Raw genomic sequence first — 144,179 nt, forward strand, 5'->3', positions numbered from 1 at the left:
ATTTAGGATCCAACCACCAGCCACCCTTGTGGGCCCACCTGGGCCTCTTCACTCCATTTGTGTACGAGAGCCAAATGTCCAGACCTGGTGTCCTATTTGTATCTCTCTTTTTCTCAGTGTATGTTTGCTATAATGGCAATGATACGGCATTTCCATATAAGTTTCAGGATATGGAATGTTCCCCACCCCAGAAAGTCCCTACCCCAGCAAGCCCTGATTCCACCCCCTTTGAGCTGACTGTGCATGTGCTCAGCTTGATGAAAACAAAAATGGCCTATGCAGCCTACACTGCTGAGTATGATCTTTGGACATAGCTTCCTGATCCTGCATCTCCTTCCCCCTTATTACTGAGGTCTATTCTGTCTCTCACTTTTCACCTGAACTGCTCCTGAAGCCAAGATGAGGAATGGGGAAGGATTACTGAGAGGGTCTTCTCCTGGGGTAAATCTTTGCTCTGAAAAGCCTGGGCTTGCCCCACTCTGTAATCCCCTCCTTTGAGCTCCATTTCTGCCAGAGGTTGGCAAGATGCAGCCTATCCCTGTTTGGTCTTGTGCCTCCTATAAGCCAAGAAATAGCTTTTTATTTTCAAATGGTAGAATTCGTCAAAAGAATAATAATACTTAAGGACATTTTGAAATTTTCCATATCCAGAAGAAAACTTTTGTGGAGGTGCAGTCATGCCTGTTCTTTTACAGGGTGTCTGCAGAAGGCTGCTGTCCTGCTACAGTGGCAGAGTTGAGTCTTTGGGACAGAGACCAGTGGGAAAACCTGAAAATACTGACCCCAGACCCTTTAGGGACTGTTTTTAGTTCTTGATTTGAGAGTTACATAGTGGGACTGGAGGCTTTGCACCAAATCTTTTATCACTCCCACTGCTGTAGTCTCTGCTGGTGTGTCTGTAAAGTTAGGGTGCCATGGTGCCTCCCTTGAGGGTATTGAGCTCCAGTGTGCTAGTTTTGGGGGTGCCTGCTTCATGGTTGCTTATCCCACCTACAGAGGTCCTGGGCCTAATCCGGGCCATCAGGATGAGTTGGTCATTGGAGGCTGGAGCCTGCAGTTGGCAGAGGCACTATGGAAGCTGGTGTTGCTGCAGTCTGTGGCTCCGGGGGTGGTGGTTCCTGCTCCCTGGACACCCAGGATGTATCTTTCTGAATTTGGAAACCTTCCTTAAAGTGCCAGCCTCAGAACCCAGCCTGATAATCCCCAACAATCACATGTAAGTGTGCATTCGATACATGTAGTGTATTTGCAGAGTTATGGAACTATAGGCACAGTATAATTGAAGTGCATTTCCATTCATCCCCAAAAGGTGATGCTGTTTGTGGCCAGTCCCTATTACCTTCTAGCACTAGACCACTATACATCTCCCCTCTGTCTCCAGAGATTTGCCTTTTCTAGGCATGGCTTGCCAGTGGAATCACAGAATGTGGTCATTTGCTGCTGGTTTCTTTCTGTCAGCTTAATGTGTTTGAGTTCCATTCCTTTTGTAATGTGTATTATTACTTTATTTTGATTGACAAAAAGTGTAATAAAGATATACCACCCATGTTTTTCCTTTCATTCCTTGAGATGTATTCAGGTAGTTTTCATCATGAATAGTGCTGCGGTGAATCTTGGTGTGCACGTAGGCTTTCATAGCTTATAGGCGCATAACTGGGAGTGGAATTGCTGGGTCAAAACGGTAGCTCCTTCTTAAACATTTTGAGAAATTTCCTCATTGTGTTTTAACTGGCTGCACTATTTTACACTCCCACCAGCAGTGTGAGGTTTTCCTATTTTTCTCATTCATGGCAACACTTTTTGTTGTTGTTGTTGGATTACAAGGTGTAAAGTGGTATCTCTCTGAGGTTTTGATTATAATTTCCCTAATGGACTAATATTGAATACATTCATACATACTTATTTACAATTTGTATATATTTTGGCACTGGTAAAAATTTCTATTAAAATCTCATTTTTAAAATTGTATTTTTGTCTCTTTTTGTAGTTTGTATTTTTCAGTTTAAAGTTAGTTTTAAAAAAATTACAGTTTAAAAAACGTCTTAAAAATATTTTAGTTTAAAGTTACAGTTTTAAAAAAAGTTACAGTTTAAAAAAATGTCCTTCCCTATGTGTTTTTTGGGGGGTTGTATTTTGAATAGTATTGTTTCTTTAATTATATTTTGAGAATGTTGGTAGTGCACAGAAATGCAATTGATATTTCTGTCTTGATCTCAATAGTCTGCAATATTGCTAAACTTACTACTTTGAGTGAGTTTTTAGGAAATTCCTCAGGATTATTGTTATTATTATTATTATTGAGACAGTATCTCAGTCTGTTGCCCAGGCTGGAGTACAGTAGCATGAACACGGTTGACTCCTCCCACCTCAGCCTCCAGAGTAGCAGGTTCTACAGGCATATTGCCACCCTGCCAAACTAATTTTTGTTTATTTTTTGTAGGAATGAGATCTCACTATGTTGCCCAGGCTGGTCTCAAACTCTTGGATTCAAGTGATTCCCCCACTTTAGCCTCCCAAAGTTCAGGGATTACAGGCATGAACCACTGTGCCTGGCTAGGACTTCTTATATATGAGATTGTGTTTTGGATATGAAAAGGCAATTTTACACTTTCCTTTGGAATCTGGAGTCCTTTTCTTCATTTGTTCTTGCATGGTTTTTTTTTTTTTCATGATACTTTAAGTTCCGGGATACATGTGCAGAACATGCAGGTTTGTTACATAGGTATACACGTGCCATGGTGGTTTGCTGCACCCATCAACCTGTCATCTACATTAGGTATTTCTCCTAAAGCTATCCCTCCCCTATCCCCCCAGCTCCCCCAACAGGCCCTGGTGTGTGATGTTCCCCTCCTTGTGATTTTTTTTTAACAATGTCATCAAGGACAATGTTGAATAGAAGTGGCAAAAGCGAATATTTGTGCATCTTGTTCCCAGTGTTATGTGGAAAACTCCTTTCCACTAAGTATGACGTTTTCTGTAGTTTTTCTATAGATTACCTTTATCAGGTTGTGGAAATTCTCTTCAATTATTGGTTTGGTTAAAATTTTCGTTATATGCTATGTATAGTGAATTTTTTTTTCTGTGTCAATCCGATAACCATATCTTGGTCTTCCATCACTTTTACAATATGGTATATTACATTAATTGTTTTAGCCGCTTTATTGAGATACAATTGATGTACAGAAAACTGAATGTTTATTATATTCAATATGGTAGGTGTGGACAAACACTTGTGATATAGAACCACAATCAAGATAATGAATATATCTATGTTAATTGTAATGACCACAGGGCCCACACATCCAGGGACTTGAGAAATCATTTAGAAGAATGGATATGAATGGAAACATCAAGTTTTTTTAGTTGCCACATAAACTGCATATCTGTGCCACAATTCCTCTTGGTGTAAGGGTCCTTAATTCTTTTTAAATGTTGTTGGGTTCGTTTTGCTAGTATTGAGAACTTATTTTGTTAAATTCAACAGGGGTAGTGTTCTGCAGTTTTTTTTCTTTTCTTCTGTGGTTTTTGTATTATAGTAATTCTGGCCTAGCATAATTAATTGGGAAGTTTTTCCTTCTCCTTTTTTTTTCATATTTGTAAAGGATTGGTTGTAATTGTTCATCAAAAATGGGCAAAATACACATCACTGATGCCATTGAGATTGGGCATATTCTTGGCATGAAGATTTTTATTATTTTTATTTTAGATTCAGGGAAAACATATGCTTGTTTGTTACAAGGGTATGTGGCATGATGCTGAGATTTGGGCTTCGACTGAATGCATCACATATGCAGTGAACATCATACCCAATAGGTACTTTTTCAACCCTTGTCTCGTTCCTCTCCCCACCTTTTGGAGTCTCCATTGTCTTTTGATTCCCATCATTAATTCCATGAGGACCCAATGTTTAGCTCCCATGTATTAAGTGAGCACATGTGGTATTTGTTTTTCTTTTTCTCTGTTAATTTGCTTGGGGGAAAAGGCCTCTGGCTGCATCCATGTTGTGGCAATTTGCATGCATCTAGCTCTGCTATACATAATTAATACCAGAGGCCTCAATATTTTTTCTTTTGCAAAGATAGGGGATTGGATTAAATGTATCCAATGGATGTTTTTAAGCAGTTTAAATACAGAGCCTGTTAGATCACTTGCTCATTTTGCTAAAATATATTTGAGGAGAGAGAAGGAGCATTTGAGGATTTTAGGCTATGGATGGCCCCACATTCTCATCTAAATTGTCATGGGACCATTGGCTAAAATTAAAGCATTTTACCCAAGAAAATTCTTACTCTCCTCCCAAGAGAATATTTGCATCTGCTACAGAATTTTCTTTTATCCTTGATTATCATTTCTGGTTTTCTGGGTCCTTTAGGGCTGTTTTAAGCTTTGTGTGGACTGATAGACAAGATGTAATTTAACTCTTAGAGAATCAACCTATAGCAAATTTCAGAGGACAATTCATGTGATCCCTTGATTCCATTCCTATCCAGTGACTCCCCTGTGTGGGAAAGATTTCCAAAGATTCATCAAGAAATAATATATAACTTTCTTTTGAATTATTTTGCCTGGGTTTTTTGAGCTTGAATCTTCAAAAAGAAATCATTTATATAATGTATATTATTTAGATACTTTGTAGCTGCAATTTGGCCTCCAAAACTATTTTTAAGAGGTATAATTTTCTAAGTATATTAAATAGAAAATATTCATTTCTAGCTACAGCATTTGTGCATATTAAAAGCTGTTTACTGAAGAAAATAAAATGCATAATTCTATTTATATGGGGTACCCAGAATGGGCAAATTCATAGAGGCAAAAACAGAATAGAATTTACTGGCGGTAGAAGCAAGAGTTGTTTAGTGAGTACAGAATTTCTGTTGGGGACGATGAAAAAGTTTGGGGTATAAGTAGTGGTAATAGGTACATAGCATTGTAATTGCATTTAATGCCACTGGATTGTACACTTACAAATGGTTAAGACGATAAATATGGCATGTATATATACAATGAAAACCTGTAACTTCTAAGAAGATATATATATATACACATATATATTATACATACATAAATGTATACATATACATGTGTACATGCATCCATAGGCTTCAGATTAAATTTGCTTCTTCTCCCTAATTTATTATAGAATGCCATGTTAGGTAGGGAAGGAAAAGTAGATTAATTTGGTCCTGGGAATTTTTTTGTTTTTGAATTTTATTTGGCTTACCACTGAGAGTAGAAACTCAATTTGAATGTGTGTGCCACTCTTCTTTATAATTCAGAAAATATTTCAATATTTTGTTTATTTGCTATAAGGGCAAGGACTCTATGATTTTTTCCGTTGTGGTACAAGGATATTTTTAGGACTGAATAGTTATCGGATGCAGAGGAAGGTAATCTTGAAGCTCAATTCCCAAATTAAAGTGTTTTGTATACAATTTCTTACATTTTTGCAGTGTTGACCTTAGGGAATTTTCCAAGCTCACCTATTTGATTTCACTGAACTATAATATAATGTGCAGTTTCTTTTCCTGCAGGCCAAGAAGTAGCCACGTGAACAGTTGGGATTTGCTTCCATAAAATTCCTCTCTAGTCAAATAAACAGGTTCTCACCTGTTTATTTGAATAAGCTAAATATAAATAAACTAAAAATAAATATGTGGAAGTCAGCATTCATTCATGACTAACAAAGAAGAGGAAAATTCCATGAGAAATAGCAAGCGCAGAGCTGCTTCCTTAATAAAAATCTACCAATCTATTTCAAATTTAAACCCAGTTGTTAATTAAAAGGGACACATAAAATACATTGGTATTAAAATAACCTCAGAAAAAGGAAACCTGTTATCACCCCTCTCTTTGAACATCATTCTTGAAGTGCTAGCCCATGCAGACAGGGGAGAACTGAACAAGTGTGTATATAGGAAAGAAAATGAAAAACTTGTCATTTTTGGATGATATAATTGTCCACCATGGAAGCCCAGAGGAGTCAACAGCAACTTAGAACTAGTAAGAGGTTGGTTACAATTGGAAATTCATTTATAAAAGTCAGGTAGATGGGCATGTCTTCTACCTGCAGGTCTGGGAATATATCAGTGAGGAGGTGGAACACAGGTTCTAGCTGGGTCTTGGGAAAGTGAGGAGGAAGTACGTGGGCAAGGCAGGGCTCCAGAGGCACCAGAGGGCTCATGGCTTCTCTTTGTTCTCGCCACCACTTTCACTGGGGCCCAGGAGCTGAGTTCCAAGACTTGGGGAATAGTGGACTTCTGGGGCAAAGTGGCTGATGCACCAAAACACCTTTTAAAGAACAGATAAAGAACAGAAGCGTACCTGGGAGAGCTGGCTGAAACCAGGACACGGTGGGACCATTGGAAAGGACTCTAAACCACAGCAGCAGAAGGAGAACTAGACTTGCAGGGTCCCAGGCTCCACACTAGGGACCTCGACCTTGTCCTGCAGGGAGTGGAGACCCACGAATGGATGTTAGATGGGTTTGGTTTGCACATAGCCTTGGTGTATGTTGATAGTGTTGTAACTGATGACTAACCCGGCCTCACATTTGCAGCCCACAGTCCCTTGCATACAGGAGATCGTCATTCTTCTGGTCCTATGCCATGTGATTGTCACTGAGGAGGATGGAGATGACATCATCTACCACGCCTCCTCCCCAGGTGAGGGCTGTGGTGAGATGCACCCCACCAGACCCTCCTCAGGAGACAAGGGTATTGGCATTTACTCGTGAATGATGCAATGATGCCACCTCTGCCACAGACTTGGCTGTCTGCCCCTGCCCTCATACCATGACCAGGCTGTGACTACAGGTGTTAAGAGCTGTAGAGAACTGGGGCTGTGCTCTCCCGACTCTCCTAATGCTGACAGCAGAGGGAGGACCCAGGCTGTCTTGCATTTCCGAGCAGAGGCTATTGGGCTAAGTAAGTCTCTGAAGAGAGAGCAGGGCCAGCTTCTGTCATCCCCTAGCCCCCAGGAGCTTTCCAACTGCTGTGGAAGCTGTGTATGAAGCACTCTCCCCACTTTGTGGGGCTCTGGAAGTCCCACAGCACATGACTAAACATGGCCTTGCTCAGAGGTGACATTTGGTCAGAAAGTTGTGGGAATACTACTTAGATTAATTAGAGAGAACTTGCCCGTGAAAGTAGCAGGAATGTAAATCACTCTTCTGGTGAATTAGCTCTAGGTCCATGTGCTCCCATTTAACAGAAGCGCTTATTTCAGGACCACGGTGGTAGGAAGAGTGAGTGCTGCTATACCCTGAGTCCTTACTACTGTGCAGATGATGCCAGGCCTCTTTAACTAGAGTGAGTTTTGCTAATTTGAAAAATGACACTAAACAGAATTTTACCATTATGAGTGATTGTCAATGTTTCACCAACTCTTTATTGACAGATGAAGCTGCTTTGGTGGAAGGTGCTAAAAAGCTGGGCTTTGTACAGTGAGAACACCGTACTCGGTCATCATAGAAGCATTAAGTGGCAAACTTGTGCACATTTTAGAACAGCTACTTTCTTGATGATTGTGTATTGGACATAGCATGTCTATTGCAAGAATGATAGCTAAATGTTTATTTTTCTATCTGTGAAAAAACAGAACTGTTGAAAATTTGTTAATGTAATTATATTATTAGTATTATTTGCATTACAATACTTGTTCGCTCTTTAAGATGCTTCCCCACACATCTTTTTACATTGTTGTGAAAATAGTAGCAAAGAACTTCAAAAGTCTAGTTTTCATTCTACAATAGTTAGAAAAGTAATTTTGTGTTGCACATAAGGGCATATTCTATGCCTCTTGTAGCTTTAGCACCTAAGATTTCTTACACAGTGAAGCTTCACAGTCCTCTGGGCTTCTGTCTGGCTGGCTGAGAGAGAAGGGGTCAAAGCTTAATATCCCTAATCTACATAGGCGGGTTCTTCTTCACTAAAGTTAAAGGGAGGTCATGTATTTTCTGATTTTTTTTTTTTTTAGTTTTGCTCCCTATGGTCCAGAGGAAGAAATTTAGTGATGGAAAAAAGATTATATCAAGAATAAGATCAAATAGGGACCATTGAGATGGGCAACAGGGTAAAATGATGATGAGGACAAGGAGGGCAGGGGAGTTTGTCATGATGACCAGTTAGAAGGGCTATAATGCATTTGAAGTTCACTTCCAAGGGGTATAATAGCGTGATACTGTTTCTGACTGTTCGGTACTGTAGTCAGTTTTTGCCTTTGCTTCTATGCAAAACCTGTGAAATATCAGACCTTGTACAAAGTGCTTATTTCTTAGCATCTGCGGTTTCCTTTCTTACAGAGTACAAAGATCAGATTATGTTTATTTTTATTTTAACCAACAGAGGGAATTTAGCTTAGGGAAGTGTGCAAAAATAGAACAAAGTACTGATTGAGTATAGTATTTCCTTTACAGAAGCTTTTTAAAAATGAGGCCTTTCCCTCTTGCGTTCGAGGAGACTTCTAACCTTAACTGGAGAACTTTCAATTGCATGGGTGCTGCAACATTTATCTGCATTGCAAAAATGGAGGTTGTGGGTAGTGGGCATGGACTAGTCAATCAGAAGTGGGAGAGACAGACAAGAACAGCTGCTTCTGCCTCACTGACATGCCAAAGAAAGACGAGCATCTAGAGAGCCTGTTGATACCGTCCTCTTGGTGTTAGATGCCAGATTGGTACCACTTTGTTATTTCATTGAAGTTTTTAGGTCATATTTCTGGGAGTAAAAAAGAATACCCTATTCATTAGGACTTGCAAATAATCATAATAAATACAATCCTATTAAACCATTAATACTGGGGTGTCGTGGAACCACAAATTGTCAAATTAGATACCATGTACTTACCAGGTATTATGATGACCTTGCTGGTCATCATAAGAGCTGAGTCCATGGGTGCACGTGGAGGTGGTTGATAAAACCATCATACCGAGAGATGTGGCTCCTGGGAGTGGAAGCCCTGCTGCTAGACAGTGGATATTATAGCATTCCTTAGCCTGAGGAGAAAGGGAACTGGTGGATCCAGAGAGAGGTGAATAAAGATGGGTGAAGGCTGGATGAAGTAGATTATTAGTTGTATTTTAGGATGCAGTGAGGAGTAAAGAGTTGTGGAGATGATTATTCAGTCATGTACTGAATACATTCAATCAATCATTCAAATACATTACTTCACTGATTATTTCTCTCACCCCAAGAGGTAAGTGCTATCACTGTTCATCAGTAAGTCAAACACTTAGTGGAAGAAACTGAATTTAAATTCACATCTACTGGGCTCCAAAGGCTACATTCTTTCTACTGTGATGTGTTATGGAAATACCAGATTAGATTAAAAAGTTTGAAAGCAGGCCAAGTATGGTGGCTCACACCTGTAATGCCAGAAATTGGGAGGCAGGAGGATCACTTGAACCCAGGAGTTCAAGACCAGCCTGGGCAATGCAGAGAGACCCCATCTCTCAAAAAACAATTTTGAAATAGCTGGGTGTAGTGGTGCACAAGTGTAGTGCCAGCTACCTGAGAGAATCACTTGAGCTCAGGTGGTTGAGGCTGCTATGAGATGTGATTGCACCACTGCACTTACATCTGGGCAACAGAGTGAGACCCTGTCTAAAAACAAAAACAAAAACCTTTGGAAACAGCATACACACCATCTGGGATTTTGTAGATGGAAAGAAATTGTGATTCTTGACTTTCTAACTTGAAAGAACCCAAAGAAGAATAGCATTTGATTAACTGCCCTAAAACCAGGTGCAGAGTTACCATCTCTTATCTGCACCAAGATCCAAAAGCCTTTGAATTCCAAAAGTTTTGTCCTAAGTTTGGGGAATAGTCATTTGGCAGCAAAATCTAATCAGAACTGACATGAGGCTATTATAATCTTTATGAATCTCACTGCATGTGATATTCATACATTTTTCTGCAGAAAGTGGATATATTATAGCAAACAGTGTTACCCCAGAGCCTGCAGGGAGCATTATGATAAATGGTCTAGAATGTGCACATACCTATATAAAATTGGAAAACTCTGAATTCAGAAGCATAACTAGCCCCAAGATTTCTGATGGACCCATGCAGCTTTGTGTTCTTTATCTTCATTTCTTGGAGGTAGTTACACCAGCCAATTGTTAGGATAGCCATATCACTGAAGAAAAATGAGAAGCTTTTACCAGAAGAGCAAGCTATGACCCTAGAAGACTTGTCAGATACATGTTGCAAGTATGACATAGTACATGTTGCAAGAGGCTAGAGGGTGGGAAGGGGAGAGAAAGCAGAAGAGACGGGGGCAGAGAGAGATAGAGAGAGAGTGGGTTTATGAGTGGGAGAAAATTGCTTTGAGATTTTAGTACTTACACTTTTAATAGGTAAGAGCCTATTTATTTTTTCCTTTAGATGGTACAGGAACAGACATTAGGAATCCTTATAGTCCTGGAATTTTCTAGGCCTATATCTCTTTTATACGCTTAAAATATGTTTTAAGTATATGAAGGAGTTTATGAAAGTTTAAGTGTATGAAAGTTTTGACATATATCTTTTTAAAAGCTTTATCTCAGTTCGTTTGTATGATTGTATGGCATGACTCAATATAGTACTTAAGCATTAAATACAGTAAACATCTCTCCAAATCTTCTTCTCCTTGGAATTTGAGACTTTTATTAAAGAAAATGAAGCAAGTTATTTTCTTTGTTTTAGTCAACAGAAGTAAAGTTCCATGTGCTCCTTTTCTTTACACTTCTAGAGTTTGATTTTCTTGCACCAGCAGCTGCAGACAAGTCTGAATAGTTTATACATGTGATGAGGGCATTATTTTCATTGGCATTTCCCACGTCCTATGAGGTCTTTCTCCTAGCTCCATCTGGGCGTGCCTCTGGAGATCTGAGAAAGTGACAAATGATGACAGATGAGATAAATTCATCTCATTAGAGGCTTGGTCCATGTAGGACAGTTCTACTGCGCATGTGTGTAAGCATTTTTCCCCAGAGCAGTTTTGAAAATTAAGACTCGTAAACATTTGTTAAATTATTTTATTCCCCTAGGATATTTATACTTTGTTATAAGAAAACTCATCTTAATTTTTTTTTGTTTTTGCCTCTTTAACATTGAGTGGTCAATGCTAAAACCAGGTTCTGTTGCTATCTGAATTGCATCTTTTCCTGTTATTAAAGTTAGGGGAGATTTTCTGTAACGTTTGTTAAATGATTCATGAATTGGTTGCTCTGTCTGCTTTATAAGCTATTGGATAAAGGTCAGCACTGCATTCGCTTGTAGGAAATACCTTCCATATCTAGTCTTTATGTTTGCAAGTGTGAACTTTGGCTAGACAACAACCCTTGGGGTTACATATTTAACGAGAGAGATTGGGGATGGTTGATGACTGTGATAGCTCATGGAGTGGGTGGTGATGGTGCTCTGGGTATGGAGGTGAGGGACGTGTTAGGCAGCTCTCCAGACTTTTTTATGCCCCATCTCTTATTGCAGACTGTCCATTACTTTCTAGTTGCATTAACTAGGACCAGCAGTTAATGGACAAGCAAGAAGGGAGTTAGATAAAAATGGGTGAATATGGATTAAGATGTGAAGATGAATTTTATTATTAGTAGTATTATTATTTTAGATGGAGTTTTGCTCTTGTTGCCCAAGCTAGAATGCAATGGCACGATCTCGGTTCACTGCAACCTCCACCTCCTAGGTTCAAGCAATTCTCTTGCCTCAGCCTCCCGAGTAGCTGGGATTACAGGCGCGTGCCAACACGCCCAGCTAATTTTTTGTATTTTTAGTAGAAACAGGGTTTCACCATGTTACCAGGCTGGTCTCGAATTCCTGACCTCAGGTGATCTGCCTGCCTCAACCTCCCAAAGTGCTGGGATTACAGGCATAAGCCAGCTCACCCAGCCAATTAATTTTAAATTATATGGGAGAATAAGAAAGAACAGGTCATTTGTGGTTATAGTTGTGGTCCTATCTCTTTTTAATTAATCTTTTACCTAATGTTACTTAATCTTTATTTTTTGAGATGGAGACTCACTCTGTCACCCAGGCTTGAGTGCAGTGGTGTCATCTCGGCTCACTACAACCTCCTCATCCCAAGTTCAAGTGATTCTCCTGCCTCTGCCTCATGAGTAGCTGGGATTACAGGCTCCTGCCACCATGCCCGCCTACTTTTTGTATTTTTAGTAGACACGGGGTTTCACCATGTTGGCGAGGCTGGTCTTGAACTTCTGACCTCAAGTGATCCACCTGCTTTGGCCTCCCAAAGTGCTGGGATTACAGGCATGAACCACCGCGCCCAGCCTCACTTAATCTTGATAACACTCTTTTCAAGCGGTTGCTTTACATATTGAGAAACTAAGACGTGGATTTTTTTTTTGTTGTTTTTTGTTTTTTGATATGGAGTTTTGCTCTTGTTGCCCAGACTAGAGTGCAATGGCATGATCTTGGCTCACTGCAACCTCTGCCTCTTGGGTTCAAGCAATTCTCTTGCCTCAGGCTCCCAAGTAGCTGGGATTACAGGTATGTGCCACTATGCCCGGCTAATTTTGTGTTTTTAGTAGAGATGGGGTTTCACCATGTTGGTCAGGTTGGTCTCAAACTCCTGGCCTCAGGTGATCCATCCACCTCAGCTTCCCAAAGTACTGGGATTATAGACATGAGCCACTACGCCTGGCCTCACTTAATTTTGATAACACTCTTTTCAAGCAGTTGCTTTACATATTGAGAAACTAAGACATGGATTTGATATCTTTGGTAAGCGCACACAACCACTAGGTAGTTGAGAGAGAATGCAGGAATTTATCCCGAGCTGAGGAGAGACTATCCTCACTCTTAGGCATTTAAAGTTGATTGCGAAGCAACAAACTGAAGAGAGCCACAGAGATGGGTGGTCCAGGGCTGCTGTAGTTGAGGTGTGTCTCAGAAGGATAACATGTTGACATAGGCATGGATTGGAATGTACAGAAAAGGAGAATGGTGAGGCTTGTGTGTGCTTGAAATCTGGAGGTTGTGCATGGAAGGATGAGTGGGAGATGAAAGGAGGCTGCACAAGTGGGTGGAGAGCAGTAAGAAGAATTTATGGGTGATTGGGACTCACGAAAGCCTTGGTGGGTGAGGGTGGACCATGATGAAAGATGTGTAAGGAACTATAGATGCTTTGGTGAGGAAAGGAGAGAGGAAGAGTTTATTGGTGCTGAATTGGGAATGTTCTAGAGGTTTGTATTTTTTTTCCACTCCAGTTTAAAGATGAAACAATGAGGAGCTTTTGAGTCAAGTGGATCTATACTGAATCTCCCAGTTTGCTACCTAAAGATCAAGTTACTTGATAATTCTGAGCTAAAAAAGTAAAGAATACTTTTAGAGAGTAGATCCAGAAGTCAGTCACATACACAGCCAGTGCTAGAATTCTCTTTTTCTTTTTTTCCTACTGCAAATAGCTTTGCTAGTATATTTTTGTGGCAGGGGAATAAATAGGTTTATGTCCATTAGATGTAAATGAAAAGACTAGGAGATACATAGTTATGTTCAACTTTGAGGAAAAAGGTAGGGAAAGATAAAGCTTGACCGTTTTTAGGAGTGTCAGGCCACCTTTTGTTTTTATTGGTGTTTAGCTGTAGGACACACATTCTATCAACAGAGCAATGGTGACCTTTCATTTTTTACTCTCCCAGTGACAGAAAAAGGATGTAATTGTTCAAAGTCTTTCAGTGCAACTTTAACTCTACTGTAAAGAGGCTGTAAGTATCGGTGCAGTGTCGTGCATAGCAGAGAGTTCTTGGCAACCACTTTGTCAATCAGCTGCTTTTCCTAACTGTGGTCCTCACCATTTCCTTATTGTTTGCCCAAAGTTGAAAGGTTCTTTCAGGTAGGTTGTCAAGTTGACTTAGGAGTAAAAGCCCATGGATGATAATGGTGGTTCAAGGCAGAGTGGCACAGATGGTCAGTTTTAGCCAATAGTTGTTTCAGAAACAGCAACTCAATGTGTCAGGCAAAATCCTTGGAGTATGAATTCTGATTCCAGTTTTACCAGCATTGTGTTGTGACTTTGGGAAGATAAAGAATTTTGGTTGGCCTGTGATGATCTTCTTTAAGTGCTCTGATATGTAGATATATGTTCTTTAGCAGCTATTCTTCTCAATTGTTGTGGTTTATTTTTTTTTCATCACCAAGAGCTGTGTTGTGGGTACAAGGGCAGTGTCCATCTGTGGCTGCATTATTGCTGCTCCTTTTGGTCAGGCTTTTTGTCCTGTCTGCTTCCTAGTACCCAAATCTAAATGTATTCTCTAAGGAACCTGTGAATCTTATTTTTTTTTTTATTTTATGTATTCCCTGAGGAATTTGTGAATCTTATTTGTTAAATCGTGATCTTATGTATTGAGGAAAATAATTATTAAGCTTATTTTATTTGACTGTCAAAAATATAAAGCTATTCTAGGATTACTGATTAGTTGAAAATCTTAGTAATATTTACCAATTGTGGGAAGAATGGTGGTTTCATATGAGTACAGTATGACTAGTGGTTTTTAAAAATGATGAGGAATACATAGGAATTCTCAGGGCATTATATTTTACCCATGAAATAATTATGTTTTTAGTAATAGCTACTTAAATTAATTTCATCTAGGTTTTGTTCTCACATGATCTGTTTCTTAAACTTTTTGTTGATTTGACATCGAATTCTAAGTACTACAGAAAGTACAAAAGGCATCAATGTGAGGCAGTGGAGAGAGGAAGGCTGTAAATATAGAACAGTGTCCATATGAAAACACCACAGAGGCATATTCTATTTGTATAGGGGCATTTGATTTTTACAGGATTTTATTTTTTCCAAAATTCAAGCTAGGTTCTTCTCCTTTTTTTTTTTTTATAAAAAAGCATCCTAAAACTATGTACTTTATAGCATATTAGATTATATGTGGAATCCAGTACCCTAGCCCTGTCTGTCATCATGGAAATACTCACAGGGCAGTGAGCTGTGTGCACCCACATGTTTCTGGGCAGAAATGGATTGGCTGCCTACTGGGTTGTGTCTTACCTGATTAGGAGCTTCTTCAGTATCAGGGAGCAAAGTTGTACTTGAGCAATTTAGGATGTGCATTTTACCCTTTCCATTTCTGCACAAAAATATAAATGTTGGGATATGAGTTTTACAGAGTTGGGTGCATGTAGGCACTGATGTTTCTCTGATGACTCTCCTGGCAACTTTGGCTCTCCCCAGTGTTGTTTTTGTTTGACTTTTATGTACAGAACAGATTTTAGTCTTGTTTGGGCACATCTATACCCAATTTGTTTTCCAAAGCTCATGCCTGAGCCCAACGGAAGGCTGTATTCCTATTTGACCACTCAGTATTCTCATGGACGCTGGAAAAACAATAATACAAAGCCATGCGAAGCATGCTGGCTACAAGGTTTATTGAAAGGTTTTCCAGCCATGGTGTTTCCATATTTTTATAGGATAGTGTATTTTGTGAGACACTTTTAAAAGTATTAAAATACATGGAGGAAACATTATGCCATCTGGATATTTTGCCACAGAAGGTAAGTGAAATGTGAAAATGCTATTTTTGACCATTGGAGTTGTACTTTCTGGCATGTTGGCTGGCTTCACAGGAGCATATTCTTCTACTGCCTGCCCCTTTTCCCTCCCACCTACTCCTCCTGTGCCTATGGCAGGGACTAGATGTGTGGCCAAATCCAAAGTCAATTACCTGTATAGCCCTCCGTAACTCATCACCAGTAGTGCAGAAAGAGGAGGCATCCCATGTAGAATCAACTTTAGTTACTGGTCCCTTTCTTAGAAAACTCAAACATTGTCATAACTGTCATAAGAAAACAGTGTTTTCTTATCCCTCTCTTATCCTTATGACATTGGTTGATCTATGACTTGAACAAATAATTCATGGAACCCATTGTGAGCAGGAAAGGAGTTATCTGAAAGGCTTTAAATGACCCTGATGTCAGGTTTTCCTGCCAGTGATGATAGCTGCAGATATGCTCAGATGCTGGCTGCTTTCGTGCCTTAGTGTGTTCCGCTGAATGCATGATGCATGCACTTGTGAATACATGGGTGTAGCTGCTGAAAGACTGGATCTTTCATGGGACAGCACATTAGGCTTTTTTTTTTTTTCCAAACAAGGTCTCATAATGTCATCCAGGCTGGAGTACAGTGATGTGATTATGGCTTACCGTAGCCTCAAACCTCTGGGCTCAAGCAGTTGTCCCACCTTAATCTCCCAAGCAGCTAGGATCACAGGTACATGCTACCAAGACAGGTTTTTTTTAATATATTTATTTTGTAGAGAAGAAGTCTCCCTATGTTGCCCAGGCTGGTCTCAAACTCCTGAGCTCAAGGCACATTGGGCATTATGTTGCTATGTTGAAACATACCTCCTGCTTCCTCGTATTGATACCTGCTTACCGCACATGTACACATGGATAATGCACAGGTCCTGTATGTCTCTGCTGCAGGGAATTAACTCATGCAACTTACTGTGCACTCTCCATCTTGCAGTAGAAGTGGTTTAGTTAGAAAATGGGAGAACTGTTTTTAAATACCCCTTTGGAACTGTGTAAATGTTGAATTCAAGTGTCCTTAAAAAGCAGTGGTTTCTTTAACTTTTGAGCATGTGTGATGTCCCCTCTGAGGTAAAACATTCTGCTTGCTTCCATTCACCAGTGGCTGATTTGCAGGCTTGTGCACTCTGTGGCTTACGCTGTTCTCTCTGAGGATGATTATGAGGAGTGGCGAAAGGCTATCAAGAAGCCAGCACCACATTGAAAAATGGAGCTCAGTGGTTGGAAGAGTGTGGTCAGATCATTGAGAAGTTAACCACACATGATAATCTTTACAGGTCCAAGAAGGACTTAAGCAGCTACCGAACAAAATCTTTGAACAGGCATCCTTCTACTATATAGTGATGTTTTCTTGTTCTGTTTCTTGTTCTTGTCCTATTCTCTTGTCTTGTTCTCTGAGACATTTCTTTGTTTGCTTTAAGAAGCACTTAATTTTCATGGCTATCTGAAATATCTAGCCACCCTCAACTGAGAATGACAGCTTAAGAACTCTCAGGCCATAAACAGCATCAGTGACTTTCTGGCTTTGCTTAGGATTAGGCTTAATGAGATTAGCTCACCATGTTGAGTTACATGAACAATCAGAACGCTGTGGGCTGATTAGACAATGCACACACTAAGTATTCTCACACTTACTTGTGGTAATAATATTTAAGTTTTGCCATTGCTACTCTGTATTGCCTACTTCATTTTGTTGTTGTTGTTATGGTGGCTGTCTTCACTCTATCCCAAGGCATTAGGTTGATTTCTTTTTATGGGAGTCCCTCAAGTCTGAGAGCTGGATTTCAACTTTTTCTGTTTTATGTCAGCAACCATTAGACCATCCATTTTCCAATTTCTATAACTTTGAAGCCATCACCTGTTTGCTTTTTTCATTTCTTTTTTTATTTTTTAATTCCTTTTAGTTTTTTATGCTCAGTTTTTATGTTTCTTATTCAATTGTTTATATTCAGTCATTTTAATGGAATTTGGGTAGGAATAGAACTGAATTCAAGTGTTCATTTGCCTTGATTTAGTGGAATTATCCAAAATTACTTTTAGAATCTGAAAACAGTGATTATACAGACTGGGCAATTTACAAAAAGAAAGAGGCTTATTGGACTTACAGTTCCATGCAGCTGGTGAGACCTCACAATCATGGCAGAAGGTGAAAGGCACATTTCACATGGCAGCAGACAAGAAAAGAGAGCTTGTGCAGGGAAATTCCCCTTTTTAAAAGCATCAGATAATGTGAGACTTATTCGCTATCACGAGAACAGCACAGGAAAGACCTGCCCCCGTGATTCAATTACCTCCCACCAACTCACTCCCATGACATGTGAGAATTCAAGATGAGATTTGGATGGGGACGCAATCAAACCATGTCAACATTTTACTTGCAAATTATATTTGAAATTATATTAAGTTACTATGTTGCTAGTCATTCACAAAACATTTAAACAAATTGCGATGCCAGAACTCATATATTGACATGCAGTGACCCCTGGAAATCAGTAGAGAAATGTATTAGAAAAACAGTTCTGGCAAAGACCAGGCTGATTGTTGGCCTTATCACACAACCTCAGGCACTGGTCACATTAGCTCACAGAGCTAAGAAAAACCAAGTACTAACCTTGTTACTCAAGACTTTAGGTACTATTGATTTAGATAGATAAAAGATTTATTACAAAGTTATCCTGAAGAATATGTCCCTCATGCAGAGGACCCAGGAGGTTATGATGACCCCTGGAAAGCCTGACCAGCAGTAACAGTAAAAGTTACATAGGGACATGAGTGCAGAAATATTATCTCTACTGAAAATAAGTTTTATACTAGGCAAGAGTTACAGGGTATATGTAGAACTTTAGCACATGGGGTCAAACCAGATGTATAAGTTCTATATGGTTTATGGGTTAACAATGGTAAATCCATTATGCTTATGAGAAGTGAATTAGCACAAATGATTAGAATAGCAAATAACTCCAGGGTTCATGATGAATTAATTGCTGGAGCACAAAATAACCAAGACCTCTCTGACTTATGATGGGGATGGGTAACAGCAAGTTTGGATGAGACAATACTCAAACATCATTCCCAGGTTAATCTAAACTAAAAAATGGAAGACTTTAGAAGGAGCCATTAAAATACTCAAGAATATGGAAGATTATTATTAATGTCTGATGGGACAGTACTTTATAGAACACTTGGTAAATTTCCCATAAAAATGACTTTTTAAAAAGTCAAGTTAATATATCCAAGATAAATCCAATTACTCACAATATACACGTAATATACCACAATGAGGTGGGAAATCGAAGAAAAATAAAATTGAAAAGAAAGAGAAATAAGCTTTCCTGTATTAGGCTGACTTGTCCCAGAGGCACAAACAGGCACATCCCAGACCCAGGAAAAGTCTTGATAATATTATCTAATGTACTCTGGAGACTCTCCCAGCACTCCCTCGACGTAGGGAGAAGAAAAATTTTCCTTTGTTTTGGGGTATGAGTTTATAGATTCTTGTTCTCTGTAACCAGTAACTTCAAGTATTCTGTTTTATCTAAAAAGCACAGCGAAGGTCATGAGAAGCCTGAGCAGGCCTGAACTACAGCTATCTAGACACCATAGTGAAGGTTATGGGATAAGCCCGTGCCTAGGCAAACCTAGATAATGGACATCTGGGTTGCATAGCAACAATTATGTGCAATCCTGAGTTATGAACCTGTTACAATTTGATTAACTGTCTTTGTCCTGCCTCTGTATCCCTGCTTTCATGCCACTGTAAGCTTGCTTCAAGCTAGCCTACCCCCTTTTGTAAAGTGTGTATAAAAGTCAAGTGCTGTCTTTGTTTCGGGCCCAGTCTTTGGATGTGAGTCTGCTGGGCCTGAGTGCACTCAATAAAAGATTCTCCTGTTTTAACCCGAGGTCTCTCTTGTCCTCCTAAATCCCGCAACAATATAAGACTGATCTTTTGACTGCCACAAAATCTTTCTTGCCTCTAAACCAACACTTCATTCTATAGTTTAATCTTCTTTCCACTTTTTCTGTTCTCTTAGCTTAAGGAAAGATTATGACAAACTTTGTATGTTTTTCATATGTACTTGCAAAAGATTATACAATTTTGTTGTGATTATTCTTGCTTTAGGCTGAAACTTCCCTAATCTTCCCTTAGAGATTGTGACATATCATGCTAGTTTCCTTTTCATATCCAATTGTTTCTTCTGCATTTATCACCCTAGCTATGTGATTATGTTTTCTGAGCTTCCCTGCAGCTTGTTATAGCTATTTGACTAAGCCAGTGATTTGTAAGCACTGTGCTATGTGTACCTTCTATAAATCCTTCCTCCTTCTTCTCTTCATCTACCAAGCAGTCTGGAATGAAAATACAATAGCTGGACATCAGTAGCCCTCTTACGTAATGCAGGCAGGAGTGATGGGCAACACAGTCTGTTAACTTCTTTACTAGAAAATAAGTTTCAGAACAATAAGAATCTTGTTTATACTGGTCAAAGCAATATCCCCAGTGCTCACGCAAAGTGTATGGCATGTGCTAAGGGCTCAGGTATCAAATGGGTGTTGAATGAATGAATAAATTAATTAGTTCACTCTGGAGTCATGAGTAAACAAGGTCTCAGCTTATTTCACGTAATCAAACTCCTGATTAATTCAAATCACATTACTCTATTTTTTTATCTTTACTGCCTCAGCCTTGCCAATGTTATAGAAAGATAAGATTTTTTAAAATGTACATCAATATTCCTTTCCATTAAAATGTTTTAAAAGCTATTTTTATAACAGTGCTTTCCAATATTTTCCTGCTTAGCAAGTTTAAAATTCTAAGACTTCAGACAATATTATTCTTAACACAGAATGCAGCCACTGAATCCTGAGGATTTCACTAGATGTTAGTTACTGAAACTGAACTTCCTTGAATTCTTTTCCTTCCACTGTGGTCTCCTGCATTTCAACATATCACCTATACTTATCCTCAAACTTTATTTAAATTTTTCAATAGAATTAAATTAAATATTAATCATCACTCCTTCCCTGTTTTTTGAAGTGATCCTTTTCTTCCTATGATAACAATTCCTCTGGGCCCTTTTCATGGCCACTTTTGTGGTTATAGGGTTTGTAAATACATTTTTTGCAAATGCATATAATTTTCTTAATTATTTTTTACTCTTCCTCCAAAGTTGTTGCTATTTAACTCTTCGTGAGAAAAATTAAACTCATGTTTTACTTTTGTTATATACTTATTTATACTTGAGCTCCTTGATTTTTGCTCAGATTGCTTTTCAAGTTACCTGCCTTTTAGAGAAGACATTATTTGGTTTTCATTAGGTGTATCAAGCTTTTCTTGATAGGTGTATCAACAAGTGTAGACTTCTCTATACAGAATTTTCTTTTTCCAGAGTAGTTTTCTGAAAAGTATATTAAAACAGAGAAAAATAGAGGTCTTCAAGAGAGCTCTTCCTAAACCTCCCCTCTACCAGAAATATTTCTATAGTCACATGGTCCTTTCTCCCTTCTTGCTTTTGTCTGAGTCCAAAACTAATCTTTCCTTGATCTGGACTGCATGCACTTGTGCCTTCTCAGGGCCCTTTTCTGTTTTTTCTTCTCTCTGACTTCAGAAGTGAGGTTTCTGTATTGGCTGTTACCCTTTAACATAGAAGTATACCCACCCTTTTTAAAAATCTCAGAATAAAAAGCCTTGCTTTACCATATATCTCCTTTACTACCTCATCTCTCTTCTCAGCGAAATATTTGGGAAGAGAAGCCCTCAGTTTGTGTCATTGTTTTCTCACCTCCAGTTCACTTTCCCCGCTGCCTGACATCCAGCTCACTCATGCACATCCCTTGTCACTAAGTTGCCATAGACAATGTTTAGCTTTCCTGCCCTCCTGGCAAAATTTGACTCTGTGCATTGGGATAATATGTATTCAGCACCTATTGACCAGGCACTGTGTTAGGTCCTGCAGTTACAGAAATGAGAAGCAGACATCCTCTCCATTCTGATGAGACTCAATGGAGCAGCTATTCCTGATTCATATGCAGGTCCCTTGACTTGGCCTAGCTTTTGCAAGCTTCACTTAATGCCATGTAAATCTCCCTATTCTCCAAGTCTTTCTTTCCGATTCCCCTTACTATACACAACTTCTCAAGGCAATTATCTCCATGCTCATGGCTTCAGTTGCCTTCTCTGTTCTTTGAGGACAATACAATTATAAATGTTTTCATTTAATAGCTTTATTTTATACAAGATGCCTCATTTGCTATAAACATAGATTCAAAGTTGCTCCATAAAAGTAATCGCTAAAATATGGTGACATTTTTAGCATGTAAATTTTAGGGAATTTCCCCAATTACTCTTAATGGTTTGATTTAGTGTGTGTATTATTTTTGAAAACATATGTTGGGATGTCACAAATGGACTTAGTCTACAGAGATTTATATCCAACTCTTGACTAGAGAGCTCCATTTTAATGTGATGCTGAGACTAAAAACCTATCTTTTCCTTCTTACCTATTTTTCTTCCTACATTCTCTGCTAGGAGAAAGGCACCACTGTTTCCCCAGTCCACCACACCAGAGCCTTAGAAGCTCTGTTTTCCCTGTATCTCCCCTCTTCTTAACATATAATTACCAAGCACTACCTATTCTATCTCCCAAATGATCACAAAACTTTTCCCTTTGCTTTAATCACTGCCACTGACTTTAACATTACTCTTCTCTAAGATGAAGCCTGTTAGTTGATCCTGTTGTTGCCTGCAATCCTTTGTTATTGTTCAGAGTGACCACACTGCACACACATATGACAGTGATGCCTCACCTTTGTATGGTTCAAAGATTCTCATGTTTTCAGAATAAAATGAAAACCACCCCAGCACAAATTTGGAATCAAATAGGCCTGGGTTTGTATCCCAGGTTCATGCACTGTCCAGAAGTGTGGTCTCAGAAAACTGAACTCTCTAAGCCTTTGTTTGCTTACCTGCCTAAACTCTCTGAGAGTGGGGACTGTTTCATATATACAGTGCCTGGCACGTAGAAGGGACTTAATTATTATTATGCCAAAGGATAATAAATAGAGACACAAACAGGAAGACGCACAAAGTGGAGGGTCCCATGCCAGCCTGGAAGAATGAGATGAGACAGCAAGAACTAGGCATTTAGGTAGGGAGGAAAGAAATTGACTGGACCCTGTGGGGAAAGACTAAGGGGTGGGAATGCAAGGCAGAGCCAGTCTTTGTTCCTGGTGCCCAGCCCTGGGAAAGCTGGCTACAGGCATGAAGGAGGCTGATGTGGAGGATACCTCCCAGGGGACCCTGGGGACAGTATCAGCCACTGAATGAAGAATGAAGGGGAGACATTTTTAAATCAACATGAAAAAATCATTGTTCTTTTAAAAATTATACTAACCTACAATATCACTTCCTCTAAAAGATCGACTTCCACCTTCACTTTCTGATAATCAGGCTGGGGGAATTGGGGAATATAGACTACCTGGGATCAAATCCTGGCCATCCGCGAGCAGTCCTGTGACTTTGGGGAGCTTACTTACTTCTTCATCTCAATTTATTCTGTAAAATTTGTAAAATGAGATTATTTCTGAGGGTTAAATGAGCATACCACAGTTGGAACACTGTCAAGCACATACTGTTTGCCAGTTGTTGACTATTCATCTTTACTGAATTAGGACTATGGTACTCTACTTTATGGTTCTCAAGTTTGTATGAGAAAATCATGCTTAGTGCATTGATAATCAAAGAAAGGAAATCAGAAAAACCCTGCCATGGAAGGAAGAAACAGAGGGGAAAAAAGGGAGTGGGCCAGTTTCAGTATTTCAGAGCTTGTGGGGACAAGTTAGGTACCTATTTTATAAACAAGGAAGTGGAGGCAGGATGTGTCCTGGGATCTTATGCAAGATACACAGTGATAACTCTATTGAGAGTAGAACTAGGGTCCCAGGAATTGCTATGGACAAAGTTCTGACAAAAATTATCCCTTGGAAGACAGGAGGGGATTGTTTAGATACAAAAACATTCAACAATTTAGGCATATCTAAATTCAGTGAGCAAATGAAAAATGTACTACCTGGCAAAACGAACTTGCTAATGGGACCCATTCTACTAACTGGGCCTTCCTGCAGACTTATAGAGGAGGATGGCTTCAACTAACAAATCGGCCTGTGCTTTCCTCAGGACCTAAAAGCTCAGGAAGCTTGTGATGAATGAAAGCATTAGTCCCAATAGCACTGCACAAGGGGCCAGGAAAGCAGCAGCATCATAAGTGACAGGGTGGGGTAGCCCAGGCTGGGACACTGTGAGCTGTGGGGCAGGGCAGCAGCTGGGCAGGGCATTGTGAAATGTGGGATGGGGCAGCCGGGTGGGGCATTGTGAGCCACATGCCTGGGATCCCCCTGGGTCAGTGGGCTTCAGTCTGGAGGTGATTGCAGGAGGAGCAGCTCCCTTTGTAGTCTCTTCAGGCAGTTGTTGTGTCTCTTCAGCGTTTGTTGGGTTCACAACCTATTTAAAAGCCAGCTGGTCTTCGCCCTCCCAGACAAGTCAGCTCAAGGGAGGCGGTGGGGTGTGGGCCTTGGCCTGAGCGCCACCCAGGGCTGAGCTGTGGGGCAGGCAGGAGAGCAGCAGACAAGACCATCTCTGCAAGTGCAGTGAAGCCCTGGCCTAGAGCAGCAGGTGTGAGAGGCCAAACCTGCAAGCTAAGGCACAGGTAGTAGCAGAGAGGAGTAGAGGCGCCCCATGGGGAACACACTGAACTGTTGTGTGTGCCCCAAGTGGGGCTGGCACCGGGGACGTGTGTGGCCCTGTGAGCCTGAGATCTGTGAGGCAGCAACTGGGAACACAACGCCAGTAGCACCAGTGCCTGTTGTTGTAGAGCCTACTGAATTTGCTTTTGAAGCTGTTGAGAGCCTCCATGTACACCACATCCATGACCGAGAGATTCCAGAAGGTAAGGAGGTGATGGATGCCATCTGCCCTTGGCACACCTTTGGCTGCCACTTTCCCCAGGGTCCCCTGGGAAGTATCCTCTACATCAGTCTCCTTCATGCCTGTAGCCAGCTTTCCCAGGGCTGGGCACCAGGAACAAAGACTGGCTCTGCCTTGCATTCCCACCCCTTAGTCTTCCCCACAGGGTCCAGTGAATTTTTTTCCTCCCTACCTAAATGCCTAGTTCTTGCTGTCTCATCTCATTCTTCCAGGCTGGCATGGGACCCTCCACTTTGTGCCTCTTCCTGCTTGTGTCTCTATTTATTATCCTTTGGCATAAGAAGCATTATTTGAGGGTTTTTTTTTGGCATATTCTCTCCTGTTTCTAAATAATATCTCAAATACCCCAGCATTCCAGTACCTATCCCATTCTCTTTCTTTACCTATCCAGATGGTGCCTAAGTAAAGGAACCAGGTAAGTGCCCAAGTGTTCCCTTCCTTCCATTTATTACAGTATGGAAGAAATTATACTACTACTAATACTCAGGACAATTCATACCCAAATATTTTGGAATTTCTTATTTAAATTCAAAATAGAGGTTGCCATGGTATTCTTAATAGGTTGTTGTAAGTCACCTTGATAGAAGCTGCTAATTCCTTCTAACTATAATTTGAACACAGAAGGAAAGAAAATGGAGCGTGCTTAAAATAATTGGGAAAGATGTGAAGTGTTACTGCCAGGGCTGCAGAAAAATTAACATGTTTTCCCCCAAAGGAATTTACCCATGAAGTTCTGTTTACTTTAAAATTCCCAGTTTATGCTGGGAGCGGTGGTTCAGGCCTGTAATCCCAGCACTTTGGGAGGCCTAGGCAGGTGGATCACCTGAGGTCCAGAGTTTGAGACCAGCCTGGCGAACATGACAAAACCACGTCTCTACTACAAATAAATAAATAAATAAATATTAGCCAGGCATGGTGGTGGGCACCTGTAATCCCAGCTACTTGGGAGGCTGAGGCAGGAGAATTGCTTGAACCCTGGAGGCAGAGGTGTCAGTAAGCTGAGATGTGCCATTGGACTCTAGCCTGGGCGACAGAGCGAGACTCTGTCTCAAAAAAAAAGAAAGAAAGAAAATTCCCAATTTAACACAAAATGGGTCTCCACATTTATTCTGGACTTCATTTACCTTTTATTTATTCTGGACTTCATTTACCTCCTTGTTCTAAAAGAGAGGTGGGGTGGTTCATGGTCAAAAGTTTCAAAGAGATGAAATATAAGTTTAGACTTCAATTTGTAATGTAAAGATTGAAAGTCAAAATGCCGAGACAATGGGGTTTTCTAGATATACAATCATGTCGTCTGCAAACAGGGACAATTTGATTTCCTCTTTTCCTAATTGAATACCCTTTATTTCCTTCTCCTGCCTAATTGCCCTGGCCAGAACTTCCAACACTATGTTGAATAGGAGTGGTGAGAGAGGGCATCCCTGTCTTGTGCCAGTTTTCAAAGGGATGGAATACTATGCAGCCATAAAAAATGATGAGTTCATGTTCTTTGTAGGGACATGGATGAAATTGGAAACCATCATTCTCAGTAAACTATCACAAGGACAAAACACCAGACACCGCATGTTCTCACTCATAGATGGGAATTGAACAATGAGAACACATGGACACAGGAAGGGGAACATCACACTCTGGGGACTGTTGTGGGGTGGGGGTAGGGGGGAGGGATAGCATTAGGAGATATACCTAATGCTAAATGGTGAGTTAATGGGTGCAGCACACCAGCATGGCACATGTATACATATGTAACTAACCTGCACATTGTGCACATGTACCCTAAAACTTAAAGTAAAATAATAATAATGATAATAATAATAATAATAATAAAGAAAGTCAAAATGCCAGACCTTAACTACACAAGAGTGTTTGTTGCCGTGGTTCCTCTTTCCCCCTCCTGCCAGAAGCATCTTGTTCAAAGATAAGAGAGTTGGAGTTCTTCAGACTTTAAACTGCTGGGAGAGGCAGGGGGATGGGAGGAGGTAGAAAAGAGGAAACATTTAAAATTTTGCCTCTAAAATTTTGGAAAGAGATAAATCTAGGTAAAAATAATTCTGGGTAACAATATGTCTTGAATAAAAAGTAAATCTTCCAAAATAGAAAACACTGTATCGTAAAGATATTTAAATCCAGTTGGTTCATTGGTTTCATTTAAATGTCAGAGATTTCATTAATTTAGAGGAAATGTCTTGTAGCTCTTCTATATAAACTTTGGTTGGGTTCTTAAGTTTTTGAAAAGGTAGAATAATTAAGACTCATGATTAATGTGACTTTGTAACTGGGATGTACTATACTCACTTTTCAGGATATTTCAGAATTGTCTTAGAATAAATAAATACGTTATGTGAATTAATTGATTATACCTTTATCCACAAAGGATGTAAGTACTTGTGTAAACTTCTGCTTTGCTTGGAAGTGTAAGGTAAGACTGAGTGATTTTATACATGAGTTAGTAGATGGGTAGTTTTGGTTGACAGCCCAAAATAGGCTCTTTATTGTCATTCTTCAGGATTTACAACACTTTTTTCACTTTTTTTTTTTTTTTTTTTTTTGAGACACAGTCTCATTCTGTTGCCAGGCTGGAGTGCAGTGGTGCGATCTCGGCTCACTGCAACCTCCACCTCCTAGGTTCAAGCGATTCTCCTGCCTCGGCCTTCTGAGTAGCTGGGACTACAGGCGCGCGCCAACACACCCAGCTAATTTTTGTATTTTTAGTAGAGATGGGGTTTCACCATGTTGGCCAGGATGGTCTCAATCTCTTGACCTCGTGATCCACCTACCTCAGCCTCCCAAAGGGCTGGGATTACAGGCGTGAGCCACCTCACTCAGCCTACAACACATTTTATGTATGTCTCATTTGGCCCCTCCAAATACAGATAAGGCCTCTGTATGTTCTCCCTATATTGCTAATGAAGAAACAAAAAGAGATCTTAAATGGCTAGTAAGACGGCTACTAAACAGAACTAAGGTTTTTAAGTCCTCAGAATGACATGGAAATGACAGATATGCTGAATTTAGTTCTTTAAAGTTTTTAAAACTCCAGAATACATCTTATATTTTACCTGTAAAGTAGATCTGTCTTTTAAAATGATTTTTTAAATGATTTTTTAAATTATGTATTCCATTTAAAGTTCATTTTACACAACTCAAAGGCAACATTTACCTCTTCATTTTTTTTCTAAATAAAGGAGAGTCTGACTACGTTACCCGTGCTGGCCTCAAATTGCTGGCCTGGGCTCAATAGATTTTTCCACCACAGCCCCCTGAGTTGCTGGGACTACAGGCATCTGCTATCTTGCCTGGCCCTATCTCATGTCTATACATTTATTTCAATGGGTAAGAATAAAAGTAGAGGTAGTGAAATAGCTCAGGTTTGTCATTCAAATAAACAAGTTGATAAATTCTAAAGAATTTCTCTTGGTTACTGTGAATTGAAGCTGAGAGTGCATAGGACAGGAAAAGGTGGCAAGAGGCAGGTAAGGAACCAGGCATTAAGCATGGGATGATAAGGAGTGTTACAGCAGAATAGCTTTAAAAAAAGTTTGCGAGCACAGAATTTCTCATTTTGTGTTGATTACCATGACCATTAAATTTTTATTTCAATTTGTCTTTTTAATTGTATTTGTGTGGAATTCGATAAAACAATAAGCAAAATCTCAATTTTATCATTTGCCTATTAACTTTTCATAGGAACACAGCAGAACACCAAATGATAAAAGTATAGACACATTGAAAGTTTGCTTTTAAAATCTTTATTTGAGACAATTTTATATTGGTATTCCTGGAAACTGAGAAATTTCTACTTAGATGTGAAACCTTTTGGTTTTTTACAATGAGGAATTGAATTATTTTGTTTGTTTAGAAAAAGTTAGACACAAGTTATGCTCTACTTTTGTCTTCTCTCCTGAAACATTTCAGAAGAACAAGATTTATTTAAGGCATTTCAAAAAGCTGTTTCTAAGAACCTGGAATAGATTTCAGATTACTCAAAAGTGTTTTTTACTACCTTACCTTCATTTAGCAGCATAGCTAATGTAACTCAAGGTAGTAACTGTAACACAAAATAAGGTACTGTGATCTTATTATCCAGTTTCACTATTACTCACCAATTTTTCATGCAGCCTTTTATGTTCTGACTTTAGAAGCTTTACTAATTTTGGGGGTAAAGGTGTTCTCCAGTGACCCATTTCTTTCCCCTACCCTAGGGGTGAGGGAAGGAAAGAATGGACAATATGAAGTGAAAAAGCCTCTGAGCAACAGACTTGTCCTCTTTTCAGTAGCTATTTTAAGCCCTCCTTTCCAATATGTTTAATGGAAAACATACAGAAAATACAGAAAAGTAATTTGTTATACTCAGAATACTGAAAGCTAACATTCATTATGATTCTGGTATTGATTCTTTCTTAATCTTTATGCATGTGAATATAACATTTCTTCAAAAACAAGATTACTGTATATGCGCTGCTTTCTAACTTTTACCTAACACAGTGAAATAATGACATAAGTTCCTGAAACAGTGCTTGACATCTAGAGAGCACTCCAGGATGTCTTTCCATGCCTGTGCACCTGCACCCTGTTCTATTTCATGCCTTCTAATAGAATCTTGGTATACCATGGACTGGTTGGAGCATTACTTATTTACCTGTCATTTATGATTGGATATCTTTTATAGTAACATCATACACAGTTACATTTTATTTGATCATGGGGACACAGATAAAAAATGTACTTTGATAACTGATGCATTGTACCTCCCTATAAAATTCAGATGTTATATTTTTGTCTCAGGGCATAAATCAATGGGATGAGTCATTTTGTAGTTAAGGTAGTTTAGTATTAAATGTTCCTTTGCCAAACTGAAGTTAACCATTTGACTTTTCACTGGACATTAGCATTTCTCATTAAAGTTTTTGTGATTCTTGGTAGCTCTTTTGTGGTTCTTGGCAGTTCTGTATAGCTGCCCCTTTAAGAGTTCTGATGCTGTCTTAGATGACCAATCAGGAGACAGCACTAGAAGAAATCTTAGAAGATGTGGGAAAACTGGGAGAACTTAACTAGTTTTAGGTATACTGAAACATATCTAATGAGCATATGTGTTCCAGATGCAGGGCAAATGGTACTACACAAGACAGACTCCCCATCCTAACTCTGAACCTTACATTCTAGAGGGAGCTAGGGATCAATAGCACTTGAATAATCAAGAATGTGAGGTGGTGAAATGTTTAGAAGAAAGCAAAACAGAGCAATGGATTGAGGAGGAGGGCGGTTTTACAGTAGAGAAGGAGGCAGAAGTTGGCTGCTTTCCTTAGGTGACATGTGAGCAGTTCTAAAAGTGAGGGGAACCTTGTGAGGATGTGGGGAGCTTCCACACAGAGGAATAGCTGCTTTTGAGTTCCTTAAATGGAAGCAAACTTGGTTTGACCAAAGGACAAAAAAACACAAGGGTGGCTGCAGCAGATTGAAAGACAGGCCAGGTGGTTAAGACCTTACAGAAAGACAAAAGGATGGCTGCAGCAGAGTGAAAGGCAGACCAGGTGGGTTAAGACCTTGTATGCAATATGAGCCTTGACAAAGATTATACACTTTGTGATGAAAAGCCATTGGAGGAATATAGCCCAGGGAATACTGATAGTTCTTTAAGAAAAAGATCAGATTAGCTGCTCTGTGAGAATATGGTGGGATGCAGGTGAGGGTGGAAGCAGGCAGACCAGCTATGAAGCTGATGGAGTGGTTCAGATGAGAGTCAACAGTGAACAGAAAAATTAGAAGGACCTGAAACAGGCTGACTTGAAGAAATTAAGTGAATCCAGAAGTAGGCAACAAAGTGATCAATAGACAAGTCACAAAAAAATGCAGATGATCTTTAAACACATCTTAACACATAAGAGAAAGGCAAATGAAAACTATTTCTCTTATTGGGAGAAATTACAAAAACTTTCCAATATATTCTTTGGTGTGGCTGTGAAGGTGTTGCTGGTGGAAATGCAAAGTGGCTCAGCTCCATAAAGAAAACTTTGACATAATCTTACAGCATTGTAAATGCATTTATTTATTTATTTTATTATATTTTAAGTTCTAGGGTACACGTGCACACGTGCAGGTTTGATACATAGGTATACATGTGCCATGTTGGTTTGCTGCACCTATCAACTCGTCATTTACATTAGGTATTTCTCCTAAAGCTATCCCTCCCCCAGCCCCCCCACCCCACCCTACGACAGGCCCCAGTGTGTGATGTTGCCCATCCTGTGTCCAAGTGTTCTCATTGTTCAATTCCCACATATGAGTGAGAACATGTGGTGTTTGGTTTTTTGTCCTTGCGATAATTTGCTGAGAATGATGGTTTCCAGCTTCATCCATGTCCCTACAAAGGACATGAACCCATCCTTTTTATGGCTGCATAGTATTCCATGGTATATATGTACTACATTTTCTTAATTCAATCTATCATTGATGGACATTTGGGTTGATTCCAAGTCTTTGCTATTGTGAATAGTGCTGCAATAAACATATGTGTGCATGTGTCTTTATAGTAGAATGCTTTATAATCCTTTGGGTATATATCCAGTAATGGGATTGCTGGGTCAAATGGTATTTCTAGTTCTAGATCCCTGAGGAATTGCCACACTGTCTTCCACAATGGTTGAACTGGTTTATAGTCCCACCAACAGTGTAAAAGTGTTCCTATTTCTCCACATCCTCTCCAGCATCTGTTGTTTCCTGAATTTTTAATGATCACCATTCTAACTGGTGTGAGATGGTATCTCGTTGTGGTTTTGAGTTGCATTTCTCTGATGGCCAGTGATGATGAGCATTTTTTCATGTGTCCGTTGGCTGCATAAATGTCTTCTTTTGATAAATGTCTGTTTATATCCTTTGCCCACTTTTTGATGGGGTTCTTTGTTTTTTTCTGGTAAATTTGTTTAAGTTATTTGTAGATTCTGGATATTAGCCCTTTGTCAGATGGGTACATTGCAAAAATTTTCTCCCATTCTGTAGGTTGCCTGTTCACTCTGATGGTAGTTTCTTTTGCTGCGCAGAAGCTCTTTAGTTTAATTAGATCCCATTTGTCAATTTTGGCTTCTATTGCCATTGCTTTTGGTGTTTTAGTCATGAAGTCCTTGCCCACGCCTATGTCCTGAATGGTATTGCCTAGGTTTTCTTCTAGGGTTTTTATGGTTTTAGGTCTAACATTTAAGTCTTTAATCCATCTTGAATTAACTTTTGTGTAAGGTGTAAGGAAGGGATCCAGTTTCAGTTTTCTGTGTATGGCTAGCCAGTTTTCCCAGCACCACTTATTAAGTAGGGAATCCTTTCCCCATTTCTTGTTTTTGTCAGGTTTGTCAAAAATCAGATGACTGTAGATGTGTGGTGTTATTTCTGAGGCCTCTGTTCTGTTTCATTAGTCTATATCTCTGTTTTGGTACCAGTACCATGCTGTTTTGGTTACTGTAGCCTTGTAGTATAGTTTAAAGTCAGGTAGCGTGATGCCTCCAGCTTTATTCTTTCTGCTTAGGATTGTCTTGGCAATGCGGGCTCTTTTTTGGTTCCATATGAACTTTAAAGTAGTTTTTTCCAATTCTGTAAAGAAAGTCATTGGTAGCTTAATGGGGATGGCATTGAATCTATAAATTACCTTGGGCAGTATGGCCATTTTCACTATATTGATTCTTCCTATACATGAGCATGGATTGTTCTTCTGTTGCAGGAAGTCAGGGACCCCAAATGGAGGGACAGGCTGGAGCCGCAGCAGAACAACATAAATTGTGAAGATTTCATCTTAATATGGAAGTTTATCAGTTCCAAAATAATACTTTTATAATTTCTTATGCTTGTCTTTACTTTAATCTCTTAATCCTGTTATCTTTGTAAGTTGAGGATGTACGTCACCTCAGGACCACTGTGATAATTGTGTTAACTGTAAAAACTGATTGCAAAACATGTGTGTTTGCTGTAGTCCCAGCTACTCAGGAGGCTGAGGCAGGAGAATGGCATGAACCCGGGAGGCGGAGCTTGCAGTGAGCCGAGATCGCACCACTGCACTCTAGCCTGGGCAACAGAGCAAGACTCCATCTCAAAAAAAAAGAAATCAGTGCACCTTGAAAAAGAACAGAATAACAGTGATTTTTATGGAACAAGGGAAGACAACCATAAGGTCTGACTGCCTGTGGGGTCGGGCAAAAAGAGCCATATTTTTCTTCTTGCAGAGAGCCTATAAACGGATGTGCAAGTAGGAAACATATTGCTAAATTCTTTTCCTAGCAAAGAATATTAATATTAATACCCTGGGAAAGGAATGCGTTCTGAGGGGGAGGTCTATAAATGGCCGCTCTGGGAATGTCTGTCTTGTGCAGTAGAGATAAGGACTGAGATATGCCCTGGTCTCCTGCAGAACACTCGGGCTTACTAGGGTTGGGAAAATTCCGCCCTGGTAAATTTGTGATCAGACCAGTTCTCTGCTCTTGAACCCGGTTTTGTGTTGTTTAAGATGTTTATCAAGACAATACGTGCACCACTGAACATAGACCCTTATCAGTGGTTCTGCTTTTGCCCTTTGTCCTGTTCCTTCTGAAGCATGTGATCTTTGTTGGACCCTTCTGAAGCATGTGATCTTTGTTGGACCCTTATCAGTGGTTCTGCTTTTTGCCCGTTGAAGCATGTGATCTTTGTACCTACTCCCTGTTCTTACACTCCCTGCCCTTTTGAAACCCTTAATAAAAACTTGCTGGTCTGAGACTCAGGTGGGCATCATGGTCCTACCGATATGTGATGTCACCCCTGGCGGCCCAGCTATAAAATTCCTCTCTTTGTACTGTCTCTCTTTATTTCTCAGCCAGCCGACACTTAACGGAGAATAGAAAGGACCTACTTTAAAATATTGGGAGTAGGTTCCCCAAGTATTCTTCCATTTGTTTGTGTCCTCTTTTGTTTCATTGAGCAGTGGTTTGTAGTTCTCCTTGAAGAGGTCCTTCACGTCCCTTGTAAGTTGGATTCCTAGGTATTTTATTCTCTTTGTAGCAATTGTGAATGGGAGTTCACTAATGATTTGCCTCTCTGTTTGTCTGTTATTGGTGTACAGGAATGCTTGTGATTTTTGCACATTGATTTTGTATCCTGAGACTTTGCTGAAGCTGCTTATCAGCTTAAGGAGATTTTGGGCTGAGATGATGAGATTTTCTAAATATATAATCATGTCATCTGCAAACGGACAATTTGACTTCCCCTTTTCCTAATTGAATACCCTTTATTTCTTTCTCTTGCCTGATTGTCCTGGCCAGAACTTCCAACACTGTGTTGAATAGGAATGGTGAGAGAGGGCATCCTTGCCTTGTGCCGATTTTCAAAGGGAATGCTTCCAGTTTTTGCCCATTCAGTATGATATTGGCTGTGGGTTTGTCATAAATACCTCTTATTATTTTGAGATATGTTCCATCAATACCTCGTTTATTGAGAGCTTTTAGCATGAAGGGTTATTGAATTTTGTCAAAGGCCTTTTCTGGATCTATTAGGATAATCATGCGGTTTTTGTCATTGGTTCTGTTTATGTGATGGATTGTGTTTATTGATTTGCATAAGTTGAACCAGCCTTGCATCCCAGGGATGAAGCCAACTTGATCGTGGTGGATAAGCTTTTTTATGTGCTGCTGGATTCAGTTTGCCAGTATTTTATTGAGGATTTTCACATCCATGTTCATCAGGAATATTGGTGTTAAATTCTCTTTTTCTGTTGTGTCTCTGCCAGGCTTTGGTATCAGGATGATGCTGGCCTCATGAGTTATGGAGGACTGCCTCCTTTTCTATTGATTGGAATAGTTTCAGAAGGAATGGTACCACCTCCTCTTTGTTCCTCTGGTAGAATTTGGCTGTGAATCTGTATGGTCCTGGACTTTTTTTGTTGGTAGACTATTAATTATTGCCTCAATTTCAGAGCCTGTTATTGGTCCATTCAGAGATTCAATTTCTTCCCGGTTTGGTCTTGGGAGGGGGTATGTGTCGAGGAATTTATCCATTTCTTCTAGATTTTTTAGTTTGTTTGCATAGAGGTGTTTATAGTATTCTGTGATGGCAGTTTGTGTTTCTATGGGATCAGTGATCATATCCCCTTTATCATTTTTTATTGCATCTATTTTATTCTTCTCTCTTTTCTTCTTTACTAGTCTTGCTAGTGGTCTATCAATTTTGTTGATCGTTTCAAAAAACCACCTCCTGGATTCATTGATTTTTTGAAGGGTTTTTCATGTCTCTATCTCTTTCAGTTCTCCTCTGATCTTAGTTATTTCTTGCCTTCTGCTAGCTTTTGAATTTGTTTGCTCTTGCTTCTCTAGTTCTTGATGTTAGGGTGTCAATTTTAGATCTTTCCTGCTTTCTCTTGTGGACATTTAGTGCTATAAATTTCCCTCTACACACTGCTTTAAACGTGTCCCTGATATTCTGGTACATTGTGTCTTTGTTCTCATTGGTTTCAAAGAACATCTTTGTTTCTGCCTTCATTTCATTATTTACTCATTCAGGAGCAGTTTAGTCATTCAGGAGCAGTTTCTTCAGTTTCCATGTAGTTGTGCAGTTTTGAGTGAGTTTCTCAATCCTGAGTTCTAATTTGATTGCACTGTGGCGTGAAAGACAGTTTGTTGTGATTTCTGTTCTTTTACATTTGCTGAGGAATGCTTTACTTCCAATTATCGGGTCAATTTTCAAATAAGTTCCATGTGGTGCTCAGGATGTACATTCTGTTGATTTGGGGTGGAAAGTTCTGTAGATGTCTGTTAGGTCTGCTTGGTGCAGAGCTGAGTTCAGTTCCTGGATATCCTTGTTAACCTTCTGTCTTGTTGATCTGTCTAATATTGACAGTGGGCTGTTAAAGTCTCCCATTATAATTGTGTGGGAGTCTAAGTCTCTTTGTAGGTCTCTAAGGACTTGCTTTATGAATCTGGGTGCTCCTGTATTGGGTGCATATATAGGATAGTTAGCTCTTCTTGTTGAATTGATCCCTTTACCATTATGTAATGGCCTTCTTTGTCTCTTTTGATCTTTGTTGGTTTAAAGTCTGTTTTATGAGAGACTAGGATCACAACTCCTGCTTTTTTTTGCTTTCCATTTGCTTGATAGATCTTCCTCCATCCCTTTATTTTGATCCTTTTGTGTGTCTCTGCACATGAGATGGGTCTCCTGGATACAGCACACTGATGGGTCTTGACTCTATCCAATTTGCCAGTCTGTGTCTTTTAATTGGGGCATTTAGCCTATTTACATTTAAGGTTAATATTGTTATGTGTGAATTTGTTCCTGTCATTATGATGTTAGCTGGTTTATTTTGCATCATTAGTTGATGCAGTTTCTTCATAGCATCGATGGTCTTTACAATTTGGCATGTTTTTGCAGTAGCTGGTGCCAGTTAATTCTTTCCATGTTTAGTGCTTTCTTCAGGAGCTCTTGTAAGGCAGGCTGGGTGGTGATAATCTCTGTCAGCATTTGCTTGTCTGTAAAGGATTTTATTTCTCCTTCACTTATGAAGCTTAGTTTGGCTGGATATGAAATTCTGAGTTGAAAATTCTTTTCTTTTTTTTTTTTTTGAAAGAATGCAGCTAACAGCTTTTTATTATGTTAATGAGAGCAAAGATTATTCATGTCAGTCTAACAGCAATTATATTAGTGGGAGAACAGTTAAAAATCCATGTTCTAATGGTGGCTGTAATGAGTATTGTAATAAGAACCTCAAGGCAAATTTTATCTAGTAGATCAATCAAGAAGAAATTTAAATTGAGCATTATGAGTAAGTCATTGTCTTGTATGCAAAACAATGAGCGCAAATGTTAGAGCAACAGGAGAGGGGAATTCACATGACTCAGCCTGACTGTGAATGACTTCCCAATGAGGTAAGCATTCAATCTCAAATAATGCTTCGAAGATGAATGACATCTCTAAAATTCCACAGAGAGTGAATAGTGGAGCCTGGGCCCAAATTAGGTTCTTTTTTTTGTTTTTATTATTATTATTATTATTATTATTATTATTATACTTTAGGCTCTGTGGTACATGTGCGCAACGTGCAGGTAAGTTACATACGTATACATGTGCCATGCTGGTGCGCTGCACCCACCAACTCGTCATCTAGCATTAGGTATATCTCCCAATGCTATCCCTCCCCCCTCCCCCCACCCCACAACAGTCCCTGAAGTGTGATGTTCCCCTTCCTGTGTCCATGTGTTCTCATTGTTCAGTTCCCACCTATGAGTGAGAATATGCGGTGTTTGGTTTTTTGTTCTTGCGATAGTTTACTGAGAATGATGATTTCCAATTTCATCCATGTCCCTACAAAGGACATGAAGTCATCATTTTTTATGGCTGCATAGTATTCCATGGTGTATATGTGCCACATTTTCTTAATCCAGTCTATCATTGTTGGACATTTGGGTTGGTTCCAAGTCTTTGCTATTGTGAATAATGCCGCAATAAACATACGTGTGCATGTGTCTTTATAGCAGCATGATTTATAGTCCTTTGGGTATATACCCAGTAATGGGATGGCTGGGTCAAATGGAATTTCTAGTTCTAGATCCCTGAGGAATCGCCACACTGACTTCCACAAGGGTTGAACTAGTTTACAGTCCCACCAACAGTGTAAAAGTGTTCCTATTTCTCCACATCCTCTCCAGCACCTGTTGTTTCCTGACTTTTTAATGATTGCCATTCTAACTGGTGTGAGATGGTATCTCATTGTGGTTTTGATTTGCATTTCTCTGATGGCCAGTGATGGTGAGCATTTTTTCGTGTGTTTTTTGGCTGCATAAATGTCTTCTTTTGAGAAGTGTCTGTTCATGTCCTTCGCCCACTTTTTGATGGGGTTGTTTGTTTTTTTCTTGTAAATTTGTTGGAGTTCATTGTAGATTCTGGATATTAGCCCTTTGTCAGATGAGTAGGTTGCGAAAATTTTCTCCCATTTTGTAGGTTGCCTGTTCACTCTGAACAGACAAACAGAGAGCCAAATCATGAGTGAACTCCCATTCACAATTGCTTCAAAAAGAATAAAATACCTAGGAATCCAACTTACAAGGGATGTGAAGGACCTCTTCAAGGAGAACTACAAACCACTGCTCAAGGAAATAAAAGAGGATACAAACAAATGGAAGAACATTCCATGCTCATGGGTAGGAAGAATCAATATCATGAAAATGGGATCCTTCCCAAGGTAATTTACAGATTCAATGCCATCCCCATCAAGTTACCAATGACTTTCTTCACAGAATTGGAAAAAACTACTTTAAAGTTCATATGGAACCAAAAAAGAGCCCGCATCGCCAAGTCAATCCTAAGCCAAAAGAACAAAGCTGGAGGCATCACACTACCTGACTTCAAACTATACTACAAGGCTACAGTAACCAAAACAGCATGGTACTGGTACCAAAACAGAGATATAGATCAAAGGAACAGAACAGAGCCGTCAGAAATAATGCCACATATCTACAACTATCTGATCTTTGACAAACCTGAGAAAAACAAGAAATGGGGAAAGGATTCCCTATTTAATAAATGGTGCTGGGAAAACTGGCTAGCCATATGGAGAAAGCTGAAACTGGATCCCTTCCTTACACCTTATACAAAAATCAATTCAAGATGGATAAAAGACTTAAATGTTAGACCTAAAACCATAAAAACCCTAGAAGAAAACCTAGGCATTACCATTCAGGACATAGGCATGGGCAAGGACTTCATGTCTAAAACACCAAAAGCATTGGCAACAAAAGCCAAAATTGACAAATGGGATCTAATTAAACTAAAGAGCTTCTGCACAGCGAAGGAAAATTCTTTTCTTTAAGAATGTTGAATATTGGCCCCCACTCTCTTCTGGCTTGTAGGGTTTTTGCCGAGAGATCCACTGTTTGTCTGATGGGCTTCCCTTTGTGGGTAACCTGACCTTTCTCTCTGGCTGCCATTAACATTTTTTCCTTCATTTCAACCTTGGTGAATCTGACAATTATGTGTCTTGGGGTTGCTCTTCTCGAGGAGTATCTTTGTGGTGTTCTCTGTATTTCCTGAATTTAAATGTTAGCCTGCCTTGCTAGGTTTGGGAAGTTCTCCTGGATGATATCTTGAAGAGTGTTTTCCAACTTGGTTTCATTCTCCCCATCACTTTCAGGTACACCTATCAAACGTAGATTTGGTCTTTTCGCATAGTCCCATATTTCTTGAAGGCTTTGTTCATTTCTTTTTACTCTTTTTTCTCTAACCTTGTCTTCTCTCTTTATTTCATTAATTCGATCTTCAGTCACTGATACCCTTCCATCCTCTTGATCGAATTGGCTATTGGAGCTTGTGAATGCATCACTAAGTTCTCGTGCCATAGTTTTTGGCCCCATCAGGTCATTTAAGGCCTTCTCTACACTGTTTATTCTAGTTAGCCATTTGTCTAACCTTTTTTCAAGGTTTTTAGCTTACTTGCAATGGGTTTGAACATGCTCCTTTAGCTCAGAGATGTTCGTTATTACTGACCTTCTGAAGCCTACTTCCGTCAACTCGTCAAAGTCATTCTCCGTCCAGCTTTGTCCCATTGCTGGCAAGGAGCAGCAATCCTTTGGAAGATAAGAGGCACTCTGGTTTTTAGAATTTTCAGCTTTTCTGTTCTGGTTTCTCCCCATCTTTGTGGTTTTATCTTCCTTTGGTGTTTGATGCTGGTGACCTACAGGTAGGGTTTTGGTGTAGATGTCCTTTTTGTTTATGTTGGTGGTATTCCTTTCTCTGTGTTAGTTTTCCTTCTAAGAGTCAGTTCCCTCAGCTGCAGGTCTGTTGGAGTTTGCTGGAGGTCCACTCCAGACCCTGTTTGCCTGGGTATCACCAGCAGAGGCTGCAGAACAACAAATATTGCAGAGCAGCAAATATTGCTGCCTAATCCTTCCTCTGGAAGCTTCATCTCAGAGGGGCACCTGGCTGTATGAGGTGTCGGTCAGCCCCTACTGGGAGGGGTCTCCAAGTTAGGCTACACAGGGGTCAGGGACCCACTTGAGGAGGCAGTCTGTCTGTTCTCAGAGCACAGACACCGTGCTGGGAAAACCACTGCTCTCTTCAGAGCTGTCAGACAGGGACGTTTAAGCCTGCAGAAGCTGTCTGCTGCCTTTTGTTTGGCTATGCCCTGCCCACAGAGGTGGAGTCTATAGAGGCAGTAGGCCTTACTGAGCTGCAGTGGGCTCCGCCCAGTTCAAGCTTCCAGCCACTTTATTTACCTACTGAAGACTTAGCAATGGCAGATGCCCCTCCCCCAGCCACGCTGCTACCTCACAGTTCGATCTCAGACTGCTGTGCTAGCAGTGAGCAAGGCTCCGTGGGTGTGGGACCCACCAAGCCAGGCATGGGAGAGAATCTCCTTGTCTGCCGGTTGCTAAGACCTTGGGAAAAGCACAGTATTTGGGCAGGAGTGTCCCATTTTTCCAGGTACAGTCTGTCATGGCTTCCCTTGGCTAGGAAAGGGAAATCCCCTGGCCCCTTGAGCTTCCTGGGTGAGGTGATGCCCTGCCCTGCTTTGGCTCGCCCTCCATGAGCTGCACCCACTGTCTAACCAGTGCCAATGAGATGAACCAGGTACCTCAGTTGGAAATGCAGAAATCACCCATCTTCTGCGTCGATCACGCTGGGAGCTGCAGCCCGGAGCTATTCCTATTTGACCATCTTGGAACAGATCCCCTGTAAATGCATTTAATCCAGAAATTCTACTGTGAATAATTTTTCCAGAAGGTGTATCCATGAATATAAAATAACATAAACACAAAATTTTTGTTCTATTATTTTCAATAGCAAAATATTGGAAATAACTCAAATGTCTAGAAAGGGACTGGTAAAATAAACTGATACAACAATGCAAAGGAGAACTATGGAGCTATAAAAAAGAATGAAATCTCTCTTTACTGCTGTGGAGTGATTTCCAGATTATATTATGTAAAAAAAAGCAATGAGGGGCTGGGTGCAGTGGCTCACGCCTGTAATCCTGCACTTTGGGAGGCCAAGGTGGGTGGATCACAAGGTTAGGAGATCAAGACCATCCTGGCTAACACAGTGAAACCCTGTCTCTACTAAAAATACAAAAAATTAGCCAGACCTGGTGGCAGGCACCTGTAGTCCCAGCTACTTGGGAGGCTGAGGCAGGAGAATGGTGTGAACCCGATAGGTGGAGCTTGCAGTGAGCTGCGATTGCGCACTGCACTCCAGCCTGGGCAACAGAGCAAGACTCCATCTCAAAAAAAAAAAAAAAAAGCAAGGAGGAGAATGTACAGTAATATACATAAAAGAAGGCAGGGGAAACATGTATTTGCTTACTGTAAAAAAAAAAAACCAACATTGGAAGGGATTCTTGATGATGATGTGTGACAGTTTTTCCCTTAACTTCAGTGGGTAGACAAAGTGCATATTTGCTCAAGGTGTTATTTTGGCATTGGTTTTCCAGTGAATGCTAACCATTCATTTTTTGCTTTTGAGTTAACTTGTGAAAGCTTTTCTTTGTAATTTATTGTTCATTTTTTAGTATATAGATTGCTCTTGCATTTCATTTGATCCTCATAATGTTTTGAATTTGTTGATATAAGAATTATACTTGTTTTACATGTGAGGACAAGGCCTCTGAGAAGTACAAATTAGGTTTTTCAAGGTTTGGATATATAAGACTTGGTAAACTGAGAGTGTAAATTCTACATAAGACTAGAATTTGTAGAATGACTCATGAATTTATTTGAATACCTTTTTATTTTACTTTCTTAAAGTTTATTAAAGTAATTAGGCTTTAGAGTTAAAACTGTAACAGTCAATGGTGAGAAATGAAAAGGAGGTACTTATAACCCAGAAGTGTTCTTTTTCTTTTAAAGACAGATTATTGCTCTCACTCAGGCTGGAGTGCAGTGGCATGACTGTAGCTCAATGCAGCCTTGAACTCCTGGGCTCAAGCAATTCTCCTACCTCAGAGCATCTGAAGTAGCTATGACTATAAGCGTGTACCACTATGCCTGGCTAATTTTCAAAATACGTTTTATAGAGATGAGGGTCTCACTGTGTTGTCCTGGCTGGTCTCAAACTCCTGGTGTCAAGCAATTATCCCACATTAACCTCACAAAGTGTTGGAATTAGAGGCATGAGTCACCACACCTGGCTCATAAATGTTCTTAAAAGCCTAAGAAGCAGAGTTAAGTGCTCTTAAGACATATATAGGCCAGGCGCGGTGGCTCACACCTGTAATCCCAGCACTTTAGGAGGCCGAGGTGGGTGGATCACAAGGTCAGGACATCGAGACCATCCTAGCTAACAAGGTGAAACCCCGTCTCTACTAAAAATATAAAAAATTAGCCAGGCGTGGTGGAGGGTGCCTGTAGTCCGAGCTACTCACAAGGCTGAGGCAGAAGAATGGCGTGAACCTGGGAGGTGGAGCTTGCAGTGAGCCGAGATCGTGCCACTGCACTCCAGCGTGAGTGACAGTGCGAGACTCTGTCAAAAAAAAAAAAAAAAAAAAAAAAGAAACATATAAAGGGGGAAAGTATACTACCTAATATGAAATGTCACAGCTCAGTCACAGTCACTAAAACAGATCGAGGAGTTAAAAAGTTATGGCAAGACTGGGAACTGACATAGAGGAACAGCAGTGGCTAGGAAGGCCAAGGTGGGGTTGTCCGACCTGGGAAAGCAGAACCAAGTCATGAGTGAGCCTGAGATGGGCACAAAGGAGCTCCACGTGTGCCCTCAGGTGATACAGGCAGGCCAGCTCAAGGCTATCAGGTAGGTAGCATCTGATGTGTGAAAAGTCTGGCCTTCAAACTGCATCGTAATTGAGAGACTTGGAATGTTTTTATGGGCCATAAAACTAATACCAGGTACAGTATAGGGATGATAGAGCAGGTCGGTAAATGCAGTAAGCCTTTACATAAACTGATGCCCAGCAGTTGGCTCAGAAAGTGTTGATGTATTTTATTTAATTGGGATATATGAAAGTAATATGTTGAAATTAATCTCTTTCTCTGAATATGCTCCTTCTGTCAGTTAATTCCTTCATTACTGCCCTCTCCCTTTTAATATTTTGACAGGAAAAATTATTTCTTGCCAGTTTACAGTTGCATAATTTTAACACTTTTGGCCTTTAATAATGCATCTTACTTATTCTAAATTGCATACATTGTTTTGTTACGTTTTTAACATCTTTACAATTGAGATAGATCTTACGACTAATAGAATCTTAGAGAAAAACCGGTATTCAGTGTCAGCGGGTCTACAGATTCCTTCCTCTGAGGGATGTTTACATTTAGCCCTGAGCATAACTGTTTTTTAAGTCATACGTTTCCCCATCATTCTATTATGCTGCCAGATTACGATGTAACTTAAATTGATAATACAAAAACACTGGGTCTTAAAATACAGTGATAGTTATAACCCCTAATCATGAGATCAAAATTATTTTCCTAGTTTCAAACATTTTAGGAGGTTACAAAAATAATTTTTGAAGGCATTCACATATAAGTTGTGTAGTTATTGTGTTTTTATCCTCTGGATGTCTCTAAATTTCTGCATGTGCCTGTTTATGGGGCCTAATATTTTATTTAATAGTTGGCAGTCTTTTGTGACAATGAAAAAAGAGTAGTGTGATTTCTCAGAGTCTCCTTAGGCTCTTGGGAAAAGAGTTAATGGAGAATGCAGAAATAACAGTGTTTGTGTTTAAGTTTCTGTCTAATGGCTTAAGTGTCCATTCTATAAAATAGCAATATGTGGTATTTGTCATCAGCAGAAATTACAAGTTATATAGAAAATTGTGGTAGGCTATAGACATAAAATGAATGTTTTCTGAAAACCCCATGCAAATAAACACTAGTAAATTCCTAGTGAATTCAGTACATACAGTATGTACAAGTGATATGAAACTCATCAAAGTGGAAATAACATTGTTAACTATGGAAAAATGGTCAAAGTGTATAATCTAATAAACAAATATAAGTTAGAGCCTCAATAGTGTTCCTCTTCACATCAGTAGGAATTTTTTTAAGTATCCAAAGCTGAACTAGAAGCTAAAACTGGTGTGATTTGAAGCACTGTGCCCTAATATGCCCATATCTTCTTTAGAAAGCAACTTAGCGCTATATATTGATTCATGAAAACAATCTCACCTTTGTTCTAGTCATTCCACTTTTGAAAATCTTTCCTAAGGATCTCTAAAAAAAAGTACAAGATACTATACGTGAAGGTTTTCCTCATAAGAACAAAACTTTGTAAATGCCTAAATCACCAACAATAGGGCATTGGCTAAGTAAAGTATAGGAATAACACTTGATGAGCCAATATTTTCCAAAGGGGTCAAAGTCATTTGTAAGAAAATAAAACATAAAAGGTGTACTGCTTAGAGCTATTTTTTTTTTTACCATGCATAAGGAAAACGAAAAGTAATGGTTGTGAGTTTTAAACAAGGCATTATTTTGGCTCTGGCAAATTTCTGTTCTTGATAAGACATTTCTTAAAGAAGTAAGCAAGAGACTTTTACCTATTCCTGCCTTTAGTGTAATCATCAGTACTATCAGTAGTGCTGACTAACCAAGTCTCTTACAGTTGCCAGTTGAATAAAATCTACCTCAAAATAGTTAAAAATGTTTATTGAAAAATTAACTTGCATAGCCAGGGAGTTAACAGGAGTCAGTGAGGCACTGCTTGACCAAGGAATCGAATGATATCTCCAGAACCTATCTCAGTTATGCTCTTCTCTGTTGATCTCTCCTGAAAATACCCTTCTCTTGATGGCAATGGGAGCCACTGGCAACTCCTGGTCAGCTACCAGTCCTGTGAGCCAGTTCATCCTTTCTCCTCTAGTTCTTGGGAAGTCCCAGATGAACTGCGATTGACTGGCCAACCCCTTGGTCAGATGCCTAAAACCCCGGGAATGGGAGAGTGACAGCTTGTTACTTGGGCTGATCTTGTTTTATTTCCTGTATGTTTTCATTTCTTCTTGATTTTTGTATTAAAATACACAATAGCACATCTTGGTTTTATGTGTGGGGTATATGTGTATGGGCGTAAGCCTGCTACTTTTTGAATCTTGTATGTAATTTTCCTGGGCTTCCATGGAAAATTCCAAATTAAACATTATGACACAGGTACTGAAACATTATATGAATTCTGCAAACATTACTTGTTATGTTTCACACTCAAATGATAATATATTTGCTTTTTTGATACAAAGTAGTCATGGACTTTTTCAGAAGCTTTAGGTTAGGGACGGCTATACAAGTCTCTTCCTGTCATGTTGTGCACAGACAATTTTATTTTTCCACATAGCTAACATTATGTCATCAAACTGTCAAATATGTGGGAAAAAACTTGAAAATGACTTTTGTGTAAGTTTTTTACATAAGAATAGTTTTCTCCCAATGAACTTCAAATCATGGAGAAAAAGCAGATTTTTTAGCTATGTAATATTCTAGTGAGATGGCAGTATTATTAAAATGGATGATTCGGATTTCTGCTAAATCAGAAACTTCCAAATTATTTTTATACTAGATTCTAACTACTTTAGTTGGAGGGAAGAAAAGGATCCTGGGTAGATAAATTTGTGAAATGCTGAGTTGGACAGTATTCACTAACAGGCTGATTAGTTTTTACTGTACCACTGTGCAATTTGATTTTGTAAAAGCAAGGGAAAGAGTGGATTGTGATTTGCCCACTACACCCCTTTTTAAAAAGTGGAATGGTTACTAATATGTGATTTGGAAAATATTGCCTTAATTATTACTCTGAGTGGAACTTCACCTAGTTTCTTACAAGATTGCTTAAGATAAGTGGGTTGAGATGGACAGTGCTGAGGAGTGTCATAGGTTTTTATTGTTTTCCCTTATTACAACTTTTATTATATGATGACAAAGTTTGTGTAATAAAAATTCAAGAATATTATTTTTAGTCTTGCTTAAATGGATTATCTCACTTTGGTGCAAGGTGGACTGTAAATAGACCTACCTTGACATACATAGGGCCAACATTTTTTAGAAGAAGGTCTAAGTAAGCTCTGTTTCAAAAGTACTCTTGATGAAGTCCCAAATGAATCATGTGTTGGAAAGAAGTGAGATTTTAGCTTTGGAAATGGAGGGCAAAAGTTAAAAATCATTTTCTGACATGAAAGTGTCCTTATAGATTAGAGCACTGAACTTTTTATGCAGTCCACTTAAATCTGCCATGATGAATTGCCCCTGAATAAATCACAGATAAGTAAATGAATTAGCCATGTTATTTTCTGAGGGATAATGGCCAAAAAACAGCTCTTTATTTTAGCATGTTTGATATATTGAGCTAGTGTCTGACAGTAATTTTTCCACAGCATCCGTTGCTGCTTGAGCCTATTCCTAAAATGTGCTGCGAATATCAGTAGAGAGGCAAGTGATTATATTTTTATTTGATAAGTAGAACTGGATGCAGGAGGCAGATGAGGGGGAGGGTGTCCGGAGAATCTGTGACCTGCCTGTGCACTGGGAGAATGGGGTGGGGTCACAGGAAGTTTGCATCTTGTGCAGTGGGGAGGAGCCTGGCCTCTTCAGCTTGTGTGTGGTGGCCTGGTATTCAGTCTGTGAGTTGGGAGCCTGCTGGAAGGATTCCCTCTCGCTTTTCTGAGATTTTTTTTTCCTTTTTGCCAAATAAATTCTGTTCTACTCACCCTTCAATGTGTCCTTGAGCCTAATCTTTCTTGGTTGTGTGACAAGAACCTGGTTTTAGCTGAACTAAGGAGCAGAGTTTTGCAGCAGAAGGAGCAGGGCGTGTAAATTACTCCTCTTTTGCATTGGATTATTTAGTTTTAGTCTCTTTGAAAGTCCTTGACGTAGCCCAGTTTTATTCTATATGTATACAGAGAGGCTATAATTTTGCATTCCCAAGTAGAATTATTATATTTTTGCCTTTATTTCCTTCATATTTATTACTAGAAACTTTTTTCAGGACTATTTAAAGTGATTAAAATGAATGTGTAGCTACTTTAAAAATCATTTTTTCTATTCGCATGAATTATCACTTTTTTTTTCTCTGTAGATAGAGCTTTGGAGCCAAACCCTTCTGATGATCCAAGGGAAAGCACAATCTTCTTGCAAAAATCTCAAACAGATGGTGAGACGACATTGTTTTTTCCACCAAGAAGACGACTGAAAACTCTGTCATAATGAGTGTATTACAGAAAGTATTTAGAGAAACTTACATTGGTTTAAATTTTTCAACTTTTCATATATTCACTTGTCCTATTTTAATGTGTGAAATACTTCTCTTTAGTTGTTACTGTGTGAGTGAAAACATGTAAACTTTCTGTTTATACATTTTGCTACCTTTTAGCAACACCATTTTTCATGTGATTTAAGAGTAGTCATAGATTTATCTTTATTCATAATTTTTTATTCATAATTTTTTGTCTTTCACCCTTTTTCCCTTGCTCCAAAGAGTTCATTTTAATGATGAATGATAGAATTTAGGCTTCAGCTTGGTTTTTATTTAAACAAATAAAAAAATCATTTGTTCATCAATGGGGATTAAATTTGTGATTTCAGCCTCCTCTTATACAGTGCTTTAACCATATGAGTTTATCACATCCAAGTTTATGCTACTCAAAACTTTTAAGCTATTAAACTTTTCCTGTTAATGTAATATAAATTTAAACATCCAGTACTCCTGCTTATATTTTAAATGTTATGTTAAATCCTAGTTTATTTGATTAAAAAGCCATATACAACCAAGTTTTTTAGTTGATTTCAACAGCAAGAATATAAATGAGGGTTCTATAATAATATTTGAAGTAATGCAGCACAATAAAATTTGGGTTTCTAATTGTGCTTTTACGGTCTGTGTGGATTTTGCCTGCCTTAAGTCAGTCATCTCTGGTCAGGACTTGTGTTTGTTCATTTTTGCATTGCTGTAAAGAAACACCTGAGTCTGGGTAATTTATTTTTTAGAAAAGTTTAATTGGCTCCTAGTTCTGCAGGCTTTACGAGCATAGCTTCAACACCTGCTTCTGCTGAGGGCCTCAGCAAGCTTATAATCATAATGGAAGACAAAGGGAGAGCAGGTGGTTTCACATGAGAGAGGGAGCAAGAGAGAGGGGAAGGGGGAATGTGCCACACTCTTAACTAGCTCTTATGTAAATTACCAGAATGAGAATTTGCTCATTATTGTGAGGATGGCACCGAGCCATTCATAAGGAATCCACCGCCATTACCCAAACACCTCCCAGGAGGCCCTGTCTCCAACATTGAGGGTCACATTCTCATATGACATCTGGAGGGGAGGAAATACCTAAACCATATCAGAATTGTATTTATCAGTTCCTTCTAGAGCCATGGGCTTCTCATAGAGTGTGTGGAAGCAGTGAAGGCTATTTCATGTCCCTCAAGTCTTCAGTGGTAGGAATGTTTGCCTTCAAGGCCTTCCAGCATCAAAGGAGGAGGCAGTGTAGGAAACAAAGCATGGCCCAAGTCCCTCTTGGAGCTTTTATTATTCTGGCCTTTGTTAGAAAAAAAAAATGATTTTGTTTGCTGCAGATACTATGTCCAATTAAGTTTGCATACTCATTTTAAAATTTAAATGTAAGGTAGGTTACTTTCCAGTTGTGCAAAGACACATTTTTTTGTTAGTGACATATTAGTAGATGACCAATAAGTGGTTTGAGATGCTTACAGGGATTCTGGTGCATCTACAGATTTGTACCTGGCCAGGAACTAGTTCTTAGAGCTGCTAGCTCTTAGATTCTAGTAATTAAAGTAAGCCATGTGTAAACGCAGAGTGAGAAAATACCAATGAATCATGGCTCATATATGCAACAGTTAAACTTATTTCTTAGCTAAATTTCTCATCTGGCTTAATTTGTTATGCCCCTTTTTTTGTACATGAGGATTCTTTCATTTGACTGTAATAGAATAGATAGATAGATAGATAGATAGATAGATATTTTTTTTACCCCAAAATGGAGTCTTGCTCTGTCGCCCACAGCTGGAGTGCAATGGTGTGATCTTGGCTCACTGCAACCTCCGCCTCCTGGTTCAAGCAATTCTCCTCCCTCAGCCTCCCAAGTAGCTGGGACTACAGGCGCATGCCACCATGCCTGGTTATGAATGTGAATAGAATATCCGTTAGGACAAAAAGTAAAGCCAAGTTTTTAGATTTTACTTTATGAGATTTATTATGCCCTATAATTTAAGTTATAAATAGTTGGAAATTATTTTTAAATGGAATTCTGTCTCATTTTGCATAAGGATAATCAATCAGATGTTAGCAACTATTTTATTTTATATTTGTATCAGAACTGATTTTTTTTTATTCTTAGTTCAAGAAAAGAGAAAGAGCAACCACATGAACCATGTAAGTAAATAGTCACAAAGTTAAGAAATTCATAGTTTGAAGTAAAATATGTCCATCTTGATTCCTTAAAAATAAAATGAGGACCCAGTGCTATTAGCATGGAACTCTCTTTGTGGACTTTGTAAATCTCTTCTATCTTTCCAAGTTTCAGATTTATGCAGAAAAGTCTTTAGCTTAGTGTGTCCAGCTTTTAAAGGATCTGACATGCAAGTTAAATTTTAAGAATGTGATTGGTATAAAGATCTTTATTTAGTCTTAAAATAAATCAAACAACAAAATTAGAATAGCTAAGTTAATTTTCCACACTGTCTATTGACTTTCTGGTATAGCAGGTAAAAGCACAGCTTTCTGGGTATACCATGACATTATTTTTTTCCCACTGTTTTGTCCAATTGTAGCACATTTTTATTAAATCAGTAATATTTACATGATTCTGCTTATGCCAGTATTATTTACTGCTAAGTCATACAGTGTTTCAGCTGTGCATCTGCATTACGTATCCTTCATTCCTTTAAACAGTTCTGGCATCTGAGCACTTCTTCACTTCTCCCAGATAATCCTTTTCCTGGCCTATGTTAGTTTACCCAGCCAAATGCAGTAAGTAGCCGTTGGCTGGTCTCTCTGCTTTCACATCCTGTAATTTTTAGCATAGAATTAATTGTCTGACTATATTCATTTGCCTGTTCTCTAACAGTTATTCTTAACCCAAGTGTTGTAACATTTGTCACATGCACATCAAAAATATTCATCAGCTCAAATACATCTGTTTTATATTTCTCTTGGGGCAATTTTCCTTGGCCTTTTGTCATCCTAGTTCAATGTAGAGTGGCTTTCCTAGATGTGCTACATGCTTGCTTTTCTAAGCTATCTCTTGAAAGTCTTCTGAGATCTCACTTAACTGCCCTCTTCTGTGAGATTCCCTGAGTCCTAGATTCTGTGTTTCCTTCTGCCTTGTTATCCTCTCTAGTTGTACTAGAGCACATTTTCCTGGGAAAGGGCACATGGGAACATGTTTAGAGACCCAGCCAGTCTTAAAACCCTTCCTCTTTGATACAGTATAAAATTTTAGGTTGAAAACAACTAAAATGCATACTAATAGAAATAACTCAATTTATAACAATGTAGTTAGAATTAATACCAAGTTAATTTCAATAGTATATAAAATCTTGCTTAGAATTAATACCAAGTTAATTTCAATAGTATATAAAATCTTGCTTCTAAATAGCTCTGTTCTCTACCCTCTTCTTTGTGTTATTGTTATACAAATTACTTCTGAATACACTATTAGCCAAAAAAAAAAAAATTTAGGTTTAAACTAAATGTTACAGTTCTAAAGGTATTTTGTAATTGTGTTCTCATTATAGTATTGTTTTTTAATCTGTTGCCATTGTGTGATACATTATTTGTAACCGGGTTTTACATATCTCTAGAAGCTTTTTAGGACCTTCTTTCTCTCTGGGATTCTGAAATTTTGTAATGCAGCTTGGTGTGGGGATCTTTTCCCTTTATTGGGGCTACTAGGTCTTCAGATTATCTCTTCTAGAGAATTTCTTTTCTTCTCTATTTTCTCTGTTAATTTTTTCTGATATTCTTGTTATTCAAGAATGCTGGGCTGCTTAGACTCCTGTATCCGCATTGGTTTTTAATCCCCCCACCCCCTCCTATTTTCCAGTTTGTCTTTTCATTCTACTTCTTGGATATTTTTTACTTTATAGTTTAATATGTCTCGTGTTTCTCTTGTTGAGGGTATATTTTTAAAGTTTTGCTCCAAAATTTTACGGGTCCCATGAATTATTTTTTCCTGTTGTTTTGATCTCTCTTGAATGGTGGTCCTTGGCTTTCATTGGAAGCAGGACTTCTGTTCACTAAGGAGACTCGCTGTGAGGTTTTGGAAATGAAGCCAGCATTTCATTTGGGAGACTTCAGTGTATTATCTGGGGATCTTTACTCTGGGACCATTCAGTTCCTTCTGAGAAGGCTCTCCCAATTTTCTGCCTGGGATGTAAAAGCATGGCTACTTGCTTTCCAGAAGTAGAGGTGGAGTTCTGCTTCTTGCTGTACAGTTTTTTTCCATCTCTCAGGTTTTAGCTATGGTATCTGTGAGCCCAGAAATTTCAGGTTTTATATATCCAGAGAACACACATTTAAATTCCTTGTAAGATGGAAGGACAGGTGGACTTGGGGATCTAACCACAGATTTTCAACTGACCTCGCTGGCTTTTATTTTATGTTTCACCCTACTTTCAGAGGTGCCATTTCCCTCTAAGTTGAAGTCTACCTTGGGTTATGGAAGACAAACTGGTTTGCTGGTTTCTGTTCCAGTCACTTCTTGTAGGCACCGAAGTTGTTCTACCATGCCAGTTACCACTCCATTATCTACTTTTTATAATTCAGCATTTATTAAAAATCATCAATGTCCATCTTCTCTATATACTCATATAACTTGAGTTATATGAGTAATTCTAATGAGATTTCAGGAGGGAGAGGGAATAAATTTATGGTCAATCTATTATATTTAACCCAAATTTATGACCTATATTTAAAGTGTAAATTATAATTTAATTTCAGTATAATTAATATTAATCCAGAGAATTTTACTTATATATTTATAATAAACTCATTACACTTTTCTACCAGGGCCTTTTTAAATTTTCTTTTTATTTCTGAGACAAGGTCTCACTCTATCATTCAGGCTGGAGTGCAGTGGTACAATCTCACCTCACTGCAATCTCCACGTCCCAGGTTCAAGCGATTCTCCCACCTCAGCCTCCTGAGTAACTGGGATTACAGGCGCCCACCACTGTACCTGGCTAAATTTTAGTAGAGACGGGGTTTCACTATGTTGGCCAGGCAGATCTCGAACTCCTGACCTCAAGTGATCTGCCTGCCTTGGTCTCTCAAAGTGCTGGGATTATAGGTGTGAGCCACTGTGGCCGGCCCTTGTTTAGTATTCCTATTCAAATTTTATACCCTGCCATATTGTTCCATTACTTCACACTATAAATGGAGCTGTTTTCATTAATGCCCAAAGTGTTAGAAGTATTAAATTAAAATGTGTTCATTTTTAGCGTGGTCAACATAGCAAGACTGCATCTCTACAAAAACATTAAAAAACAAATTAGCCAGGCATGGTGGCGTGTCCCTGTTGTCTCACCTACTCAGCAGGCTAAGGCAGAGAATTACTTGAGCCCAGGGGTTTGAGGCTGCTGTTAGCTCTGATTGTGCCATTGCACTCCGGCCTGGGCAGCAAAGTGAGATCCTGTCTCAAAAAAAAAGGTTAATTCTTTGAAAACATAGCTAAAATTTGTCCTCCCAAAAAGGAGAGAGACAGAAGTAAACTTGAGAATTTTCAGTGGGCTAAAACAAAAGGCAGCAGGTACAATGAAAAAAAGTCAGTATAGGAGTTCAACAGATACTGGACCTTTGATGGTAATGTTTTGGTTTTGGCTTACTAAACTATGAGGTATGATGATTTTCTAGTCTTCGTTATTCAACCTTAAGATTACTAAGTAACACCTTCCATTTTGTGTTAAAGTTTGTAAAATTTTATATTCTTGGTATTTATGCTGACTGAATGAAGATAATTTGTTCCTTTCTAATTTTGACTATCTGAAATAATACCTATAAATGGTAAATTGTTACTATATTTGATATAATTAAATATAGTAAGATTTATCTTCCAAATTGGAACTGATTTAATTAATTTGTCAAGCACTTGTTGAACTTTTAAACTTGTCCAAAATTCTGTGCTCAGCATCTCCAGGTAAAGAAGAAAGGACTCTCCCTTCCTTGGAAAGACCTACTTTCTTACAAGGGGAATACTCTGTAAGAATTGGTATCATGTAACAAGTCGTGAATTAGACTGACTAGTTTACAAAAACAGAAATATTTTGTGGTGTGGTTGCTGGCAAAGGAATCCCAGAGGGTAAATGGGGTCAAGTTTGCTTGGACAAAGAAAAAGAATCCTAGGCAGAGAGCAGCAGGAAACTGTGTGGCAGGAAAATGCCTATGAGCAGGTCAAATGACTTGTAGAATAAAATGAATCAACTTTGGAAATGAATGGAAAGTATTCTCCAAGAGTCTCATTTGAGTGATGTCCTGGCAGTCTTATTGAAACATGAAGTGAAAGTTAAATTCCTAGAGTTGTCTTTGTTATCTGTTTTCAGGATGTGAGAGAATATTAAAGTGATAGTCTTTTTATCTTCTATGTAAGAAAACAGGACTAAAGAATGCTATGGCTTTCTCTATTGTTGGTTATGGAGCAGCCCTGGCACACAGAGCCTCTGAATCTAAAACACTTGTTTTGTCCCACTGTCTCCTGGAAGATTACATTTAGGATTAGTAACTTAGTAATGTAGCATTAGTCTTCATTCACTGCAATAAAATGCTCTTGTGCCAATATTATTTAATGCATTACAGCTCATTGTAGTAAGCAAATAATAGAAAATCTCAGCTGCTTTATATTGCTTTAAAAACACTGAAATCTTAAATATTTCTCATTTATAAAGGGGAATTCACAATAGACGCTTGCCAGGTCTGATGATAGGTACCATATTAAGGGCAGCCTTTTATAACCTATTTCTCAAACATCCTCTATTGAATTTAAGAGCCTCCAATGGGTTTCCCATGGAGTGCACATGAGTCCACACTCAGTTCACGAAGTGTGAGAAGTACCTTAGTACTTTGTCATTTGACATTTTAACCAATGGGAAAAAATACACTTTTATAGGTTTAACTTACTGTGATGTTTTCTTCTATTTCCCTTCCCCTTCAGGTATCTACTAAGCATTTTACTAAAAAGTACAGCTCGTGTTCAACCATATACCTAGATGACAGCACAGCCAGCCAGCCTCATCTTACAATCATAGTAAAATCGTGAGTACAACTATGATGTCAAGGGACACAGCCCCTTATTCTAAAATCATCCCAGCCATCCTCGGTTATTTCAGCTGTTTGATTGTCCTTTTGGGCAATCAGTTTAAGAAACTGGTGTCAACTATATATTGATTTCTGATTCTATGTATTAGTTTTCAAAAAAATACTAATTTTCAGTTTCTCCTTTGACTTTAGACTTCACGTTGGAAGGGAAAATTAGTTAGCAAATAATCAATCCCTGGAAAAGTGTAGTTATTTATTTGATGCTTTTATGCCTTATGACAATGTTGAATACAATGAGTAAGATAGGTATCCTTTATAGGATGTTTCCCCCCAAAAAAAGCTTTTTTATGAGTTACAGGCCTAAATCAATCAATATGTACTAGTTTTGACATTAATCTTGGAAGAAGGAACAACTTTTTCTCTACTGGCACTGTAGTAGTGTAGTAGTGCAGTAGTACTGCACTGTAGTGTATCTGCATTTGACTTGCCTTCATTTTGCATGAACACCTCATAGGGCACAAGTGAAGATGCACTTTTAGAACAACCTAAGATGAGCCTTTCAAGTTTATTTTAAAAGCAACAACAACAACACCAGCTCTGTTGGGGTTGTCTAGAGAACATCATTATCATCTTCTTGGATTATGAGCATTTAATTTTTGGAACACAGTTTTAGAACACAGTTTGGAAAGTGCCAATTTAGAATATTAATGTCTTTATCTTTCATTTTACTTATTTTTCTTCACAAGAGGATGGTTGTCAGTTTTACTTTTCATTCTATAAACATAGCTAGCTTATAAACAATTTTGTTTCTAATGCACTAGCTTTCCTAGCCAAACCAATTGTCAGTAACTTTTATTTTAATTAAAAGTAGGAAGTTTACATTCATGATAATGTCACTTTTCTATCTCACTTCTAACAGTGGTTGAGATAAAATTGTGTTGCAGCAAAAACTTGACTCAAACTCTGTCTAAAGTCTTAAGCTTTGTGACCTATTAAGTAATCCCTAAACTTCTGTATTCAGCCAAGTCTCTAAATCTTTGGGGAAAAAAAAATTACTGTACTTTGGCTAGAGTCCCTGGCTTCTATTCAAAAGATTGTAAGATGTTAGTATACAATTCAAAAGTAGTTTTAAAGATTAATCTTGCTCAAACAAGTATTCATAAAGTTTATGTTTTTTCCTCCATCATTCTAATTTTTAGAATTCTACTTTTGAAAGTGTAGTAAGTTTTAATTTTCTGTCAGCAAGTTTGAGAAATGATCACTTGGTATATTCACTATTGGTAAAATAAAGGTTTATTGAGCAAATTAATAGGGCGAAATGGGTTTATGAACAGATTTTGGAAAATGTTTTATATAGGTGAGTAGAGCATTGTTCTCAATGGAATGCATGGACCACATTTGATTACTTATGCAAGTTTTCTTAAAATATATGTCTTCAGTCACATGTCTCTTCCTACCTCTACCTCTCCTTCAACTCTAGGCACTCAGAAGCCTTTTAAGAAAATAGGGATGGATGTGAGGCATTCTTATATGGATAAAAGCATCTCAGAAGATTCTGATTTGAACCCCAACTCAATCATTCGGAAACCCTGCTGTACATTGGAATCACTTGGGAAATTTTAACAACAACCCTGATGTTCAAAGTTATACACAATGCTAATTAAATCAAAATGTCTCATGTTAAAAAGAAGGCAGTTTTTAAAGCTCTTCAGGTGATTCCAGCGTGCAGCAAAGTTTGAGAGCCATTGCCTGATTTGAATTTAGGACAACAAGCTGCTCCTATTTGGTAGGATCTTGGGCAAGTCAATTTTAAACATTGTTTTTCTTATCTGTAAAATGGTGTTGGATTAAATGTCATTTAGATCATTGGTCCTTTTCAGCAGGTAACTTCACATTCTGTGATTTTAAAATTATTTTAGAGATTAAAAACTTCTTGAAGCACTATAGACATAGCCATCTTAGATCCTAATGTTACAGGCTTTTAAAAACGTGCTAATATTATATAGACCTACTGTTAAAATTCAGATTTGCTTTCCTCAATTATTTGAGCCTCATTTTAGATGCTGTGGGCAGATGGAAAAACATAACTTATGTTTCCTAATACACAGTGTCTGTAGATAACGTAAGAATACAGTAACATATATCTGAAGAGTTTTACTTGTTCATAAATATTTCATTTAAACTAATTGAAAGTACCTGCCCTTAATATTATACTGTGTAGTGTTATGTTGCATTATCATTAGCACTGCTTATTTTCAGAAAGCTATCATTGATTTTGTGTGTACTTAGGTTTACTAACATGAATTATGCAAAAGTTATTGTAAATGATTTAATTTGGTATAAAACACTTTTATCATTAATTTTTAGGAAATAATAAAACACGGATGGGTAGGAGATAGTTAATTAAATCAACTAAAGTGCAGGGCCTAACAACTTAAAAAAAAAAACACTACTGTATGTCTTAAATTTAAGCATATGTACACATAGGTATAAATTGCATGGGATGAAAGGTTTTGTGGGTAGAAGAGCATCTAACAGGGAAATATGTTATTATTTATATATTATAATCATCAACAGAAACATGTCTTCTAACAGTATATTGCCTAGCATTTTGATCCTCGTATTTTTGTTAAAAAAACAAAAAACTAAAACTAGAATATAGTGCCCTAATGGTACTGTTCTGAAGTAGAAGATTTAAATTTCAGGGCCTCTAGGATAATTTCTTCCTCCCCACTTTTAAAAAAAGTTTTTAGACCCAACAAATGATAAAATCCATTGTTATGATTTTTTCTGTTTCCGTAGTGTGGCCTTAGCAATATATTATCACATGAAGAAAAGGTGAGTGTGAGCTCTTTTAAAACCTATCTTGTTATTCCAACTCATTACTTTTTATAATATCAATCTCAGTGTTAGTTCATAGCTATAGACACCATAAGCTGTATTGTGCCTACTAAAATATTGAAGCATATTATTTGTGTTTTCTTTCACCCTTGAGACTCTTTAAGTCCTAACTTATTGAGAATCCCAAAGAATCTGTGTTTACATACTATGTAAGAAATTAAAATTGAGATCTTTAAAAAATCTGCTTCTGGTTTAGATTTTACTACCTTAGCATTATTGGTATTTTGAGCTAGATAATGCTTTGTTGTGAGGAAATAAATGCTTTGTTGGTGTATTGCAGGAAGTTTAGCAGCATTGATGTCATTTACCCACTAGATGTCAGTAGTAAGCAATAACCCAGGTTGTGACAACAAAAATATTTTCTGAAAACTATATCTTTAACATAAATAGCATTTTTTAAAGAAAAATAACTTCTCTACAATACAAAGTTGAGTAAAAAGTGTGTCATGCATTGATATTATTGCAAACCTCTAAAGTTTGCCATAATAGAAGACAGATGGATTCCCTTCGCAATTTTTTAGAGAAGCAATAATACGATCAAGCTTTTTGCAAATATGTAGTTACTAAAAGGTGTATCTTTAAAGCTTTTAGATAATTGTGAGTGTTCTTTAATACTACCTCAAAACTCCCCTGTAACTAGTTTCTTAGTTACAAGGGAATTTTACATATCAATACATTTATTCCATCAATACTCACGATTTTTCTTGTGCAGTAAATGGGTCTTTCCCCCATGCTTGCTTGTAAAATAGTATGCATTGGTTATTTGAGAAATAATGGTTTATGTTTTGTTGTGTCAAAAACTCACTTTTGTTAGTATCACCATGTCTTATTAAGAGCTCTTTAAGTATTGAGAAGCTGTCGAGTTTACGGTAGAAGGAGTGTGTTTTCCAAAGTTCTGGTTTTAAGCCTGAAAACTTGACTATTATCATTGAGAACAGTTATTCTCTTTCTTTGTTTAACTTTTATATTAAGTTCACGGGTATATGTGCAGGTTTGTTACATAGGTGAACTTGTGTCATGGGGATTTGTTGTACATATTATTTCATTGCCCGGGTGTTAAGCCTAGTACCCATTAGTTATTTTTTCTGATCCTCTTCCTCTTCTCACCTTGCACCCTCCAAAAGATTTCAGTGTGTGTTGTTCCCCTCTATGTGTTAATGTGTTCCCATCATTTAGCTCTCACTTACCAATGAGAACATGTGATATTTGGTTTTCCATTCTTGTGTTAGTTTGCTAAGGATGATGGCCTCCAGCTCCATTCATATTCCTGCAAAGGACATGATCTTGTTCTTTTTATGACTGCATAGTATTCCATGGTATATATGTACCACATTTTCTTTATACAGTCTAACATTGATGGGCATTTATGTTGATTCCAGTAAGCCTGTGTGTGCATGTGACTTTATAATAGAATGATTTATATTCTTTTAGGTATACAGCCAGTAATGGGATGGTCGGTTGAATGGTAATTCTGTCTGTAGGTCTTTGGGGACTCTCCAGACTGTCTTCCACAATGGTTGAACTAATTCACACTTTCACCAATAGGGGAACACTTATTTTCCATGATGTAAAAGGCACACTTTATTCATTTTTTAGAATGATAGTCAGTTGTACTTTTAAATAAAAACAATATTTTATTTAAAAAAGTGATTATTCAGTTTACATTTAAACCATCAGTTCTTTTTCTTAACACAACCATACTGCAGTAAGAAGAAGTGCTTCTTGTTAACTTTACACTTATTCAGAGTATTAAATAGGAAGGTAAAGATTTAATAATACCATTAATTTTTACTGCTTTGTCAAAGACATTCTTAACTAAATCAGGCTCTCTTTTTTAACTGTAAGGGGCTATGGAGAATAGAATGACTTCTAGTGTAATTTGATCACCTTGATTTATGCTGAGAAACCTTGATTTATGCTGAAAAACCAGCTATTTCACCCGCTTTTGCTTTTATAAAATCACGGCAAGTGTCACAGTGAGAAAGCAGGCAATGCCTTCATATCCTTTTAAAAATTATTTTAATTTATTTTTTATTTTTAATCAGCTTTCTCAGGCTGAAATAATATTTTTATCAGAACAGTTTTGACTGCTTGGGCCTCATGAAAAATGGCCTGCATAGTATTCCATGGTATATATGTACCACATTTTTTTTATACAGTCTAACATTGATGGGCACTTACATTGATTCCATATCTCAGGCTGAAATAGTATTTTTATCAGAACAGTTTTGACTGCTTGGGCCTCATGAAAAATGGTCTAGGGAATCTCCAGAGGTCCACAGAGCACATTGCAAGAACCATTGGTTTATTAAACAGGCAAAATGTATTAGTTGTATTAACCTCTTAAGTTCATCAAAGACTGGCCTGTTTCAAAATAAAAAGACAGATTAAATTTTTAATTCAAACTACTTAAAATAAATAAATATATCATGAGAATCTAATACAGAGAAAATGATAAAGAGAATAATTATACTATTATCAGTAATTGATAGTCATTATATTATTATTAATACTTTTTAATTTGTAATTATTAAGAGAAAAAGACTAGGAAATCTGAATCGCGTTCACATTTATTTATTTATTTATTTTATTTTATTTATTTTTTATTTTTTTTTGAGACAGAGTCTCGCTCTGTCGCCCAGGCTGGAGTGCAGTGGCACTATCTTGGCTCACTGCAACCTCCGCCTCCTGGGTTCAAGCGATTCTCCTGTCTCAGCCTCCTGAGTATCTGGGACTACAGGCGCGTGCCATCATGCCCAGCCAATTTTTTTTTTTTTTGTATTTGTCATAGAGATGGTGTTTCACTATGTTGGCTAGGATGGTCTCGATGTCCTGACCTTGGGATCCGCCTGCCTTGGCCTCCCAAAGTGTTGGAATTACAGGCGTGAGCTGCCGCGCCTGGCCATATTCACATTTATTAAAGTTCTAAAGACTTTATTGCCCATTACTACTGCTTTCTAAAACATTCTTGTGTTCCAATGTCAGGTTAGAGGAGTGAAAATATAACAGGTTCATTACCATGGCCTGTTAGGGAGGGTCAGTACTTTACTGGCAATTCTGACTGGTTACCGTAATAAAAGACTTCACAGGACTTGATGTGCTGAGTAAGAAGAGTCCAGGAGACCCTCTGAAGGTCAGGCTCCAGGAGAAGGATTTGTAAAATGGTTTGCCTTGGTGAAGCAAAACAGCGAAACACACAGGAGGCATTATTTTACTAAACAGATATGTTACTGAGATATTAATCATTTCTGAATTAATTTCTTAAATGCACATTTTTACTTTATAGAGATGCAGATAAATCCCTCGATATGTTTGACGAGCAATTACATCCACTCACTGTAAGTGTCACTTTTATTGAGGCCGTATTTTTCTCATAGACTTGTGTTTGTTTCACGTTGAAGTCAAAGACATTTTTAAGTCTTCTTCCCCATGCCATGTTGCATCTAATCGTCTTATTTAAGAAGTGTTATAAAAAGGATGTGCTGGAATAAGAAATGACCTGCAGCTCTGGTTAATTAGTGAGCTAATGAGAGTAAATATATAATCCAAATAACAGAAAATGTATCTTTTAAAAAGATAATTGTCAGTAGCATCAAACAATATACATTTTTGTAAATGCCTTAAACACATATACATGATTTCTGTGAATAGAAATAAAAAAAGAATGTAAATTTAAATAAATGGTGTGCATATTAAAAGATGTACTTCCTCAGGTACATAATAGCCACATGTGGCTAGTGACCGTTGTATTGAATAGTGCAGCCTTAGAGCCTTATGGTTACAGAAAACTAAATGTGTTTTTTCGAAGTTTGTTGCAGAGAAGAATGAATTATTGTCAGTAAGTAAGACTTTAAAGCCTAAAAGTAGTATACATTTTTATAGAATTCTGTGGGGAAAAGAGTAGAAAGGAACATAAAAATTTTCTGAGCTTGAGCCCATTTTTTTCACTGAATGTTGACGAGTATTGAATCATTATAGTATCTTAAGATTCCACCGTTCATATTTTAGAAACTAAAAGACATCTCCCCAATCCAAATTGTTCTAAGTGACACATAGGCACAAGTATGAATATTGCTGTCTTAAGAATACTTCATTTTTTTTCCAATGGATACTTAATCACATCCTTTCTTCTTTCAGCAAGAAAAGATGCCAAAGGAATACTTTGAGTATGTTCCTGAACACAAGTTTATTTACAGATTTGTCCATGTTCTTTTTAAAGCCACAAACCTAACAGCTGAATTTGCAATAGTAACTTTGGTAAGATATTTCTTATTTATAAAGCATTTTTAGAATTTGGTACTTGTACACAGGGTATGGTGCTGTTTTTAAATAAAAGTTGGCTTCTGGGCTGGGCGTGGTGGCTCACACCTGTAATTTCAACACTTTGCGGGAGGCTGAGGCGGGTAGATCACCTGAGGTCAGGAGTTCGAGACCAGCCTGGCCAACATGGCGAAAACCCATCTCTACTAAAATTACAAAAATTAGCCAGGCGTGGTGGTGGATGCCTGTAATCCCAGCTACTCAGGAGGCTGAGGCAGGAGAATTGCTTGAATCCAGGAGGCAGAGGTTGCAGTGAACCAAGATCTCCCCATTGCACTCCAGCCTGGGTGACACAGCAAAACTCTGTCTCAAAAAAAAAAAAAAAAAAAAATGTTGGCTTCTGAAATTATTATCCAAACTTTAAGAGAAACTTATGAAAGCAAAGTAAATACACACATTCGAGTTGAATCATCATTGCAGCTTAAAATGTTGCCATTGCGTTTTTCATAATAGAACCATTGCTATTAAAAGCAGCGGGAGAGATTTATGATTTCCCCCCACACATCAGTGTATATGCAATGTGCACACATGCAAGGCAGGTGGAGGTGTTGGGATGGGGAGCAGTAACAAAACCATCCGGTCCGTGGGCGGAGACGGATTCCAGTGGAGCTCTGAGTTGAGTCCCAGGCTGCATTCCTCAGGCAGTTCTCATGCAGGCTGTGATTGACAGCTGCTGCCCTGTCGTCTTTGTTCCTTGGGCCATGAGTCTTAATCTATCCCTGCTGATCACTTGTGCCTGCTCATGAAATTGCCCAGGAATGTGGTTCCAGTAGGCCTGGGACACAAGCTTTGCTCGTTAGTCTTCCAAGCCATAGCTGTTTCCTTACATTTACATCATCCCTACAGAATTCCTGTTGTAAAAATGTTAATAATAAATTCAATTCAAATTGTTGAAATTGTTTTACCCCTCTTCACAGCGAACCTATAGAGGAAAGTCAACTGCATGGCTGGGAAGGAAAGAATACTTAGGTCAATACTTACTTATTTACCATGCCATTAGAGTTTTGGAGAGAAGACTTCTGATGTGCACTTGAGTCAAAGCCCTCAATGGGTGCTGGACCAGACACAGGCCTTTTCAAGGAGCTGCAAGTCCTTTAGAACTCTTAGCACATGCTCGAGGGAAGCAGGAGTGGTGCTTCCAGATTTAGAGAGATAGATGATGCTGGGGGGAAAGCTGGATTGGAAAAGGGAGAGTTTTGTACTCAGGCTAAGCTAGATGTGCCTTTTAGATAGCAGAATAACAGTGTCTAGTCATCATTTGGATATATGGGACTAGAGCATGAATTTGTGGTAGAGATGCAGAATGAAGAGTAATAGCAGCTGTTCAAATGCAGAGTAAGTGTGTAGAATAAAATTGGACAAGCCAGGCATGGTGGGTTCATACTTTTAGTCCCAGCTACTTGGGAGGCTGAGCTGGGGGGTATTACTTGAGCCCAGTAGTTTGAGTCCAGCTTAGGCCACATGGTGAGAACCCATATCTTAAGAAAAGAAAAAATAAAGCCACGTGTGGTAGTTCACCCTTGTAATCCCAGCACTGTGGGAGGCCACGACAAGAGGATTGCTTGAGCTTAGGAGTTCAAGAATAGCCTTGGCAATAAGGTGAGGCCCCATCTCTACAAAAAAATAAAGAAATTAGCCAGTCGTTATGGCACATGCGTGTGGCCCCAGGTACATGGTAGACTAAGGCAGGGAGATTACTTGAGCCAGGAGGTGGAGACTGCAGCGAATCATGATCGTGCCACTGCACTGCAGCTCGGGCAACAAGGTTAGACCTTGTCTTAAAAAAGATAAAGAAAATTGAGAGACAATAGGTCTGTAAGGACTTATAGTGAGTAAAGGACAAGCCCCCAGAGGAGTAGCTACTAGAGTGGGAGGAGGAAAAGCAGGAAAGGATAATAAAAGAGTTAAAAGAGGCTGTGGTCACAGTGCTGAATGCTGCCGAGAAGTGACTCATTCCATAAACACTCACTGGATGCTGACTCTGTGTCACTCTTCTAAGTGCTGGGGTAGAAGGGAGGACAAGTTGAACACAGTTCTTGCCTTTATGAGCTTATGTTCTAGTGAGACACAAGTAGTTTTTCAGGTAGTGTCAAATAGCAGGAAGAGGAAGCAAGATAAAGGGATTCAGAGTGTTGGGGTGCTCAGTACTTCAGATAGAATGATAAGGAAGAGTCTCTCTAGAGAGCCAACATTTGAACAGTGACCTGACCAAAGCAACAAAGGGAAGGAGTGCTGGCATTACAGGCAGCAGAGACAGGAATGTGTTTCACATGTGTTCACAGAACAAACAGCAAGGTGACCAGTGTGGTCAGAGTGAGGAATAAGGGAAGCAGTGGAGATAAGGCCACACAGGCAGGGCCACAGCTCACAGGGCCTTTTGGCTTCAGGCCATAGGAAGATGTTAAGGTTTTATTCCAGTTTCATAGGGGACTCATGTAGATCTTGAGCAGGGAAGTGAGTGCTGTTAATAAAGAGGTTATGGTGACTGCTTTGGGGAAAGCAGGCCATGGTTGGGAGGCAGATTGGAGGCAGAGAAGAGGGCTAAAAAGCAATTAGAGTGATACAGGTGAGCAATGAGAGATTGTGGCTCATAATCAACCCAGGCAGACTACCAGTGAAGGCAGACATAACAGGCATTGGAGACATTGCAGAAGGGAAACTCAAATATAGGTATTTGGCCCCAGCAGCTAGGCAGATGGCAGTGTCCTGTACAAGATTAGAAAAGGCTTGGGGAGTTGACTGTTGGGCTGGAGACTTCCAGTTTGTAAGTGTGAAGGCACCAGAAACCTAGGCAAGAGAAGTGTTGGAGAAATAATGTCAGTGGGGCAGGCGGTGTACATTAAGGAGAGATGGAAGATGAGGAGCTGGCATGAGGGCATGGTGCTGTGAGCACCAATGAGATGACACAGCTGGAGGAGTAGTGGGGAGTGAGATGGGAACAAAGGAAACACAGTTAGATTGGGGAAAATTGCTAGTAGAGAGGCCTAAAATCTTCAAAAAGAGGTGATTGTGGGAACAGTGTTCTGCAAAAATGGGATGGGATCAACTGCACTGAGAAAAGTTGGCATCAGTGGGGAAAAAGAATTCTGTGTTACACTGACCCAGGAGGGAAAATACTGATGAGTGAGTGGCAGCAGGTCAGCGGCTTAGCAGTAAGGCAACTGGAAGTTGAGGGCTTGCTAATATTGTTTCATTGCTCTCTGATTCCTATACAGAGAGCGAGGTTCATTCTCAAAATACTTGAGAGTTTTGAGTTTCGGGGAAAGGGAGCAGAATCTCTGTAAAACATGTCATGCTCAATAGCCATTTGTTTTTGAAAACAGGCGAGTTTGGAGAACAACTTCTACATCTGAGCTGATGATCATAACCCTCAGACAAGAAATAAACTTGTATAAAATAAACGTTTTCCCTTTGTTTTGACATAAAGAGTTCAGGTAGCTTGCAGACATACTCTTCTGCAGAGCACCCTCTGCAGGTGTTACCTCTGAGGTAACACCTCCTCACAGCTCACCTTTAATCTTTACTCAGCTGTTCACTTTGCCCAATTCTTTGTAAAGCAGATGTTTGATAGATGTAAACTATCAAACGTGCTAATTCATGAGATTGTCTCACAAACTACTCGGCAGGCTTAGAGGAATCCCAGGGATGCAGAAACTGGCAGCTGTTTCCACCTTTAAACCAACAGAATTGACTAAGTTGCAGGATGTAAGAAAGAATAAATTTTCATGAAGTGATCATGAAGATGGGAAAGTAGGTGCTGAGAGGAGAACCATTCTTTTATACACATGTGTTTTTTATCAAGCAACTGAATATTGGGAATGTTTTACAACCCCTGAGACCTGCACCTGCCATGCTGCTCTGCACAGCAGCCACTGGGAGGCTCTCTTGACCAGCAGATTTTTAAGCTAGCACCACAAAAGGTTAGTTTTTGTGAAAAGGAGATTAACATTTGCTCACTATCACATGGGTTTTACATATTCAAGCTTGACATACCTGTAGAATTTCTATCTACCTCCCAGCTAGGTATGAGACATTACATTTGGTAGGCACTTGAGTATTTCCTGAACAACTTTAATCCACACTAGTCCTTAGTGTGTGCTGCCTTTTATGAGTGTGAAGATGATGACACTGACTCTCCTCATGGTGGCCTTGGCTGACATATGCAGGCATTCTTGTCACTGAAATTGGGCTGGAAATTCCCATAGGCAGAGTAGGCAGCAGAAGTATCTGACCTACAATTGTAATGTGGTCTCTTGCTTTGCCTGACCAAGCAAAGTATGTAGAGCATAAGAATAAAAGACACTTTCTGGTCAAAACCAGAAGAAATCTGTCATTCAAAAGAGTTCTTATCGCAGCACTTAAAGTGAACTAAATCAAAGGCCAGTGCTCTATTTTGCAGATTTACATAGAAAGACTCTTAAGTTATGCAGAGATAGACCTTTGCCCGACCAACTGGAAGAGGATTGTCATGGGAGCCATTCTTCTCACCTCCAAAGTTTGGAAAGATGTGACTATATGGAATAGGGAATACTGCAGGCTCTTTGTGAACACTAGCATTGAAGACATGTGAGTTTCTAAGATTTTTGTGAACTTCCTAACCATTTTCATTACCTTATTTGCTCCAATAAATGTAACACTTTAAGACATATTTTTAAAGGCTACAGTGTGCAGATAAGGAAAACACATAAAACCACATACTTCTTTCTATCCAGCTTTAGTATAAAAGTTCATATTTTTTCACTGTTAATGGGTAGATCTTGGTGAGTTACTGTTGTAATAATCTGCTCTGCTCATACATGGAAAAGTATTTTTCTGGTGGTTTTTGGCAAATACTTCACAAGTGCACTACCAGAACAGCACGGTACAGTAAATATCTTTATGGCTTTTTAGAAGCTGTCTGTAAGTTCCGCTCTCTTTTTAAGGGACACATGTCTGGCTGTTGAAATAATTGGCCACTCTTAAGGTCTAGGGCCTCTGGACTATGGAGAAGTTATAGCCTCAGCCTCAGTCACACATTGTGTATTTGCTTTTGCTGATGTTTTCTCCCTTTTATTTAAATGTCTGTTTTTATAGAAACCTCGAGATGCAGAATAGCCACAGAACCCTGTGCCCTCCCCATTAGGAGTGTTGCATGTGTTTAGAAATTGGGCTGATGAGTTTGCAGCTCCAGTGTTTCCTTGAGGCAGTATGCAAAAAATAGCCGGGGCATCACACGATGCCCATCACACTCAAGAGGCTCCTGGGGCACTCATACAACCACAGCAGCAATCTGTGGGACTTGAGTTACCAAGGAGAGTGCGAGAAATCTTGCTGAGTCATGGGGTTGCTCATAGATGGTGCCAACATGATACTGAAACATGGGCTTCATGGGGGCTTTCTTTCAGTCTGGCCTTACGACTGTTGTAAAGGAAAGAGCCTTGGAGCTTATAAGCAGGGTGAGCTAGGGAGGCATTTCCAGCGAACACTCTAGCAATGTCCACAGGACAGTGAGAATAGCTATGTGGGTGACACTTAAGAAAATATAAAGGAACACCTGCTGCTGTCATTGAGCAGCATATGAAGATCAAGATCACGACAGGCAGTGGCAAGAGTTTGTTTTTTTACATTTGCCCATTACTCCAGATAAGACTGTCATCCAGAATGTATGTGATCACAAAGGTGGAGCTTGATGGCTGATTAGAAGTCTCTGCCAATTGTTCTCCTCATAGGAATAACAAATTGAGTAACTATCTAAATAAAAAACAGCTTTATTAGAACTAAAAATAGCTAAATAATTATAGTACCTGGTTTAAACTTTGTATCACTGAAAAAGGCAGTGAACATGATAGGAAAGACAGTCTTGAGTTGCTGATGCCAGCCCTCCCTTACGTCCTAGCATTGGCCATGTGACAAGAAGAGATTCTGCATGCTTCGGGGAGCAAGAGCACAGCAGGGTGAGACTTTGCATTGAACTCAGTGCTGCGTTGTCATAGCAGAAAGCAAAACTGGGCTGAACTCAGCCAGTTCCCACCCACAGATGGAACATTTCTAGCCCTAGCCTGAAGGGAATCACTCATCCCAGTGGCTGAAAACTGAGCTGTGGAAAGCCTCACTGCTGTGGGATAAAGTACTTTAGGGTCCTTAATAAACTTGAAAGACTGTCTAGGCCACAAGGACTGCAACTCTTAGGCAAGTCTGAGTGCTGTGCTGGGCTTGGAGCCAGTGTATTTGGGGGGCATGTGACCTAGAGAGACAGCAGATGGGGCAGCTCAGGGAGTGCTGTACCACCCCTCCTTCAATCCTAGGCAGTGTAGCTCACAGCTCTGATAGAGACCTCTTTCTTCTGCTTGAGAAGAGTAAAGAGTAAAGAGGACTTTGTCTTGCAACTTGGATACTAGCTCAGCCACAGTAGGAGAGGGCACTGGTCAGAGTCATGAGGCTCCCATTTTGGGTCCTAGCTTTTGGATAATACCTCTAGACAAACCCTGGGCCAGAAGGGAACCTGCTGCCTTGAAGGGAAGGACTCAGTAAGGGCAGGATTCATCACTTTCTGACTAAAGAGCTCTTGGAACCTGAATAATCAGGAGTGGTAAGCAGGTAGTATATGTCATGGGTCTTTAGTGAGCCTCAGAGATCTGCTGGCTTCATGTGTGACCCAGCACATTCCCAACTGTGGTGACTATGAGGAGAGACAGCTTCTGCTTGAGAAAATCTGAGGGAGGAGTACAGAGGACTTTGCCTTGAGCTTAGACACCAGAGCAGCCACAGTGGAGAAAAGCACCAAGTGGGCTGTTAGGGTCCCTGATTTAGGCGTTGTCTCTTGGATGGCATCTCTGGGCTTACCCTGGGCCAGAGGGGAGCCCACTGCCCTGAAGTGCGAGTTCCAGGCCAGGCAGCATTCACCACAAGCTTACTGAGAGCCCTTGGGCCTTAGTGAACATCAGTGGTGACCTGGCAGTATACCCCAGGGGATTGTGATGCTGGTGAACATGGGAACAGACTACTCTGCCTGGGTAATGGGGAGGGAAGAGTGGAAAGGTGTTTGATGGTTTTAGTGCCAGCTCAGTCACAGTAAAACAGAGCACCAGGTGGATTTCTAAGGTTTATAACCCCAGCCCTAGCACCCAGACAGCACCTCTGAACCCATCCAGGGGCCGGGGGAACTTACTACACTTAAGCGAAGGACAGAAAGCTCTCTGGCTTCACTACCTGCTAATTGTAGAGCCTTGGGGCTTAGAGCAAAATAGCTGGCAGCCAGGGAGTTGTTACAGTAGGGGCCTTGGGCAGTCACAGTGCTGTGTGGGCTTCAGATGTGTGGGCTTCAGATCAGACCCAGTGCTGTCCCAGGTGTAGTGGCCACAGGGGTGCTTGTATCACTCATCTTAGAACTCCAGGAAGCTCAGCACAGAGAGACTCTTTTTGTTTGGGGGAAAGTAAGAGAAGAAATGAGTCTCTGGCTGCTAATGCAGAGAATTCTTCCAGATCGAATCCAAGATCACTAATGTGCTACCTCTACATATCTGCAAGAACCAATGACATTCTTCATAGACATAGAAATAGAAAAGACAATCCTAAAATTTATATGGAACCACAAAAGACACAGAATATTCAAACTATTCTCAGGAAAAAAACGAAAAAACAAAACAGAAGGAGTCACATTGTTTGACTTCAAATCATACTCTACAACTATAGTAACCAGAACGGCATGGCACTGGCATGAAAACAGACACATAGAACAATGAGACAGAAGAGAGAACTCATGAACAAATCCATATGTCCACAGTGAACTCACTTTCAACAAAGATGACAATAATACACAATGGGGAAAGGATGGTCTCTTCAATAAATGGTGCTGGGAAAACTGGATATCCATATGCAGAAGAATGAAACTAGTTTTTCTCACCTTATACAAAAATCAAATCAAAATGCACTGAAGATTTAAATTTAAGACCTCAAACTATGAAACTAAAATAAGAGATTAGGAATATTCTTGAAGACACTGGACTGGAAAAAGATTTTTTAATACTCCATAAGCACAGGCAACCAAAACAAAAATGGGCAAATGAAGCCACATCAAGTTAAAAAGCTTATGCACAGCAAAGGAAACAACAAAGTGAAGAGACAACCCACAGACTGGGAAAAGATATTTGCAAACTATCTGTCAAGGGATTAATTACCAGAGTATATGAGAAGTGCAAACAACTCTATAGGAAAAAAACTAATAATCTGATTTAAAAATGGGCAAAAGATCTGAATAGACATTTCTCAAAAGAAGACACATTAGCTGCTGATGGCAAATGCTTCTGGTTCCTGCTACAAGGGAGGCCTAGATGGGAAAATTACCTGAGCTCAGGAGGTCAAGGCTGTGGTGAGCTGTGATTGTGCCACTCTCCAACCTGGGTAATAGGGTGAGGCTCTGTTTCAAAACTTTAAAAAAATACATACAAATGGCAAACAGATATACGAAAAGATACTCAACATTATTAATCATCAGAGAAGTTAAAACCAACACTACAGTGAGAGATCCATCTCACCTCACTTAGAATTTCTTTTATCCAAAAGACACGCAATAACAAATGCTGGCAAGGATATGGGGAAAGGGGAACCCTCGTACACTGTTAGTGGGAATGTAAATTCGTACAACCCCTATGAAAAACAGTTTGGAGGTCCTCAAAACTAAAAATAGAGCTACAGTATGATCCAGCAATCCCACACCTGGGTATATACACAAAAGAAAGCAAATCAGTATATCAGAGATACCTGCCCTCTCATAGTATGTTGCAACACTATTTACAATAGCTAAGATTTAGAAGCATCCCGAGTGTCCATCAACAGATGAGTAGATAAAGAAAAGCTACATGTACACAATGGCATACTATTCAGCCTTAAAAAATAACGAGATTCTGTTATTTGCAACAACAGCATGGATGGAAATGGAGTATAATGAAATGGAGTATTAACTCATTATGTTAAGTGAAATAATCCAGGCACAGAAAGACAAACTTCCCATGTTATCACTTTTTATGGGAGCTAAATGTTGAAACAATTTTACTTGTGCAGATAGAGAGTAGAAGAATTGTTACTAGAGGCTGGTAAAGGTAGTATGGGGGATGGGGAGTAAGAAGTAATTGTTAATGAGTACAAAAATGTATTTAGAATAAGATCTAGTATTTGATAGCACAGCAGGGTGACTATAGTCAGTAATTATTTAATTGTACATTTAACAATAATGAAAAGATTATAATTAGATTATTTGTAACACAAAGGATAAATGTGTGATGGATACTTCATTTACCTTGGTAGGATTAGTACACATCGTTGGCCTGTATCAAAATATCCTATATACCCTATGAATATATAAAGCTATAATGTATGCACAATTTTTAAAAAAGACTATCATTCGGCTGGGCTCGGTGGCCTACACCTGTAATCCCAGCACTTCAGGAGGCCGAGGCGGGCGGATCATGCGGTCAGGAGATCGAGACCATCCTGGCTAACACAGTCAAATCCCATCTCTACTAAAAATACAAAAAATTAGCCAGGCATGGTGGTGGGCACCTGTAGTCCCAGCTACTTGGGAGGCTAAGGAAGGAGAATGGCGTGAACCTAGGAGGCGAAGCTTGCAGTGAGCCAAGATCTTGCCACTGCTCTCCAGCCTGAGTGACAGAGTGAGACTTCGTCCCCCGCCCCCCACCCCAAAAAAGGCTATCATTCAGAATTACTACACTGTGTATATACAACTGAAGTGAGGATGTTGTGACTAACAAAAGACTAGTAACTGTTGGTTGCTGTTGAAATGGCTGTTGGTGAAAATGACCACTTTGCTGATAGTATAAACGAGTGATGATGGTGATGTTCCTAGTAGCCATTTTAGCAAAAGATGTGGCAGAAAATAAACTTGAAACGGAAGTACTTTGAAAGTTGCAGACACTAAACTGACTTTGATCACTACTGTCATCAGTCTGCAGACTGATTTCTCAAAGGAAACAAAATTTGTGATTATGAACACTTAGCTCTGCTATAATTGCAGCTAAATTATTCTCAAAACTTGCAACTAAGCTGGCTGGGCTCTAGTTGTAGTTACAAGGTCAGGGAATGTGCAAGTTCTCACAGATGTGAGCTTCAGGAGCAGTGGTGTCAGAGGCCTGCTGTAAGAAAACCAGTTCTACACAATGCTGTTTGTGAATGTGGAAGCACCAGAATCTATGCTCTGAAAAGGCTGCCTTTGTTTATGATCTTTGGAAATTGGAAAGCATTACAAGAAAGTGTTTAATATACATTTACCTTGACTCCCTGCTGTTGATCATGCATAATAATCTTGTTTTGACTGTAAATTGGACCATTTAAAAATGAGTGTCTATCAGGTTTTTCTTAAAACTCTTCAACATCTTCATGTCTTGTTGGAATATATTTTCCTTCGAAATATCAGTTAAACTGAGCAGCTGCTCTTAAGAAAATTTGCTGTGCCTGTAAAGGGTATGCTATTCAGTCATTTAAAAAAATAAACAGAAAAAACTAAGAAGATCCATATCCTTAGGCATATGCTTATCTTCAGTAACTAAACCCTATTAATAGGTGTAATAATTTAATAAAATATTGTATTTCTACACAGTCAAAAAGTGTTCATGGAGAAATGGGAGATAATATAAAAGAAATAAATACGAAAGTCCTGATTAGCTGATTATTAAAACATTGTCTGATTTACATTTCTATAGCCTTATGGTCATGCGAACAGGAAATTGATGTTGCAAATAGTTTCGGATGGGTTTTCAGTTAAGCAAATGAGAAAACTACATCTCTGCTCATATTTTAACTGCTCTTCCAGAGAACATCAAACATTTGTTGACTTAGCCAGTGGATAAGATATCAAAACTTTGAAACCGAGAAACTAAATGTGTTGTTCAGGTATTGATTGTTTTTATACAATTAAGTCTTTACAGGGATTACTGTGAAAGTGGTTCTATATTATTTTATATTCATTTGTTTAAACATTTAACAAGAAGCCAGGTACACTGGCTCACACCTATAATTCCAGCACTTTTGGAGGCCAAGGTAAGAGGATCACTTGAGCACAGAAGTTTGAGACCAGCTTGGGCAACAAAGACCCTGTCTTTAATTGAATTTTTCCTTTAAATTAGCCCAGCTCAGTGGCATGAGCCTGTAGTCCCAGTGACTTGAAAGGCTTGGGTAAATGGATTGCTTGAGCCCGGGAGTTTGAGGCTGGTGTTAGCTAGGATCATGTCACTGCACTTTAGCCTGAGTGACAGACTGAGACCCTGTTTCTTAAAAAAAAAAAAAAAAAAAAATAGGCGAGGGCAGCTGTATGATCATGTGACAGAAGGCTGCTCTCAGCCTTTATCTCTCCCAGTACCTTCAACTCATCCCCCACATTCTGTTCTGGCCGTGGGTGACAGAAGCTGAGCACCTTGGGGTTTTATTTCCAGCTCAGGAGAAACACTGAGTGTGTAAGTCCAGTGCCCTGCCAGAAGTCGTATCATAAACTGAGTTTGGTCTAACCAAGATGTCTCTCTTTAATCTTTCTGCCTTCCAATGTTTAAAGAGTATTCCTGCCCTGTCTAGTGACAGTTTCTCACCTTCATAATTTCAAGGTGAGTAGAAACTGGCATTATGCCCTTTGACATAGCCTCATGCACTGAGGCAGAGGGAGGGGATTCCCTTTCCCATCAAATGTAGCATATGTATGTATTTGGGACCAATCCTTGTTGTTTTAGAGTTTTTCCTCCTCAGAAATAACAGGGTGGCTCTCCGTGGATCCATTTGTTGCCATGGTGATGTGCCCATGGCTTTTGTTGGTGCTTTTTGACTTCAGTAAGCCTCTTTTTGTTATCCTTGTGAAAATGTCTGCAAGTTCTTCAGAGCTAATAAATGGCATTCATCATTCCTGTCATCTGATCACTATTGTGGGGCCTTGTGAGTGAGCATGGAGTCTGAGCTTGTGCACCTGCACTAAGGGAACTCTCAAGAATGAGCCCCGAGTCAGCAGTACATATGCATAAGAGGTGGTCACCTTTCTCCTCATCCCAGACTCAGGGTGCTGGATGCAGAAGGGACTGCAAGCAACTGTGCCTTGTTTGGACATTAGCATAGGAATCCAACTGGGTGTAGCCTTTATTTGTTTCAAAACAGAATTTAGAGACATCCTAGTAGCTCAGAATTATATTTTTAAATGAATAGAAATAAATTTTATTAAATGACAACAGAAAAAAACCGCTACATGTTTAGTACATGAACTAAACTTATGTAGTATTGTTTAAAGGGTATCTACAAAATTCTCACCCTAATGTTTTCTTGCAAAAGAAGTGAAAATATGAAGTGCAGACACATTCTGTAACAAGGAACCACTGAGAAACACAAAATATTTAAAAGTCATATAAAATTTATGTGCATTTTTGAGGATAATAAAATAATCAGTTGGCATCAAACTTTTCATTTTAGCAACATTTATAGAATTATTTTCTAGTGGGAGTTTCCACACAGCTTTTGAAAAAAATGTTAAAACTGAAAACTTTCTTGTATTTTGTAAACTACTGGGGTTCCAATTCAGGGTGCTTTTTTTATATTTATAGGGTCCATCTACAGCATGTAATATCATGGGTCTTTCAGTGAATATCAACTAAAGGCATTCTGACATTCTGTACATTCATAGGTTTTACCTCAGAAATGAGTTTTTTCTTGTCTTCAGGTGGAACTGGAATGAGTAAAACACTACCATATGTTTGTATTTATAAGGCTTTTCTTCATTGAACCCTTTTATGTTTTCAAAGAGAAATGACAAAAACTGAAGGCTTTACCATGTTTCTTAAAATTTTGTGGTTTTTCTCCATTTTAAATCCTAAAATGTCTTTAAAAGCAAGTGGGAAAATCAAGTTTATTATCACATTTTTTACATTTATGCTTTTTCTCCAGTATGAGTTTTTCTAAGTTTTCAAAGAGAAGTGAGAAAATTCCAGGCTTTCCCATATTTATTACATATATAGAGTTTCTCTCCAGTGTGTGCTTTTTCATGTGTTCTAATAGAACTAGAACTTATAATTGCTTTATCACATTTCTTACATCAGAATAATGTTTTTGAAGATAGCCCAGTGGACTAACATTGTCCCATGTTGGTTTCGTTGTGTTTCTCCTCCCACAGGAATGAGCTTGAAAGACAGTTTTTGCAGCTAATTGACTATAACGTCAAAGTTTCTGGAAGTGTTTATGCCAAGTACTATTTTGATCTTCGATCCTTGGCAAAGGACAGTAGCTTGCATTTGCCAGTTTATCTTCTCAACAAAGAAAGGGCACAGAACCTGGAAGTAAGGCGATAAAGTCACTAAGGGGGGTTTTCTGTCAACCACCAAAGCCAACATCTGTGACTAGATTAGATTAAGTAGTGATGAGAAAAATGAGAAGCTCCAAAATTAACTTACATACTGAAGAGCTTATTTCCTGTATCCTTTATGGTTTATACAAGAATCCACATTATTTAAAAATTATAGATCTCTTCTGTGACCATAATTCAGAATATTTTTAACCAAATTTAATTCATTCTTAGTGGTATTCTTTTTGAATCTTTGCCCTTTCAAGTAAGCATACATGAATCATTTCTTGCAATTCTATTTTAAATGATATCTGCATATATAATGCACTTACCACTTTTGCCGTTTTTTATTACTTTGTTTGCAAATTTATGTCATTTTATATTGTATATATTACAGTGCAGCCAGTCCCATAAATTTGTTAGGCAAAGCATTAGTGCTTAAGCCAAGAGACCTACACTTAGTCTGTATAAGGTATGAGCGTCTCAGGTACTGGATGCAAGAAGTACGTGGGCTTTACTGGAAATGGTAACTTTTGGGGGGCAAAGCAATATTTATGGTTTGTGACTTCTGGTTTCAGTTGTGAGCAAAGTTACAACTGAAATGGATTCATATTTACAATTAGTACTTTCTGTGGTTCCTTAGAAGTACTTTAGAATAATATACCTTCTACCATAATTAATGTGCCAGGTTCTGCCTTTTGCTGCTTTAGTCATTCGACCTCTTTGATGTTCCAGTGCACTCCAGCACACATCTGCTTCATTCAAATTTGCTTTGAGGATATAATAACTACTACAGATTGGGTAGAATCTGAATAGATTAATAAACTATAAATTTTCCTTTGCTCCAGCAATCTAATCATAGCCCTTAAAGGAGATTACCTTAGTGAAGTGGCAGGGAGTAGCATCCCCGGAACCTAGCAGTGTGAACCTCAGCCAAAGTAGCTGTAACTGTGAACTATCTAAAGGAGTGTCTGCATGTGTGGCTTATCATCAATGGTGCTTGTTAAAAGGTTGGAGCCCTTTTTAAAATTGTACCTCTTTTCTGTTTCATTTACTTTCTAGGCTATTTCAAGGATGGAAGACGCCAAAATCTTTTATAGTGCTACCATGAGAAGGTCCTTCAGCGCTGATAATTTCATTAATCTTCAGTGCTCTAAAGCCATTATCTCTTGAAGGAAGAAATGAGGGGCTATATCATCTGAACCCCTCATCAAAAAAGACCGGAAAATATTACCTCTCCTGCTCAACAACTAGAAAAGTTAGTATTTTCAAAAGAAGAAAGATCTCAAAGTTGAGAGGCTTGTGGACAACCAGGATTGCACTCCACAGGAAAAAAATGGGATCTTTGCACTGCAACAACTCTTGTACACTCTTCTGTCTTTTTAAACGTAAACAGGTATAAAAACCACTCCAAAGTGAAGACTTCTTGCCCACACATAGGTATCTTTTTTAGTGTGTGGACTGATACCTGTGAACTATGTAAGGGTTTTAAAACAATAGTTTAAATTTTTAGATTTTAGACATAATTTTCTGTTTCTTTTCTATTTTTCTTTTCCCCCAGTATTGCTGCAGATGCATTTAAAATAAATTCAGTATTACTATTAAAACATGGGACTGTAACAACTCATGAAGCCACTAGAAGCAGACTGCTCATTTTCAGGTGTTGAAGGGTTCTTCCTGCCTACTTTTACCATCGGAGCTGCTCGTCACTGGCAATCATTTTAAACATAAGCTGATGGAGGACATTTGCCATTCATATCTTTTGTAAGCATTACTTGCTAGCATTTTAGCATGTTTGGGGTCACAAAAGAAAAACTATTAGTTATTGCTTACCTACTTGTATTAGGGTCCATGGTATGTTTCTTATAAACTATAATGATCCTTTTGTGTGTGTGCGTGAATTTATTTATTTATTTATTTATTTATTTATTTTGTATTTGCTGGTAAATTTTCTTATTTGTTAAATAAATGTATTGAGAGATATTTGCATAATGCCAAACCACATGATGATCCAGTGGTAATATAAAAATAATAATACGTGATGTGACCTGAAAGTTTCAGAGCAGATTCTAGTTTTAATGTAGTGTGTTTAGACCCTCCAGTGCACTGCAGCTTATGTATATGTGCTATAAACCTTTATAAAATACCATTCAAAAGTTTAATAGTATTTATTTTTTTTTTTTTATAAAAGATGGGGTCTTACTATGTTACCAAGGCTAGAGTGCAATGGCTATTCAGAGGCACAATCACGACACCACAGCCTGGAAATTCTGGCCTCAAGCAATCGTCCCATGTCAGCCTACCAAGTAGCTAGGACTATAGGTGCAGTACCACCTCCTCTGGTTTTCTTTTGCAAAAATTGAATATTAAGCTTTTACCTTTTTGTTTCAGTCAATATCTGCTGTCTCCAAGAAATACTGAAACAAAAAATTAAAAGCTTAATATTTAGGAGCTAGGCATGTCTGTAGTTCCAGCTACTCATGAGTCTTAAGTGGGAGAATCACTTGAAGCCTAGCCCTGGAGGCAGCAGTGCTCTATGATTATGCCTGTAAATAGCCATTGCACTCCAGCCTTGGCAACATAGTGAGACCCTATGCCTTTAAAGAACTGCAAAACTAAATACATGTATAAGCAATGTAACAAACTTTCCAATGATGTTTTGTAAATGTTTGTAGCATTGATACTTTTACAAGTATCAAAGCTTAAAATTACACTAAGACTTGTATTTTTATTCTTGTATTTTTATAAAGTGCCCTCTTCTCTTTTAAAGTAGTTCTTAGCAGGGCTGTTATCTACGTTGATCACCTAAAATTATTCTCCCTACATGTGGTAAAGGAAGAATATGATCAGTGTTAATTTACATGTAACAGATTGGAAGGAATTGTACCCTAATAGTAGTAGGTGATTAATCATTTTATTATCCCACCTGTTAGCCTGGCTACAGGTATTATATTTCATGTCCTGCTGTTTACAAAAAAGAACTTCCATAAACCTTAGAAATCTTACTTCCTCAAAAATTATTGTTTATGGAGTTTGGAGCTTGGAGATTTAAGTATTTATTGCAGTTTTATTTTCAAATGATAAATGCTCTCTATAATTTATGGGGTTTTTATTTCTCATGTTTACATTAAAATAAAACCTGATAAACTGTTCTAATTATAATGTGACCAATGTGTTTATGACACTTGTATTTACATTATATTATATATCTGCCTAACTTACATGGTTTAAGTCAGTCTTGATATGTCCGAAGACATTTTGATAAGTTGCTTTCACCGTTCATAAGTTGGTTTGATTCATGCCTCTGTTTAAGACATAATATTTGTCTTCTCTCTCTTAAGCTCTTTTCAAAGTGGAGATAATTTGTTACCATTAAAATCACTGTCCAGCCACAGTACTTAGTGGCATAGTGCATTAGATGGCATCTTTGAATAAATGGCTATTGTGCCTGCAAGAAAAAAGCATAATGTGCTTATTAGGATATAAAATTATGTAAATATACAAAGAGAAAGGATTTCCAGAAATAGTACAGAATTAGAACAAGAGGTGTTTGAGGTATTCAGTTACACAGAAAAAAAATTGGAAGTACAAAGAGTAGAATTAGCATTGCTGTACAGAGGGTGACAAAGCACATAATTTGACTTTAGCACACTGTTTTCAAGCTTACATTTTAGTTAAAAATATATCAAATCAGTTAGGTTGTTTTTTAGAACTAAGAGTCTAGCCACTCAGCTTCAGTGATTCTCACTAAATCTTTAATTCTTTAGTACCTAAAGTAAAATCTTTAAATAACTTATCACCTTATCTTGATAAAGTGCTGACTAAAATCAATGATCTCATTTAACTTAAAAGAAAATATTTATAAATTACTGTTTATAAGAAAGTTTGCAGCATATCATATGACAATAAGCAGAAATCCTGACATATATGTGTGGTCAAAGTTTCAAAAAACAGTTTGAGAGAGAAGCACTGGACATGAATTTGTGACTTCAGGAGTAAGTCAGTAGAATAAAAATCACTAACATTGCTCTCCCCTTTGGCTTGAATTCCAGAAGGCAACACAGTCATTTTGATAATTGGGAAATTGGGTCAACTTAGGATAAGAATATAAATGTCACTGAAAGCGGATAGGTTTTCTGACAAATGTTATGTGAGAATGTGAGGTGGCAGGGAGTAGCATCCCCAGAACCTGGCAGTGTGAACCTCAGCCAAAGTAGCTGTAACTGTGAACTATCTAAAGGAATCTGCATGTGTGGCTTATCATCCATGCTGAGCATGGAAACCAAGCTGCTAGTACAGTGGCAACTATGGCAGTTTTTCTTAGAGTTTGATATCTAGGAAATATTTCAACTGTTGTAATATAGCCACCAGTGACATTTTAACTCCAGTATATTGTGAACTGAACTTTTACATCATTACAAGGAAAAGACAAAGATTTGAAATATACGTTTGAACCAAGTGAAATTGCCATTCTTATAAGTCAAAAATGGTTGCCTAATGGCAATTTCATGTGGTTCACCCTAAGGTGACTGCTTAGAGCTCAGTGTTTCTGGAGAAATCTTATCCTGGCCCTTTCCTTCACATTTCCTCTTTATGTAACCTATATGCCCACATGTTATTAAAATCCAACAACACTAAATCCCAATTTTATCACAATTCAAGGTTCATTTTTGATCTAATTTTTTTACATTTCTAAATACTCTATTTATTGATTTAAAAAAAAATGCCAAAGCCAATTTTAACCAAAAATCAAATCATTCTTAGTTCTGTATTCAGCTCATTCAGTGTTTCTGGAAACTAGTTTAGCTGCAGTATGCAAGTTAGCTTGAATTTTTCATCAGCAAGGGCTTCTTTAAGCACATTTAAGATGCACATTTAAGATGACTGTGGCCTGACTGTTCCTTCACACAGCATTGTTGAGTATGAAACTACTTGGAAAATCATTTCACAGATGGCAGAGAAATCTCCCAGGTAAGTGCTAGTTTCTACGCAGGATCTGTAGAGTACACCCAGAATCTATCAAGTTAAGGATTAATCTTAAATCTACTCAACAGCCACTTCCAGACCTGATTGGGCCTGACATTGTGCCAGCAGGCAAGGCAAAAGATGTAGGAGCCCTTCAGTGAAGTCTGCATCCCTATAACACAAGTTTCTAAGGCAATTTCCATTCAATTATTTTAAATGTGTTGGGCAAGTGTCACAACATGTACTTAATGTGAAATAAATTTTAAGAATATCAGCTTGTCGTTTAGGATCTCCAAGGTACAAGAAGAAAAACTAACTGGGAAAGTGAAATAGAATAAAAATTATGAGAATCTTGAGTGCAATGAAATAAGGTTAATACTCTTTAAAGAGGAACAGGTTAGGTGATTCTTACAACTGCTGTAAGGGAGCTAAGCAATTTTAATGTGATTAGGAAAATTCAGTGATAGTACCAGAATTTGAGGTCTTTAATAAAATACCAGTAGTATCTTCTTCAAAAGACCTCCACTGATTCTCAAATTAGTCTGCTACCTTCTTATAAGAAAAATCGCTTTGTCTTCTCCACCTTGTCTATTCTACAAACTCTTACCTGTCAGCCCGAGCTGGTGGCTCCTGTGTCTCCTCGGTGTGATAACTAACTCTTCCACAGGTAGAGCTTCAAGTGTTTTTCCACCTTCTCTTTTACCAGCTGCTTCACCCAAGACCCTTAGGACCCTCTTTAAACAAAATTCTTCCAGCGTTATCCTTGCTTTTTCTGCAATGTTTGATGTTGGTCATTATGACCCACTGCCAAAGCATTATTAGCACCAGGTTCCAGAGCATGCAGGCTGTATGTGGCTTACAGACTAACTGACCCCTTGTAACTCCCTTTCATCACTTATGTGAATCCTGTGTTCTCCAAAGCAGCTCTTCCCAACTTGCTGCACTTAGCTATTCTCCTGACCTACTCACAACCCTCATAATGTATTCTCAATCTAGACTGAGGTTGAGGTTGCACCCCCACCTTCCAAAACCTACTATTTCCTCTGGCATTAAATTCCTTGTTCTGAAGGTAACCCCCTCCCATCTAATGGAAAGCATTCCACTTCTAACTCTAAAATTAACCTTTTATTTACACCTGCTCCATCAATTATCTTCCTTAAAATTGCACTTACCTCCCCAACTTGGGGAGGTAGCAATTTTGGTTTGGTTCTCTGAATGTCCAAGTGTTTTCTCAAAATGTGGCCCTCAACTCCCCTGCCTCCCTTCCACTGAAAGAGCTTATGAAAGATGAAGGTTTTCTAAGTGCAGTGTGGTATCCTGGATTTGATCCTGGAACAGATAAAGAACTTGAGTGGGAAATCTGATGAAGTCTGGAGTTAATAGTAATGTGTCAACACTGACTTTAGTTTTAACAAATGTGCCATGTTAATAAGATGTTTGCATTAGGGGAAAACTGCAATGGTATTCAGAAACTCTGAGTTATTTTTGTGACTTTTTGTAAATTTACTTTTATAAAATGGCCTCTTGGGCCTCAGAACTACTGAGTCTCAATGCCTGGGGCTGAGGCCTGGGAATCTAAATTTTTAAGAGGCAACCTAAATGATTCTTATACAGCCTCAAATTTTAAATCCTCCTCTTGTCAATTCCCTTTCATTCCATGTCTGAACAGTTGCTTCTCCCTTGTTTCACCTACCTAACTTAACCTGAGTTAATCTGTTAAACCTTCTGAATTCTATGATGTAAGTACTATTATTATCTGTTTTTCCCTGATGAGAAAGCTGAAATAGTAGGAGCTGAGGTGTCCAGGATCACACTGCTCAGAAAAGGTGGAGCTGGGACTTGAATTCCCAATCAGCCTGGCTCCCAAGTCTATGCTCATAACCACTCTCCATCAACCCTATTTCTATCCATGGTGAGCTAAAAAGCTCTGTAAGTAAAGCGCTAAAAGCAGCATTATTACCAATAATATTATCCTAGGTCTACCTATTTCTTTAACTTTCTAAGTCCAACAAACAGTCTTTCTGCTTCAGCATATGGACTTTGCCTCCCCTGCTTTTCCACTGGGGATGAATGAGCAATGAGAAAGCATGGGGAAGATGTGCTGACTCTAAAGTCCTGAACGTAGAAGGGACAGTTGCTCTTCTCTTAGGATTCAGCTCAACTATTATATTTTCTAATCTGCCTCTCCCAACTGCCTTATGTACCAATTGAATGAAGTTGACAGCACCCACCCATGTCACCCACCTTGACACAGAATTCCATGCTCCCATATTGCTAATTCACCTCTTCCTGGATTTATGTTGCCTCCCCCAAACATTTTAATCTCCTCATTACTCACATAGTTGTGTCTCCCACATACTTATGTCTGGGATCATTGATGCAGAATGTGGACATACCAGGCATTAAAATGAGGTGGCATTTGGTAGATTGGTGGCTAGTCTTTATTTTGCCAAAGCAGCAATCAGCAGAAGGTGGTCTGACAGTACTCTCAGGCTCACGAAGCATCCTTCTAGATTTTAAGGGAGAAACCAACTCTCAATCAGTTTCTACGTTCTCATCTGGGCTCCCTGACTTTAGAGTTTGACAGCAAATTGTGGATACAACTGCTGAATTAAAAAGTTGTAGAAGTTTCTGTCCTCCAGCCAGACACACAAAAGAGCACCATGTCTATTCAGATGATTTCAGTGTAAATGAAGGGCTCGTAAAATAGAAGGCAATCTCAGGAAATAACTGTTTTTTTCATGTCTCTCTTTATTTCTTCAAGTGAACAATTAAGATTGGCAGGAGAAACCTAGGAAGTATTTTCAATTAAAACATGTTTTAATTAGTTCTGCTTCTGGTGATTAGAATTTGCTTAATTTTACTTGTTTATAAAATTTCTCTGCTTATATTTAAGTACATCTGAAAAATCTGATTATGAAGTTAAAATCTACATCTCTCCCCAGATATTCTTAAAAAGCAGTGTATTTCTTCATAGAAACATGAAGAGAAAAAGACTTCCATGGCATCTTTTTATTTTCTTCAGTATTGCTTTAATGCATTTTAAAATTAATCTATATTAATTGAGAATAAAGGAACAAAAACACTTTTTGTCATAACTAGTCTTTATAGTTGATTTTTAAAAAAGCTCAAACTGTTATTTTTTCCTTGCTACAAACAGAATACACACAAAAATTTTTGCAATAACAGTATCAACTAATTTAACATTTTGAGACTAACATAACCGCATAGCCATTCTACTGACTGTGAGGAACAAAACAAAAAATTCCTAATCAAGATGCTCTGGGTTTTGTTGTTGTTGTTATTGTTAGTATTCAGATTTATAATTATCATCTGCCAGTAAAAATTTAAATGTTCAAAGTTGATTATCTACAAATATATCACTGGCTCTGACATGTAAGTTCTGAAGTTAGCATGACAGTGACTGCACTGCATGGGATAGGTACGATACATGTATAGAAATCATAAAGAGGATTGAATGCCTGGACTTGAACCGTTGACTTGGTATGTGCTTCATTTGGCTCACTAATAAATCCACCTGTACCAACCTCATATCAAAAGTCACTAAATATTTCATCTATATCATATATACTCTGTAGATACGCACCCATCTACAAAGCATATATACGATACATTTAGTTTTTACAAACATGAAGTCATATTGTTTTTACGGTTTTGTTTTATTTTGTTTTGTGTTTGAGACAGGGTCTTGCTCTGTCACCCAGGCTGGAGTGCAGTGGCATGATCATGGCTCACTGCAGCCTTGACCTCCCAGGGTCAAACAATCCTCTTATCTCAGCCTCCCAAGTAGCTTTGACTACAGGTGCATACCACCATGCCCAGCTAATTTTTTTATTTTTAGTAGAGACAGGGTTTCGCTATGTTGCTTAGGCTATGAAGTCACATTGTTGTAAAATGATATACCACAGATGAACATTAATCTGGCTAAAATAAATATTGTAATTGTCATCAAGCTGCTAGAAACCTTTGAGAGTTTTGAGTCAGGTGAGTTACTTCCCTCCTGCCTACCCTCATGCTTCTGTAATGTCTTGGTAGTCTGTTCATACAAAACCATTTCCCCTTAACGCAGTTAAGATTTCTTTTCCAGGATGACTTGATTGGGTTTTGGAGAAAAAAGGGGGCATGCAGAAGAGGCAGGCATCTCTCAGCCACTTTCCCTCCCACCTGCTGAGATGTGTGCTGTTTTCTGTCTCACTGGACACATGTGGGGTTAGAAAGCAGTTATTCAAAGTTCTGTGTCTGCTACTCCCTTTGGTCTTTCTGTAGAGCACAAAAGTGAAAGAAGCTCCTTTGGCAAGAATAACCGTTTTATTAAAATGCAACTGCATGTCCTAGCTCTAAGGTTTCCATTCTCTACTGGAGAGTGCAGGTCATGGATGCTGTTATTGAGGTTTGGTGTGTGACAAAACAGGACAAAATAGCCTAAAGAATACTAACTTTGAAATAGTGCTGTGGGCATGTTATTTAAAGCTTGTACATGCACACAGTTACAACACACACACAGGACCAGTTCACTGGCAATGATCACGTGAAAATATGACAAAAGTTTGCAAATATATACCAATAAGGCACCAAGAAAAATATTTCCAGTTAATTTCAGTTAATTTCCAGTTAACTTCAAAATACGAGGTTGTACCAGACTCAGGTTCAGCTGCTCACCACTTGAAAGCCAGACATGAGAAGTGAGGGTTGGTGGAAGGAAAAGCAGGTTTAATCAGAGACAGCAAACCCAAAGGATGGCAAACTAGCTTTCTAAAATACCATCACAGATTGTTAAATATTACCATAGGGTTTTTAAAGAAAAACTTGCTATGGGAGACATGTGGGAGCCGTGTGGAGTGCAGCATCTGTGTCTTTGTTGCGATGGCTGTCAGGGGTAATCACCCAACTGGAGGCCTGGTTGGTGTTATCTTGACTTTGGCCTTAATGTGGTGGACTAATTGTGACTCCCCCTAAGCAGGAGAATTTCACAGGGACTCCATGCCTTACTTGTTCTAAGATTACCTTCTGACATTTCTTAAGCAAGAACATAATTAGATAAGCTTGGAGGGTAGTCTAGAGAGGGAAGGAATAAAGGGGTGAGAGGGGAGAAAAGGAAGAAAAATAAGAGGATGATTAAAAAGTATTTTTAGAACAGGTTCCCGATTACAATGGGTGAAATTAAAAAAAAAAAAAAAAAAGACTCCTGAAAATCTGGTCAACTGATTCACTGAGAGTTCCCATTACTTTCTTTAGATAACCTATTTGAATTCTCATCCCCTTGTCTACGAAGTGAGACATTGCTTAAAATCACGCTGTGAAAGTGATAGCCCTCAAGCTGTCTGTAAGAGACTCCACTGGGTCTAAGTCTGTCCCCACTTTACAAAGCTAGCTGTAAAGGAGTTGCTGTACCACCCCATAACCTTTTATTTTACAAGTATTTTTATGAGTATAACTTGTTTTCATAATCAAATGCAAATTATATGGATGGAAATAGGGGGTGGCTGTAAATCCAGCTTCTCTTCCCTAGGGTGGCTGATGGTAGACTTCAGGGAAGGAGATGGCCTTTATCTTTGTGTCTTTTAGGGAATGAGGGAATAGAGGGATAGCAGGGATGAGAATTTTCTTTAAGTGCCTCTGAAAGTTAGTCTGGAACTAGATCCCAAAGACCATGATTTATACTGCCTGCCCTTGGGGTTAGCATGTTTTCTAAAACTGTCTTATTTCTGAGTGAATTAATTGTTCTTAGGTTTAGCATGTTGCTAAATTTTTTTTAAAAATCTAAAAATAAATAAATCAGTTTATCTACTTCATTCCACAGTATTAGGTAACCGTGCATCATTTCTAGATTTCTCCACAAAGAAAAGAGGGAACACCCAAATTAGGCAGCATAACTGAAGGAGGCAGGGCAGTCTACATACATTGTGGAAATACATACTAGATGAGGGGAAAGGTCAAGGTGACCAGAGATTCTCATCTGAAAAACAGAAGAGGAACTGTTGCCCAGACAGGCAATCTGTTTCAAAATATGAGTAAGGGGCTTCTTCCTTGAAGAATAAATAAGATAGGCTAAAGTTCTGTAGCTATGTGTAGTAGGTTTTGTTGTGGCCACTGAAATTTTAATTATGATTCAGAGGATGAGCTGTGTAAGAGCAGGCATATATATATATAAATGTTAAGAGCTTTTGAGAGTCCTTAAAACTATAGTACTTTCTCCCTCAACCCCCGCTGTTCCCCATAAAAAATGTTCAAATTGCCTGTGGAAAGTATACATTTATCTACTGAATATCCATGAAGTAAAAATTGACCTAGGCTTAAACATTACTTTTCCAATTTTGGTGTAAATTAAATCCAAATGCCTAGACTCCAGGTGTTTTTCCAGGTAGGTTTTCTGAAATGTTAATTGCAGTAGCAATTTTATCTTTCTAAATTTAGCACTCACTCAATCTTGGTCATTGGTATTTTGCTTGCTGATGCACTGCCACTCTCTTGTCCAGTAATGACCTCAAACCCTTCATGAATGAATGCTTAAACAAATTTTTTTAAAAATTCTAATAGCAAAGAAACCTCTGTTTGTGTCTATGTGTATGTGTTTGTCATTATATAGGCTTTCAAATATGAATGAAGGAATGGTTGAACAGTTTAGTAAAGCAAACCAAATTAATAGCAAAGAAGTTCTCTGTGTGTGTGTGTGTGTGTGTGTGTGTGTTCATCAAAACAGGCTTTCTCAGAAGGAAAGAAACAGTGTAGTGCTAGAGGTAGCACTACACTACCTTTGCAGCATTAACATAAACACAGACCTTAAGTCTGATAAGAAACATTTACAATGTATTCTCTCTGAGGCCTGCTTATTGAGGCTTCCTCTGCCTAATAAAACCTTGGTCTCTGCAATCCCTTATTGGAACTCAGACATTCCTTACTACTAATAATACCTCTTTCAACAAATTGCCAATCAGAAAATTTTTAAATCTACCTAAGACCTAAAAGCACCCCTTCCCCCACCACTTTGACTCATCCCATCCTTCCAGATTGAATGAATGTAAATCTTACATGTATTGATGGATGTAATTTGCCTCCCTTCAATGTATAAAAGCAAGCTATGGCCAGGCGCAGTGGCTCACGCCTGTAATCCCAGCACTTTGGGAGGCTGAGGCAGGTGGATCACGAGGTCAGGAGATCAAGACCATCCTGGCTAACACAGTGAAACCCCATCTCTACTAAAAATACAAAAAATAGCCGGGTGTGGTGGCGGGCGCCTGTAGCCAGCTACTCAGGAGGCTGAAGCAGGAGAATGGCGTGAACCTGGGAGGCGGAGCTTGCAGTGAACCGAGATGGCACAACTACACTCAAGCCTGGGCAACAGAGCGAGACTGTTATCAGGCCCTCCTGAAGTTGTTTCATGGATGCATCCTTTAAGTCTGCAGAGGTTTCTGCTGTCTTTTGTTTGGCTATGCCCTGCCCCCAGAGGTGGAGTCTACAGAGGCAGGCAGGCCTCCTTGAGCTGCGGTGGGCTACACCCAGTTCAAGCTTCCGGGCAGCTTTGTTTACCTACTTAAGCTTCAGCAATGGCAGGCGCCCCTCCCCCAGCCTCGCTGCTGCCTTTCAGTTGGATCTCAGACTGCTGTGCTAGCAATGAGAGAGGCTCTGTGGTGGGCATCCTTAACTTTGGCAAAATAAAGTTTCTCAATTGATTGAGACCTGTCTCAGATACTTTTGGGTTTACAGGTTGATAACCATAGAGGATTCTGAGTGGAGGCGTCCTTGACCTTTGACAAATCTATCAATGCTTGGTACCAGTTTGAGCTATCTTTATGGCGTAAACCAATAGGAGAGTTTCTGAGGCCTGGGAGCTGCCCACTCCAGAGAATTTTTGATTTCCCAAAATTTGGTCAAGATCCGAAGTTTATTTTGCTGTACAACTTCTTTCCTGGAGTTTTACTTGCTTCCAAAAAGGGAAGGCAAGATTTCTGCTTCTGTGACAATAAAGTGCAGGCAACTCCTTCCTGGAATTTCAGCTCACTTTCAACAAAGAAGGTGAGTTGTTTCTTCCTGCTTCTAGGAAAAGATTAACAACCAGCTGGCCTTAATTTCTCCTTACCATTAGAGTGCTCAGTAATCATATTGTTGGGTTTGTTTGTTGTTGTGGTCTTTCTCCCATCATATTTGACCAACTCTACCTAGTTTAATCAAATCATTCTTATTCTATGAAGCCAGCATCATTTTGGTAATAAAAATCTGCCAAAGACATACACACACACACACATAAAATTCAATATTCTGATTAACATAGATGCAAAAGTCCTTAACAAAATACTAGCAAACAAAATCCAGCACCAAATTCAAAAGTTAATTCACCATGATTATGTAGGCTTTATTTCTTGGATACAGGACTGGCTCAACATATGCAAATAAATAAACAGAATTTGCCACATAAACAATTAAAAACAAAAAATATGATCGTTTTGATAGATGCAGTAAGAACTTTTGATAAATTTCAACATCCCTTATGATAAAAACCCTCAACAAACTAGGCGTCAAAGAAATATGACTCAGACTAGTAAGAACTTTCTATGGCAAACCCACAGCTAACATTGTACTGATGGGCAAAAGCTCAAATTATTTCTTTTGATAACTGGAACAAGACAAGAATTCATACTCTCACAACTTCTTTTAAACATAGTGCTAGAAGTCTAAGCTAGAGCAGTCATCAAGAGAAATAAATAAAAGGCATCCAAACTGAAAAAGGGGAAGTCAAATTATTTCTGTTTGCAGATGACTCTGTATTCTAGGTTCTCTATTCTGTTCCATTGGTCTTTGTGTCTTTTTGAAATTCCAGTAGCACACCATTTTGTTAACTATAACCTTATAGTAAAGCTTGAAATCAAGAAGTGTGCTGCCTTCTGCTTTCTTCTCTTCCTCAAGTTTGCCCTATTTGGAGTCTTTTGTGACCTCATATAAAGACTAAGATTGTTTTTCTATATTTGTGAAAAATTCCGTTGGAATTTTGGTAAAGATTAGATTCAATCTGTAGATCACTTTGGGTGGTATAGACATTTTAACACTAACAAGTCTTCAAATTTGTAAACATAAGATACACACCATTTATTTATGTTTTTCTTAAGTTTTTTATCTATGTTTTATAGTTTTCAATGTACAAATCTTTCACCTCCTCGGATAAATTTATTCATATGTATTCTTTCTGATGCTATTGTCTTTGGATTGTTTTCTTAATTTATTTTAGACAGTTTGTTATTTGTGTATAGAAAAACAAGTTATGTTTGTTAATCATGTTTACATTAATGCTTTATGTGATTATACTGTAAGTTTATTGAACTTATTTATTAGTCTTAATAGTTTTTGGTGGAGTTGTAACATTTTTCTATGTTTATTATTATGACATCTGCAAACAGAGAAAATTTTACTTCTTCCTTTCCAGTTTGTAAGCTGTTTAATTCTTTTTATTGCCTAATTGCTTTGGTCAGGAATTGACATACTAAGTTAAATAGAACGGTTGAGAGTGTGCATTCTTGACCAGTTCCAGCTCTTCAGGGAAATTCTTTCACCTTATTCCCATTCAGTATGATGTTGGCTATGGTTTGTTTTATGTGTCTTTTATTATTTGGAGATATATTTCTTCTATGCTAATTTGTTAAGATTATTTTTAATCATGAAGGGGTATTAGATTTTATCAAATACTTTTTCTGCAACTATTGGGATAATCATATGATTTTGTTTTTAATTTTGTTTATGTGGTGAATCACATTTATTGATTTGGATATGGTAAGCCATCTTGAATCCCTGAGATAAAACCCACTTGATTATATTATATTTTTGATGTACTGTTGAATTTGGTTTGCTAATTTTGTGGAGGATCTTTGGATTTTTGTTCATCAAAGATACTGATCTGTAGTTTTTGTTGTTGTGTTCTTGCCTGATGTTGATATTACAGCAATACTGGTTGCATAGAATGAGTTGAGGAAGAATCTTTCTTCCTCAATTTTCTGGAATAGTTTCTGCAAAATAGTTTCAGCTCTTCTCTGTATATCTGGCAAAATTTATGAATCTGCCTGGTCTTGTTTTTTGTTGTTGGGAGATTTTTTTCTACTGATTAAATTTCATTAAATGTTATTGGTCTGTTTAGGATTTCTATTTCTTCCTGGTTTATTTTTGAGGTTGTATGCTTCCAGAATTTATTTACTTCCTTTAGGTTTTCTAGTTTGTGTGCTTAGAGATGCTCACAGTAGTCTTTAGTGATCTTGTGTATTTCTGTGGTATTAGGTGTATTGTCACCTTTATCTTTCTTGGTTGTGTTTATTTGAATTTTCTCTTTCTTGTTTAGTGTAGCTAGCAATTTATCAATTTTGTTTATCTTTTCAAGAAACAAACTTGTCATTTTGTTGATCCTTTTATCTTTTTTTGTTCTCAATCCCATTGGTTTTGCTCTGATCTTTGTTCTTCTTTTTATCCGCTGGGTTTAGGCTTTGTTTTTTGTTTTTTTTTTTAAATCTGTTGCAGTGCAACATTATGTTGTTAATTTGAGGTATTTTTCTATTTTTTGTGTAGGCATTTGACACTATAAACTTTTCTCCACTGTTTTTGCTGTATCCCAAAGGTTTTGGTATGTTGTGTCTTCATTTTCTTTGTTCGAAAATTGTTTTGAAAATTTATGCCTTGGTTTTGTCAGGTAACTAGAGGTTCTTTAGGAGCAGATTGTTCAGTTTCCATGTATTTGCATATGTTTGAAAGTTTCTCTTGGTATTGATTTTTAATATTATTGCACTATGGTCCAAGAAACTTGATTTTTAAAAATTTCTTTAATTTATTCAGATTTGCTTTATGTCCAAACATATGGTTTATTTTGGAGAATTTTTAACGTGCAGATGAGGAAAATGTGTATTCTGCCATTGTGTAAAATGTTCTGTAAATGTCTGTTGAGTTCATTTGGTCTGAAGTCTAATTTAACTCTAATGTTTCTGTATTGATTTTTTTGCCTGTTTTTTGTTCTCAATCCCATTGGTTTTGCTCTGATCTTTGTTCTTTTCATCCGCTAGGTTTAGGCTTTGTTTGTTTTTGTTTTTTAAACTCGTTGCAGTGCAACATTATGTTGTTAATTTGAGATATTTCGTTGTCAGTGTTGTCAGAAGGGCGTTAGTCCCTTATTGTATTACTGTCTATCTCTTTTCTATCAGCATTTGTTTAATAAATATGAATGTTTCAGTGTTGGGGGCACATTTAGATAGATATATCTTATTGTTGAATTGAGCCCTTTGTCATTATATAATAATCTCCTTTGTCTTTTTTTACTGCTGTTGATTTAAAGTCTGTTTTATGTCATATAAGTATGGCTATTTCTGCTTATTTTAGTTTTCCATTTGTATGGTATATCTTTTCCCATCAGTTTTCTTTGAGGCTTGGTTGTCTTTACCTCTAAGATGCATCTCTTGTATGCAGCAAATATTGAATCTTACTTTTTCTATACAATTTGCCACTGTATATTTTAATTGGAACATTTATGCCATTTACATTAAAAGGTAATATTGGTAATATTGATATGTGAGATTCTATTGTTGTTGTAATGTTACCTGGTTGTTTTGTAGCAACAGTTGTAGAATTGCTTTATAGGATCTGTGAACCTTTTACTTACGTGTGCTTTTATGATGGCAAATTTTGTTCTTTAATATTTATCTTTAGAACTCTTTTTATTATTTCTTGTAAGTCCAGTCTAATGGTGACAAATTCCCTTAGCATTTGCTTTTCTTAGCATTTCTCCTTCATTTATGAAGCTTAGTTTAGCAAAATGCAAAGCTTTTGGCTGGTAGCAGTTGTCATGCCATTAGCACATCACCCATCCCATGTGAAGGAAAATAAGACATGTTGCATAACATGGCAATTTGGAAGTTAGTCATCATCTCAATGCAAGTAGATATGAGTAACTAAGGCACCTTGCACTTGTTCCTACCAGCAGATTTTTTTTTATATACTTTAAGTTCTAGGGTACCATCTCACACCAGTTAGAATGGCAATCATTAAAAAGTCAGGAAACAACAGGTGCTGGAGAGGATGTGGAGAAATAGGAACACTTTTACACTGTTGGTGGGACTGTAAACTAGTTCAACCATTGTGGAAGACAGTGTGGCAATTCCTCAAGGATCTAGAACTAGAAATACCATTTGACCTAGCCATCCCATTACTGGGTATATACCCAAAGGATTATAAATAATGCTGCTATAAAGACACACACACATGTATGTTTATTGCGGCACCTACCAGCAGATTTAATGTCGTTGCAATGGAAGGTGCTGGCTCTCACCTGAATTGTCTGCTTCTACACTTGATGGTAGTCTGCTGAGAAGCCTGTTTCTTGCCAAGTGCTCTGTGGCTCTAAGAGCTGGAGATTCTTTGGTTTCAAACTTTCCTAAGTCCAGTGCTTCTGGTTGAGGGTGGCTGCTTCCAGTAGCATGTAGGAACTACATTGCGTAGACAATCACCATTGTTTGTCCGATCACCATTTAGCCATCCAGTCAGCCGCTAGCCACTTATCTAACAAATACTAACTGAATATGGAATATGGAACTCATTCTAAGACCTCAAAAAACTGCTGTTGACAAGGAAAGACAAAATCTCTATTTTTGCATAGCTGACTTTCAATTATTTAGAGCCACTATGGTTACATTTTTGAATGTCACAAAACAATTTATCAGAGTTACCCAGGTTAAAAACTAATTGAGGTGGAGGAGAACTCTTTGACGAGGTGGCATTTTAGCTGGGACAGAAGGTTGAGAATTCAGCTATGAGGAAAGTATGAGAGAGTATATTCCAGGTGATGGGGACCACAAGAACAAAGCCATAGGGTCAGAAGGAGCTTGATGTGTTTGAAAAACAAAATAAAGGCCATCGTGGCTGGGTTTTAGTCACATGAAATGAGGTAGAGGAGGAGATTGGGAACAAGTCTTTTAGGGTCAAACAGCCCTTGGTAAGGAATTTGGATTTTAGTCTCATTTGAATGAGAAGTCATCAGAGGATTTTAAGCAGGAAAGTGACTTAATGGAATGTGTATTTTAAAAAGATGATTCTGGATGCCCTGTGGAGAATGGAAGACAAGAGGATAGGGATGAAAACTGAGGATGGTTTTAGTCTTTCAGGGTGAGGCAACAGTGGACTAAACGCCTGTAGTGATGATAGAGATGGAGAGATGTGGAATAATTTGAGACACACTACACTGTTTTTTTTTTTTCTTTTTCTTTTTCTATTATTTTTGCCCAAATCTGCTATTGCTGTAACTTTTGGATGGAAGTCTCTCAGTGTAGTTCTTCCTTCGGTAAATTCCCTGCTAATATTTCCCAGGGCCACTCTGGAAGGAGGTTTTGGTCAGCCATGCTTTTGGTAACCAGACAGCATGCTTGGCGCTACAGCTTAGCCAGAGGTCTCTTTCTTATTACCTAAAACTATCCCTATTCTTTAGAAACTGCCACATCAGGAGAGCCACCTAAAGTCTTTCCCCAACTCTAATCACACCCTGGCCATCTCCATCTCCTGGTTCTATTTTTGCTGCTTGGCCAAACTCTTGGGGAGTCCACCCCAGAGGCCTTACTGGCTGCAATTCCTAAGACAGGATAGTGTCCCTTTTCCCAGTTCTAGAAAAATGTGTGAGATTGGTCCATAGTAGACTGACCTATTTAATATGCATGCTCCTGAAGCAGCCTCGAGGGGCACGGGATGGCAAAGTTGTCATCTTGAGTCAGCTGTCAACTGCTCAAGCTGGTGTGCACAGGAAGGAGCTGGGCACCAGACCCACATTGTCTGAGACCAACAGGAGGACGATTCATCAAGGCAAATCGAGGTGCTGGCACCAGCAGAAGGGAGAATAGATGGCTGGAAGACAAACACAACATCTCTGAAGTACCTTTCAAGCTGCAGCTCCTAAGCTCTCTCTTCCAGGAACCATTCTGAATCTAGACTGGTTGGAGAGCCTGGCTTGGTCACACAGTTGACTTTCTTGTCAAGGGGAAATGCAGACAAATGTTGTCAGTGACCAGGTCTAATCTTTCAGGGAAGTCTTGCAAGAGCCTAACCCATGGTCCACAGGTTTCTGTGCATGCACTGTGAACAAGCACCCACTGGTAACGATCGCACCCAGAGTTGTTTCAAAAATTTCCAAGAGGAATCTCAGCCCTAGAAAACAAGAATGGGTTTGACCCAGAGTTGCCTGCGTTGGAGATAAACTTTGGAGAACTCCCCTTGTTAGCGTCCTAAAATCCCCACCCAGGGAGGGAGGAGTTCATTCACTTTTTTTTTTTCTTTTTTTTTGAGACAGAGTCTTGCTCTGTAACACAGGCTGGAGTGCAATGGTGTGGTCTTGGCTCACTGCAACCTACACCTCCCCAGTTCAAACAATTCTCCTGCCTCAGCCTCCCAAGTAGCCGGGACTACAGGCACATGCCACTACACCCAGCTAATTTTTGTATTTTTAGTAAATACGGGTTTGCACTATGTTGGCCAGGCTGGTCTCTATAATTCCCGACCTCATGATCCGCCTGCCTCAGCCTCCCAAAGTGCTGAAATTACAGGCTTGAGCCACCACACCCAGCCCATTTACCGTTTTTTATACATGAGAGGTATGTGGAACATGACCAGTGACGCCCTTTACTCCATCTCTACAATTAATGACTCAGCTCGCCAGCCCAGTAAAAGCCCAGCTTTCACCTTTGTTCTGGGAGGCACTGCTTGAGAACTATCCATGATGTTCTCCTTACTTGCTGCATAAAGTTCCCTTGTTGAACCCACCTTGGCTGTGGTCATTGGATGTCACCCGCCAAGCCATTGAACCCACCTGCCATGTGGGTAACAAGATGAGGAAGAGAACCTTAAGTGATGGGTCTGATTGTCTGACTGATGATCTGAAGACCTGATATGAAGATATTTTCTCAACACATAATTGTAGGTGTCTACTCTGGGCCAGGAGCTGAGCAAGGTGCATTAGGCCCAAAGGTCATTCACACCCACATGACCTTGGAAAGAGCTCGTGCTTGCCTCATAGACAGAGCACAGCACAGGCACAGACGGGTGCTCAGTGGAAGTTGTGAGTAAATAAATGACAGCTTAGCACACGCGTTGGTCTGGAAGAGGCGGTGAAGTTAAGTGATGAATTGAAAAAGTGATTAATAGAAAGCGCTGCTCTCAGAGCCCTCGCAAATGCTCTTCTCACAGCCATGCCTCCGATCAGTCACTGTAGGCTCTTCCTGCCTAGAGAAATGAAGCTTGATTGCTTCGCCTGGGAACACACCCCAGACGGAGGTCCCTCGTCATCGCTGGCATCATTCTCCCTGCCTGGCATAGCCTCCTGGCCTGTGGAAATCCTACTCACTTCTCAAGACTCAGCTGCAGGAAGCCTTTTTCCCTGGGCCAAGTTCCACTGTGCTGCCTCCTGCCTGTGCGCTTACGTGTTCCTGCTGACACCCCCTGTCACTCTCCCTCCCACCTGCATTACGGAGGACCCACTGCTCACCTGCCTCTCACCCAGGATCTCAAGCACTTGAGAGCAGAGGCTGGCCTCCTGCAGCCCTGTCCAAGACCCTCCCACCCAAGACACAGATGATGCTCTCACCAGGTCCCCGCTGGACTTGATTGCTTTATTTTACTCTTGGAAACAGCTTCTTAATGTGTTGGACATAAGTAGCCAAGACACCAAGGGAGGTCATGGTGTCTTGGCAGAAAGGCTTCCTTGTGCCATGGCTCTCTTAGGCATAGAAAGCTGTCTCATCAAACTCAGTGGCAAATCTTTTTGCAACTACCTGTTGCCAGCCTATTAATTCAGCAGCAACTCGCAATGGCCTGTAGGGTACTTGCTGGCTTTGTCTTGTTGCTACTCATGCTGAGAGCCCACCATGGGCACCAACATGCAGTTGTGGGCAAGACAGGACGGGAGACCAGAGCTGCCACTCTCCACAGACTCTGTTGGTCACTGTGTGGGATAGGGAGAGTGGAGACAGAGAGTAAAGAGTGTGTATGGCTCTTCTTTCCCACTGCAATGCTAATATCTCTGTAATTTCTGCAGAATTATTAGTTGATGTGACATTGCTACTTTGTGTTTCCTTTAAAATGCCCAAATTAGGGTCTGTTGATGCAGTCTTTCAAATGAGATTATGCTGGATATATGGTAGCAGCAAATAGGCTCTAATTTGAAAAGGCATCATTATGGGAAATATTAATGAGTGCTTGTTCTTAATTAGTATGGGCTGGGCTGAATGGCTCTGCAGAAAGCTTCCTGGATTTTAGAGTTAAGCTCCTGGTCTGTTGGGGAGAGAATAGGGCCAAGGAGAGGCTAAAGAAGAGTACAGCTATGCTTCAGTGATTCACTTCACTGTTATTTGGTTCATTAAGGTTTTACTGGGGAAATGCTTATCATTGAGGCTTCTGGGAAAAAAAACATTCAGGTGATTGATGAAATTTCAAAAAGTAAAAGAATAAGATGAAGACAATGACACCAGGTTTTGCATCCTTGCTTGCGGGAGGTCTAAGCTTTCAGCTCACACACTGGATCTTACTGATTGAATACAGCAAATATGCCATGATTGACTAGTGATGTCTGCCATGGGTGTGGAATAGACAAATGAAGACAAAAATTCAAATACCTCACTGAGCAGCAAAGAGTCTTAATCCATCAGGAAAGCCTATGAAAAAAGAAAAACAGTCTTCATTTATACATTTTTTTCTCTGTAACAAAGTATGTTTTATGTTGAAGAGCGGTACGTAATTTCTACTGGGGTTGATCGGATGAAAAGAGAGAGAATTCTGAAGCTGGTGGTAGCTGTCTTGCACCAAGAGGAGAGAAGCTATCTGAAAATGAAGACCAAGCTATTCTTTTAGTCAAGGAGAGCTACCCTGTGGCTTTGGTACATGAGCCCATTTTTCCCTCTGTTTACTTATGCCACTATGAATTTGGTTTATGTTATTTGCTACCCAAAGCACCCTAATAGATTTATTAAAAGAGCCAAGAGGGGAATATCTTATAGGAATATCACTTAATTTCTTTTGGCTTTGAGTGGTCTTACCTGTCAGTGGAAAATAATAAACGTATCTGTATTTGTTTAATAGGATTGCAGTAGAAACCAGCCGAGACAAAAGATGCCAGAGTTCTTGGAAAAATGTATGTGAAATTCAAAAATTAAATTCTAGGGGGATGTGTGTGTGTGTGTGTGGTTTGTGTGTATTATAAGGAAGAAGACAAGGTGATGTGTATTTCAGATAATGAGGTAGATAATCCACTACATTCTGTTTTTGATTCTGGAAACACTGATCCATAAAAACATGCTGTTCTCTGTTATCCCTGCCACATCCACCAAAGCCAGCAAATTCTTTCCTTTGTAGAATCTGCTTTTCCAATGAGGTTTCCTATATGATTGAACACTTTGATTATATATGTATTTTTGATTACGTATTTTCTTACAGCATCCTGAAACTTTATCTGCACTTAGTAATTTATTCATGTTGCCTGAAATGCCCCACTATGTAGCACTTTGAGATGATTCTCTGTAGGCCTGGCCTTCCCACTGATTTTGAGTCTCTTATTGAGGACCTAGGTAGCTCTCTGTAACTCCAGAATATTCTAATAGAGCTGCTGGAACAGCAGTGCTGGAAGTCTTCATCTGCACTCTTTCAGGGTTACGAATGCCAGGTTCTTCTCACCATCCCTGCTATGGGCCAGCATTCAGCTCCTGTGAGGTGTTTGTCTTCCACAGTTCAGGCATCCTTCAAAGCCACTCACACAACCGAGATTGTGTCCCATGGGCAGGGAAGAGCATCCTCTGTTTCTGTCCCAATACTCAAGATCTTTTCTGGTTTGAGACTCAAAGATCAAGTCTACAGATTCCAAATACAAAAGGACATCTAATCACTCAGGAAGCCAACAACCATGGTGATTTTTTTTCTGGTTTTCACTTGAATCTTATTTTTGAGATATGGATCCTTTGAAAGACCTTGAAAGATCTTCCAAGAAGACGATCCAAATATCTATTAAAGTTAATCCCTTCTTCTGTCATCCAAATAGAAGGTGGTATACCCCTTCCCAGGTGCATGGAAATTCCAGTATCTCCAAGGACTCCAGGAGGAATTTCAGTTCTCATAGTTACTGCTGGCTCTTTTGGCCTATATCATTTTCTTTTGCATCATGCTTTTGTTAGTAGTTTCATTTTTCCACACCAAATTGCCTTGCTTAACATCAGCCTGATTCTTTTGGGTAGTGGTAGCTGCCCAGAACATGACTGCCTCACAGCTGTGCATGGTAGACTTTCCTGGAAGTTCAGAATAATCCAAGTGTGAGGTTTGGCATTTCTGCCCTTAAAGTTTTCCCAGCCATCTCTTCTCTCTCCCTCCCCCCAAGTCTACCTTCTTTTATTTTTTAAATTTTGTTCACATAGTAGCCTCACTAATCACATTCTGTGCTCAAAGTGCTTTGCCTTCATCCTTCATATGCTTCTCAGGTGGTGCTTCTAAATCAAAAAGGGTTCCCTAGAATTCTCTCCCCAAGGGGCATTGTATATCAGCTTTATCAGCTTTTGGAATAAATTATTTCATTTTCACCATTATTCTTCACATGAATTTGCAAAAATGTAATGGATAACAAATGAGAAAGCATCAGGGAAATGTCCTGACCCTTATTATGTTTGGCAAATGTTAGCTACTATTACTGGCATTATCATTATACAGAGTAGATGTTTTGTATACATTGAATCATTGAATAAGTAAATGACTGAATGAATGAATGAACTGATCATGGTCCTGGGGGTAACCCAAAGTCTAGGAGTGTTTTAGGAAGATCACCATAGCCTCTCTCATTTCTCCTTAGTTGCTCTGGCTTTTCTCACTGAGGTTGCAAAGAGACTTTCAATACCTTAGTGACATAGGGGACACATGTTTCATTAGTATCATTTTGAAGATGAGAATCAAGGCCTAGAAATACGATTTTTACAAAGGCATGTAGCTGGTAAGATACTAGGCTAGCTGAGAAATGCACATAATGTGGGCTTTGGCATAAACTTGCCTGGGTTCAAATGCCAAGTGTACCACTTAATCACTTCCGGCCTTCAGCAAATTCTCAGACTCCCCTTAGCCTCAACAGCTTTGTTGGCAAAGTGATGGTTATAATAGTACTTACCTCTTAGAGGTGCTGGACTATTAAACAAGAGTGTTCATGTGCAGTACATGGCATGCCCTCTGCCCCGATACCAAGCACACCAAGATGGGGCCAGCTCCTAGTCAAGGACTTTTTTCCCACATTTTCCCTTCACTTCCCTTCACCTCTTACTACAAAGGGTGGATCCATCCTGTATCATCACAGGGAATGTTCCCCCTCTCTTTAGGGACTAGCCCAGATGTTCTATACATCTTGGGTCTGTCTGACATTGCCATCGCTTACAATTATCCTGCAAATCCAGCTTTCAGGCGCTGGCAGTGTTATGGGATATCCCCCCAAAATTCATACGTTGAAATCCTAACCCTCAGGACCTCAGAATGTGACCGTATTGGGAGACAGGGTCTTTAAAGAGGTAAACTGAAATGAGGTTACTAGGGTGGACCCTAATCCATTATGACTGCTGTCTTTATAGGAAGAGAAGATTTGGACATGACACACACAGAGGGAAGCCCACAGGGAGAAGATGGCTGTCTGCAATTCAGAAGAGCAGCCTCAGAAGAAACCAACCTGCCAACATCTTTATTTGCGACTTCCAGCCTCCAAAACTGTGAGAAAATTAATTTCTGTTGTTTAAGCATCCAGAATGTGAGACTTCGTTATAGCAGCCCTAGCAAATTAATACAGGCAGCAAACAACCAGATGTCCCACTTGAAAAACTCATCCAAGAAATAGAAAAATAAATGTTGTGGGAATGATGTTTGATGGCAGGGTTTTATTCTGCAGTTGCCTACGGGAATGACAACAGAAGACTGTAAGACAGTGTATTTCAAAATGAGCTCTGCAGAAAACCAGTATGAAAGACTCTGAAAAAATTGAAATAATAAATTTTCAAGAACACTGAGTTTGGGAAAATTTATATACTCTAATGCCCTCCTACCCACCCTTTAAAAACTGTAATGCTTATTTAAAGATTTGAGAAGTCCCAGAGAAAAGCCAGCATTCTGTTATTACAAAGGGAGAAGATGAGCAGTCTTTAGCCTCCACAAACAGTCTTTAGCCTGCAGCTGAACTGGAGTTCAATGCAGCCCACTTTCTGACATCTTTACTTGGCAGTCCCTCTGTGTCTGGAATTGGTTCCTTCCAGTGGGTTATTGGTATTGCTGACTTCAAAAATGAAGCTGCAGACCCTTGCAGTGAGTGTTACAGTTCTTAAAGATGGTGTGTCTGGAGTTTGTTCCTTCAGATGTTCAGATGTATCCAGAGTTTCTTCCTTCTGGTGGGTCCGTGGTCTGGCTGACTTCAGGAGTGAAGCCGCAGACCTTCACAGTGAGTGTTACAGCTCTTAAACGTGGCACGTCTGGAGTTGTTTATTCCTCCTGGTGGGTTTGTGGTCTCGCTGACTTCAGGAATGAAGCTGCATATTGGTCCTGCTGATTGGTCCATTTTACAGAGTGCTGATTGGTCCATTTTACAGAGTGCTGATTGGTGTGTTTTTACAGATTGCTGATTGGTGCATTTATAATCCTTTAGCTAGACACAGCACTGATTGGTGCATTTACAATCCTTTAGCTAGACATAAAAGGTCTCCAAGTCCCCACCAGACCCAGAAGCTCAGCTGGCTTTACCTCTCACCTCCAGTATGCAAAGAACCAGCAGGGAAGAGATTGAGTTTAGATGAGAAAGGAAGCAGGTTGTGCTTGGGCAGCCAGCAGGGCCCTATAAATCTGCAGGAAAATGCTGCTCAGAACAGAGAGGGCACATTTCAATAATTAGCACATGCTTTAACACCAGCTCATATTTGTCACAGAGACAGGAAATTGTAACTTCTGTGTACTGGGCCATTGTTCAAAGCTGTTGTCAGGGTTAACGAAGAACCTGCTTGATTATTGGTAGCTGGAAATTGAGGTTGTGCTCACATGTCCATAGGTCTTGCATTCCTCAGAGCTCAGAGACGGCCATGCTCACATGAGAAAGGGCACAGCATGTTAGTAGAGGGGAGCAAAGAGGGAGGCTGGGAGAGGAGACTGAGGCCAGATGCTGAAAAGACATGGATAAATCTCAGGAGGCTGGACTTGCTCTGGCAGGGAGTGGGGAGATGATGAAGGACACTGAGGTGTGAGGGTGGCCTTTGGTTTTAATCAAAAAGAAGCCCATGCTGGCATCTAACTAAGATAATAGCACCAAGGGAAGGAATGGGAAGCCGGGGAGCTAGAAAGCAGGTATAGTAGGAGAGAGTTCTGACCCAAAGGCTTTGGGCAGATTTGAGGAATGTGGAGAAATCTGGGGATGAACAGGTTCTTTGTGGTTTGGTGGGACAGACAGGAGGATGCATTGCCTGTCACTTGATCAGGGAGTCAAAGGGGAGCAGGGTTTGCACAAAGAGAGGTTCTACATTAAACGCCAAGTGCTTATGAATCAGAGTGAGAGTCCCCCTTGCTGAATCTGCCTCTTTTATCTTCACTGTTCCACAACATAGATTCCATTGTGCAAATGATCATACAGACATTGTGTGATATTCTAAGCCAAAAAGTGACTCTGGCAGTTCCAGCCCACGAGTATCTTTTGGCAAAGTTCTAGTGTGAGAAGGAGTTCCTGTGCAGGACTGTCTGTCTGACTCAGCTCTGCAGGAAAGGCTGGAACCGCAGAGCCCATGAGGGTACACTGTTCACAGGCAGGGCTCACACACGCTCTGCCCCCAGCTCCCATGCCTGAGCAGGTCACACCAACTTTGAGGCACTACCCTGACCCTAACATGTTTTAGAATTTGTATCATGCTTCAGGTGACTCTTTTGAGATTGGCAGTGATGGAAAGAGTCTAAGGAACGAAACTTAATTTTAAAATAGTTTTAATTGTGGAGATGACAATTGACACAGATATGTCAGAAAAACATGTTGGAATGTCTCGACTGGCAGTGGTAATTCTGTGAGCTCAGCTCACATTGCTCTGGCCTCTGAGTTGTAGCATTTAGGAACCTGTGAAACATACAAATCTATGCACATGAAAAATCCAGGCACTAAGAACTCAGCCTTGATTAGCCGTTAAGTGTGCTCTCTGTAGAAGGGGAAAATAACATTGTAAGGAATATGTTTAATCTTTGTAACCAAATCCATGGTTTTTAACATGGAATATGGAAATTGGTGCCACTAATTATAGTCATTTTTATCAGTTCATTGAAGTTGTCTCAGCAGGCTCTGCTTCTTCCAGTCTTCTCTGGCACCACATTTAATTGTTTTGTGTAGTGTAAGGTCTGTAGAATGAAACAGCACTCCTTTTCAAATAGTGTCTAATGTGAGCCTCAGTGATCCAGACCGGACTCTGCAATGCCCAGCAGCCTGGGTGAGAAGTTTGAAGAGTTTGTGAGAACAACGATGTCTTGAATGGGCCTTGAGGAACACTGCAACTCTGCTTTTAGATGGATTTCCACGTTTCTCTTCTGCAAGCGTTTTGGAGAGGTAGCATGATGCACTTCTCTGAACAAAATATTTTCATAAGTTATGTTAATGGAGAAATTTCTTTTGGGGCTTAAGTTTCTACTTACCTTTTGTAACATATTTTTTTCAAAAAATAACAAAAAAAACCTCATTATCTTCCTCTCCCATTATCTTCCTCTCCCACAATTGTAGCAGTAGAAAGGAGATAAGGCAAGTCCCACGTGGACCAGTGGCTGGGTGTGCTGTCAGGATAGCTAAGGCGCCCCTTTTACAAACAGTCTTTAACATGCAGTCACACCCGCAATCTCGGTGCTGGGTAATAAGAATAATTGTATTCATTACACAGTTGAATACAGGAACCTATTTCTGAAATGATTATTCTTGTCTAGAATTACACAGAATTCCACCGAGTGGCATATTTAAGAGAATTTTTATTAGGGGAGTTCCAAGGTACTGCTTAGTGGCAGAAAGAATTTATATTTAATTTGATTTCTCAGAACCAGGGTATTGTGGAGAAAGGCATCAGATAACCACGGAGTGCTGGTTAAGGGAGGGAAGCCTCACTAAGCAGGGTTCATGCGTTCAAGCCCCGCAGCCAACAAGCATTCGTTGAGACTCTCATTCGGGAGTGGGCACCAAGACGCCTCGGGATCCCAGTGAATTCATACTTCCTGCCTCTTATATCCTTGCATGTGGTTACAGAGGTGGCACATGCTTTGTTACTGAGCCTGGTTGAAAATCAGCTCTGGTCAGACCTTCATAACCCGCCTACGTGGGCCCAGGACTTGGGTGTAGAGAGGAATGAAGGGTTTTGTAAAAGCTTTTACCAGTGTGGAGCTTTTACCAGTTATGCTCTTGCATAAACAAAGATCTTTAAAACAGTTTACATCATTAGAAAGTTCTATGAGACTACCATGAGCACCTTTGCAGAAAAACAACTTAGCAGTAAATTCTGATGCTTGTCTTTAGTGTGTTAATGGTGGTCCCTGAAATGACATGTCCACGTCCTAGTCTGTGGCTGTGATCTTATTTGGAAAAAAAAGTCTTTGCAGATGTAACTGAGCTAAGGCTCTCAGGAGAAGCAGATAATCTTGGATTAACTTATGGGCCCTAAATCCAGTGATAAGAGAAGAGACACAGAGAGAAGAGGTGAGGGCCATTGAAGGTGGAGGCAGAGACTAGAGAGAGGCTGCCCCAAGCCAAGGAGCACCTGGAGCCACCAGAATCTGAAAGAAGAAGGAAGAGTTATTTTCTAGAGCCTTGGGAGGGAGCATGGCCCTGCCAACATCTTAATTTCAGCTTCTGGTATCCAGAGCTGTGACAGAATGCATTTCTGTTATTGAAGCCACCAAATGTGTAAGAATCTGTTACTGCAACCTCAGGACACTATCGCATGGTCTCATCTTTAGGCATGGGGTAAGCTTCTCTTCTTCATTCTCCTGGGCTTTAGTACACCACAGTGTGAACACCACATCTTACACTTCCTCATTATCCAACAACAGTCTCCAAGGCTGGGATGGTTGAGTTTGCAAATCACATTTGAGAGTCAGAGGATGTCAGAGCTGGAAGGGGTCTCAGTCTCCTCTTAAAGAGAAGATGTTGGGCAAGATACTCCCTTGGACCTGAATTCTAGACCTGTCCTTTCACTCATGGGCTAAGTGCTTTTTCAAGAAGGTGGTAGATGTTTTTTTCCAGGTTGTGCTAGCTTGGTCTAGAAAGCTCCCAGGATCTGTTTCTAGTTGTGTCCCTCTGTAACCTCACCTTCCACCCCTACCTCCTGGCTCTCCAGCCACAGGAACTTTTCTGAACATGTTCTGATCCTGCCGTTCATATGCTTTTCTCCACACCAGGCTGAGAGAGGGACAAAGCATCCTTTAAACCCATATCCTTGTCCACAGGCCTTTCCCTGATCCTCCAGGTGGGGTCGCACTTCCCCCTGCTCCCTCTGTGCATTGTATGCAGTGTGTGGATTCTGACCACACTCCAGGGCTACTCACAAGGCCCAGCAGACCTGCAGGGTCTGTCCCCAACCTTCCTCCTAGAGTGACCTCTCATCACTCCCACTGCAGCCCCTCAGATGCACCAGGACCCCTCCTGCCATGGGGCCTTTGCAGACGCTGTGCTTTCCCTAAAGTCCTCTACTCTTCTTTGCAATAGCCTTGGATTATAGTTAAAATGTCCCACATCTTTGTTGGGATTAATTGTTCAATGTCTGTGTCTTCACTGGGCAGCAAGCTCTATGGGGGCATAGATTATGATGGATTTTCTCCTAGTATAGAGCCCCAGCATGTAGCATATCTAACAAACAAAGACTTGGTGACTATATGTTAAATCTATGTAGATGATCCTCCATGACTTTATGAGCTCCTCAAGGGTAGGGTCTTCTTAATTTTGTACCTCCAGCATTTAGTACAGAGCCTGAGCTCAGGTACTATTTTGGTTAGCATTTACTGACTAGGTGAACAAAATTCTCCTTTTCTAGAGTTTAGTTTTCTCAACTAGAAAACTTGGGAGGTAGACAAGATCAGTATTCCTTATACTCTTTTTTAAAATGGTCATAGCTTCTTAGATGAGGCAAAGGTCCCCTTTTTTTCTAAGCTAACTTGTCCCACTTACCAGTAAAAAAGTAACAAGCCAAATAACAACAAAGAATTGGATAGAAATATAATAATTAAAATATTCACTCATGCTTTTTTGGCTGGCAACCCTCTTGTTCTTTTTGCCTTCTTTTTTTTCTTCCATTCTCTCTATTAATTGTCAGATTCAAACTAGACCAGAGTTTTCCATCACCTTAAGGAAAAAATTGTTGCTGCAGAAAGGCAAAGAGAAAAAAGTCAGTTCTCACCTCTCAACTTCAAATCAGACTATTGAAACCAATGGCTTGGTGTCACCAGGGGCCCTTCTGGAAGCAGACACACAGAGCTGAAATTGAGAGTTTAATGAGTTAAGGGGCTATTTACAGAGATTTGGGCCACGTTCAGTGTGACACATAGCCACTGGCATCAGGACGCCTTTATCACCTTAAGCTAGAGGAGTGAAAGGGAAGAGAAAGTGTGTTAGGCTGTCCTTGCATTGCTATAAAGAAATACCTGAGGATGGGTAATTTGTAAGAAAAGAGATTTCATGGGCTCATGGTTCTGCAGGCTGTACAAGAAGTAGAGTGGTATCTACTTCTGGGGAGGCCCCAGGGAGCTTTTACTCATGGTGGAAGGTGAAGCAGGAGCAAGAGAGAGAGGGAGCAGGTGCCACATACTTTTAAACAGCCAGATCTTCTGAGAAGTCACTCACTATCACCAGGACAGTTTCAAGGGGATGGCACTAAGCCATTTATTAAAAAAAAAAAAATCACCCCCATGATCCAATCACCTCCCAGCAGGCCCCCCTCTGACATTGAGAATCACATTTCAACATGGGGTTCAGACGGAGACACAGTTCCAAACCATACCAGAAAGCCTAGCAGAAAGGACTGCTTGGCAGGAGCTGTGGTGTTCAGCCGGGGACCCAGCAGGGATGGAGCTGGAGGACGACGTGCCCCTCTTCGTGCTTGTCTTCCTTTAGACTGTGCTAGGGCCACCCTTGTCTAAACTCAGCCAGGAACCAGGGGGCAAGGGAGCCATGGATGAAGCCCTTGCAGGGGAGCCGCCCAGAGCAGAGTGAGGGGCAAAGTGAAGGCCTCCAGAATGGCCCAATGCTGGCTTCAGAGAAGGAAGCTTAGAAGGACCTCAGCAATGCGTTTATGCCACAGCAATAAATGTGGGAAAAACATAACAAGAAGTTCTCAGAGCCGGTTTTCCCTCCCTCTCCCATCTTCATCCCTCAAAACAGATAAAGACCCTTGAAACTGGGGCAAAGGACAGGCATTCGGGGTGGAAGGTAGTGGGTGGCGGAGTTGAAGAAGCCCACTGAGGGCTCTGTCATACTGAGGTAAAAGTGAGACTCCACTCTAGAGGTGAGGCTCAGACACTGGACCAAATGAAGGACTGGCTAAAATAGGGCCTGGGCGGATGCAGCTTTCCATAAGACATGCCCATCAGTGTGCCACATCAACTTACCATTACCATGGCAACCCCTGGCAGTTACCACCCCTTTCTATGGCAATGACCCAAGAACCTCAAAGTTACCACACTTTTTCTAAAAGTTCCTGCATAAACTACCCCTTAATCTACATGTGATTAAAAGTGGGTGTAAACATGCATACAGAACTGCTTAGAGGTGCTGCTACTGTCAGTGCACTGCTCATGGGGTAGCCCTGCTCTGCAAGAGCGGTCATGGAGCTGCCACACTGCTGCTTCAGTGAAGCCATTTTCTGCTGGGTGCAGCCAAGAACACTCAAAGGCTGAGCCCCACTTAAGGGCTCACCTGCCCCGCATCAATATCCCCTGGGCTGAGTTCCTTAACAATAAAGAACTGAAGCCCTAGATTAACGCCAGAAGCTGAGTGCCTGGGGAGCCTGAACCACACTTCCAGTGGAGCCTAGGGAAGCAACAAGTCTCCTGAGAGCCTCCAGCACCAGCAGGGTGTGTCAGCATCGGAGCTGTGGTCGAATCTAATCAAGGCACCAGAGCCCCCCAGCCCACGTTTCCTGCAGGCCCATGCAGGGCAGGAGAGATCCCTTCAAGTTCCATGTGCTTCACCTGTGTACACCCCAAGAAGGTATAGAGGTTGCTGAGACTAGAGGTCAGGGGGACCATGGAGGTCACTCAGCAGATGTCAACATTCACAGACAATGATGCTTAAAAGCCAGACCGCACACATGAGCTTCTTGAAGTTCTTCTGCAACTTCCCTGAGGAGGAGAGGGGAAAACTCATGAAAAGACTGAATTTACTCAGTTACTAACATGAATTTTCAGCTCTGGTAGGGAAGGGAGGTTGAGAGAGAAACTAAGTTCAGCTATAGAAACATCAAGCTGTGTTTCTTTCATGCACACCTGAGTTGTGGCCCTGTTCAATAGACATCTCCTCGATTGGATCAGATGAGCCTTTGTGTGGCCCAGCAAGGCTTCAGAACTCACTTGTAAAAGTATAGAAAGGACAGGTATCACAAGAGAGGGGACACTTGCCTGGCCTCCCCATCCCTTCCTCTGTCACTTAGCTTTTGTTTCGAATATAAGGTAAGTAAAAAGATTAAAAGCCCCACGTGACCTTGGAACTTCATCACTTAGATGGTAGAGAGACTCATAAAATACAACATGCCTTTGAAACCATTTTACCCTCTGGCCTGTGTCACCAGGAAAAATCTCTCTCATTGCTCTGCTGGCACCTGGCCATAGGCCCACACCTTGGAATCCTAGTTTCTGGTCCACTGAAGCTGGTTGATAATAAAAAATGAATCTATTAAGTTTGTACCTGAATTTTTTCCTGCAAGCATCTAAGGAACTGATACCATCTTCTTACCAAAAAATCTCTCACTTCTACTGCATTTCATCAGATTTGCAAGGGATTACAGCTAAGTCTGTAAGGGAATAATAAAATGCAAGAAACAGAAGATCATTTAGGGCTGAGAGATGAGTTAATTCAGATAAGAAAATGAAGACCCAAGGAGAAAAAAAATTATTTCCCAAACACCACCTTCTAAGTTAAAGACAAATCAGGCCTCTTGATTGAAAGACCAAAGTATTTTCTTTCCGCCATTGTGACTCCCCACACCACCACAATCCCCATCTACATCAGGAAGTTATGGCTGGCACCTTCCACAGATGGACCTGAGTACTCTGTCTACCCCAGGCCCCATACTCAGCACTGGGGGATTACATAAGGAGGAAGACAGACCTTGTCGCTGCCTTTGAAGTGTATATACCTGCCTGCATTGAACTGGATCAAGAGTCCTGATTTAGCTTATTTGGAGTGGCTGGTGTGTTCCAAAAGCCATCTTTCTTAGCAAGCTGAGACCAATCAAAGGGTTGATGCCCATATCTCATCTGTGCAAGCATGAGAAGACACCATCAGCTTTGGACTTTCCATGTCCTGGTTAAAACCAGTAGACAATTTGTGCCTCCCTAAATGAAGCACTTAGTGAGTGGTTGGAAAGATGGCTGAAGCCATCATTGGTGTAAGCGTTGTCAAGGGCATGTCTGTATGGTTGCTTGGGTCACTCAGGCTGATGTTTAGTGTAACAGTTTAAAGATCTGCTGGGAGGGAGGCTTCGGGGCTAAATGATACTAAGAGTCCACCTCAGGAAAAATGCTTTGGTAGCCGATGAGGACTGTGCTCTGAAAACTCAACCACTGCACTCCCCACACCCTATGCACAGGTTTCCATGGGACCCATGAGTCCCCCACACCTGCCAGTGCAGGCAGCCAGGGCTTTCCAACCCCACGCCCCAGGAAAGGGGTGCCTAGATACCAGAGCAAAGAAAGGCAGTTTGGGATTTATAGCTTTAAAATAGTCTTTGGATACAAAGAGTCTTGATTTGTAGAGAATAATTTTTTGATGCACTAAAGTCTCAAGAGGCCAGGCATTACGATTGTTATTCGAGCACTTTGGGAGGCCAAGGTGGGAGGATGGCTTGAGGCCAGGGGTTGGAGACCAGCCTGGCCAACTTAGTGAGACTCCATCTCTACATTTCTTAAAAAAAATTAACCAGGTATGGTAGCATATGCCTGTAGTCCCAGCTACTCAAGAAGCTGATGCATGACGATTGCTTGAACCCAGGAGTTCAAGGCTGCAGTGAGCCATGATTATACAATTGCACTCTAGCCTGGGCAACAGAACTTTGTTTCTTTAAAAAAAAAAAAAAGGAAATCGTTATCCTTTAAGAGCTTCTCCTTGCCCTTTAGATGAGACACTAACTTCTACTGCATCTATAAATCCCCACATCCCCTCTCCTCAGTTTCCAACCTCATTTCCTGCAATTTCCCTCCCGCCAGCCCTGCTTGGCAAGGCCTTCAGCTCCTCGCACACAAGTCTCTGCCCTATAGGAGGCCTTGTGCAGGCTCTTTCCTCCCCTTGGAACTCCTCCACCTGCTTCCCTTGTCTGTATTTGTCCTCTTTGATTCCCGTTTGTCTTTTCATCCTTTTAATGTCACTTCCTCAGAGAGAGCTTTGCTGATCTTCCATTCTAGCTCTTGGTTGCTAGTGACTCCCCCTCTAGTTTTCCTGCATGGCAGTTCACGAAACTCTTAGCATGCTTCAGCGCGTTTCCCTTCTGTTAAATGCCTGCCTTCCATAAGCTCGCGAAGCCGGGCAGAACTTGATGGTGGCTCTCTGGTTTCAAAGATCTCCACTCTTGTCACTATGCAATGCTCCTGAAGAAATGAATCTGAAAGAAACAAAGAAGCAGAAAGTATATATCAACCTATGTGGAAGAGGGCCACTGTAATGACATCTGAAGCTCTTGTGGGCCTCTCCCTACCTGGCAGGTGAAGTGCGCTGTGCCTCAGGGACCTCAGGGAGGAGGCGGGGTGCTGAGCATGGCTTTGGTGTGACCCTAGGATGTCACCCAACCTTCTTCCTGGCCCATCTACAGCCTCTGCTTGCCATAGAGCCAAGTAGCTTCCTTATGCAGTAGGAACTCTTATCCCCATTTATCAGAGAAGCAAGCCAAGGTGAGCAATGGACAGATCTAGAGCTGCCAGCATGATCATGTGATTGCAAACCCTGAGCTCCTTCCAATAACCGTGTGTCTTATAAATAATGGTGATAGTGTGAGCTGTGCCCAGCACCACTGAAAAACAAAATGTCCTAGAGACAGTAATGTCAAATGGAGAGACAGACAGGTAGATAGACAGACAGGTAATCTCCCCTTTGCTACCACTCAGGATGTTGCTTCCTCTCAGTCCATTTCCCAAATCCTCCTTTCCCCACACTCCATAACCTTGTCAGGGCTTACCTCCACCCTACGCTCTGTGCTTTCATTAATTTTTTTATCACCTATCCGTGAGCTGTAATCTAGGACTTTGTAGGGACAATTAATTAAAGTGAGGAGGTTCTTAAAAGGAGGTATCGACCTGCAAGTCAGCCCTTTCTGTTGGCAGAATTAATCTTCAGATTGCGGGTCAAGAGGAGACATCTTTAAAAAAGTGCCCAGCCAATCGATTTTTCAGACGTGTTCATGAAGTCGCAACAGCTATGTATGAACCTGATTGCATATCCTGCTTACTGCCTAAGAAAAGCATACCCGACTGAGTACACATGGGAGTGCAGCTTGTTTGAAGAATCTGTTGCTGTAGAATGATTAAAGGGAAGAAAAGGATAAAATGTGTATTTTAAAAAGCATCTATTGATCTATCTATTTATCTATCTATTATATATATATACTTCTGGTCCTTAATCCTGGGCAGGGTGTCTGCTGTCAGAGATGGGCAAGGATGGGTGCCAGCCATTGGAGAGCTGTTCCAGGGAGGGAGCTGGACCACTCTCTGGCCTTAGCCAGCCCAGGCAGCACCAGAAAAAGACTCATCCAACACTGAAATACATGGCCCCAGTGTGTGCATTACAATAGCAGGTGAGTAAAACTGTCTATTATACACATGCGGATGTAGGAGCTTTGCGATTATCTAGCCTAATGTGCAGATAAGGAAATCAGGGCCCTGGTAGGTACATGACTTTCTCAGTCTTGCTGTGTATGGTCCATTCCTCAAACTGAAATTCAGGACCTCTGACACCCAGGCTGGGCTCTAAGACATGCTGCCATTTCTCAGGGGAGCAATTGAGAGAAGCAGCCAGGCATTTTCCTGTCTGACCCCAACACCAGGGTTCTAATCTCCCTTAAGCTCACACAGTGAGCCAGGATGGCCGAATAGGAACAGTTCTGGTCTACAGCTCCCAACGTGAGCGATGCAGAAGACGGGTGATTTCTGCATTTCCATCTGAGGTACTGGGTTCATCTCACTAGGGAGTGCCAGACAGTGGGTGCAGGACAGTGGGTGCAGCGCACCGTGTGTAAGCCGAAGCAGGGCGAGGCATTGCCTCACTTGGGAAGTGCAAGGGGTCAGGGAGTTCCCTTTCCTAATCAAAGAAAGGGGTGACAGACGGCACCTGGAAAATTGGGTCACTCCCACCCTAATACTGTGCTTTTCCAACAGGCTTAAAAAATGGCACACCAGGAGATTATATCCCTCACGTGGCTTGGAGAGTCCTATGCCCATGGAGTCTCACTGATTGCTAGCACAGCCGTCTGAGATCAAACTGCAAGGCGGCAGTGAGGCTGGGGGAAGGGCACCCGCCATTGCCCAGGCTTGCTTAGGTAAACAAAGCAGCCGGGAAAGCTTGAACTGGGTGGAGCCCACCACAGCTCAAGGAGGTCTGCCTGCCTCTGTAGGCTCCACCTCTGGGGGCAGGGCACAGACAAACAAAAAGACAGCAGTAACCTCTGCAGACTTAAATGTCCCTGTCTGACAGCTTTGAAGAGAGCAGTGGTTCTCCCAGCACGCAGCTGGAGATCTGAGAACAGGCAGACGGCCTCCTCAAGTGGGTCCCTGACCTCTGACCTCTGAGCAGCCAAACTGGGAGGCACCACCCAGTAGGGGCAGACTGACACTGCACACGGCCAGGTAATCCTCTGAGACAAAACTTCCAGAGGAACGATCAGACAGCAGCATTCACGGTTCACGAAAATCCACTGTTCTGCAGCCACTGCTGCTGATATCCAGACAAACAGGGTCTGGAGTGGACCTCTAGCAAACTCCAAAAGACCTGCAGCTGAGGGTCCCATCTGTTAGAAGGAAAACTAACAAACAGAAAGGACATCCACACCAAAAATCCATCTGTACATCACCATCATCAAAGACCAAAAGTAGATAAAACCACAAAGATGGGGAAAAAACAGAGCAGAAAAACTAGAAACTCTAAAAAGCAGAGTGCCTTCTCCTCCTCCAAAGGAATGCAGTTCCTCATCAGCAACGGAACAAAGCTGGACGGAGAATGACTTTGACAAGTTGAGAGAAGAAGGCTTCAGACGATCAAACTACTCCGAGCTACAGGAGGAAATTCAAACCAAAGGCAAAGAAGTTAAAAACTTTGAGAAAAACTTAGATGAATGTGTAACTAGAATAACCAATACAGAGAAGTGCTTAAAGGAGCTGATGGAGCTGAAAGCCAAGGCTCGAGAACTACCTGAAGAATGCGGAAGCCTCAGGAGCTGATGCAATCAACTGGAAGATAGGGTATCAGTGATGGAAGATGAAATGAATGAAATGAAGCAAGAAGGGAAGTTTAGAGAAAAAAGAATAAAAACAAATGAACAAAGCCTCCAAGAAATATGGGACTATGTGAAAAGACCAAATCTACGTCTGATTGGTGTACCTGAAAGTGACGGGAAGAAGGGAACCAAGTTGGAAATCACTCTGCAGGATATTATCCAGGAGAACTTCACCAATCTAGCAAGGCAGGCCAACATTCAGATTCAGGAAATACAGAGAATGCCACAAAGACACTCCTCGAGAAGAGCAACTCCAAGACGTATAATTGTCAGATTCACCAAAGTTGAACTGAAGGAAAAAATGTTAAGGGCAGCCAGAGAGAAAGGTCGGGTTACCCACAAAGGGAAGCCCAACAGACTAACAGCAGATCTCTCGGCAGAAACTCTACAAGCCAGAAGAGAGTGGGGGCCAATATTCAACATTCTTAAAGAAAAGAATTTTCAACCCAGAATTTCATATCCCACCAAATTAAGCTTCATAAGTGAAGGAGAAATAAAATACTTTACAGACAAGCAAATGCTGAGAGATTTTGTCACTACCAGGCCTGCCCTAAAAGAGCTCCTGAAGGAAGTGCTAAACATGGAAAGGCACAACCGGTACCAGCCGCTGCAAAATCATGCCAAATTGGAAAGACCATCAAGGCTAGGAAGAAACTCCATCGACTAATGAGCAAAATAACCAGCTAACATCATAATGACAGGATCAAATTCACACATAACAATATTAATTTTACATGTAATTGGACTAAATGCTTCAATTAAAAGACACAGACTGGCAAATTGGATAAAGACTCAAGACCCATCAGTGTGCTGCATTCAGGAAACCCATCTCATGTGCAGAGACACACATAGGCTCAAAATAAAAAGATGGAGGAAGATCTACCAAGCAAATGGAAAACAGAAAAAGGCAGGGGTTGCAATCCTAGTCTCTGATAAAACAGACTTTAAACCAACAAAGATCAAAAGAGACAAAGAAGGCCATTACATAATGGTAAAGGGATTAATTCAACAAGAAGAGCTAACTATCCTAAATATATATGCACCCAATACAGGAGCACCCAGATTCATAAAGCAAGTCCTTAGAGACCTACAAAGAGACTTAGACTCCCACACAACAATAATGGCAGATTTTAACACCCCACTGTCAACATTAGACAGATCAATGAGACAGAAAGTTAACAAGGATACCCAGGAACTGAACTCAGCTCTGCACCAAGTGGACCTAATAGACATCTACAGAGCTCTGCACCCCAAATCAACAGAATATACTTTTTTTTCAGCACCACACCACACCTATTCCAAAATTGACCACATAGTTGAAAGTAAAGCTCTCCTCAGCAAATGTAAAAGAACAGAAATTATAACAAACTGTCTCTCAGACCACAGTGCAATCAAGCTAGAACTCAGGATTAAGAAACTCACTCAAAACAGCTCAACTACATGGGAACTGAACAACCTGCTCCTGAATGACTACTGGGTACATAATGAAATGAAGGCAGAAATAAAGATGTTCTTTGAAACCAACGAGAACCAAGACACAACATACCAGAATCTCTGGGATGCATTCAAAGCAGTGTGTAGAGGGAAATTTATAGCACTAAATGCCCATAAGAGAAAGCAGGAAAGATCCAAAATTGACACCCTAACATCACAATTAAAAGAACTAGAAAAGCAAGAGCAAACACATTCAAAAGCTAGTAGAAGGCAAGAAATAACTAAAATCAGAGCAGAACTGAAGGAAATAGAGACACAAAAAACCCTTCAAAAAATTAATGAATCCAGGAGCTGGTTTTTTGAAAGGATCAACAAAATTGATAGACCGCTAGAAAGACTAATAAAGAATAAAAGAGAGAAGAATCAAATAGACTCAATAAAAAATGTAAAGGGGATATCACCACCGATCCCACAGAAATACAAACTACCATCAGAGAATACTACAAACACCTCTACGCAAATAAACTAGAAAATCTAGAAGAAATGGATAAATTCCTCGACACATACACCCTCCCAAGACTAAACCAGGAAGAAGTTGAATTTCTGAATAGACAAATAACAGGATCTGAAATTGTGGCAATAATCAATAGCTTACCAACCAAAAAAAGTCCAGGACCACATGGATTCACAGCCGAATTCTACCAGAGGTAAAAGGAGGAACTGGTACCATTCCTTCTGAAATTATTCCAATCCATAGAAAAAGAGGGAATCCTCCCTAACTCATTTTATGAGGCCAGCATCATCCTGATACCAAAGCCGGGCAGAGACACAACAAAAAAAGAGAATTTTAGACCAATATCCTTGATGAACATTGATGCAAAAATCCTCAATAAAATACTGGCAAACAGAATCCAGCAGCACATCAAAAAGCTTATCCACCATGATCAAGTGAGCTTCATCCCTGGGATGCAAGGCTGGTTCAATATACGCAAATCAATAAATGTAATCCAGCATATAAACAGAACCAAAGACAAAAACCACATGATTATCTCAATAGATGCAGAAAAGGCCTTTGACAAAATTCAACAACCTTCATGCTAAAAACTCCAATAAATTAGGTATTGATGGGATGTATCTCAAAATAATAAGAGCTATCTATGACAAACCCACAGCCAATATCATACTGAATGGGCAAAAACTGGAAGCATTCCCTTTGAAAACTGGCACAAGACAGGAATGCCCTCTCTCACCACTCCTATTCAACATAGTGTTGGAAGTTCTGGCCAGGGCAATTAGGCAGGAGAAGGAAATCAAGGGTATTCAATTAGGAAAAGAGGAAGTCAAAAAATTGTCCCTGTTTGCAGATGACATGATTGTATATCTAGAAAACCCCATTGTCTCAGCCCAAAATCTCCTTAAGCTGATAAGCAACTTCAGCAAAGTCTCAGGATACAAAATCAATGTACAAAAATCACAAGCATTCTTATACATCAATAACAGACAAACAGAGAGCCAAATCATGAGTGAACTCCCATTCACAATTGCTTCAAAGAGAATAAAATACCTAGGAATCCAACTTACAAGAGACATGAAGGACCTCTTCAAGAAGAACTACAAACCACTGCTCAATGAAATAAAAGAGGATACAAACAAATGGAAGAACATTCCATGCTCATGGGTAGGAAGAATCAATATCGTGAAAATGGCCATACTGCCCAAGGGAATTTATAGATGCAATGCCATCCCTATTAAGCTACCAATGACTTTCTTCACGGAATTGGAAAAAAACTACTTTAAAGTTCATATGGAACCAAAAGAGAGCCCACATTGCCAAGTCAATCCTAAGCCAAAAGAACAAAGCTGGAGGCATCACACTACCTGACTTCAAACTATACTACAAGGCTACAGTAACCAAAAGAGCATGGTACTCGTACCAAAACAGAGATATAGATCAATGGAACAGAACAGAGCCCTCAGAAATAACGCTGCATATCTACAACTATCTGATCTTTGACAAACCTGACAAAAACAAGCAATGGGGAAAAGATTCCCTATTTAATAAATGGTGCTGGGAAAACTGGCTAGCCATATGGAGAAAGCTGAAACTGGATCCCTTCCTTACACCTTATACAAAAATTAATTCAAGATGGATTAAAGACTTAAGCATTAGACCTAAAACCATAAAAATCCTAGAAGAAAACCTAGGCATTACCATTCAGGACATAGGCATGGGCAAGGACTTCATGTCTAAAACACCAAAAGCAATGGCAACAAAAGCCAAAATTGACAAATGGATCTAATTAAACTAAAGAGCTTCTGCACAGCAAAAGAAACTACCATCATAGTGAACAGGCAACCTACAAAATGGGAGAAAATTTTTGCAACGTACTCATCTAACAAAGGGCTAATATCCAGAATCTACAGTGAACTCAAACGAATTTACAAGAAAAAAACAAACAACCCCATCAAAAAGTGGGCGAAGGATATGAACAGACACTTCTCAAAAGAAGACATTTATGCAGCCAAAAAGCACATGAAAAAATGCTCACCTTCACTGGCTATCAGAGAAATGCAAATCAAAACCACAATGAGATACCATCTCACACCAGTTAGAATGGCAATCACTAAAAAGTCAGGAAACAACAAGTGCTGGAGAGGATGTGGAGAAATACGAACACTTTTACACTGTTGGTGGGACTATAAACTAGTTCAACCATTGTGGAAGTCAGTGTGGTGATTCCTCAGGGATCTAGAACTAGAAATACCATTTGACCCAGCCATCCCATTACTGGGTATGTACTCAAAAGACTATAAATCATGCTGCTATAAAGACACATGCACACGTATGTTTATAGCGGCACTATTCACAATAGCAAAGACTTGGAACCAACCCAAATGTCCAACAACGATAGACTGGATTAAGAAAATGTGGCACATATACACCATGGAATACTATGCAGCCATAAAAAATGATGAGTTCATGTCCTTTGTAGGGAAATGGATGAAATTGGAAATCATCATTCTCAGTAAACTATCACAAGGACAGAAAACCAAACACCACATGTTCTCACTCATAGGTGGGAATTGAACAATGAGAACACATGGACACAGGAAGGGGAACATCACACTCTGGGGACTGTTGTGGGGTGGGGGGAGGGGGGAGGGATAGCATTAGGAGATATACCTAATACTAAATGATGAGTTAATGGGTGCAGCACACCAGCATGGCACATGTATACATATGTAACTAACCTGCACATTGTGCACATGTACCCTTAAACTTAAAGTATAATAATAATTTAAAAAATAAAATAAAGTAGAAAAAGCTCACACAGCACCTCCCCAACCACTTTTGCAGAGAGAACAAAAAGAAAGATGTCGATTTACCCGGAGAGCATCTGTCACTAATAGTAACACACGGCTTTCACTGAGGGTTAACTGTATCCAGGTGTGGTTCTTATCTTCTTACAAGTATTAGCCCATTTACAAATAAGGTGTGGGAGGCTTAGAAAGGTCAAGTGACTTGTCTAAGCTCACAGGGCAAGTCAAAGCTGGAACCAGAATTCTGGGATTAGTCCTGTGTTGCAAATAATTCTTTATTGCCTCAACGGACAAGGTGCACATCAATTTGAATTACTTGAGCTAAGCTGAGTGACTTGATTCCCGTTCCTTACATTGATGAGGATGCCAGACCTGTGCCTAATCCTTACTAGGAGCTGGACAGCACAAATGACAGGAGAAAGAGAAGTACACGGTAGCTGAGTATAATGAACAAAATCTCCCGCTTAGGTCAAACAGGGGCACAGTTGTGTTCTGCCTCATCTCAAGAAAAGTTAGGACCTAAACGCCGTGATCATTGGTTTTCTCATCTCTAAAACCGGTGTAATAGCATTCACCTTTTAGGGTTCCCAGGGATCTTGGGTTAGTCTGCACACATTTCCAGGAACATGCCAGGCACCTAGGGAGTAGCACAGCTCCTTCATGAGGTCCTCGATCATCATGAACAGATGTTAGTAATCATGACTGACACAGATGCTGCCTACGGGATGATGACGGTGGTGATGGTGATGATAAAGTTGTGGTTACATTGCTGCTGTGATGATGGGACAACAGTGAGGACACAGAAGAAAGAACATGGCTCTGCCATGTCAGGACCATTTAGGTCAGTGGTTCCGAACTAGGAGTGATTTCACCCACAGGGGATGTTCGGCAACGCCTGGAGACACTTTTAGTTGTTCACACTGTTGGGGGAGGTGCTATTGGAATCCAGTTGTGGGGGCCAGGGACCTTTTTAAGCACCCTATAATGCATAGGAAAGACCCCACAAGAAAGAATGATCCAGCCAAAATGTCTGTGGGGCCCAGTTTAAAAAAACCCTGGTCTAGGAGGACGGAAAACCTGAACACTGGAAGTGAGAGATTGAAGCTTCCAGGAGCCTTGTTGATTACTTAACACACCTCTTTCAGCTACTGCTTTGAACCATACAGGAATCTGCACGCCTTGCTGTGCAGGTTCCAGACATTGCCCTGATTCTTGCCAAAGAGCAGGGACATGGGGAGTCCTCACCAAGTTCCAAATGCCTCCACAGAGAGGGAGTCTCTGTGTGGTGATGAAACCTGCTCTGTCCATTTTGTCATTTGGAATTCTCTTGGATGGCCTGTGAGTTTTCTGTTATAGAATCAAAACCACATTTTCTTAAAAGACAAGAGACTGTGGTCTATTCTGCCTGAGACCCCCATATGATGCCAGAGAAGCCACAACTCACAGGCCCTGCATCACCTGCCGCTGTGTGCAGATGAGAAAGTCTGTCTTCCTGGAGGGGGTTCTTATGAGCACAAACAGTGATGAATGACATTAAATGCATGATGAAAAACTAAGCCACCACAGAAAGCTGACTGCTCACCCCACAGAGGCACAGAAAGCTGGCTGCTCACCCCACAAAGGGAGAGCACTTTGTGGATGAGACCTGATTTTTTTTCTTTCTTTTCTTTCTTTTTCTTTCTTTCTTTCTTTCTTTTTTCTTTCTTTCTTTCTTGTTTCTTCCTTCCTTCCTTCCCTTCTCTCCCTTCCCTCCCTTCCCTCCCTTCCCTCCCTCCCTCCCTTCCTCCCTTCCTTCCTTCCTTTCTTTTTTTGACAAAATTTCATTCTGTCACTCAGGCCAGAATGCAGTGGTGGGATCACAGCTCACTGTAACCTCGACCTCCTAGGCTCAAGCAGTTCTCCTATCTCAGCCTTCTGAGTAGCTGGGACTACAGGTGCACAACACCACACCCAGTTTATTTTTTTAATTTTTGGTAGAGACATGGTGTTGCTGTGCTGTCCAGGCTGGTCTTGATCTCCTGGCCTCAAGTGATTATCCCACCATGGCCTCCCAAAGTGTTGGGATTACAGTTGTGACCGCCATGCCTGGCCAAGACCTGCTTCTTAATCATTGTTGGGTTCATAGAGCTTCACACTGTGTCATCCATGGTACCATAGAGAGAAAGGAAAGCACTTGTAAATGTGTATGTTACTGCCTCCGCTGCCTTCCAGGGAGGTGAATCCCTCATCAGGGGCCTCTGCTGAGTGGATGATGGGTATGGAGATGGGAGGGAGGGGAATCCCTCATCAGGGCCTCTGCTGAGGGGGTGATGGGTATGGAAATGGCAGGGAGGTGAATCCCTCATCAGGGCCTCTGCTGAGTGGGTAATGGGTATGGGGATGGGAGGGAGAGGAATCCCTCATCAGGGCCTCTGCTGAGCGGGTAATGGGTATGGAGATGCAGGAGAAGAGGAGTTGGTACAGAGCTGAATTGTCCAACACACGACAGAGAAATAAATGAAAAGTAAGGCAGTGGCTAACATGGGGTTTGGGTGGGGCCAAGGAAAATTGAGTGACTGGCAGGCGGGTAGCAGGAAAGGGGAACGATGGGGGCTGCAATGTTACAGGGTAGGTTCTGAAGTTGTCTGACAGGTGGTGAGTGATAGAGACCTTTTTCTTGATATCCCAGTGAAAACTTCAGTAATCACATGACTGCCACTTTTGTAAAAGGGGCTTGCATTTGGGGGCTGCAAGGTTGGTGCAAGGTTAGATCTGGGGGTGCCTGTGGGAGACCTGCCACAGCTGGGCTGCGTGACAACAGAGTACTCGCTTCTTCTCATGGCTGTACTGGTGCATGGCAGCCCCTGACTCAGGTCCATAGTCTGACACTGCCAGGTTCAAGGTCAGACTTTACACCTGACCCAGATCTCCCACAGGCTACTTATTCCTGTCTCCTTCCAAATTCAGCAATGTATTACACCACCTTGAAGAAGATGGGGCAGAGTGGAGGGGAGGCTAGATGGACAATCCCAAACAGAGCCCCAAATCTACATCAGATTTTCCTTTTAACCAAAATCTATTTGGTATTCAGCAGAAATTTTGAGTCTAGTGTTTGACATAATTTAATAGTGTGCATTAATGACTATAATTTTCCCCTGTAGTCGAGATACTAAGAAAATGAGACGTGCTTCATCTACACCACACACAACAGTAACCAGGACAGACTTGGAAATGACAGTAAAGAACAAAGTCCATGAGGGCCAACAGCTTGTGGGGAACTTAAGAGACACACAGCACTCCACACAGAAAGCACATTCCACTCCAGTTGTAAAAAGGTTTCAGGCTCCCTGGTGTTTGTTACATTCTTTTCCACTGACTAAATTGCTGTGTGGTGGGTAATACCATTCTCATTGTGCAGGCACCAAAGCTGAGGCCAGAGGGGTTAGGAGATGGTATACGTCCAAGGATAACATTAAGATGGTTTAAGTTCAGTTTATTTGATTTTATTTTATTTTTTATAGACAGAGTCTTGCTCAGTTACCCAGGCTAGAGAGTAGTAGCACAATCACAGCTCACTGCAACCTGGAACTCCTGAGCTCAGGCAAACCTTCCTCCTCAGCCTCCTGAGTAGCTAAGGCTACAGGCATGCACCAACACACCTGGCTATTTTATTATTATTGTTATTATTATTATTATTATTATTATTATTATTATTTGTAGAGACAGGGTCTTGCTATGTTGACAAGGCTGATCTTAAACTCTTGATTTCAAGGAATTCTTCCACCCCAGCTGCCCAAAGTGCTGGGATTGCAGGCCTGAGCCACCATGCCAGTCCATAAAGTTTTATTTTAAGTCCTTAGATGTGGGATTTCTTTTTTAGAGCAGAAAGTACTACCTGAACTGAAACAGGTGGTCTTGCAACTCGCAATGGATTATGGAAATAGTTGGCATGTATATTGGTGAGGTTCGCACCAAACCTCAAACAGAATAAATGCCATTTGAAGAACAAATCTCAACTTTAACCTTCTTTCATCCATGGGTAAGTGCTACATTTTTGAAAAAATATGAATTTAAATAAAAGTACTTTATTATGGTGAGAATATATATTACCTATCACGAAACATGTCCTTCTGTATGTTAACTTACCCAGGCAAATGAAAACTTTAGTAAAAACATTTACATCTGGATATCTAGTCCTATATATCCAACTGCCTTCTCAACATCTCTAACACACAACTCAAACTTTCCTCTCAAATTAGGATTGCTAGATAAAATAAAGGATGCCCAGTAAATTTAGAATAACAGCACATGGAGGAGGAGCCAAGATGGCCGAATAGGAACAGCTCTGGTCTACAGCTCCCAGCGTGAGCGACGCAGAAGACGGGTGATTTCTGCATTTCCATCTGAGGTACCGTGTTCATCTCACTAGGGAGTGCCAGACAGTGGGCGCAGGTCAGTGGGTGAGTGCACCATGCACCAGCTGAAGCAGGGACGAGGCATTGCCTCACTCGGGAAGTGCAAGGGGTCAGGGAGTTCGCTTTCCAGGGGTGACAGACGGCACCTGGAAAATTGGGCGACTCCCACCCGAACACTGTGCTTTTCCGACGGGCTTAGGAAACGGTGCCCCAGGAGATTATAGCCCACACCTGGCTCAGAGGGCCCTACGCCCACGGAGTCTCGCTGATTGCTAGCACAGCAGTCTGAGATCAAACAGCAAGTTGGCAACGAGGCTGGGGGAGGGGAGCCCGCTATTGCCCAGGCTTGCTTAGGGAAACAAAGTAGCCGGGAAGCTTGAACTGGGTGTAGCCCACCACAGCTCAAGGAGGCCTGCCTGCCTCTGTAGGCTCCACCTCTGGGGGCAGGGCACAGACAAACAAAAAGACAGCAGTAACCTCTGCAGACTTAAATGTCCCTGTCTGACAGCTTTGAGGAGAGCAGTGGTTCTCCCAGCACGCAGCTGGAGATCTGAGAACAGGCAGACTGCCTCCTCAAGTGGGTCCCTGAACCCTGACCCCCGAGCAGCCTAACTGGGAGGCACCCCCCAGCAGGGGCAGACTGACATCTCACACGGCTGGCCAGGTACTCCAACAGACCTGCAGCTGAAGGTCCTGTCTGTTAGAAAGAAAACTAACAGAAAGGACATCCACACCAAAAACCCATCTGTACATCACCATCATCAAAGACCAAAAGTAGATAAAACCACAAAAATGGGGAAAAAACAAAGCAGAAAAACTGGAAACTCTAAAAAGCAGAGTACCTCTCCTCCTCCAAAGGAATGCAGTTCCTCACCAGCAACGGAACAAAGCTGGATGGAGAATGACTTTGATGAGCTGAGAGAAGAAGGCTTCAGACGATCAAATTCCTCCGAGCTACGGGAGGATATTCAAACCAAAGGCAAAGAAGTTGAAAACTTTGAAAAAAATTTAAAAGAATGTATAACTAGAATAACCAATACAGAGAAGTGCTTAAAGGAGCTGATGGAGCTGAAAACCAAGGCTCGAGAACTACCTGAAGAATGCAGAAGCCTCAGCAGCTGATGCAATCAAATGGAAGAAAGGGTGTCAGCCCTGGAAGATGAAATGAATGAAATGAAGCCAGAAGGGAAGTTTAGAGAAAAAAGAATAAAAAGAAACGAGCAAAGCCTCCAAGAAATGTGGGACTATGTGAAAAGACCAAATCTACGTCTGATTGGTGTACCTGAAAGTGATGGGGAGAATGGAACCAAGTTGGAAAACACTCCACAGGATATTATCCAGGAGAACTTCCCCAATCTAGCAAGGCAGGCCAACATTCAGATTCAGGAAATACAGAGAACTTCACAAAGATACTCCTCGAGAAGAGCAACTCCAAGACACATAATTTTCAGAGTCACCAAAGTTGAAATGAAGGAAAAAATGTTAAGGGCAGCCAGAGAGAAAGGTCGGGTTACCATCAAAGGGAAGCCCATCAGACTAACAGCGGATCTCTCGGCAGAAACCCTACAAGCCAGAAGAGAGTGGGGGCCAATATTCAACATTCTTAAAGAAAAGAATTTTCAACCCAGAATTTCGTATCCAGCCAAACTAAGCTTCCTAAGTGAAGGAGAAATGAAATACTTTACAGACAAGCAAATGCTGAGAGATTTTGTCACCACCAGGCCTGCCCTAAAAGAGCTCCTGAAGGAAGCGCTAAACATGGAAAGGCACAACAGGTACCAGCCACTGCAAAATCATGCCCAAATGTAAAGACCATCGAGACTAGGAAGAGACTGCATCAACTAATGAGCAAAATAACCAGCTAACATCATAATGACAGGATCAAATTCACACATAACAATATTAACTTTAAATGTAAATGGACTAAATGCTCCAATTAAAAGACACAGACTGGCAAATTGGATAAAGACTCAAGACCCATCAGTGTGCTGTATTCAGGAAACCCATCTCACGTGCAGAGACACACATAGGCTCAAAATAAAAGGATGGAGGAAGATCTACCAAGCAAATGGAAAACAAAAAAAGGCAGGGGTTGCAATCCTAGTCTCTGATAAAACAGACTTTAAACCAACAAAGATCAAAAGAGACAAAGAAGGCCATTACATAATGGTAAAGGGATTAATTCAACAAGAAGAGCTAACTATCCTAAATATATATGCACCCAATACAGGAGCACCCAGATTCATAAAGCAAGTCCTGAGTGACCTACAAAGAGACTTAGACTCCCACACATTAATAATGGGAGACTTTAACACCCCACTGTCAACATTAGACAGATCAACGAGACAGAAAGTCAACAAGGATACCCAGGAATTGAACTCAGCTCTGCACCAAGCGGACCTAATAGACATCTACAGAACTCTCCACCCCAAATCAACAGAATATACATTTTTTTCAGCACCACACCACACCTATTCCAAAATTGACCACATAGTTGAAAGTAAAGCTCTCCTCAGCAAATGTAAAAGAACAGGAATTATAACAAACTGTCTCTCAGACCACAGTGCAATCAAGCTAGAACTCAGGATTAAGAAACTCACTCAAAACAGCTCAACTACATGGAAACTGAACAACCTGCTCCTGAATGACTACTGGGTACATAATGAAATGAAGGCAGAAATAAAGATGTTCTTTGAAACCAACGAGAACCAAGACACAACATACCAGAATCTCTGGGATGCATTCAAAGCAGTGTGTAGAGGGAAATTTATAGCACTAAATGCCCACAACAGAAAGCAGGAAAGATCCAAAATTGACACCCTAACATCACAATTAAAAGAACTAGAAAAGCAAGAGCAAACACATTCAAAAGCTAGTAGAAGGCAAGAAATAACTAAAATCAGAGCAGAACTGAAGGAAATAGAGACACAAAAAACCCTTCAAAAAATTAATGAATCCAGGAGCTGGTTTTTTGAAAAGATCAACAAAATTGATAGACCGCTAGAAAGACTAATAAAGAATAAAAGAGAGAAGAATCAAATAGACTCAATAAAAAATGTAAAGGGGATATCACCACCGATCCCACAGAAATACAAACTACCATCAGAGAATAATACAAACACCTCTACGCAAATAAACTAGAAAATCTAGAAGAAATGGATAAATTCCTCGACACATACACCCTCCCAAGACTAAACCAGGAAGAAGTTGAATTTCTGAATAGACGAATAACAGGATCTGAAATTGTGGCAATAATCAATAGCTTACCAACCAAAAAAAGTCCAGGACCAGATGGCTTCACAGCCGAATTCTACCAGAGGTACAAGGAGGAGCTGGTACCATTCCTTCTGAAATTATTCCAATCAATAGAAAAAGAGGGAATCCTCCCTAACTCATTTTATGAGGCCAGCATCATCCTGATACCAAAGCCGGGCAGAGACACAACAAAAAAAGAGAATTTTAGACCAATATCCTTGATGAACATTGATGCAAAAATCCTCAATAAAATACTGGCAAACAGAATCCAGCAGCACATCAAAAAGCTTATCCACCATGATCAGGTGGGCTTCATCCCTGGGATGCAAGGCTGGTTCAATATACGCAAATCAATAAATGTAATCCAGCATATAAACAGAACCAAAGACAAAAACCACATAATTATCTCAATAGATGCAGAAAAGGCCTTTGACAAAATTCAACAGCGCTTCATGCTAACAACTCTCAATAAATTAGGTATTGATGAGATGTATCTCAAAATAATAAGAGCTATCTATGACAAACCCACAGCCAATATCATACTGAATGGGCAAAAACTGGAAGCATTCCCTTTGAAAACTGGCACAAGACAGGAATGCCCTCTCTCACCACTTCTATTCAACATAGTGTTGGAAGTTCTGGCCAGGGCAATTAGGCAGGAGAAGGAAATCAAGGGTATTCAATTAGGAAAAGAGGAAGTCAAAAAATTGTCCCTGTTTGCAGATGACATGATTGTATATCTAGAAAACCCCATTGTCTCAGCCCAAAATCTCCTTAAGCTGATAAGCAACTTCAGCAAAGTCTCAGGATACAAAATCAATGTACAAAAATCACAAGCATTCTTATACATCAATAACAGACAAACAGAGAGCCAAATCATGAGTGAACTCCCATTCACAATTGCTTCAAAGAGAATAAAATACCTAGGAATCCAACTTACAAGGGATGTGAAGGACCTCTTCAAGGAGAACTACAAACCACTGCTCAATGAAATAAAAGAGGATACAAACAAATGGAAGAACATTCCATGCTCATGGGTAGGAAGAATCAATATCGTGAAAATGGCCATCCTTCCCAAGGTAATTTGCAGATTCAATGCCATCCCCATCAAGCTACCAATGACTTTCTTCACAGAATTGGAAAAAACTACTTTAAAGTTCATATGGAACCAAAAAAGAGCCCGCATCGCCAAGTCAATCCTAAGCCAAAAGAACAAAGCTGGAGGCATCACACTACCTGAATTCAAACTATACTACAAGGCTACAGTAACCAAAACAGCATGGTACTGGTACCAAAACAGAGATATAGATCAATGGAACAGAACAGAGCCGTCAGAAATAATGCCACATATCTACAACTATCTGATCTTTGACAAACCTGACAAAACCAAGCAATGGGGAAAGGATTCCCTATTTAATAAATGGTGCTGGGAAAACTGGCTAGCCATATGGAGAAAGCTGAAACTGGATCCCTTCCTTACACCTTATACAAAAATCAATTCAAGATGGATTAAAGACTTAAATGTTAGACCTAAAACCATAAAAACCCTAGAAGAAAACCTAGGCATTACCATTCAGGACATAGGCATGGGCAAGGACTTCATGTCTAAAACACCAAAAGCAATGGCAACAAAAGCCAAAATTGACAAATGGGATCTAATTAAACTAAAGAGCTTCTGCACAGCAAAGGAAACTACCATCAGAGTGAACAGGCAACCTACAAAATGGGAGAAAATTTTCGCAACCTACTCATCTGACAAAGGGCTAATATCCAGAATCTACAATGAACTCCAACAAATTTACAAGAAAAAAACAAACAACCCCATCAAAAAGTGGGCGAAGGACATGAACAGACACTTCTCAAAAGAAGAGATTTATGCAGCCAAAAAACACATGAAAAAATGCTCACCATCACTGGCCATCAGAGAAATGCAAATCAAAACCACAATGAGATACCATCTCACACCAGTTAGAATGGCAATCATTAAAAAGTCAGGAAACAACAGGTGCTGGAGAGGATGTGGAGAAATAGGAACACTTTTACACTGTTGGTGGGACTGTAAACTAGTTCAACCCTTGTGGAAGTCAGTGTGGCGATTCCTCAGGGATCTAGAACTACAAATTCCATTCGACCCAGCCATCCATTACTGGATATATACCCAAAGGACTATAAATCATGCTGCTATAAAGACACATGCACACGTATGTTTATTGCAGCATTATGCACAATATCAAAGACTTGGAACCAACCCAAATGTCCAACAATGATAGACTGGATTAAGAAAATGTGGCACATATACACCATGGAATACTATGCAGCCATAAAAAATGATGAGTTCATGTCCTTTGTAGGGACATAGATGAAATTGGAAATCATCATTCTCAGTAAACTATCGCAAGAACAAAAAACCAAACACAGCATAGTCTCACTCATAGGTGGGAATTGAACAATGAGAACACATGGACACAGGAAGGGGAACATCACACTTCGGGGACTGTTGTGGGGTGGGGGGAGGGGGGAGGGATAGCATTGGGAGATATACCTAATGCTAGATGACGAGTTAGTGGGTGCAGCGCACCAGCATGGCACATGTATACATATGTAACTTACCTGCACATTGCGCACATGTACCATAAAACCTAAAGTATAATAATAATAATCATAATAATAAAAAAAAAATTCTGAAACACTAAAAAAAAAAAAAAAAAAAAGTCCAGATACCATGAAAAAAAATTGAGTCTTTAACAAAATTAAAATTATCTGCACATTCAGGAAAGAATCAGAAGCAAAAATAAACAAAACAAAAAATATATTCATATGTACACAAAGACATAAGAAAACAAAATGACACTGGAACATATGAAAAGACATTCAATCTCATTCATATTAAGTGGAATTACACAAAGATATATGTGTGTTACCTATCCAGACTGTCAAAAAGCTAAATGTTAACACTATTCGCAGGGCTTTGAGAAAGGAAGCACTCTTACACATTGCTGGCAGGAGTGTAAAATACTTCAACCTCTAATGAAGGGAAATGTGACAATATCTTTCAAAATTGCAATTACATTTACTCTTTGACTCAGGAATTCCACTTTGGAAAATATATCTTACAGACATACCAATAAACATAGAAAATGACCTATATATGTCATTTTTCATAGCCTTCTTGTTTATAAGAGCAAAATGTTGAACACAAGCCAAAGGCCCATCTATATGGGAGTTGTTAAAATAAACTATAGTATATCCATATAGCGGAATATGTACACCTTTTAAAGAATGAGAATGCCCTCTATGTACAAAAAGGAAAAACTCCACATTATGTTTTTGCATCAAAAAACGTGTGGTTAGAAGAGTGGATAATATATGCTATGTTCTGTGTAAGGTAAGGGTAAATAAAACTATATATTTTCATTTTCTTAAAAAAAAAAAAACATTTACATCTATGTCTGTCTTCTAAACTACACCTGTGTTTGTGTGTACGTGTGTGTGTGTGTTTGAGGGGTTCCTACTTTCTGATGTACAGGACTCTGAGGCCTGAATAGTTCATTGCCATAAACTGAGTTACTTCTTTTGGAAAAACATAAATTTTGTTATTTTAGTCTTCTTTAACTTTCATGTGTTTGACTTGCCTTAATTATATATTGGTAGAATTAAATGTTTCATGATCAGAATTTGGACTTTTGCACATGAGTCCACAAGTGTTGGAAGCTTTCTCAGGTGCAGCAATGCCGACCTCCAAAAGGTCTAACTCGGTAAGCCAGTGTTTGTGCCACTATTTACGTGTTTGTTATTTTACGCTTCAAAAAATAAATTAGGACAGAACAGAAAAATGATACTGGTAACAAATATGTTGGTCCCATCACTGTCATATAATTAAGGCCGAGATGGAATTGATTAATGAGCTGCATGCATAAGTCTCCATCTCAAATAGACTTTCAAATGGTTGCATTATAAAGGAAAAAAAAACTAGATTCAATGAAATGTGTTAAATATTGTGCATAAAAGGCACAATGTGTTCAGATATTTTATACTAGTTTTCGGCTTCTGCCAACAGAGCACATCCACCCAGCTACCACCACAGCTAAAACTAAAATACTGTTTGTTTTATGATGTCTTTTATGCATGCTTTCAAGAACACATTATATACAAAATAGGTGTTTCTAATGTGCTTCACTCTTCCTGTGGCCTCCCAGAGGCTAAAAGCCACGTTTGTAGCCCAGTTTTCATGACTGTAGAGGCCCTGAAGGCCTGAATGTCATCTCTTCCCCACTGCTCACTCCTTTAACTGGTGTTATACCCCAACTCTATGTAACACCATTAAACATTTTCTTTGGCTCCAATGTTTTAAAACTCAATTGTCTTTGTTCAGTACGAATTTGTGATCTGTGTCAAATCCTTGTGTTGTGTAGTGAGGTGGGGAACAGGTGAATGCATAAGGGTTGAGTAAAATGCTGAGCATGCATCAGGTGCTGGGCAAGTGACCGTGAATGCTGGGAGGACCCTTCTGCCCATTCTTCCATAATGGCGGAAGTGGACAAGCAGACATTAATGTACAGTGAGACCACATCTACAGCATAGGTGTGCACAAGGTGACTGAAGACCTGGGAGAAGGATGTGTAAACCAGCAACTAGCCAAGGGCTCTTCAATAGCAAAACTCAAAGCATCCCTTCAGCATAGAATATCATCTATCTAAGGAGTAAAAATTTTAAGTTGACTTTTGGGTCTGGTTCAGGTGACAGAGTGAGCATGTATTTATTTCCTGTAGTGGACTGAATGTTTGTGCCATTCCAAAATTCATACGTTTAAATTCTAAACCCCAATATGATGGCATTAGAAGATAGGGCCTTTGGAATTTAATGAGCTCATGAAGGCTTAAGGTGGATATACCACTCTCCCTTTGATTTTCCTAAATATTGCCCACATCTTTTAATATCTGTCTCCTTATCCAAATTTGCCCAATTACATAGTTAAGGGAACCATCTGAGACAGATAAACTCTGATAGTGAGTGCAGAATTTCAAATCTAGAAATTCGTACTCTTCTAAACTATTAAGAGGATAAGAAATAAGATGCATGTATATTATCTATGGTTATAAAATTAACTAAAAGCGTAACTAAAAATAAACTTATAATGTTAAGAAAATGTGTGAGGAAGAGATGAGAGGGTCTAGAGAAGCGCAAAGAGATAAGCTATTTGTCTTCCACATTAAAGTTAGGGGGAAAAAAACTTTTATCTGAGAAATGTGAGCCCTTTCAAATTATCAGGCCTGGAGAGACATAAAAATGAGACAGCAATCATATCCTACTCCTGCTTTTGAGCTAAGTATTTACCTATTGAAATGGCTTGCTATTGTCACAAGCAGCTATGGATTAACCTAATAATGCCTCACCAGACACTATATTCCACACCCCACAGTATAACAATGTATAGCTGATCAGTGATCAGTTTTATTTCTGTAAACCAATGAGAATTCCTGACAGGATTTTGCACACTCCCTTTCCCCCTTCCTTTTCTTTTCCTTTAAAAACATGCCTGTAACAAAGGCCAAACAAAGGTCATATCCAAGGTTACTTGGGTCTGAGCCTCCTGGGCAGCTTGTCCTTATATTAGCCTGCGAGCTGAAGACTCACAAGGCTCACAACTTTGGAAAGGAGACCTTTATTTCTCATAAAGGGCTGCACCCTGCAGGCTGACCATTCCACAGGCTGAGAAGCATAGCCTCCAGCAGAAGCCCAAAGCTTGAGGGAGGTATGAAGGGAACAGGAATTTATGCTGAACAGGTTGGCCAAATATACATATTTAATAAGCTATAGAAGATGTCATGAATATCTGTGAAAGGAGAAACAGGCATATGTGCAATTGAGCTTCATGCCTCTTCATGGGTCACATGTTCAAAAAATGGTGATCTTGGCATGATCTAAGGGTGGAGTCTTTGGCCCTCTGATGTCAAAAAGTGACAAAGAGGGGGACACAAAAACTCTCACTGAGCATCCTCCACAAGTTGGCCAAAACTAGTCCAGAGTTGGTGGTCAGTTTTTAGGAAAGAAAGCATTGTGAAACTGCTGAGCTGCTGTGCCAAATGTGCAGAGAGGAAAGGAGAGTCCAGTTGTGGCCTCAGATGACTTGCTAAAGGTGATAGAAAAATGAGTTGTCCGTTTCTTGCTTTGTAGAGCTGGTTTCTGCCTACTCCTTAGGAAAGAATTCTGGTTAAAGGTTAATAAGAAAGGGACTTACTGAGGCATGTCTGACCTCCCATCCCATCACAGCCAGGTAAACTCAGTTTTTAAGGTTTATCTAGGATCCTCCTGGCCAACAAGGGGATCTGTTTAGTCCACTGGGAGACTTAGGATTTTATTTTTATTTATCTGTCTCAAGTAAACTGTTTAAATCTCACTTTGTGTTTTATTATCTTCTTTTTAAATGGACAAAAGAGAAAAAAATAGAAGAATTCCTAGAATTTACATTTATTCAGTAAGCAGCAGTGTCAATGCTTAAAAAATTATACAGTAATACGAAAAAGTTCCTTTCTGCAAAGCTGTGGTTGAGTGGGTAATGAATTCCTAAATGCTGGAAATGACAAGATGTGTAAAACTACCCTCTGTTTTTTAAACATTTGGCTAGTCCTCTTCTCCCACAAGCTTCCTTTGTCCCAAGATTAATTATTCTAAAATGGTTGGGCCATTTCTCCAGAATATAGAATATGTTAGCTGTCATTACCGCACACTTGGGAAATGGTAGCGTTTGAGTCTCTTGCCTGAGCATGGCTGTAAGAGGTACTCAGAGGATGCTGTGGGCAGGTAATGTTTTGGTTTCACAAGCAGGAACTAAAATCCAGAAGGATCTCACACTTCAGTGCATTCCAAGACACCCCTGTTGACTATTGTATAGAGGATCCCAAAAGATAACAGCCACCTGGGGAAGGAAAGCAGCTCATAACAGACTGAGCTGTGTATCTTTAAAAAAAAAAAAAAAAAAAAACCTCACTTATAACTGCCACTAATGAGAGTGTGTATTCAGGGCAACTTGAATCTATGCTCCCAGGTGGCCATCTTCAAGCTCAAATAAACTCTATGTTTAATCATAATTTCTGAATCTCGTTGTTTAAGGTTGGTACACCACAATGGCCCAGCATCCTCCTGTCCCATGAGCAATAGAAACCATTCAAAGGGCTCTTCCTCCAATATCTAGACTCTCTTTGTACCAGCAATGTTAACTATTGAGCAATTATTTGGTAATTAAACAACCACAGCAGTGTTATTAGCTCCACACTCTGAATGACATCTTTAAGCCTCTCTAATATGTTAAGCATGTCTAATGTGTTTTTCCACTTTTGGATAACTTAAGAGACCAGAATATACCATCTCAAAATATACCCCTTTGGCATAAGCATTATTTTGAGCCAATTATTTTTGAGAAACAGCAGACACCAGAGAAACAGAGTAGAAGTTACTCTTTTGCAAGGAAGACTTACTTCTATAATGAAAATTTTCTTTCATAAAGGTGCCTTCCTTTCAGCACTAGGATGAGAAGGATGGCTTAATCACAAGAGACTCTCATCCATAGAGAAAGCTCTGACTTAAATCTGCATAACAAACTTCACCCTTTGTCTGCCATGCTTTTCCTGGTCACCTCCCCAAAACTGGCCTCCCCCACAGCCTCCTTTCTTTATTTCAGATGAAGATGGTAGTAAAGCCTGAATTCTAAGCTTTTTTTTTTTTTTTTTTTTCAGATTTTCCCACTTTTCCTGAGTATCTCCTATGTATACAAAAGGAATACATGTTGATAAACTTCTGGTTTGTTCTGTTCTAGTAATCTGTCATTTTTTTAACAAGAGATCCTAGCTAAGACCTTAGAAGAATAAACAAAAAATTACTTTTTCAACCCCTGCAATAATCAACTTTATTGGGATAAAGATTCGTATTTATTGCAATATGTCTTAACTTTATGGAAATTCAAAAAGAATTCAATCACAGAATCAAAATTCCAGAACTATACCCAAATATTAGTGAAAATTTAGTATACAATAAAAGCAACATCTCAAATTAGTGGAGAAAAAATAGAATTATTAAAAAGTAGTGTTGGAAAACCATATAACCATATAGAACAAGGTAAAATTGAATCCATTCATTACACCCTATACCAAAAAGTTCTAAATATATCAGATATTTAAATGTAAAAAAATGCAACTAAATAATTTTTTTAAACTTGATAAATTTTTCTATCATCTGGGAGTGAAGAAATGTTTTCCTAACATAAAATTTTGAAACATAAGAAAATGTTTAATAAATTTAAATAAAATGTTTAAAATCTTAGTATAATAATGTCAGAGGCATTTGAACCAGAGTGACTCCATCTTGAGTAGGCTCTGGATAAAATAAGGCTGAGACCTACTGGGCTGAATTCCCATTCTTAGTCACAGGATGAGCTAGGAGGTTGGCACAAGATACAGGTCATAAAGACCTTGCTGATAAAACAGGCTGTAGTAAAGAAGCTGGCCAAATTCTACCAAAACCAAGATGGCAATGAAAGTGAGCCCTGGTCGTTCTCACTGTTTGTTATACACTAACCATAATGCATTAGCATGCTAAAGGACACTCCCACCAACACCATGACAGTTTACAGATGCCATGGCAACGTTAGGAAATTACCCTAGATGGTCTAAAAAGGAGAAGAACACTCAATTCCAGGAATTGCCCACCCTTTTCCTGAAAAACTAGTGCATAACTCTCCCCTTGTTTAGCATATAATCTAGAAATCTGTAAGTATCCTTAGTCCAGCAGCCCAAGCTGCTGCTCTGCCTATGGAATAGCCATTCTTTATTCCTTTACTTCCTTAATAAACTTGCTTTCACTTTACTCTGTGGACTCCCCTCAAATTCTTTCCTGCTGAGATCCAAGATCCCTTTCTTGGGGTCTGGATTGGGACCCCTTTCTGGGAACAATAGAAAAAATAATCTAAGTAAATAGTTAAATGGCAAAACAGAATAAATTATTTGCAAAGTGTATTTAAGGCAAGGGTTAATACACCTAATACACAAAGAACTTTTTTAAATGTTGGTGCAGGGAACCAATTACTTTATAATAGGCTAAGATTATGAACACACATTTCACAGAAACATAAGCACAAATATCTCTTAAAATATTTTGAAAGGTTAAACCTAACTTATAACTTAAAATGCAGATTAAAGGTGTACTGAGTTGTGTGTAATCAGACACAAAAAATCTAAAAGCTTGATGACATATTTGGCTGGTGATTCTATGAGAAATAGGCCCTCTGATAAATTGGCAGTATAAGTGCAACATGGTACAGTGAAGGAAAATTCAGAAATATCCATCAAAACCATGTATGCATTTATCCTTTCAGCCAGCCATCCTACTTCTAAAGATCTAGCCCAAAGATGCACCGGGAAAGAAAAGAAAAGAAAAGAAAAAAAAGACATGAAAAGAAGGTATTCACTGCAGCACTATTAGAAATAGCAAAAGCTCAAATGCCCACCAGTAGAAAGTTGTTTAAATAGAATAGAGTGCGCAACACAACTGAGTACCATGCAGCTGTGGAAAAAAAAAAAAAAAAAGAGATATCTTCATACACTATATGGAGTAACCTCCAGGCTATAGTAAAAAGATTCTTAAAAAGGAAAATAATGTGCTAGTAGTACACTATCATTTACTAAAACATAAAATTACAAAAATTCAAAAGGGGTGAAGAATATATATATATATATACACACACACACACACACACATACACACACATATATAATGTATGTACAATTTCCTTATATTAAAAAAAGGAAAGATAAAAGTGGTTACTGTATCTGCCAACTGTATCTACAATAATGGCATGTGACTTTATTAGTCTCTTTTCATGCTGCTGATAAAGACATACCCAAGACTGGGCAATTTATCAGGAAAAAGGGCTTAATGGACTTACAGTTCCACATGGCTGGGGAGGCCTCACGTTCATGGTGGAAGGCAAGGAGGAGCAAGTCACATCTTACATAGCTGTCAGCAGGCAAAGAGAGAGCTTGTGAAGGGATACTTCTCCTTATAAAACCATCAGAACTCATGAAACTTATTCACTATCATGAGAACAGCACAGGAAAAACTTGCCCCCATGATTCAATTACCTCCCATTGGGTCCCTCCCACAACACATGGGAATTCAAGATGAGATCTGGGTGGTGACACAGCCAAACCATATCATTCCACCCCTGGCCCCTCCCAAATCTCATGTCCTCACATTTCAAAACCAATCATGCCTTCCCAATAGTCCCCAAAAGTTTTAACTCACGTCATCATTAACTTAAAAGTCCACAGTCCAAAGTGTCATGCAAGACAAGGCAAGTCCCTTCCAACTATGAATCTTTAAAATCAAACACAAGTTAGTTACTTCCAAGATACAATGTGGGTACAGGCATTGTGTAAATACAGCCATTCTAACTGGGAGAAATTGGCTGAAACAAAGGAGCTACAGGCCCCATGCAAGTCAGAAATCCAGCAGGGCAGTCAAATCTTAAAGCTCCAAAATTATCTCCTTTGGCTCCATGTCTTATGTCCAGATCATGCTGATGCAAGAGGTGGGCTTCCACGGTCTTGGACAGTTCTGCCCCTGTGGCTTTGCAGGGCATAGTTCCTCTCCTGGCTGCTTTCATGTGCTGGCGTTGAGTGTTTGTGGCTTTTCCAGGTGCACAATGCAGGCTGTCAGTGGATCTACTATTATGGGCTCTGGTGGCCCTCTTCTCACAGCTCTACAAGGTGGTTCCCAAGTAGGGACTCTTTGTGGGGGCTCTGACCCCGCATTTCCCTTCTGCACTTCTCTATCAGAGGTTCTCCATGAGGGCCTTGCCCCTGCAGCAAAGTTCTGGCTGGACATCCAGGCATTTCCATACATCCTCTGAAATCTAGGTGGAGTCTCCCGAACCTCAATTCTTGTCTTCTGTGCACCCACAGGCTCAACACCATGTGGATGCTGCCAAGGCTTGGGGCTTCTACTCTCTGAAGCAACAGTCTGAACTGTACCTTGGCTTCTTTTAGTCATGGCTGGAGCAGCTGGGATGCAGGGCACCAAGTCCCTATACTGTACACAGCATGCGGACCCTGGGCTTGGCCCATGAAACCATTTTTTCTTCCTAAACCTCCCTGCCTGTGATGGGAGGGGCTGCCACAAAGGTCTCTGACATGCGCTGGAGACATTTTCCTCATTGTCTTTGGGATTAACATTAAGCTCCCCCTTACTTATGCAAATATCTGCAGCCAGCTTGAATTTCTCCTCAGAAAATAAGATTTTCTTTTCTATTGCATTGTCAGGCTGCTAATTTTCCAAACTTTTATGTCCTGTTTCTCTTTCAAAACTGAATGCTTTTAACAGCACCCAAGTCACCTCTTGAATGCTTTGCTGCTTAGAAATTTCTTCCCACAGATACTCTAAATCATCTCTCTTAACTTCAAAGTTCCACAAATCTCTAGGTCAGGGGCAAAATGCTGCCAGTCTCTTTGCTAAAACATAACGAGAGTCACCTGTGCTCCAGTTCCCAACAAGTTCCTCATCTCCATCTGAGACCACCTCAGCCTAATAATGATTGTCCATATAATTATCAGCATTTTGGTCAAAGCCATTCAACAGTTCTCTAGGGGGTTCCAAACTTTTCCACATTTTTCTGTCTTCTCCTGAGCCTTCCAAACTGTTCCAACCTCTGCCTGTTACACAGTTCCAATGTCACTTTAACAATATTGGGTAACTTTTCAACAGTGCCCCATTTTACTGGTACCAATTTACTCTATTACTCCATTTTCATGCTGCTGATAAAGACATTCCTGAGACTGGAGCAATTTATACAGGAAAAAGAGTTTAATGAACTTACAGTTCCATGTGGCTGGAGAGGCCTCACAATCATGGCAGAAGGGAAAAAAGAGCAAGTCACGTCTTACGTGGATGGCAGCAGACAAAAAGAGAGCTTGTGCAGGAACACTCCCCTTTTTAGAACTATCAGATTTCATGAGACTTATTCACTATCACAAGAACAACACCAGAAAGACCTGTCCCCATGATTCAATTACCTCCCATTGGGTCCCTCCCACAACAAGTGGGAATTCAGGATGAGATTTTGGTGGAGTACAGCCAAACCATGTCTTGACAAACTACCTTAAATTCAGTGGCTTAAAAGAATAGCCACTGATTCCCATGTTCCCAGGCCTGTGGGTCACACCAGGTTTGTCTTCTTTCTTTGAGATGTGAGTCTGGGGTCAGGAGGGGCAGCTCTGCTTTAGGCTGTGGGTCTTCAAGGCAGCTGGTGTAACTGCTCATGTGTCTCACTTGGCAACCCAGCTGAAAGACTGGGCTACCAGAAATGAAACTGCCTTTGCAAAGATGATGACAGTGACAGAAGTCTAGCATGGCTGACTCCATCTTCCTTCCAGCCTCAGAGACTGGTTGTCTTTACTTGTGCCTGGGCAGAGGTCACGCTAACAACAGGAGGAATTTAGTTTATAGTTTAACTTTGAAGTAAGGATGAAAATAGTCTTTCCCTAAAACTGATCCCTCCTTGTTTAGGGGCTGAAACCACCTTTGTAAAACTAACAAAAGGCCACAAGATTATGGGAGAACCCTGAATTCTCCTACTATGTAGTTATAGTTTCTATAATTCCTTATTTCCCAGGAGTCATGTGACCAGAGGTCACTAGATTTGTAACTTCCCCAGTTGCTCCTACAATGTTAGTATTATAGAACCTAAGATTGGTCTCTTGACGTATTTTTTAGACTTTTGCATTCTGGCAACAGACTGACCCCACCTGGTCTCTTGTGACTCATCACTCAACCGGTCCTATGGCCCCTACCCGGAGGCAGACATAGCACATGAGACTGTTTTCCACACCCCTATGATTTCACCCCCAACCAGTCAGCAGCACCCATTTTCTAGCCCCTGCCCAATAAACTATCTTTGAAAAACCCTAACCTCTGAGCTTTCAGAGAGACTGTATAAAGAAATATAAATAAATCAATGGAACAGAATAAAGAATCCAGAAATAGATCCACATATGAATGATCCAATGATGTTCAGCCAGGATGCTAAGGTTATTCAATGGAGAAAAGATAGTCTAATGGGGAAGAGGTAGTCTTAACAACAATTGGTGCCATATCTATATAGAAAACAGGAATCCTTAATCTTTACCTCACATCATGTAAAAGATAACTCAATGCATCATAGACATTAATTTAAAAACTAAAACTATAAACTTCTGGAAGAAAACATAGGGAAAAAATATTTGCACCCTTGGAGTCAGAAAGTTTTTTTGATAGAAAACAAAATGTATATTTTAAAAATCTGCTTTTTGAAAGACACGTGTGATATTGGTCTTTAACCTGGTTTCCTGACATACAACTCCTTTTGAAGATTAGAATCTTCAAAATGATGTATTTTGTTTGCTATTGAGTTGACTCATGGCTAGGGGACCATAGGTAGCTTCAGGATGGGGGCAGTTATCAGAAAGACCAAGGCAAGATTCCAGGGTCAGGACTTTCAACTGCACCCCTCAACCACTGAGAAGAGAAGAGGAGCTGAGGGTTAAGTTCATCACCAATAGCCAATGATTTAAATTATCATGTCTACATAATGAGGTTTCCATAAAATCCCAACAGAACAAGGTTTGGTGGCCAGGTGTGGTGGAGGCCAGGCGTGATGGAGGCCAGGCACGGTGGCTCATGCCTGTAATCCCAGCACTTTGGGAGGCCAAGGCAGGCAGATTACCTGAGGTCAGGAATTCAAGACCAGCCTGGCCAACATGGCGAAACCCTGTCCCTACTAAAAAATACAAAAATTAGCCAGGTGTGTTGGCACCTGTTGGCACCTGTAATTCCAGCTACTTGGGAGGCTGAGGCAGGAGAATCGCTTGATCCCAGGATGCGGAGGTTGCAATGAGCAGAGATCGCACCACTGCACTCAAGCCTTGGTGACAGAGGTGACAGAGGGAGACTCCGTCTCAAAAAACAACAACAACAACAAAGAACAAGGTTTGGACAGCTTCTGGATAGCAGAACACATGGAGGTTGCTGGAGGACAGTGCACCCAGGGAGAATGTGGAAGCTCCACACCTCTTCCCCACTACCTCACCCTATGCATCTCTTTCTCTTTATTCTTTGTAATATCCTTTATAATAAACTGATAAACATAAGTGTTTCCTTGACTTCCGTGAGCCACTCTAGCAAATTAATTGAACCTAAAAAGGGGATTCTGGAAGCCCTGATTTATATAGCTAGTCGTTCAGAAGTTCTGAAGGCCCGAACTTGCTACTGGTGACTGAAGGGTGCAGGGGCCCCCCCTCACAGGCTCAGCAACTGAGATCTTAACCCGTGAGATCTAAACTGTCTCTAGGTAAACAGCGTTGAATGGGAGGAGGCCCAGCTCATGTCTGCTATAAGCTTGATTGCTTGCTCATTGGTGGGGAGAAATTCCCACACATTTGGTCACAGAAGTCTTTGTTGATTATTGTGTGGGATGGCAGCAGAGGAGAAACAGCTTGAGTTTTTCCACCTTCAGTACCACTAAGAAAATTTAAAGGAAAGGTGCAGTTTGGGAGAAAATATTCTCTAAATATTCATTTGATAAAGAACTTCTATTAAGAATATATGAAGAACTCCTAAAACTCAATTTAAAAAAAGACAAACTTGGAATTTTTTTTTTTTTTTTTTGAGACAGGGTCTCACTGTGTCACCCAGACTGGAATGCAGAGGCGTGATCTCAGCTCACTGAAACCTCTGCCTCTCAAGTTCATGTGAATCTCCTGTCTCAGCCTCCCCAGTATCTGGGACTACAGGCATGTGCCACTGTGCCTGGTTAATTTTTGTGATTTTAGTAGAGACAGGGTTTCACCATGTTGCCTAGGCTGGTCTCAAACTTCTGTGCTCAAGCAATCCACCTGCTTCAGCTTCCCAAAGTGCTGAGATTACAGGTATGAACCACCATGCCCAGCCAAACTCTGATTTTTTTAATGGGCAATGGATTTGAATAGATACTTTACTAAGTAATGTAATAAATGGCAAGTAAGCACATTAAAAAACCTATAATCAGATGATCTTCAACGGGTGAACACATTATTGACACATCATGGCACATCCATACCATGAAATTCTCCTCACAATAACAACAAATGCATTATTGACAAATGCAGTAACTTGGATGAATCTCCAGGTAATTCTGCTAAGTGAGAAAAGCCAATCCCTAAAGGTCGTAGACTATATAATTCCTTTTGTTCCACATTCATGAAATGACAAAATTATAGAAATGAAGAATGGATTGGTGGTTTTCAGGGGTCAGGGACTGGCGGGCAGGAGTCAGGGAAGTGTGGCTATGAAAGGCCAGCAGGAGGGCGCCTTATGGTGATGAACGTGTTCAGGATCTTGGCTGTACTAATGTCAGCTTCCTGGCTGTGTATCATATTATGGCTTTGTAATATGGTACCATAGGTAGTAAGCTGGGTAAAGGATGCGCAGAGTCTTTCTGTATTTATTTTTTAAAACTCCATGTGAATCTACAATTATCTTAAAATGGAAAGTTTAATTTAAAAAATAACCTTGCAAATAAAAGGGGAAAACCAAAGCATGTGTAACGCCTTCCCTGTATGCATGCTTTCTCAGTGGTACCACAAAACTGATAAGGGAAAGTTTCTTTTTATGGACATAGTCCAGCTGACAAATTTGATGGGACTGGAATATCCCCATATGTCACCTTCTGTGAGGTGACAGATCTTTACATGATCATCGACAGCTGCTGACATCACATAATAAAGCCTTATGAACCTCAGGCAGCACCACCTCTAAAGCAGTCTTGCCACAAAACATCAAACCTGGACCTGATCAAGCATCTGGATTGATTACAGATATAGAGAAAATATGGATATGGATATAGAGAAAATGCAGGAGACAGACGAGCAAGGGAAATGTCACTGTGGGACAAAATCCACAAAATCCAGGTTGTTGGAAACTCTCCAGGACAAAAGATCTAGATTCTTCAAAAACAACAACATTGAAAAAAGAACTGCCAGAAAGAAAAAATACAAAGGGAGAAGATAAATTAAAAGAAACATGAGTTATGCCAGCCAAGTACAATGAAAGGGTCTGTTTTGGATCCAGGTACAAACAAACTGTGTAAAAATTTTAGAAGCATCCATATGACAGCTGAGAAAATTTGAACACTGACTTAGTGTTTGATGTTATTAAGAAATTATTAATATTTTAGAGGTGAAAAATTGTATTGTGGGTATAATTTTTAAAAAATTTGATATTTGAAATTTTTTACTAGATATATACTGAAATATTTATAGATCAAATTGTAAAAATCTGAAGTGGCCATTCATTCGTAATTGTTGAAGCTGGGTGATTAGTACATGGGGGGTTACTATATTAGGCTTTCTACTTTTGTATACATTTGAAATCTATTGTAAAACTGTTTTAGAAAATATAAACAAAGTAATCTAATATTCCCCATGTTGGCCTCTGCAAAAATAATATCTCATGTAACTTGGGAAGCTTGGATATTTTTGTGCATGGCATAAAAATGACAATGTACATCCCTCTCCCCTCAGGACACAGAACACATTTGTGAGTCTTTTCACCCTCATCTCGTTGGAGATTTTATTGGGCAAAGAACCTTCAGTAGACACGAAATTCATTCTCACAAGCAGATGGATACATTATGCTCCATTTATTTCTCATCCTAAATTACAAACATTTCCAGTGAATGTAAAGGAAGATATGATTGAAAAGGACTCTATAAAGACAGGATGTTTCTGTACAGTCCTCATATCTGCTCACCTATTCCAAACTTTCCAGACATTTTACCAGAGGTTTAAGACATTTTCCTGAGGGTTTGTTGTAGAGGGATTTTTCTTAAATAAGGAGTGCAAGTAGCAAGCAATAGCCCACCCAATTGGAGATTAAAAAAAATAATAATAAAAAAGACTGTCAGTGTTCCCCAGTGTTAAAAAAACAAAAAAGGCATCACCCTGCACATCCCTGGCAATTATACAAGGGGATGTACACAGCCCCCACCTTTCCTGAGCTCAAAAGGAAGGTGGGTTTTGAAAGAAGAACAGGAAGAGTAGATCTCTTTGGATCTCTTGACGCCCACAGCAAAGAGATTAAGGTATCTGAGTCAACTCTTGCTTCTTTGAATTCAGGGATGAGGAGAGAATATGGCAAGCTTGACATCAGGTCCCAGAAGTTTTGAGAGAAAAGAACAGATTGCTCTTTGCAAAACAAACCAAGTTGGGTGCATGGAGCCCCAGTGAATGGGAAGCAGATAAGTCATCATACCATGAAATGGTCTGAAATGTCAGGTGCACCATCCCTTGTGGGTACCAAATCTGTGTTCCGCATAAACTTCTTCACCCAGAGTCAACTGGCAGGGGCAACTGGCTCGCCAGGAGACCTAGCTATCCTCTTCTCCAGGCCCTAATTACACCTCCCTGCAACAGGGACTCTGCCATCTAACAGACAAGGAGGTGATTTAGTTCCCACATGTGGCTTTTTCTGCTGGGTCCCTTGAGGTCCATCGTAACCTTTTCCCCATTCTCTGTAGGCCACACTTTATCATAAGATTGGAGGCAGAGAACTTCAACAACCACCCCCTTGCCCTCTGGCCCTGGAGTCAGGGTTACTCAAACAACACCTGCTGCCCAAACCTGGAGAAGTGTAGATTTTGCCACCGATGGAAGGATAATAGCTATTGTTGATACTTAATCTTGGGGACCTAGAATTCCCACTGTTTTCACAACTCAGAGCTTATTTCTACCAGCCCTGTCAGTGAGGATAAATGGTCATGAATAATGAGCAGATCAGTTTCCCAAAAGCTCAGACAGGCTGCAGGGAACATGTGATGAGCAGACAGTGCAGTTCATGCCCGGGAGCCCAGGTTTATCCAGGCCTCATACTCACTACCTTTCTCTACTGATAATTGGACCCAACAGGACCATTCTGAGTCATTTTTCTCTCTTCATTTATTCTTCAGTTCCACTCAAAAGGTCAGTTTAGGGCATAAAGTCAATTACCTTCTGCAAAGCAATCAGGACAACAGTTGGAGAAAATGATAGCAGCCTCACTCTTCCTGTAAGAATTACCAGCTTGTCAGCCTCCAAGCTCATGGAGACAAAGGATCGAAAAGTTAGATCCAGGTGCTCACCTATGTGTTCACTTATTCTCTGTGTGTGTGTGTGTGTGTGTGTGTGTGTGTGACATTTGTTGTAAACCAGAGGGCGGGAGTCAGTGACACAGTGGTGCAGAGAATAATCATATTCCCTGCCTTCGTGGGGCACACAGCTTGGTGGAGGACAAAGATGTGAATTCAGTAAGTGCCCCAATAAATATTCTCCTACAGTTGAAGAAAGGTGATATGATGTGATGTGCAACAGGCCCCCAACATGGTGGGGCCCTGGTAGGTCTCTCTGAAGCTGAGACTGGCAGGATGAGCAGGAGTTCACAAGAGAGAGAGGGGTGAATGTGTTTTCCAACCAGGTCTTAGCGCAAACTGTTCTCTTTACTGAGAGCTGAAAAAAGACACTGTGGCCAGAGACCATCAGGTAAGGAGCTGAACATGAGATATGACCTGAACAGGTGGAAGAAGGTGGTGAGAGATGAAGGAGTATGGTACAGTAGACAGGGCACAGAAGCTGATGTCAGTGTGTCTCAGTTTCTAACCACTGGCCGCCCTGCTCCTCTCCCATGTGGTCCCACCATAGGTCTCTAGGGTCTGGGATAAGAGGTTAATGTGTACCTCATACCCTAAGTAGGGGTGGTCCCTGCACTTTGGCAAAAAGTTAAGGAACTAAAGAGATGGAAATGAAAAAAAAAGATAGGATGAAGACTTAGAAGACCAAAGCCCTGGGATGTTTTCTTTTTTAATTTTTATTTTTTAATTTTTTATCAAGACAAAGTCTCACTATGTTGCCCAGGCTGGACTCAACCTTCCAGCCTAAAGCAGTCCCCCCACCTTGGCCTCCCAATGCGCTGGGATTACAACATGAGTCACCATGCCCAGCCTCCTGGGATGTTTCTCAGCAAAACACTGGATGCCAAGATTTGTTTTTGTGCCATGTGCCAACTTCACGGAAGCCAGTCTATGAGTTACCAGCTGCACTCAGCAATTCCAGCTCCCCAAGCTTTGGCTCAACTCCCGTAGATGCACCACTGCTTGTGGCCTGACTCTTTGCCACCCAAGTGCTCTCAGCCTCCCCTGGGGAGTCTGCCAGGCTTGCATGGCTCCTACTACACTTGCTGTGCTGGGACTGAAAACAGTTATTGTGCCCCTACCTTGACTCCACTGTATTTATGGAGGCTTTGACCTCCTCAGTGGCTGCCCTGGGACAGGGAGGCTGGTTAGCACAATTAACACAACCTGGTCATGCAAGGCATTGATAGTCCATAAGGTGAACTTTCACCAGTGAGAGACAGGAAATGGAAAGAAGCCAACAGATAAATCATCTGGCCTTCCTCCCCTATGACAGAGTGTTCTGAGCCACAGTGTTTTACATGTCCTCCCTGGAGATGTCCCACATGACTTGAGCAACCAACTGGAGTTCTGGAGAAACTGTGGCCATGTGGTAACATATGACCTTGTATTTGCTTTCTCTCCTTCCTGCTTTATTTCCCTATGTCTCTTACTTTGGTTGTTGGGATTGCACCTCCCAATAAAGCATTAGCATGTCTACTCTGCTTGGGGCTCTGTTTCCTGGGTTAAGACTCTGACTCTTGAATGCTGAGGCAGTGTACTGAGAAGGAGTCCAGGCTGGACTCACACCTGGTGAACAAGAGTGCTGTAGTGCATGAGTTCTTCCAAAGGTGTGAGAAAAGATACTC

The 144,179-nt window shown here is 40.0% G+C and overlaps 1 protein-coding gene and 1 long non-coding RNA gene across 5 annotated transcripts; one reads left to right on the forward strand and one right to left on the reverse strand.

Annotated features, from left to right (window-relative positions):
- Positions 1-6,007: 6,007 nt before the first annotated feature.
- On the reverse strand, positions 6,008-19,980 carry LOC129051751 (uncharacterized). 3 transcript variants are annotated; one of them, XR_008516199.2, is made up of 5 exons: positions 17,660-18,801; positions 9,998-10,134; positions 8,844-9,008; positions 8,606-8,714; positions 6,008-6,444 (listed from the first exon to the last, which is right to left on the reverse strand). It is a non-coding gene; the product is annotated as an uncharacterized LOC129051751 (long non-coding RNA). The 3 variants fall into 3 exon arrangements; XR_008516198.2 differs by lacking the exons at positions 6,008-6,444; positions 8,606-8,714; positions 8,844-9,008; positions 9,998-10,134 and adding exons at positions 10,618-10,865; positions 19,857-19,980 and having other exon boundaries at positions 17,660-17,761; XR_008516197.2 differs by lacking the exons at positions 6,008-6,444; positions 8,606-8,714; positions 8,844-9,008; positions 9,998-10,134 and adding an exon at positions 10,618-10,865 and having other exon boundaries at positions 17,660-19,158.
- A 3,982-nt stretch (positions 19,981-23,962) lies between these two features.
- On the forward strand, positions 23,963-99,294 carry LOC112130189 (cyclin-Y-like protein 2). Of its 2 annotated transcripts, XM_054538803.2 has the most exons (13): positions 23,963-24,496; positions 46,549-46,623; positions 48,824-48,858; positions 53,633-53,733; positions 56,539-56,574; positions 59,924-59,975; positions 60,775-60,894; positions 65,357-65,523; positions 74,090-74,252; positions 75,320-75,653; positions 75,819-76,021; positions 96,317-96,368; positions 98,827-99,294. In XM_054538803.2, the coding sequence occupies exons 1-10, from the start codon at positions 24,286-24,288 to the stop codon at positions 75,428-75,430; spliced, it is 1,071 nt and encodes a 356-aa protein (XP_054394778.1). In that variant the 5' UTR covers positions 23,963-24,285; the 3' UTR covers positions 75,431-75,653; positions 75,819-76,021; positions 96,317-96,368; positions 98,827-99,294. The 2 variants fall into 2 exon arrangements, with proteins under 2 accessions (XP_054394778.1, XP_054394779.1); XM_054538804.2 differs by lacking the exons at positions 96,317-96,368; positions 98,827-99,294 and having other exon boundaries at positions 75,819-76,143.
- Positions 99,295-144,179: the final 44,885 nt, after the last annotated feature.

The sequence above is a fragment of the Pongo abelii genome, chromosome 20 (genome assembly GCF_028885655.2).
Source record: "Pongo abelii isolate AG06213 chromosome 20, NHGRI_mPonAbe1-v2.0_pri, whole genome shotgun sequence".
NCBI lineage: Eukaryota > Metazoa > Chordata > Mammalia > Primates > Hominidae > Pongo > Pongo abelii.

What these genes read in the sequence shown, in the direction of transcription:
- LOC112130189 (XM_054538803.2), top strand. Translation starts at nt 24,286, where the DNA reads ATGGGGAACACACTGAACTGTTGTGTGTGCCCCAAGTGGGGCTGGCAC. An exon ending in GCAAAAATCTCAAACAGATG is followed by an intron (nt 46,624 to 48,823) that starts GTGAGACGACAT and finishes TTTTATTCTTAG; the next exon opens with TTCAAGAAAAGAGAAAGAGC. An exon ending in AAAGGGCACAGAACCTGGAA is followed by an intron (nt 74,253 to 75,319) that starts GTAAGGCGATAA and finishes TTTACTTTCTAG; the next exon opens with GCTATTTCAAGGATGGAAGA.